The 118,656-nt window shown below is 33.2% G+C and overlaps 6 protein-coding genes and 1 pseudogene across 7 annotated transcripts in view; 4 read left to right on the forward strand and 3 right to left on the reverse strand.

The window, feature by feature from the left end:
- LOC128177636 (uncharacterized) overlaps window positions 1–3,583 on the forward strand; it is a 6,126-nt gene extending 2,543 nt beyond the window's left edge. For both annotated transcript variants that reach the window (XM_052844433.1, XM_052844434.1), the window contains exon 2: window positions 1–3,583. This exon is cut by the window's left edge and continues 1,073 nt beyond it. In XM_052844433.1, the coding sequence (XP_052700393.1) occupies window positions 1–1,098 (1,098 nt within the window). In that variant the 3' untranslated portion in view covers window positions 1,099–3,583.
- A 23,365-nt stretch (window positions 3,584–26,948) lies between these two features.
- LOC128176987 (ubiquitin-like modifier-activating enzyme 6) lies at window positions 26,949–58,370 on the reverse strand (annotated as a pseudogene).
- Window positions 38,213–47,850, forward strand: LOC128175326 (uncharacterized). Its single transcript, XM_052840860.1, has 2 exons — window positions 38,213–38,313; window positions 45,660–47,850. Exon 2 carries the CDS (start codon window positions 45,661–45,663, stop codon window positions 47,671–47,673), a length of 2,013 nt encoding a protein of 670 aa, XP_052696820.1. The 5' UTR covers window positions 38,213–38,313; window position 45,660; the 3' UTR covers window positions 47,674–47,850.
- A 7,144-nt stretch (window positions 58,371–65,514) lies between the features above and the next one.
- LOC128176988 (ubiquitin-like modifier-activating enzyme 6) lies at window positions 65,515–107,793 on the reverse strand. The gene is made up of 28 exons (XM_052843492.1): window positions 107,706–107,793; window positions 107,486–107,568; window positions 106,715–106,777; window positions 106,238–106,314; window positions 101,882–101,948; window positions 101,191–101,337; window positions 100,182–100,249; window positions 75,888–75,966; window positions 74,278–74,355; window positions 73,817–73,894; window positions 73,209–73,257; window positions 72,890–72,919; window positions 72,462–72,567; window positions 71,999–72,104; window positions 71,577–71,666; window positions 70,928–71,008; window positions 70,306–70,434; window positions 70,114–70,165; window positions 69,603–69,666; window positions 69,419–69,488; window positions 69,155–69,226; window positions 68,774–68,894; window positions 68,104–68,183; window positions 67,585–67,698; window positions 66,552–66,679; window positions 66,088–66,175; window positions 65,848–65,942; window positions 65,515–65,682 (listed from the first exon to the last, which is right to left on the reverse strand). The coding sequence occupies exons 1-28, from the start codon at window positions 107,791–107,793 to the stop codon at window positions 65,562–65,564; spliced, it is 2,424 nt and encodes an 807-aa protein (XP_052699452.1). The 3' UTR covers window positions 65,515–65,561.
- On the forward strand, window positions 97,930–99,930 carry LOC128175327 (uncharacterized). Its single transcript, XM_052840861.1, has one exon. It carries the CDS (start codon window positions 97,930–97,932, stop codon window positions 99,928–99,930), a length of 2,001 nt encoding a protein of 666 aa, XP_052696821.1.
- A 690-nt stretch (window positions 107,794–108,483) lies between the features above and the next one.
- LOC128176989 (uncharacterized) lies at window positions 108,484–111,874 on the forward strand. Its single transcript, XM_052843493.1, has 6 exons — window positions 108,484–108,498; window positions 109,345–109,590; window positions 109,722–109,853; window positions 109,962–110,111; window positions 110,184–110,556; window positions 111,801–111,874. Exons 1-6 carry the CDS (start codon window positions 108,484–108,486, stop codon window positions 111,872–111,874), a joined length of 990 nt encoding a protein of 329 aa, XP_052699453.1.
- Window positions 111,875–112,346: 472 nt separating this feature from the next.
- LOC128176990 (ubiquitin-like modifier-activating enzyme 1) lies at window positions 112,347–114,687 on the reverse strand. The gene is made up of 5 exons (XM_052843495.1): window positions 114,594–114,687; window positions 114,133–114,137; window positions 113,958–114,046; window positions 113,510–113,621; window positions 112,347–112,391 (listed from the first exon to the last, which is right to left on the reverse strand). Exons 1-5 carry the CDS (start codon window positions 114,685–114,687, stop codon window positions 112,347–112,349), a joined length of 345 nt encoding a protein of 114 aa, XP_052699455.1.
- Window positions 114,688–118,656: the final 3,969 nt, after the last annotated feature.

Below are 118,656 nucleotides of genomic sequence, written 5' to 3' on the forward strand. Positions count from 1 at the left end.
TATCTTCTCAAATGGGTGTATAAAGGAGCTTGTCCTAATTTTTTTATTCCGTCAAACAACATGTTTTTGAGCAATATTCATGGCAGAGCAAAATCAACTTTATTCAGGCGACTGTATGGGTTGTATGAGAAGGGTATAGCTATGCTGCTACACAGTACCTCCATCAGGTCCTCTATCATTGATATCCTTTGCAATCCAAGACTTGAGGTCTGTACTGATGAACACACTCTGATTTCTGAGGTTGACTTTGACGCAGGTTTATTCACTGAAATAGATTCCAATGATTCGTCATCCGGAGAACACTTTCAGTACATTTTAAAGGGATTACTGGTAATAGAAAAGTTGATCAATTTACCCTTAACAAACTATCAAGTTGTAATGTTACAAAAGCGTTTTGCTACCATCCTTCAGGGGTTAGTTTTTGGACTACAAAATAAATATTTTAACGGAGTAAATAATAAAGAGGTTTATATAAGAGACAAAATCTCATTAAACGTATTAAAGTTATCAGCCAAGTTTGGATATGTTTCTGACACATTGTACATTGCCATGTTTTATTACAAAACATTGAGATACAGAGAAACGGTTACCGTTATAGAGAAGACAAAGGTCAAATTTGCACAGCCACATCTGGCATACAGACGTATACACACAGAGAGATATAATGAAGCTGTAGGGGGGCTGCCTTGGTCTACAAAGATCAGACTAGCTATAGCAAACAATATCAGACTTGCCAACTACATCTTTTACATTCCGGAATTAATACCAGAACAGAAGTCTAGTGATGGCATGAATAGGGATTCGCTGATGATCTCGCCCTTTATTATGTTACATTTTCTAGAGTTTTTGAGTTGTAGACGGAATGACTCAATAAGAGCACAAGCGGCTTTGGAGAATCTTCAAGTTCTAGTCCAAAATGAGCATTTGGGGTTGGTACACGAAGATATCAGAGATATTTCTTGGGAAATGTTGGGGATCATTCAGGAAATGTCAGGGGACATTCCTGCTGCCGTATACTCATTCCAACAGTCACTTAGACAGCTTTCAATTCATGAAATACAATCGGCCACTCGACAGAGGATTCGTGATTTGCACTAAGAAGCTCCACATCACCAGTAAAAATCTGATTTAGTGAATATGCCATCAAAGTAAATGACATTGTGGACATACCCTTTTTATGTTTTTTCTTCGTTATTTACTCCGGAGCGCAGTGGTGGCATTTCAGTTTATGTGTTTGAGGACAATAAAAATACAAACATGTATATTTATAATGAACATTTTACTGTTTCACTATTTACTTTTCTTTAAATTATGTGTTTTTACTTATATTGTTGTAGTCTCAATTCGTTGGTGCAAATGTATAATGCAGGTCTGCAACTATCACATCGATCAGTTTCAAATAAACAGTGTCAATTTGACATTTAAATTAAATTTTATGTGGCTTTTATACCACTGCAATATGGTTGATATTTCTGAAGATTTAAGGGGGATATACGTAAGGTACACGTGGTATGGGGCATTTCTATATTGTGACGTACTATTTATCGAAATAAACAATTAAATCAAGTGTGAGTATATTGATAGATTCTTTCTCAATGTTGTCAACTAACAGTGTAGCGCAGTTGTTTTGTGGGTTAATTACGAATCTGTAAGCCACTATTTCGAATCCCGCTGGTGGTTTTTAGATTTTTCCCATCCAACAATTTTTCTAACCTATTTGTTTTGGTGAACTTTTGTAAAACTTGAAAATTCTAAGCCGGAACATTTTTTTAATTATAATGTACTTCTAACCACATTAATGCACACAAATGTCCCATACCACCTTAATAGCATATTATAAGTATCAGTTGGTCTAATCTCTTGTCATAAATATACATTTTATTAAAGACGGAATGTAAGAACATTGTTTTACTCATTTGTAGAGTTTCGATTCGTTTACAATAGAAACTTGTACATATATACCCTTTTTTAAAGAACCAAAATAGGCTGATAAGGTGAGTTTAAGTATTTAAAAAAGTAGAGCATATCTTATAAAATGGACATAATGTTCCGGGATGTGTGCTTCTATTTTTAAGGAACATATTTTTAAGCTCATATTCACTAAGAGTTTTGTGTAAAGTTCGAACTACGTTTAATATATCTTAATAAAACGTGCCCATAGACTTCAATTTAAAATTCAAGTAACAATTATTTGGAAAATAATTTAATTTATCTATATAAAATAATTTATAATTTTTTGAAGTATTTTTCCTATTAAGTCCAAAAGGGTCATTGAATTCAAAACAAGAAAACCTAAAAAAGAAAACTTGTGTTATAGGAGACAAATATTAAAGGGATAAAAAAAAGTGCATAGTATATAGTTTACTGCATATGCTTGTAACTTTCAGGCACGTAGCACTTTTTCAATTGTTAAAGGAAGTAGACGTAGCAAAATATCTTTAGAAGCAAAATATAAAAAAAATGAATATCGCTTTACAGAGGAATCCTCAAGTACATAATATATTAAGGATGGGTTAAGCGTAGGGGAGGGGAAAACCTCGCATCTTTAAATTTATTATTAATTTGGAGTTAAAAATTGAAGATATATTTTCAATAACCTGCTTCTTGCGTTTCTGAGTTTAGAAAACAAGATTTTAAATTTACTAGAAGGAGACGTATTGTAATGTCGTTTTAACAACAATTAGCTTTTTGTAATTTTTTTAAACCTATTTTCGAAAACATTAATATATCCATTTAGTTTTATTCTCTTATTAGTTATTTACCTATTAGTTTTGTTTACATGATACAAAAACATTTGAATTTGTTTTATCATTATCAAGATTTCCTGCTCTTAAGTTCGACAAGCTATATTTACTCCCGATTTATTTTTTTGTACATGGACATTTTGGTTAACTTCTAAATGTCTTATCTTTTTAATTCGATTACTACATATATGTATATACATGTACGTATAGTTTCTCTCATGATCATTTATTTCCATTAATATATTGTGTAATATTGCAGATTTTATGTAAGAAGTAAAAGATTAAAAAAACAGAAAACCGTAAATTCATTACCAAAGGTGAAGCTACGTCACTGGTAGGGAGTAATCAATAAGATAACAACAATCAGTCAGTAAAGGTTGAAAATCAAACAAGATATATCCCTCAAAGCATACTATTATAATTTGAATTAAGAATTTATATTGAGGTATTGTATACGACATGTTGGGTTCACCATTTTTGCCATGCGGTTTGATGTACATTGTACTTTTTGTAAAATAACGATTATTGTCATTAGAACTTATGCTTTGAAAGTTTCATCAATGAGAGGACAAGCAGTGCTTAAACATTTTTGAACAACAAAACAAGAAACAAAGTGCAAAGAATCATTATAGGTTATAAGTCTATACAACATACTATCTAGTTGCCTGAATAAGAAATTGAATTCTAAAAGGAGCATTGATTTATAAAAGAATCATTTAAAGGTAATCCTTAGTATTTTATTCTGCTGAATAATTATAGAAAATTGCAACTCGTTATCAAAAAGGACAATGTAAATAAACAAAATTTTAAATCTGCACCAATAATCAAGGAAACTATACATCTCACCCCATACCTCTCTCTCTCTCTCTCTCTCTCTCTCTCTCTCTCTCTCTCTTTCTTTCATTCAACCCTGAATATACATAGTTTTTTAGTGTTTATACCTTTACAGTGATAACAGTATTTGTATAATTATAGTGTTAGCAGTACGCTGTATTGTTCCATTGTTAACAGTCTGTTGTTTAGTTACATTGTTAACAGTCTGTTGTTTGATTACATTGTAACAGTCTGTTGTTTGGTTACATTGTTAACAGTCTGTTGTTTGATTACATTGTTAGCAGTATGTTGTTTGATTACATTGTTAGCAGTCTGCTGTTTGGTTACAGTCATAACAGTCTGTTGTTTAGTTACATTGTTAACAGTCTGTTGTTTAGATACATTGTTAACAGTCTGTTGTTTGGTTACATTGTTAACAGTCTGTTGTTTGGTTACAGTGATAACAGTCTGTTGTTTAGTTACGTTGTTAACAGTCTGATGTTTGCTTACATTGTTAACAGTCTGTTGTTTGCTTACATTGTTAACAGTCTGTTGTTTAGTTACATTGTTAACAGTCTGTTGTTTGGTTACAGTGATAACAGTCTGTTGTTTAGTTACATTGTTAACAGTCTGTTGTTTAGTTACATTGTTAACAGTCTGTTGTTTGGTTACATTATTAATAGTCTGTTGTTTGGTTACATTGTTAACAGTCTGTTGTTTGGTTACAGTGATTACAGTCTGTTGTTTAGTTACATTGTTTACAGTCTGTTGTTTGGTTACAGTGATAACAGTCTGTTGATTAGTTACATTGTTAACAGTCTGCTGTTTGATTACATTGTTAACAGTCTTTTGTTTGATTACATTAATAACAGTCTATTGTTTGATTACATTGTTAACAGTCTGTTGATTAGTTACATTGTTAGCAGTCTGTTGTTTAGTGACAGAATGCAGTCTGTTATATAGTAGCTGTGTTAGTATTCTGTTGTTTATATATATATATATATATATATATATATATATATATATATATATATATATATATATATATATATATATATATATAGTTTACAAAAAAGACTAAAATCTTTTTGAATTTAATAAAAGTCTATCGGCATTGCATGTTTGTTAAAAAGGAAATCACGGACACGGCAGAGTGGTTCCATACATTCGTCATTTAAATTTTTCAACTTGATACCATCAGTAATTAATAGCTAGCTTTCCTTGGTTAATAGTTAGATCCATTGTACCATAAGATCGTCTAACTGATATTTTTATGACCTAGATTTCCATTTCTTGTACTAATCATTCAATATGCACGATGTTATGCACTAGAATAAAATGAATAGTTTATTGCTCTGTGTAACGGTGTGGTTTTTTAAATATTGCGATATTTGTTAAATGTAAAAGCAAACAGAATATTCGATCTAATAGTTAACTAACAGACAAACAAACAATTCCATCCTTCCTTGTTATTGTTTCCGATACCGTAAGCGAAAATAGAATATCCGTCTCGTTCCATATTGGACAGAAAACTTGAGATATAATTAGATAAGACATGTCAAAAAGGATTTTTGCAACTTGACACTAATTTTATGTTGCCGACTCAAGAATTTGATAGTGTCCACTTGTCTTAATATCATGGACCGTTTTTAGAGTCGGCAAGTCTATTTGAAAAAGTCATTGATTCGTCCCTACTTAAGAAAATAGACGGACAATCAATATCATCCTTCCTGGTACTTTATTCCTATGTCTGAAGAGATAATCAAATACTCAACTCTTGCCATTTTGGTTTGAAAACTTGAGATATGGTTTGAAAACTTAAGATATGGTTTGAAAACTTGAGATATGAGTAGATTGGGAAAAATATACAAAGATGTTTAAAACTTGACAATAGGTTATTTTTTTCGAACTTAAAAGTTTTAGGACATCCCCTTGTTTGAACATAAGCTTACACAGCTTGCAGGCTTGGGGTAATGCTAAATGTAATGGTAATGCATTGCAATGCATTACATTTTTTCAAAGTAATGCTAGTTATGTGTAATGCCACAAATTTAGCATTACAAGTAATGGTAATGTAATTCATTACTTTCCAAAATCTAGTGTAACGCTGGCATTACATGGCATTACTTTGCATTACTATGCTTTTCTATGCAAGTTCATTTCTAAAATTGCGATGAATTGCGATATTTGTTAAATGTAAAAGATTAAAAATTGTTTTGAAGAAGAAAAATAATTATTGAGATAAAGGTAGTTTAGTTGTATGAGTTAAAAATAATCCATTCTTAAATTGTCAATATAACTAGCCATAACAACACAATTTCAAAACATTTTAAGGGTGTTGTTATTAAGATTTTTATATTATTTGAAAAACTTACTCCAATTAGTTGGGCATTTAATGAATTCTTTACTGTGAAGAATGTGCTAACAACACACAATGCCCCCAGGATAATCTAAGTATCGAAACAATCCATTGTTTTAAGAGGTGCTAAACACCCCATTTTCCACCCTTTTCTTTACTGTGTTCTATTAGAATAGAGAACAGACATACACCCTTTAAAGCAAAAACGAATGCATTGTCCAGTCATAATCTCTGAAAGCTTTAAAATTATTTCCAGTAATGAGTATTATAATCTTTTTTTGAAAAAATTACACACTCTCTCTCTCTCTCTCTCTCTCTCTCTCTCTCTCTCTCTCTCTCTGTGTGTGTTGTAGTGTTGTATATTAAATAGTTTGTACTGAAACAAAATACAAGATTCATGTATTTTATTATATTATTGCCTGAACGCTCATATTCATATCTTAGATTTTCAAACCCGAGAGGATGCCATTAAAAGATGAAACCCTTGAAACTTTGCTGATCATAATGTGCAACAGCAGTCTTGTATAAGCCATTAAATTTGAACCTGATAGTGAAGTTGGACCTGTAAATATGTTTGTTAATACATGTAAGCGTGTTTTATATATGAAGCATTTGCAAAAACTTTTTTATTTAGCTTTTAAATTACTTTAATTTTTTTAAACTTATTGTCGACTTTTCACAAAGTAATGGTAATGGAAATGCATTACTTTACTCATGTAATGGTAATGTAATGCATTACTTCAAGAAATTTAAGTAATAATAATGGTAATTTAATGCCCAAATTCAGGAAGTAATGGTAATGTATTACTTTGCAATGTAATTCACCCCAAGCCTGACAGCTTGGCATCCTTTAGTGGAAATATTACTATCGGCACTGTTTTGCTAGAGAACTATTGTAAGCAGTTTTTTTTATACTTTGAATAAATTTGTAAAATACAATAATAAGTACAGTCTTAAAGCTGAAATACAATAAGGTCATTGACGTTTATTTATATGGCATAAATTTAAGCATGATAGAACTTTGATATCATTTTCGTCTTGCCGTCGGGGTGACTGATTTCCACTTAACTTTAAAATACTAGTAGTTAAGAACGATGCATTTACATTGACCTCTGGTTGCGATCCGAGACCTTGACCTTTGCTAAATATTAAAAACTCTTCCGGTTGGGTTGAATTTCGCTCAGAGCATATGGATTGTGTTAAGTTGTTAATGGAAACGATGTTACACAAATGGAAGAGAAAAATCATATCAAAATAATATTTCCTTCGGATTTGGCAGAGTCCAAGGCAATGTCGAGAATAAAATATAGAACAGCAAATTTAAAGTGAGTACAATGTTTTTTTTTAGAAACACTTTATATTAATATACCAACGGTTCTGGCTGTTTTGAAGATGATCATTTTGGCCATGTTAAGTGTTTTCTTTTTAAACTATCACCGAAGACCAATATCAATCATAAAAACGAAATTGTCAATAATATTAAGCACGCACAGGAAAATACCAATTTAATGTTACAACGTTTCGTCACATGTAATTGATTTCAATCGGTGTTGTCTTGTTTATTCTGTACTGGTGATGAAAAAAGATATCAGATAGGAATTGTTGAAATTTCACATTATTTTATCTTGTAATTTTCAAATTCTTCTATTTCTCAGCGTGAACACATTTGCTGAGTGAATACTGTTGCAATTATTTTATTTATAGCTCATCAGGATTTTTTTTTTTAAATTTGTTCAGCATTCATCTTCTTGTTCTCTTATTAAAATGCATTACATTATTTCATTACAAACAATTTGAGACCCATTACGCAGGACAATATGTCGATAAAATAATGTTTAAAACGGCACACTTATTTGAAAATTTTAATTTTCTTTGTATATGTTTATTTTGTACAAATTTACATGTGCATACAAATGTCATTCGTGATTTGTAATTTGATGATAAAGAAATAAATGCATAAAAAAAAAGTTTTTACTTTTAATGTTGCAAAAATTATATAATTTTTAGCATTTCTAAAATCACTGATTGCAGGCTCTAAATAACATATCATATTACATATTAGATGTTTATACATTCAATGCTGATCATTGATTGAAATTTCATGCTTGTTCAAAGCTTTGCTGTGTCTAATCTGTTAAACTTCAAGAAAACTAAACATTGTTATTATTCTATTGACATATGAAATCATAAATACTTTCAGTGAGTTCATAGGTAAAGACGTGCAGATGAAAAAAATAGTTCATGTCATTTCTTCTACTAGATATAAACTATTCTATTCTACCTGGATCACCTTAAAATATCGACTAATTTGAAGAAACAATCAAAACTTATTTATTTAGTTTCATTTCTCTTTTTAAATTATTGTTATTTAATTTTTATTGCATATATTTCTAAACTAATTTGTTTTAGATTGTTTTGATATATGCATATTGTCACTCTACCATTGGCTTTCCATAATGAAAAGCATTCAATTTTGCATCTTTACCTTATTTGAAGACTTGTCTTTTGAAGACTTGTCTTTCCTCGTTGAATGGGAATCATATTTAACTTTGTTAAAATATCTGCGGTAAAAAATCTTCTTTTTTTCATACTTTCATACTTTATCAACTGGATATGGAGTTTTTATATCTCAGTGACTCATACGCAAGGGCATTTTCTACATATGAATAATTTCTAAAATGAGACAAGCTAGTGACAAAAAAGTTGATAAATTAAGATTATCAACAGTCTCGATTGACATCTTCATTTCGTAAGTTATGGTCGATACAAGGACCTTGTCAAAAAATACAATATTTCGCTAGATCGAATGTTGACTGACGTTTTCATATCTATTGTTAGGCCATTATTTATCATCGAATTGTCTACGGTTTTCCCGTTTTCCCGATTACGACAAAGAGCTCTCAGCGAGTGTGACCGGTCAGCAGAGAATGATTACTCCTCCAGGACACATGATCATGCCTCAAAACTTTGTAGAGGTCCGTGATTTCTCCACCCCTGTTTTGTATTTTTCCTTTGGACTTTTCAACTTGAACACTGTTCGTTACAACCACATTTCACTTTTAAATAAAGAGAGAGATTTATGCATATATGCACAAATATTTTTGTAAAAAACTCAAACTACGTTTTACAATATTTTCTTTTATTATTCAATAAGCAAGTAAACAAGTAGCAAGCAACAAGACATACAATCTGACCCCAAAAAAGACAAATCAGGAATTTATGAGACAACAACAGAGAGCTTATATGCACACAGTAATACCTATATAATGGTAATATACAGAAAACATAATATTTTCTTTTATGCATAGCTTCTATTAATAACACTTTAGGTCATCGTTTCTCTGTAATATTAGAGAGTAGAAAAGAAGGACAAGGGAAGGAAAATATATGGGGAGGAAAGATTTTAATATCACATATCTACTTTTAAAAAGTACAGGATATATGTGAAAAAAGAACCAATTAAAAAGTCTTTCAATTAAGGTATAAAAGACAATTCTGCCAGAAAATATTAAAACGTTTGATTTTTGTACTGTCATTAGAATTGTTTTTCAGGATTTTAAAGTAAAAAGTGACAAAAATTAGGAAACCTTTGATAGATGGACAGGTGTTTTGACAACTAGCCTTTTAAATGTATTGTTTTATTAAAGTTTTTTTTACAATAAAAAGTTTTACAATAAAACATGTCAATAGACTTCAATGTAAAACTCGAATGGCAATTAACTAGACAATAATTATATTATTATTTGCCAACACCCCAAAAAAATCATGAAAAGGAATATCAGACTATTGATAAATCATCCACAAAACGTGATCGCTATACATTGAATACCAAAAAATATATTTTTAAACACATAAGAAATCATAAAAAATCATTAAATATTTATGAATATATAGATAATGCAGTGTTTCATTACAATATTAGTCTGCTAAATTTTCGATAACATTCCAAAAACATTTTATGTTTTTAAAACTTACTACACAATATTTACATTCTACTGTGTTTTTCCATTAAATTCTGTCATCTTCAAATGCAACAAGTAGTCAAAGGTCAAGTTGACGAGTTTTATTATGACGTCACAAACGTTGAACGCTGTAAACTGCAACGTCACAAGCGAAAATCAAAGTTCACGCCTGTGGCTGTTACTGTGGCTCTTCCATTAATATTAACTTACCCTTAGGATAAGATAGGAATTTTAAGGTATGAATCACATTTGCAGACAAGACAAGAAGTTAAAAAATGTAAATATAAACATTAAATCATGATTTTTTGAAGTATACACTCTCATAACTGCAGCGGTGTGTGCACACAAATTTTCATAACGCGCTAACGCACGTTACTCAATTTGTATGCACACACCGCTGCAGTTATGAGAGTGTATACTTCAAAAAATGATGATTCAATGCTATATAGCATTCCCTTCCCTTTTCTACAATTTAAGTAATTTTCTCTAATAAGTCCAAAAGGGTCATGGTATTTAAAACAAAAAAATGTAAGGGAGAAAACTTTTGTAATAGAAAACATTCATCAAAAGGGGTGAAAAAAGACAGGGAAGCAAAATGTCAAAAAACCGATATCGCTTTTCTAAGAAAGCTTCAAAGCCATAATATATTAGGACTGGGGGCTGGAGTGGTGGAGGGGGGGGGGGAACCCTTGCATTGTTCTATTTGATTTGTTTACGATAATGAGAGATTTTTAATTAGCTGACTCTTTAGCGTTTTTGGTACATGGATTGAAAAAGCAAAGATCTCTCCTTCAACATTGTCTGCTAAATTTTTAAACATCATGAAATCCAGGAAAGTCTCAGGACATCCGGCTGAGATTAAACAACTTTCTTAATTCCTTCTCGACTAATCCGACATAATTCAAACCTTAAAATACACAAATGAAGCCATATTTACTCAAGAGAAGTGTCCTCGTTTAGAACACATGACTTTTTCTTCCCTTTCCTTACTTTTCATAATTAGTCCAAAAGCATCATTGTATCCAAGTAAGAAAACTTAAGGAAGAAAATTTGTGAAATAGGAAACAAGCATCTAAAAGGTGAAAAAGACAAGTGCTATGTAGTCTACTGCGTACGCTAGTTACTTTACGGCACGTAGTACCGTTGCAATTCTGAAGGGGGGTAAACGTACCAAAAACTCTTCACAAGCAAAATAATAAAAACAATATCGCTTTCCTCAGGAATCCTCAAAACCATCATATATTAGGGATAGGGGAGGGTAAGGGTGGGATGCTTTGCAAATTTACATTAAAGTTGTGGGTAAATTTGAAGGGATATCTTCAATAAACTGCCTCTTGTGTGCCTGAAAACAAGGAAAGAATTAAGATATAAAATTGACTAAGCCAGACACATTGTAATGTTTTGTGATCTTATGAAACCTTATAACGAAAACATCAAAAGATTCATTTGGCTCTAAATTACCCATAAGTCTTGTCCACATCATTGGTAAACGTTTAAATTATTTCTATCAAGATATCCTACCGTGAAGAACGCCGAGCTATTTTACTCTTGGTTTTCTTCTGGTACATGGATTGAAAAAACCAAATAAAAATTCTTGGTGCATGGAACATCTTTTGCATTGTTGGAATTTTAAATACAAACTGTTGGTAAAATTAAATGAACATTTCCGAAAATTCAAAATTTAATTTCCGAGACATTTTTGTTTATTTTTAAATGTACCATTTTTTTAAAAGAATTATTACATACTTGTTTACACATAAAGTTTTTGTTATGCTCATGTTATTTCATGAATAGATTTTATATAAGTGCAGATTTTGTTAAAGAATTTAAGTAAATGATAAAACAACAGAAAAGTAGTTAATTCTTCACCACAAATGAAGCTACGTTATTGGTAAGTAGTTATCAATCAGATAACTTCAAAGAATAAAGGATGATAATCAAACAAGATATATCCTTTCAAACAAACTTAAAAATTGAATAAAAATTCATGTTGAGGCATAGATTTCCGTTATAATGCACGTCCAATTCAATGTATTACCCATGTAAGGAATGACTAGTCCGTAGGTAGCCTTTCGTTGTAAACGACATGTTGGGTTCACCATTATTATAGCGGTTCGATATACTTTCGGCAAAATGGCGATTATTTTCACCAGCATTCATCCTTTGAAAGTTTCATCAGTGAGGGGACAAGTAGTGCTTCCAAATTTTGTACACAGGTAACACAGTACAAAGAATCATAGTGCACTTCAGTTAAAGTCTGTATAAAATATTATTTTGTTGCCTGAATAAGAGACTAAAATATAGAAGGAGCATTTTTTTTCGGAATAGAACAATAATCTGTAAAAGTTTATTCCACTAAGAATTAGTAAATATTCCATTTGTGTATTAGAGAGGGCAATGTAAATGAACAAAATATGAAAACTACATCAATTATCAAGGAAGATATACATCTAGTCTCTTTTTTACAGACAACTCTTGCCCTGCTCTTTCCTTCTCTCTCCCTCTATTTTTCCCTCTCTTTCATTTCTCTCATTCAATTCTGTAAAACGCCTAAATATGGCACAATACAAATTTTAGCGCATGTGGCACAACATCTCTCAATCGCTAAAAGTGCCTCAACGATTTATTATATGTATTTATAAATAAAAATTAAATATTCAACATGTATTGCGATCAAAACTCGTGCATAAATTTGCTAGTAACATTCGATATCCCTCGCGTTTATTTTATTTTTCTAACTTTTCTGGTGTTATCCCAGTCGCTATGTTAAATTAAAAGTCCGGAATTTCAAACTTGTTTACCAATCGCCTACTAATGAAGTCTACTGCATGACCTTTTGGACAAAAGTAAGTTAATTGTTTATCTGTGTACGTTAGTTAGAATCAAATTCTTTGTGTTCACGTGCCTGGTGAACACAAAATGTTTGGGCGTTAATCACACGAGAACATGTTTTTTTTTAAATTTTTTTTTAAAATTTATTATTTATTTGCGTCAAATCATTAGCACTTGCGATTACGCTAAAATACGTACGCGCAAAAATGTCTCCTTTTACAGTAGATTTACACGTAATTCATTCACAGCTAACAAATTAATTTACAGGCCAAAAAGGTGTATTGTACAGTAATAGTGATAGCAGTCTGTTGTACAGTTGAAGTGTTAACAGTCGGTTTTAGAGTGACAGTGTTAGAAATCTGTTGTATTGTTACAGGGTTAACAATTTGTTGAATAGTAACAGTCTGTTGTACAGTTGAACTGCTAGCAGTCTGTTGTGAAGATACAGTGTTAGCAGTCTGTTGTATAGTGTCAGTGGTGTTAAATAATCTGTTGAAATGTGTTACAAGTGTTAGTATATTTTTTGTTGTAAAGATCCTGTGTTAGCAGTCTGTTGTATAATAACAATGTTTACAGTCTGTTGTTAAATTACAGTGTAAGTACTATGTTGGTATCAGTCTGTTGTTAAATTACAGTGTAAGTACTATGTTGGTATCAGTCTGTTGTGAAATTACAGTGTAAGTACTATGTTGGTATCAGTCTGTTGTGAAATTACAGTGTAAGTACTATGTTGGTATCAGTCTGTTGTATAGTTACACTGTTAGCACTCTGTTTTTAGTTACAATCATAGCATTCTGTTTTGTTAAGCTACTGTATGACCAGTCTGTGTATAGTAACAGTGGAAGTAGTCAATTGTAAAGCTACAATATTAGCAGTCTGGTTTGCGTTTACAGCGTTAACAATTTTTGTATTTGGTTAAAGTGCTAGCAGTCTGTTGTAAATTTACAATGTAAGCAATCTGTTGTTTAGTTACAATGTAAGCCGTCTGTTGTTGAGTTACAATATCAAATGTTCGTTATATAGTTACAGTTTTACCAGCCCGTTGCAATATACAGTGTTCGCAATCTGTTGTACGGTTAAAGTGATAGCACTTTGTTCTATGGATTCTGTGTTAGCAGTCTGTTGTATAATAGTAAGTGTGTTACCAATCTGTTGTTAAAATTATTAGCAGCCTGTTGTATACAGATACAGTATTCGCTGTTTGTCGTATAGAGTCTGTTGTATAATAACATTGCTAGCAGTCTTTATAAAATTAGTGTTAACAGTGTGTTGTATTGTTACAACATTAAGAAATGAATTTAATTTCTACCTATGTTATACGATATAACATAACTTGGGGCAGTTTACCCTTTATAAACCGCGAAGACAAGTTGTCTTGTTACAGAAATATATAGCAACCATCCTTCAGTGCACTGCTTTTGTATTGCACAATATGCACGCACACGCGGGTGTTAACAAACAGTTGTATGTTGCACACAAAATGTACTGCACAATGCTGAATTTAGCAGCCTAGTTTGGGTATGTTTCTGATACGCCGATCATTGCCATGTATTATTAATTTAGATACAGGGAAGCCTCATCTGTTATAGAGAAGACAAAGGTCATAAAAGGAACATGTAAACAAAATGAAGTATATCGAGGCTGTGAGGGGGCATGCAGTCCTTGTCTAGAATCAAAGTACTGAAAGTACTGATAGGCAGTCCTTGTCTAGAAAAATGAGACATGCTGTAGCAGCGGATATTAGATTTGACAATGAAATCTCTATGTGTATTTTAATTAAAAATCGTCCAAATGTACTGCATTAATATCTTGGGACAGACTAAAAATGTCAAGGTCTAGGCTAATGCAGGGTACTGACACTGTACCGGTTCTCTGCTAAACTTTAACGGTTTTTTTTTCGCATTTCCTTGTTCTCGATATATTTGGATAAAACTTGACACACTTTAAATGGTGATTTCCTTGTTTATCCATCTGTTATATTGTATATCATTATTAAGAACTCATAACATCTTGTTTTTGTGCTTTTCGCACGCCCCGAATTTGCCATGTTTTACGATTTACTGTACCAGTTATCGGCTTTGCCATAATCACATAGTAAAATCCCTGTACATGTTAATTTCATATTCTACATAATGTAATTTGAACTATGTCCCTTTTTAGGACAGACTAAAGGTAATAGGGTTAATGATACATAAACAAAACTCATAAAATATTACGGTAATACACAAAATCGTAGACTTTTTTTTTTACCTAAGTTTAATCTCAAATCCTGAGAATTTACTCAGCTGAGATTTTTCTCAAATTGCATTTCACAAATCCAACTTAGTCATTTCTCAGCTGAGATGAATTTTTTACTAAGCTGAGTCAAGAATTTTCATTGTCTCAAGTGTCCCCTTATAACTTCTCCTGTTTTTATTTATTTATTGTTAATAAAAACAATCGTCTGCTTATGTTTTCAACAGAGGAAAATCGGATTAAATTAACAAGAGTCATAAAATGTTCATAAGTCATGAAATGTACACTTTGTTATGCTAAGTATAGATGACATATCTACATGATCTTATATATTATATAACAAACAAAAGACCACATTAAATACATTATGGTTACCTTAAAATCATTAGAAAGTAGAATCACTGCACAGTTATTCCATTTAACACAAACAAATGAATTAGTTCCCTTTGTTTACATTTTTGTCAAGGGAGATAACTCCGCCAAAATTATCATTTTTTTATGAAAAAAATATTTATCAAACCTGCATGAAACATTGCATATTCGCTGATTATTGAGTGGAATAGATCTCAGAAATGAACATTACAGACAATGAAATACTGAATTAATGATGTTAATGACATATTCATATTTGAGATTTGACTTAAGTCTGCTATGGAGGTAACTTAAGTTTTTTCTCAAATTGGGTAAAAAACACGACTAAGATTTTTTTGTGAAACGCAGATATTTGAGATTTCTCAAATTTGAGAAAAAACTAAAATATTTGAGAAAAAACTCAGACTTAAGTCTGAGATTTGACTTAAGGATGACATTTACTCAGAATGAAAAAAAAATTCCACTGATGATAATGAAACCCCATCTATTGTATGTTATAGACCTTTGATTGTAGTGTTATTTTTCAAAAAAGTACGTCAATGACCTACTTTTTGAGTAAATGGCCATTGAATATTTTTTGAAAAATCAAGAAAAATCCCATAAAATTTTACACTACAATTGAAATTTTCTTAATTGTAAATATATTTCAAATAATTGAGCACTTTAAAAAGTGTTATACATTTTATGAATGACAGTGGCACTAAATAGGTACAAAACATTAAGATTTCAGCTACAATTTGAAAAAATATTCCAGTCCGAATTTCCTCTATCAGTTTTCAAATTCCTACCCATTTTTGATCTAAGTTTACAAAAAATTGAATGATGATAATACAAAAACATTTATAGCATTGAACTACTTATATTGACCTTATTCTGTTGGCATAAAATTTATATGAGGTCAATGATCAAAATTTTGAGATATGGTGTCTTTTATCGTTTTTAAGCATTTTTTAATATTTTCGCAATTCGTGCCATACAATTATTTTAATGAATAAGTGAGGTAAAACCAGCAGAAAATATGAAAAATTATATAAACTAAAATATTAAATCTTAACTTTCAATATTAGAGTACTGCCAAAAATGATTTATATCATGTTTATATTTTGAACCCCTCTTGGTGCCCATCAGTTGTCCGGGAGTTACAATTTTTTGAATCTACATTATTTAAGGATGTACATGTATGCATAGTAATATCCAAAACAGTTGCACTATAGTTCTTGAGAAGAAGATTTTAAAACATTTTCCTATATATGTTAAAATTTAAACCCCTACTGGGGCCCCAATTTTTGTTCGGGGGTCACGATTTTTACAATCTTCACTATATATACAACCTTTTGTGTATGTATTGGCATTTTTGGTGAAGTGGTTCTTGAGAAGAAAATTTTTAAACATTTTTCATATGTAGTTCTATGTTAAACTTTGAACCCCGCCTGGGGCCCCAGTTTTGGTCTGAGGGTCAGGATTTTTACAATTTAGAATCTTCATTATACATACAAGCTTTTGTGTAAATATTGGCATTTCTGGAGCAGTGGTTCTTGAGAAGAAGATTTTTTAAACATTTTCCTATGTATTTCTATGTTAAACTATGAACCCCACCTGGGGCCCCAGTTTTGGTCTGAGGGTCACAATTTTTATAATTTAGAATCTTCACTATATATGCAAGTTTTTTGTGTAAATATTGGCATTTCTGGTGCAGTGGTTCTTGAGAAGAAGATTTTTTAAACATTTTCCTATGTATTTCTATGTTAATCTTTGAACCCCACCTGGGGCCCCAGTTTTGGTCCGAGGGTCACGATTTTTACAATTTAGAATCTTCACTATATATACGAGCTTTTGTGTAAATATTGGCATTTCTGGTGCAGTGGTTCTTGAGAAGAAGATTTTTTAAACATTTTCCTATGTATTTCTATGTTAAACTTTGAACCCCGCCTGAGGCCCCAGTTTTGGTCTGAGGGTCACGATTTTTACAATTTAGAATCTTCACTATATATACAAGCTTTTGTGTAAATATTGGCATTTCTGGTGCAGTGGTTCTTGAGAAGAAGATTTTTAAAACATTTTCCTATGTATTTCTATGTTAAACTTTGAACCCCGCCTGGGGCCCCAGTTTTGGTCTGAGGGTCACAATTTTTACAATTTAGAATCTTCACTATATATACAAGCTTTTGTGTAAATATTGGCTTTTCTGGTGCAGTGGTTCTTGAGAAGAAGATTTTTAAAGACATGCACCCTATACTTACTCTTTTGCAATTATCTCCCTTTTGAAAAGGGCTGTGCCCTTTATTTTCACAATTTATAATCCCCTTTCCATAAGGATGCTTTGTACCAAATTTGGTTAAATTTGGCCCAGTGGTTTTTGAGAAGAAGTTGAAAATGTGAAAAGTTTACAGACGGACGGACAGACGGACGGACGGACGGACGGACGGACGACGGACAACGGGTGATCAGAAAAGCTCACTTGAACCTTCGGTTCAGGTGAGCTAAAAACGTGATTTTTCAAGTGAAGTGTGTCGTGGTTATATATAACCATTTCAATCGATATATAAGTGATCTTTATAGCTCGCAGTCTTTCAGATCATGTAGAACTTGAGTTTGAGTTAATAAAGTGTTCATTTGATACTAAAAAAAAAATTCTTTCATTCTTTATTGCTTGTAGCGTTTACGACAGGTTATAACTAATAAAAATGAGAGTCATAATTTTACATGTAGTTGTATTTATAAACACCATATTACTACGTACATTTAACATCTTATAGAAATAATAAATAAAATTGAATACATATAAATCAAGTCGTCAACAGGAAGTAACTTGTAAAAATAAAAATGTATTTTACACTAGAAACGGATCAATGTGTAAGTATCTGATCAAGCATGGTAAAACTTCCAAAAGAGAACCCCTCCCTTGGAAAACAACATTATGTTTTCCTCAAATTATACTACATCCCAGATAAATGTCTGTAAAATTCTATAAATTGTTATTCCCTTTACGCTGTAAAAGATATTTCTCCGAAACTTTTTGCGCGAATTCTCTACTATCCACGCAAATTAATCGTCGTTTTTGTATTTTTAGTCTGCTTTGTAACTTAAACTTGTCAAACAAATGCCTTCGTTACCTAGTGTTAATAAATAACTGCTTACAATAAATCACGCGCGTGCACTAATTTTAAAATTTACTGGGAATAAACATGGAAATCAGCGTGCATATAATTAATTGGATGAACTTCATTATATTAATTTGTCGTTTCAAGTTCTGTGTCGGTAATACCAACATTGTGTTTATTCACTTAAAGTCTTCAACAGTGTATCGTGAATGATAGCTAACACTTTTGACAATAAAGCATGGCATGTGATTTATTTTAAGTCAGGGGATAATGTTTAAGTCCTCGTTCAATAAAATTGCGTCAAATCAATGCATGCATGGAAACTCTGCAAATATTGTTCCCGTATGAATTATCTTACATGTTTTTATTTTTGTCTCAAACCACGGCCAATATATACGATCCTCTCACTTTGTACGCACACTATGACATAAGACAGTTCTACAAAACGACTGCTGGATTTCTTTCCCTTTAAAGCGTTCAAAACAGAGGTTTCAAATTCAATGATTTGAGTATTTTTGAAAAATATTTACGATGATCCTGGTGTGACCCGCCATTTGAGGCCTTACTGTATTTTATGCAGACATTTTACTAAGAGTGAAAAAATTTGGACACAGTTTGAGTATCCCAACTAATGAATTTTCAATCAACTAATAAATAATAAGGTGATTATAAGCTGTAAAATAAATTCAATCTAAATAATTTTTTTTTTTAAATTATCAACCTATAGTACTGCACTACAATTATAATATTAATGTGTAGAATTAAAGCCGTTAAACAAATTTAAGCACTACAAATTCCTTATTTGAATCGAAAATAAAAATGTAAAACATTCTAAAACCATTCATTTTCTCTGCATCGTTATGTTTATATTGTCTTTATTTATATATTCTCTAACAATTTGCCTTATGCCTTAGTCACATTACTCTATAGCAGACCGGTGGTAATCGGTGATGTGAGCGATGCCCCAACATCAGTCCTCATCGGACAAGTAGTCGTGAACACATCTGTCACAGCAACAGGCATCGCACAGAGGCCGTGCATAATCCCGTCGATAATATTACGCGAGTCTAAAAGAATTTTTTTGATCGGCGTAACACCGATTACCGGCTGGAAATCGGACAAACATCGGACAGTCTTTACCGATCATCATACAATGCTCGACTGGTGGCCGGTGTAATGAAGAATAATGACCCCCGTAGAATAATGACCGGGGGTCATTTTTCTACGTAGAATAATGACCCCCCGGTCATTATTCTACGCAAAAAAATGACCCCCGGTCATTATTCTACGTAGAAAAATGACCCCTTTGCCTGAAGAATAAGTGTCATTTTCATAAAAATGAGCACACTCCACATGAAGAAAAGTGACTCCTGTAGAATAATGACCCCCTTGTAGATTAAAGTTTTTTAGTATATTTTTTTTATTATTTGTGAAATAGTCTTTACACGATTGTAATTTTTACTGCTGCAGTTTAATTACAGAAAGTAACAGAAATTATAATTCATATTCAAATAAACTTAAAGTGAAAGAAGGGGTATATCTTAGAAAATAAAAATCCTTCCCTTATAACAAGATATTGACGTAGTGCATCGGGGTATGGTTGTCATCTTAACAATTACATTTACATATATCTATGGTATTCCGATAAGGCCACTTCGACCTAAGTTGCAAAGGCGATAGTGCGAAGGCGAAGGAGCAAAAGTGCAAAGATGCGACGACGAAGCGCGAAGATGTGATGCCTAAAGTGCGAAGGTGCGAAGGCGAAGGAGCGATACTACTATCACTTCTTTCCAACTTTGCACTCTGGCCTTCGCATCTTCGCATTCGCCTTTTTTGATTGCATTCAGCAAGTCTCTGTCGATTTCATAAAATTTAATACAGGCACCGTACTCGCCAAGGTTTTCCGATTAATCCAAGCTATTATTGGTACGAATGCGCGAGGCCATCGCGCTTACTATGAATGTTTATAAATATTTTAATGTGTACATGTAACATATATGTTTACCAATAATGGCTATGCCTAATCATTTTCTACTCTCCTTAAAATGTAATGTCCGCCATAATGTGTACATATGCACTTCTAAGCTTCTGTCACTTACCAGCCGTCTGTTTACCGTGGACTAAACACAGTAACATTCTAATTTCATTATGCGACACGCCTTGCTCATGCATGGATCTAGATGGGGAGAGGGGGTCCGCCCCCGGAAAATTCAGTATTAATAATTTTACGCAGTAAATCGCGAGAGGGAGTCCGGACCTTATCCCCCTGGATCATTTAATTTTATTGATTTTATAAAAAAAAAAATTCAAAAATATGCCTCGGAACCCATTAAACGGTGGAGAGCTCTGCAATTTTAAAACATAGGTAATCACAGACTACAAAGCTAACCGAGACGAGGCATCACCTTTATAAGGCATCACCTTTATGAGACCACCTTTATCATATTATATGAAAACCCTTTTTTATGATCTTGGATATTCATGGATTCTGTTTTGACAAAATATCGTATATCATCTGTCAAAAAATTGTATGATAATCATATGTTCATATGATAATCAATACAATAATATATAATTAAAATTGCATCCTATTATGCTTACAATATTTACCATATACTACCATAAAATACCGTAAAAAATTGTGAAATATGATATTATAACGATACTATAACGCATGATATGACATTGTATTGTGTTATACATTATAATTGTATTTGATCAAATAATAGATTATCATAAAACATAATACAATATAGTATTTTATGAAACAATATTATATTGCAATAATACATCATAACATTGATACATATGATATTATATTGTATAATTAAGCGCTGGTTTATTATTTTTTGAAAGATGAGGTCTCATAAATGCAACGGTGTGCATACAAATTGTAAAACGCGCGCTAGCGCGTTATGAAAATTTGTTTGCACTCATCGTTGCAGTTATAAGACCTCATCTTTCAAAAAATAATAAACCAATGCTTAATTATGCAATATAATATATTGTCTTCTGTGTTGTGCGTAAATATCACTGAAATCAACCAATGCAATTTAATAGAGGGGAAAAAGTGAATGTGTGTAAATTTTATAGTATCATATTGTATTGTATGATACTGTATCATATTTGATACATAATATATTGTTTTATATAATACATTATAATTTTATACAACATTGTATCATATCAAATGATACAATATCATGGGATAAAGTAAAATATAATATAATACAATCATATCATACACATTGTATCACATTAAAATATCATAAAATACAATTTCATGTGATATGATTATATATCATATAAACCAATATCATATTATAAAATATAGTATGATACGATATTTTATAATATTACAATATCATATATACAATTTCATGTTATATAATTCTATATTACAGAAACAAATATAACACAATACTGTATGATACAATATCATAGAATATACAATACAATATCATAGGATGCAATATTATATATTGCAATATCATATGTAATACTATCATGTGATTAAATAATAAATAAATAATACAATATAATATTATACAATATTGTATCTTATTAATCAATACTATACATAACAACATCATGATACAATATCATATAATTAAATATAAAAACAAGAGATGTTTGTAAAACACTTATCCCCCCCCCCCCCTTGGAAACATCCACCATCCACAAAGGAATTGAACTGCAAATTACTGGAATTTTTCTACGTCCAAGGGCCATAGCTCTGTCGAAAATTGCTCGATCGTACCCAATATCGAACTTGACCTAGATATTATCATGATAAACCTGTATACTAAATTTCATTTCAATATGTTCATCCTCTGCGAAGAAAATGAACGGAAACTGTTAATGGACAGACCGACAGCAGCAGAGCAATATGCCCTCCCTTCTTCGAAGGGGGGCATAAAAATTGATACAATATTTTATCGTATCATATAACGTTTTACAATATAACATATGGTATTATATTGTATCCTATTAAACAATTGTGTTTCAAATCATACAGTACTATATCATAGGAATCATGTTACATCATTTAACAACAACCACATCTATCTATCAAGCAGGTTTGAGTGAGGTAGGAGATTTCTCTAGCATCCTTGATAATGGAGATCAGGCTCTCCATCTAAAGCAACCTCTGCGTTTCATTTATAATAGAGCTACATCAACCATGCAAGCTATCATCTATAAAACATGTGATCTATTCCAAAAAAAACTAAACCTTATCAAGAATCATAAACCTATGGGTCTGATTCAGCATTCAAGCCTGTCGGGTGCATCAGTATCATAAGACGCACCATCCATGCAAGATTGGTGAAGTTAGGGCCAGTTAACTAAGATATCATCATCAGAGGGCACCATCAATTAAACCTTTTATCTCCTCCAGCATCTCCAACCTATGGCTCTGATTCAGCATCCATGCTTGTCAGGTGCATCTGTATCATAAGACACACCATCCATTCAGGTTAGGTGAAGTTAGGACCTGCAATAACTAAGATATATATTTTGAGCATCCTTAATAATGAAGATCAAGCTCTGCATCTGAATTTACCTCTGCGATTCATTCATATTACAATTTAATCAGCTATGCAAGTTTGAAATAGTACTATTATCTATTAAACATGTTACATGTTCCAAAAAACTTAACATTATCCAGCATCCGAAACCTATGACTCAGACTTAGCATTCAAACCTGTCAAGTGCGTAAGTATCATAAGACGCACCATCCATGGAAGTCTGGTGAAATTATGACAAGTAATAACTAAGATATCATCATCAGAGGGAACCTGTTTCAAAAACTTTAACCAGCTCTTAAAATCTTAACCTCCTCTATCATCCGAAACCTGTGGCTCAGATTCAGCATTTAGGCCTGTCAGGTGCATCAGTATCATAAGACACACCATCCATGCATGTTTGGTGAAGTACGGACCAGCAGTAAGTTAGATATTGCTATTAAAGGGCACCTGCAACAAAAACTTTAATCTGCTCCAAAAACCTTAACCTCCTCCAGCATCTGAAAGTTAGGAACCAGATTTAGTAGGTCCAGATGCATCATCCATGTAATTTTGGTGTAGAGAGGACAAGTAATAGCTTAGATACAGGAGCTGCAACTAAAACTTTAACCAGCTCCGGACGCTGACGCCGGGGGTATAGCATATGCTCCCATTGACTTCGTCTGGGTGAACTAAAAACGCTAAAGCGCGAAGATTCGAGGGCGAGAGTGCGAAGTTGCAAAGGCGAAGAAGCGATAGTAGTATCACTTCTTCGCTTTCGCAACTTAGCACTTTCCTCTCCTCTCACATTCCCGCTTCGCCGTCGCATCTTCTATATTCTTCATATTGTTCATGAATTATACTTGCATTAAGGATTTCCACTATACAAACTGCTGGGTACATACAAGTTCATCTCCCAGAATTAATGATAAAAAACCAAAATTATGAAAAGTTTACTCCACTATTAGGCATTATAACCAAGCTGAAGTTAGTAGGCACTGACAGCAGCCATTACGCCAGTAGAGGTTAACGGCCAAAAAGGAAAATCGTCAAAGTACTGAGAGTACTCGTACAAAAAATATATTTTACTTTATCCTCGGCATACTTTAGTAAGTTTAGTTAATATTAAGAGGATCAATGCTTCAATAGTTTGTATGAGCATTGGTAACTTTTTATACAATAAAGATCGTCTGATCAAAATCAAGCGGGATATAAACCCCTAACATGGGCCCTAACCTCTAATCAACGCTTTCAGAAACAAATCTTTTCTTATTATAATCGATCAGTGTTTATTATCTATAAAGATTTACTATACTCAGGTACTCTTCACAAATTTGCTCTAAAAGAATAGTCTATTCATGATCACAAAACAACATTACAACAAATGTTTAGAATATTGATGTTCATGTATTACGTAGAAGAAAACAAAACTAACGCAGAATGATTTAAAAAAAAAAATCACTTTCCCCAAGAAATGTAAAAAAGAAGTATTCATATTCCTACGTTACCTGTCCCTTAGTCTTTTTTCCATAAAGATATATACATGTATCATTCTTCGATTGACAATTCATTCACCAATGAATATTGCTTATATCATTACAACAATTATTCTGTCATGATTATTGTTCGTTAATTATCTCACAGTATCCTCATTGTGTATGAATTTTTTTTTATTTGCGTCATTTCCCGCCGTATGTCGACGAGAGAAGTAACGTAGCTGTTAACAATCAATTTGTGGCAATTTCAGAGTGTTTTGCGTGTGCTTGCTATGGATATATACAGCGATTTATTTACAAGTTCAGTGCTTATAACTTCAAAATCAGTTGAACAGAGTGAAAAATTAAGTAATTTCAAAGTCATATCTTGGATACGGGGTAACCAATTTTTACTTTTGTTTACCGGGGGGGGGGGGTCATTTTTCTATGGGGGTCATTTTTCTTCATATTTATTATGAAGAAAAATAACCCCTGGGTCTTTTTTCTTCAGAAAAATCCAATTATTCTTCAGCTAGGGGGGTCATTATTCTACGTAGAAAAATGACCCCCGGTCATTATTCTACGGGGGTCATTATTCTTCATTACACCGCCATTAAATATTTTGTCGCGCAAAGCTTGCGAAATAATCGGGCAACTTTGACATTTCAAGAATTAAAAAAAAAATTATTTACCAAAGATTTTGATATTTAATGACATGAATTTATCTTTTACAATGATACCATCAAAATATTTTGATAAATAAAACAATAAATTACGTGTTATCGGAGCCGTAACAGTCAACAACGAAAAGTGCGTTAAAGTGCGTGATTGCGGGGAAAAGGTATATGCGTCAAAATGCGTGATTGTGGGGCAACGGTATATGCGTTAAAGTGCGTTACTGCGGGGAAGGGGGTTAAAGTCATTAAAAGAATGTTAGAAGTAATTTGTAATAGATCTATTTCTTAACTTACAGTTGCTGTTCGTTGTATTTTATTGAAACTATCATGGAAAATATGCAATATCTTAACATGCATCGCATGTTTATGTACATGATGAAAAAATATCTTATGAACGGCATATGTGTATTAAATGCTATGTTTTTGAAAACTTATTAATTTCAGAATTCAACTATTTTTTTTATTTCCCTGAATAATCATTGGATATTAATTTCTCGCATTATCACCGGTGTGAGATCGGTTTGTCCGGTGTGAGACAGCAGTGTGAGATTTTTCTGTCTTACACTGTGTATTACTACGCCGTTTTAAAACGTAAACAAATGTAGTATGCTGTAGGGAAATGTAAAATGGTGCATTGAGATTATCCATTAAGTAATTGTGTTGCTTAATTAATTACAATTTATCATATTTTTAATTAAAAAACTGTCGTATGCTCTCATTTTGACTTGCACTATTTGAAGCAGGCGGAGGGATATACCGAAAGTAATCTTCTGAACGTCATAACAGAAAGTTGTCAAACATCATTTTTTAAGGTAATATAATGCGAGAAAAATAATCATTCATTATATACTCGTGTGGGATAGTGAAATTCCACCTCGGGGCCAAGATTCACGGTCTAGGACTCGGCAAAGCCTCGTCCTAGACCGTGAATATTGTCCCCTTGGTGGAATTTCACTATCTTACACTCGTAATAATGAATGATCCTAGTCCCTAGCCTTGCAGACATCAGGTGCCAATTATGTTTTTCTCCCATCTTCCAGTTTCAATTTTTTTGTTATTACTTGATGACAACAAAATTAATCTTATTGCAGAAAACAAAAACAAACCCCAACGCGGATTTTAAAGAGAGGAAATTCATTTACTTACATTGTTTATGTTCTCCATAAAACTTTTACTTAGATTAATGTTTCTGAATAAATGCTAAATATAAAAAGCCAATATGAAATATCCATATAATTTTAATTCGTATCATTAATACTCCGGTTCAGTATATTCCATTTATTTATTTTTGTTACAAGATCGTTTTCATTAAAAATGCCGATCAATAACTGTAAAGTAATGCAGTTCAACAATAAATGACAAAACTTGATCTACATTTAAGTAACTAAAGATATCATAGCAATAATAAAATTTATCACTCATATTTAAAACATAATCATTACGGTTTGAAATGGTTTCTGAATCAGACTTCTGGAGTAATATAGAACAGAGGATGATTTCTATCTCCATTACTTATTCTTTGAAAGTCTCTTTCAGGTGAGGACAGGCAGTTCTCCCAAACTTGTAAACAAGTAGCACAGTGCAAGGAAGCATATTAAGTTACGCTTAATGTCTATATCAAAATTCCTTTTATATGCCTGAATAAAAAAAGTCAAAACTGAGAAGGAACATTGATTAAGACTAGAACCAATCACACATCAACCTTATCATTTCAATACACTGACAATTATTGTAAATTATATATGTGTATAACAGACGGCAATGTAGGTCGACAAATTATGAAAACCTCATCAATTATCAAGATAAATGTACATCTATTCTTCCCATGCGCGGATCCAGAAAATTTTTCCAGGGGGGGGGGGGGGGGTCCGAAGGATAATTGTGTTTGCCAGGGGGGTCCGAGGCATATTTTCGCGATAATTTTACTATGTAAATTTAATAAATTTTCATTTTCCAGGGGGGGTCGGGACCCCCCCGACCCCCCCTCTAGATCCGCGCATGCTTCCTATATATAGACAGTTCTCTCTCTCTCTCTCTCTCTCTCTCTCTCTCTCTCTCTCTCTCTCTCTCTCTCTCTCTCTGCTGAATACAGATTTACATGTATTTTATTCACAGCTAACATTTTTTTCACAAACAAAACATATGAATAACATATATATTGTCATCCAGTTTATAAAACCATATATAAATAAAGAAGTCCTGTAATAGCACTAGAAGATGGTCCTATAATCAGCCGTCGTTAAACCCTGAAGTAATACCGAACGGGCGGACAGGCAATGTCCTCATTTCCTTCTAAATTAATAATCAGGTCCATATACAGCTGTCCTGAAGAAGGTTTTAACAACTTAACCATTCTACAACAGAAAGGCATCATTAGTGATTACTATTGTAAATGTATAACAAATGTTACATGTAGTAATTGCGAAGTTATAATTCTCATGATTTAATACAACACAGCTGAATAATTGAATTAAGTACTCGTGTAAACTAAGGAATTTACATGTATAGTACTTGTTCTATACTCACTGTTGTGGCAGACGTTTTTTTGTGGCCTGGCATAAATGGTACATACACCATCTTCACTCCGTGACTGACCATGGTGACCTCTAACCCGTATTTATCCTGGAGGTTGGAAAAATAATGAACTATTATCAATAAATCAATTATCATCTAAACCTTTGATTTATTACAAAACTACTTTTTTGAGATTTACTGTCTTTGAAAAAATTCTCATTCTCCATCACTTCAAGAGATATTAGCTACCTTAAAGTATTGAAGGAATTGCTGGAGTGTAAAATCGGCTGTTCCGTGAACCTCCCACCGGTCCCACATGGTTGTTGTCAGTCCCTCTCTGAAATTCAACAGAATTTGTTACGTTTTATGAAAAATAATGTTTTCATTGAAGGATTATTTTAAATAAGATTCATAGTGAACTGTTATAAAAACACAAACCAGAGACAAGCAAATAATTAAAGTACATTGTAATAATAAAGACATTTCATTATTTGCCTCAAGTGCAATTTTTAAAAACCAGATCATAAGCATATACTGGTCTGCAATAGACATTTTTTTTTCAATTCTTAATCACTTTTTCTGGCCCAAGATATTTCAAAATTACATTCAATTCTTGTTGAAATCTGATAAATATACAGTAAAACATTTAAAAAATAGATTACATGTATAACTGTCCATAATGAAAAGGTATACATCATTCTAGCAGTGTAACATAGTTACTTTATCACAGTTTTCTCCACCTGTCCTGGCTCAGACAGTACAATTACTGGAAGAGCAAGGTTGAGGAAGGCATTCTTATACACCTCCAGGGGTATTTTGTCCAACAGCTTAATCAGCTCTATGGTGACCTGAAACAAAATACAGTACTGATCAGACCCAACCTAACAGAAAGTAAACCCCAACTAAACCCTGGGTTTACTTTCTGGGTTTACTCTGGGTTTACTAGAGTGGAACAAGAGTAAACCCAGAGTAAACCCCCAAGTAAACCCAGAGTGGACACAGAGAGTAAACCCCGATCAGAAGAATACCCCGAAAGCAGACGCTACATGTGTATTCGGAATATACAAGGGGCAGGAATTACAGGCAGTAGGATGATAAGATAAAATACAGGTCTGCTTCACACTTCAGTGCGTATAGTTGACTCCAAAAGCAATTTTCGAGTAAACCCAAAGTAAACCTCGAGTAAAACTGAAGTAAACCCCGAGTGGACCCAAATTTTCAAAAAGTAAACCCAAAGTAAACCCAGAAAGTAAACCCGGGGTTTAGTTGGGGTTTACTCTGGTGTTAGGTTGGGTCTGATCGGTACTGTAGATATATTCTGTAACTAGACAACATTGAGATGGTGACCAGGATGAAAAGAATATCAGAGAATTTTGCTTTGACCTCGACCTATCACTTAAAAATTGTCCAGCTTGCATAGAACTTGTAATTCAATTTCCCTTTCATTACCCATTACATACAGGCATTTTTGTTCAATCTGAGCAAGATCAAGCAAATGGGAAATTATCTATTGTGTAAAACTGATTATAAAGAGATCCCCTATGACCTTCACATTGACCTAGTTTAAGGTCACTGTATGCCATTGACCAAAAAGCTGTGTCAGTAAAGTATTAACCAAATAGGGCTAAGTGGAGAGCATAATATGCTCTTAAAAAAGGATTCTTGTGTGATCCAATATGACCTTGACACATCATTTAAGGTCCCTGCATACCTTTTAATCAAAGACACCATGTGGGTAAAATATGAGTCAGACTGTAGCAAAGGGAGAAAAGACATGCTGCCGACAAGGATTGTCCATATTATTCTGCTATAACCTTCACATTTGACCTTAAGAATTGGTTCAAAGTCACTACACACCCTTTACTGAAAAACTGTGTTTATGTGAAATATGAGCCAAATACGGCTAAGTGGAAAGTATATATGCTCTGAATAAAGGATCTTTGCGTGGTCCGATATGACATTCTTCCTTGATCTACAAATTTCAATCATGGTCACACCCTTTGACCATAGACACTCTGTGAGTGAAGTATGAGCCAGATTGGACAAAGAGGAGAGAAGATATGCCCCAGATTAAGATATCACATATAATTCTGCTATGACATTAAACTTAGACCTAGAAAACATGGTTTTAGGTCACTGCACAACCTTTAGCCAAAGGCACTTTGTGGGTGAAGCATGGGCCAGATTGGGCCAAGGGGGGAGAATACCAGGTATATGCTATGGATGAGCGATCTTAGACAAATGGACAGATGGATGGAAAGACAGATGGATACAGGCTGATCGCTATAGGATGCTGCAAGAGAGAAGCCTTTAGGCTATTGAACATTTCAGTTTATTTAGCTCTTTGATGATCTGAAGCAAAAATAGACATATTCTGTAATAATCATTTCAGTTCAATTGACTCAATAGTGGCCTGAAGCAAATAACATGTTTCATAAAAATTCATTTCTATTAGGTTTTTTCCTCAATAGACTAACTGACATTTTGATGATATCTTACTGCGGTCACATGACAGAAATACTGACCAATCCATTGACGGTCGCCGTGGTGGTGGCTATGGCAGGAACAATTCTACCAGCTATTCTCTTGGCTTGAAGTCTGTCAATGCTCTCAATGTTGTACATAGCTCCTCGTAAGTTCTACAATTGAAGTCAATGATGTAGTTATATGTGTGTAATGGTATATATGTACACATGTTTATATTATTCAATCAATCCTGACTCTACCTAATACAAGGAATATCTGATTGAAAAATAAAATGAATAAAATCAAGTGACAAATTGTAATATCGATGGCTCTGTATACATCAGAAAGTAAGTTGCACATCATTCATAACTCTGATCTTTAAACACATAATAATAATCACAAGTCACGAATGATTTACATTTCCATTAAAACAAATTTTAACTTCACAAGCAATATTTTGTAATATACAAAATTAATACATAAAAATGAGGTGTTATCATGGCAACTAATTACATAAATGTCATGAAAAGAATATTTTTTTAAGAAGCATGTTTGCTGTTGAGTTGACACTGACCGCTGCTGTAGATATAAAGTCAATGTGTCCATTGGTGTCATCATCTTTCTGTTGGATTGCTCAATATGGTATTCAATTTGGTCAGCAAGGTATCACATCAGGTTTAAATCTTAGGTCCTGTGGTTACTCAAGTGTAGATTGTTATTTTGCACTCAACCCATTCATTTTACACAAAGAAAAGCTCTAGAACACTCCCTCCTATTGTAAGCTATTCTATTCATAGACGTTTAAAAAGAATGTTCACCTGGACAGCACTGGACTCTATAGAGCATCAATTCTGCTTGGAGTAATTCTAATAGTTTTTTTGTGCTGACTGCTAAATTAGTTCAGACTTTTAAAGCAGTAATGTAGGATAACAGAAAGAAACAAAAAGGCCCAAAACGTGCAAATGTTAACCAGATTAACTCACTTTATTGCTGTCATACCTGAGTAATCACATGACCTAGATTTCAACCTAATGTGATACCTTGCTGACCAAATTGAATACCCTATTGATCAATCAGCAAGCTTTTGAAAACTCTACTGGTATTCTGTAATTCGCTGTAATGATTCATTGGACTCAGCACTGAAATTATACACAGGAACTTAATTAGACAATGGACTCAGCACTGAAATTATACACAGGAACTTAATGATTCATTGGACTCAGCACTGAAATTATACACAGGAACTTAATGATTCATTGGACTCAGCACTGAAATTATACATAGGAACTTAATGATTCATTAGACTCAGCACTGAAATTATACACAGGAACTTAATGATTCATTGGACTCAGCACTGAAATTATACACAGGAACTTAATGATTCATTGGACATAGCACTGAAATTATACACAGGAACTTAATTAGACAATGGACTTAGCACTGAAATTATACACAGGAACTTAATGATTCATTGGACTTGGCACTGAAATTATACACAGGAACTTAATGATTCATTGGACTCAGCACTGAAATTATACACAGGAACTTAATGATTCATTGGACTCAGCACTGAAATTATGCACAGGAACTTAATTAGACAATGGACTCAGCACTGAAATTATACACAGGAACTTAATGATTCATTGGACTCAGCACTGAAATTATACACAGGAACTTCATTAGACAATGGACTCAGCACTGAAATTATACACAGGAACTTAATGATTCATTGGACTCAGCACTGAAATTATACACAGGAACTCAATGATTCATTGGACTCGGCACTGAAAATATACACAGGAACTTAATGATTCATTGGACTCAGCATTAAAATTATACACAGGAACTTAATGATTAATTGGACTCAGCACTGAAATTATACACAGGAACTTAATTATTCATTGAACTCAGCACTGAAATTATACACAGGAACTTCATTAGACAATGGACTCAGCACTGAAATTATACACAGGAACTTAATGATTCATTGGACTCAGCACTGAAATTATACACAGGAACTTCATTAGACAATGGACTCGGCACTGAAAATATACACAGGAACTTAATGATTCATTGGACTCAGCGTTAAAATTATACACAGGAACTTAATGATTCATTGGACTCAGCACTGAAATTATACACAAGAACTTAATTATTCATTGAACTCAGCACTGAAATTATACACAGGAACTTAATGATCCATTGGATTCAGCACTGAAAATATACACAGGAACTTAATGATTCATTGGACTCAGCATTAAAATTATACACAGGAACTTAATGATTCATTGGACTCAGCACTGAAATTATACACAGGAACTTAATGATTCATTGGACTCAGCACTGAAATTATACACAGGAACTTCATAAGACAATGGACTCAGCACTGAAATTATACACAGGAACTTAATGATTCATTGGACTCAGCACTGAAATTATACACAGGAACTTAATGAGACAATGGACTCAGCACTGAAATTATACACAGGAACTTAATGATTCATTTGACTAAGCACTGAAATTATACAAAGGAACTTAATGATTCATTGGACTCAGCACTGAAACTATACACAAGAACTTATTAGACAATAAGATGGTATGTAATCTAATCTTTTAAAATCTAATTAGAATCATGTACATGTACTCATATAGCATAAAAGATTCTTGAATAAGAATGATAATATCTTTTCATATGTGTTTACTTTCATCAAGTGACATGGAGACAAACTCACCGTGTGTGACCTTGTCCTCATTTAGTGATGCCTGCAGGCGATTAGCGGCGTCCTTTTAAATCATCTCCACTTCCTGTTGTGTCGTCCATTGGTTTAGAGACAGATTCATCGGTCAGAATTCTCTATAGCAGAAAAAAACTACATTTAAAAGAATATCTGAAAATTCTGTCTTAAAAATTCAACAAAGACTTTAATTTTACATCAGACAATAAATAATGATGATAGAATATCATATATATATATATATATATATATATATATATATATATATATATATATATATATATATATATATATAAATTTGTCTTACAGATTATAATTATCTAATTTCTTATGTTCTATACGACAATCTTTCAATATAATCAGTGATTAGTAACTTATTAATAATAATCCTGTCAAATGAATTGCTATAACAGAACAACAGTGGGTTGACAGAACTTGCTTTATTTGTTGGTCGGTACTCAGGAATGTCCATGCTTCTATGACTGAGTTTATAGTTGTAAATGATGTATCCTAAAACGCATAAAATCATAATTAAAGACAAGCCCTTGGAGTAATCTATGGATTCTTTTTTCTTATTTACACAATTTATACAACGATGTACACAAGTGAAGGCAGTAGAGGTCTCTTCACACATTTGAAAATCAGAATCACTTTTTAATTTCAAAAATATTCAATTTTTTTTCCAATGAGGCTCTCTAAAAAAACCTCACCTCGGAGCTGACTGGAATGTTGAAGACTCCAGCATAAAGTCGAGCAGTGCTTACAACAAACTGGAAATGTCTGGAATTGAAAACATTGCCAGAATAAAGGGTGTAAGCCTTCTGTCTTACGGATCCAATTGAGGTCAGCTCAAACTTAGTGATGACAAGTCCAGTATTTCTTTCTCAAGCGGTTTTATTAAAGCGTGATCGTATAGTTACAACAATTAAATCTGTTAAACATCATTTTACATGGGTATACATAAGGTTTTACTTATGATGGACAGTTTTGACTAGTTCGGCCAGTATACGACGATCATGAGTGAACATTTAGTGTTCAAAATTAAGATTAATATTTTATTTCTAAATAAAGTAACAAAACCGTCAAAACTGCCAATCAAATAGTCTGGATGCAGGATGTGAGTTTCCGAGTCCTGGGTCTCGGAGTCCCCCACCTAGTATGAGGCATCACTTACTCATAATACGTTCATTCATACACGGCATAAAAGGTTACAAAGGTTAATATATAGAATACACAATACATAAGTCAATATAGAATACTAGAGCTATCGTTGCAGACACAGAATCGTCAAATATGACACTTGTTTTTAAACTCTCAATTTGGATATTATTATGCCCGTATTATTCGCCTGGTTTTATAACATCATTTAGGAATACTACGCAGTGCTACAAGATTCACAGATTTCATTCTGTTAATTATCATTAACACCATTCAGTGCGCAGTACACATAAGTATCATAGTGACCAATATGTAATACTAGCAATTCAAGGTCATAGCATGGCTATCTGTTTACAAGGGTTTGTTTGTTTTTATTGTCATGCACCAAGTCACAAAGTTTGAAAATAGGGAGAGCATTATATATTAAGATGAAATTTGACTTACACAGGGTTTTGAATGTTGAATTCCTGAGGAATCGGAGGCCGTTTAGGAGATTGCCAAAATAGAGCTAAAAAAATTCAACAAAGCATATAAAGATGGAGGATGTATGTATAATTTTCAGGAATGTAGAACAACAGGTGGTAATACAACATTGGCTTTTATTCTGTGGTATACAAGCACAGATGAAATTAATAGATTCTGATCATTTTCTTTCGCTTTTTTCATAGAACTGTGACTATATCTGATTCAAAATATTGTTGTATGATTTCAGCGATTGATGCCTCTGTTCTTATTCTTCAAAAAAATATGTAGAGTCAAATTTGTGATGCCCAGTAAAAATTGATTCCCCTAATTAAGTAGCATTTCATTCTTTTATTAATAAATGTACAAATACAACTAAGGATAAATCAATTAAAGGGACATCACGTGTTGATTTCAAACTTATTTTGACCTCATCATTCACTTAATTAAAATGGAATCTTACAGCCATCTTGCATCTTTGTGTCCAGAGGAAACACATGAAGGAGATGTTTTGCCTGAAAACCCAAAAAATTAAGAATTGGTAAATTTAATTAAGTTAAAGTAACGATTTCCATTTTGAACTTTTTTCTTTTTTTAATTTGAATTTCCTATTTGAATTGATAGAGAAATGAAATCTATTTCATAAATACAATACCTTGTGGTTAAAGTATTTCTGAAACTTGAGGCGAGCTAGCTGTACACATAGGCACCAGGTGGCCCTCCTGTTGGCGGCCATTTTGCTAACCTGGACAGCGCCATCTAGTGATTGTCCATTCTTCAATTTCTAAATATATATAATAAATAATATCAAAATATTACACTAATAAAAACAAATACAAAGAGTGTGAACAAATTCTTGCAAAAATGACTTGCATATCATTAACTTTTTGGGAAATGGGGACTTATTTTCATTTAGTTTTGCTGAAACTAATGCATATGGCAGTAATAATGTAATGTCAAACAAACATTAAAATCTGTTAAGCTGGTGCATACTTGTTGCTGAACAATTATAGAATCTCTAAAATTATAACAAAAAATTGTTTTATTGCTAAAATCATAAAAAATTTTTTTTACAAAATTGCTAAAATAACAGAGAAAAGTTAGACATACCCAGATCGCTCACAATTCTGAAAAGTAATATCTGCCTAAATAACCAGCTCTGTGGACTGTACATGTAATAACTATTTGAAAACTTTTATATGTTAACTAATTAAAAACTAAGCCAAAACATATAATCAAAATACATTTATAAAGTTAAGTTACAATTTTTCTACACATACTTGAATAACTTCAGTCACTTGTCCATTCTGTTTCCAAAATTTATTGAACAAGTCGGGCTTAACGGCAAAGGAGCTCTCAAACTGAAATACAGGGGTAAAAAATACAGTATTTATTTTAAAAAGTTCAACATTTTTCAAAATAGTATTCAGTGAATAAACATCCACAAAGTATTCTTCCCTATATTTCTTAAGAAATGAATTTTGTAGATAATTTTGTTGCCATAACAATCATGTTTTATTTTTATCCTGTTATAATGAGTTCAAATGAGCCAATATCATGGCATTTTCAAGTATCAAAAGTCAATATATGCATTGTATAGTTTGAACTTTGATAAAATAATGTTAGTATAGTTTTACTTACTTTAAATGAAAATTTAAGAGAGATGTATATATACACAATGAATTACTTCATTATCTATGCAGAAAAAACATTACCCTGAATCCCGATTGCTGAATGTTAATCAATTAAATAATTGTATCTTCACAGGGAAAATGAAACAAGAAAGCTTTAAATGTCATTTCATCTTTTAGAAAGGCAGAAAAGCTGATTAGCCATTCTAGAGTGGATGCATTATTTGTATCAGATTACCATAACTCAGGGTGTATATTGGCCATGGGTGTTTTATTGGTACCTTGTCTCGCGCCCACTGTATGCAGTGTTCAATATTAGCAGGAAATGACTTCAAGGTGCAGTAGGGAACACTCTCGTCACTCGGGTCACTCTGTTCAACGAAACCAGGAAAAGCTGTTTATAAACTATAGCTCATCCTATTCTTTAAACTTTTGATTAAACCAAGCATAAATTTCCTGTTACTTTTTTAAACGAAGAGGATTATTCTTTTAAATTAAAAAACCCAAGAGAAACAATAACTTTATTACTGCTCAGGCCAGCATTTTTTTATTTTTATGTTTACAAACCCACCGCTCGGTTTTCTGAGTTTTTAGAAAAAAAATAAAATTACAAAAAAGATCTTTTTTTTCTTCCCGACAGCAAATGTTTCCTAGTAGGAAAAGTGTATCGTCATTGTTATCACAGAGGTATAAAATCTGCTCTTTTTGAGTCATGATAGCCTAAAAATTTCTTACGCATCTTTTTCTCATTCTTCAGAGAAGCTTCTACAAACACTCTGCTGTAAGTTTCATACTTTGAAGTTTTACCGACAGTGTTGACCAGTGGCTAGACGAGATAGTCACACCTCACTGAACACGGCTTCGATAGTTACCTGTGCAGCTGTTTTCGAGTACATCACTGTAAAATGATTCCCTTTCTTTTTGTGTTGAATTGGCATATGTATTCATTGGCTTTTTTTAAAATTTATTTTACAGAGAGAGAGAGAGAGAGAGAGAGATGTATTAGAGATATTATAAATTTCTGCAGTAACTATTCTCATGAACACATTTTAAAGTGACCTGCCTAGTGAATTTAAAAAAAATCATATTATTGTTTGTGTATTTTCCGTTATTTTCAATTAAAATTTACCATTACATAATTAATTGCATAGTTGTACTTTGTACATGGAAATTCAGGATAAAATACATGCACACATATAGTTGCAGTGATGTTATAGAGTTAGCTGCAGGTCTGTATCTCCCGGTCTGAAAAAACTTGGATGGATCCAAGTCGTCCATCCAAATTTTTTCAGACCAGGAGCTACAGACCTGCAGCTATTATAGAGTCTGTTCACATTCACAATGTTATGTTTGAGTTTTCTCACATATAAACACCCAAACCAATTTTGTAAATAAAATGTGAGAGATCAATGAAGTTGAATATTTTTTAACTGCAGAAAACATTAAAGTAATAAATATTTTGTATATTAATAATCATATACTAGTATCATACAGGAGAAAACATTATGACTTTATGTACATAAAATATAGGTTTTTTAAAAAAAATGAAATGTTGACATGTCCGACAATAGTCTGACTAGTGACTTTGAATCTTGGGCTAGTAATTTTGTGGCCAAATTTTGTAATTGCACACCCCTGACGTTGCTATATGTACATGTAATATCAAAGCTGTATGTCTAATATTCTATTGTACTATTTCAGTGATATGTTACACAGATGACATACTTTTCTCATGCTACACTTGATGCAGTTACACACCACTATCATGAAGTTGTCATTCATTATATTATTAGAATAAAGATGATGTCATGAAAGTTTTTTTTTTCTCCTACAGAACTTTACAATTTTGTGGTTCGTAAACCTAAAAATAAAAAAAAAACTGTTGATCAAAAGAGATTTTTATTTTTTTTTTTATTTCCTCCTCCTACGGAACTTTATCATTTTGTTGTTTGTAAACCTAAAAATAAAAAAATGCTGGTCTCATCCTACTTTTTTTATTTTTGGAAAACGTGTTGTAGATTTCCTGATCATTCTCTTCAACGAAACCAATAAAAACTATTTCTGAACTATAAACTGTCTCATTGTTTGAAATGCTTGAACAGAGAATGTATTGATTTTTATGATAAACTAGAAATTAATACGTGTAGATAACCTGACTGCTGTAGGACTCAGTGAGATGAGGTATGATGACCTGTACGTGACCTTTAGTTCCCAGGGTTCCACTCTCCAACAACGCTCTTTGATTGGTCACACACCGACTATATGTACACCAGTAAGTATGTTTAATAAGGGATAAGTAAACCTGATTCAAACCTTAAATTATGCCTTACAGACAATGTGAATGCAAAATAGACAAATGACAATAATCATTACTAAAAGCATTATAGATGAAAGCTGATAAGCTAGATATTTACAATTGTGTATTTGATATGAAAAGAGATGTATTACATGTATAATTTTGGTCTCGGGTTCACATTATTTTTATTCACTGAATTTACATACTGAGTATGTTTTCTCTAAATTTGAATGAACAAAACAAAGGTTGCCCTTAAAATCAAATAATAACTTTAAGTTTGGCAAATGTATGTAGTTACAGCCAATACGCTTTATATTCACCTGTCCACATAGCGTCGAGCCTCGATATTGTCAAGGGCATTCACCACAACATCCTGGTTCTCAAAGAAGGCGTCGTTATAAAACCTGTCTTCTGTCTGTGGACACACTAAAAACCAAACAACAAATCATGGTGCCTTGTTCTTTTATTTTGTCACATTCATACGAATTGAAACAGAAAATGTTTTTTGAAAAAAGGAGAAAAACCCTAATGTTATAACATTCACTAGATCCTGTGTAGGCTTCATAGAATGGCAACACAATAAGTTAGGACTACTAACTTAAATAACATAAAGCATATGTTTATATAGGTACTCGAAGTGTAAACTGACAGTAATAAACATTAGGTCTATAAACTTATTTAATGAATATACACGTAACTATAAAGCATTATGTTAAGGTATAAACTGACAGTAATAAGTTTACTTGTACCTTTCTGTTGTTGTGCCTCTATATTCAGCTCTACAAGTAAAAACATGTAACATTTTAAAATCCATCAAAATGATAGTTGCTATTAAGCCATACACTTGTCTATTTGTATTCTAGCGTTAATTACATTGTTCAGTGAGGAACAAAGTGATTACTTCTAGTTATAAAACCTGAGTTGTATATCATCATGAATATCATGCCTCGGCTTTTAACTGAAGTTGTTGAATTGTTAGTAGAGGGTTTCTTGTATGTACATACCAGTAGATATGGTTTTATTTCTACCTTTCACACCTGAATGATAATCATTATGATATATATTTACCTAGATTTATCTGCAGAACAGCAACAGCTGCAGTGGTACTTTTGGGTTTCTAAAACAGAGAAAAACACTCCATTTCTTAACACTTACATATGTAATTTAGTACAAAGTAACAAATTTAAAGACATCTGACTTCTTCAGTAGCTAGGTTCTTAAGCTGTAAAGTTTCTTCTCATGCCCCTGATATAGTAAAACAGTAAATATTGATACAACCAAGGAAGGAATTTAATAAGGGGCTTCAGCGGGCAAATTTCTAATTTCATAATTGAAAAAATTTAATTTTAGAAATATTTCTAAAAAAGCCTCTTAAAATGATCTTTACTTCAAAATAACTGAAAGCTGGGTTTGGTCTTTCTGTAAACATGGTAAAAATCTTCAACTGTAATCTTGGGAATGTAGCTGCAATAAGCGACGGAACGTTTACTCTAAATTCCTAAATAATAATGGCCAGGTTAATATTGTTTTTTAATAAAGGAAAAAAAAATTCATCCTTCAAAAATGTTTCCTTTTATCGGGCATTAAGAGACAAACTAAATAGGGCATTGAGACATAAAAAGATGAACAACAATAAACTAAACTTTCTGCCATGGTAATTTCAAACTGTACCTGTATATCAGAAGGTCTGAACAGAAACTGACGGTTGAGGTTGGATTTTTCAATCAGATCGTTGTCTGTAATGGTAATCTACAACGACCAAATATTATACATAAACACGTAAAGAAACAACATTGTATACACATGCTAACAGACAAAACACAAGTTCTTCAGTCTATCTTTAGACAAAAAGGCCCACAGGCCTCATGACTCACTGCAGATTTTCTTTCTAAATTTGCATTTAATCTTTTTTATTTACTGTCAGAATACTAAAAGTCATTATTCGATTCTGTTAAACTGTTAACGCACACTGGACAATGGACAGAGAACAATTGTAAAAGGTCACCACAGTGACTATAAGGTTACATGGAATTGGTCAATTTAACTGAGAGAGAATATAAATCAATTAAAACTATCAAATCTGAATTCTGATGTAACTTTTGTCATGCAATCAATATCTTATGATCTATTTTTAGAATACTTACACATCCTCTGTCTTTCTGGCCTATCCCCAGCAGAGCGTAATTCTTCAACATTTCACACCCAATAGCACCGCATCCCACCTACAAAATAATAACATAGTTCATTCACTATTTGAAACATATTATAACATCAATTCCTACAAAATAAAAATGTGTTTTATGTAAAAATGGGACATGCCAATCACATCTTAAACAAGAGGCCAATTGGCCTTAACGGTCACCTGAGTAGCATATATCCCATACACAAACTTGTCATGGAGTCTCATATATGCATCTAATTAATTAGGTTTCATACTGGAGTAGAAAAATTATAAATTTGTAATGACGACCACGTTTCAAAAAGAACTGTGAAACCTATTATTTTGGTGAAAAACTAAAAGATCTGGTCTACAAAATCATGAATTCAGTTTTCCTTTCAGGTGTGTGGGAGTAAAGAAAATAATTTTTTAACGTTATATGCATTAACATCTATACATCCATTTTGGCCCTGCCCTAGAGTCAAAACCCATCCTTGAGGGGACATGAAAATTAAAATTTCAGTAGAGGACTTCCTGGTAAACATAATCATTAGTCAGTTTTTTTATACAGATGTGTGAGAATAGAGAAGAAAATGTTTAAACATTATATGCATTAACACTATATTGCCATATTGCGCCCCCCCCCTTCATGTTTTGAACCCCTGACTCAGGGGCCATGAATTTAACAATTTAGGTCAAGGAGATTGTGGATATCATAACCATGTATTCATTTTTTTGCCCACATGTGTGGGAGTAGAGAAGATTTTTTAAGATTTAAAACATTTTTACTATATGGCCATATTGGCCCAACCCTAGAGCCTGAACACCTGACCCAGGGGTCATGAATTTCACAATTTTGGTAGAGGGCCTCATGGACATCATAACCATGCATTTAATTTTTAACAAATATATATGGGAGTAGAGAAGAAGATTTTCTAAGATTTAATACATTTTTACTATTTGGCCATATTGGCCTCACCCTAGAGCCTGAACCCCTGACCCAGGGGTCATGAATTTCACAATTTTTGTAGAGGGCTTCATGGACATCATAATCATGCATTTAGTTTTTAACAAATATATATGGGGGTAGAGAAGAAGATTTTCTAAGATTTAATACATTTTTACTATTTGGCCATATTGGCCCAACCCTAGGGCCTGAACCCCTGACCAAGGGGTCATGAACTTCACAATTTAGGTTGAGGGCTTCATGGACATCATTCCCATGCATATAGTTGTTGACAAATATATATGATAATAGAGAAGAAGATATTCTAAGATTTAATACATTTTTACTCTATGGCCATATTGGCCCAACCCTAGAGCCTGAACCCCTGACCCAGGGGTCATGAATTTCACAATTTAGGTTGAGGGCTTCATGGACATCATAATCATGCATTTAGTTTTTGACAAATGTATATGGTAGTAGAGAAGAAGATTTTCTAAGATTAAATACATTTCTACCATCCCCATTGGCCCCACCCTAGAGTCAGAACCCCTGACCCAGGGGCCATAAATTTCACAATTTTGATAGAGGGCTTCATGTACAACATAACCATGCATTTAGTTTTTTCCTCACATGCCTGGGAGTAGAGAAGAAGATTTTTGAAAATTTGGTTTTTTTTGCATATTTGGCCCCGCCCGTGGCACCTCAGGGGTGGTAGAGCCATGAATTTCACAATTTAGATTCTTCTTACCATAGAGATGCTTTACACCAAAAATGGTAACGATTGGCCTGGTAGTTTTCAAGAAGAAGTTAAAAATGTAAAATTGTTAACGCACGACGCACGACGCACAGACGCACGACGCACAACGCACGACGACGGACGAAGACCAATTGCAATAGGTCACCTGAGTGACTCAGGTGACCTAAAAATCTACTGATAGTACAAGCATAGAATTCCTGGGTGTGAATTCACTTCAGACAAATGAGATAAGAGTTAAATTACTGCTTATATATATCTTTTAGTAATAACTAGTCTAATAGATTTACAAATAAAGGAGAAAACAAATATTGGACCTGGATTTTACCAAGAGCCTTGAATATTTATTTTACAGTCTCTGTTTTATAGAACAATAACAAAGATGTCTGTATATAAGGTTCGTTATGATAAATTTTTTTGTGACACAGTTACTTTACTTTATTCACATAAGCCCAGAAATATCATTAAACAATAATTATATTAAGTTATTTTAGCAGGAGATAACTCTTAAAATATACATGCATGTACATGTATTCTCCCAAAATAAGTCATAAAAATTCATGTAATTATAACTCAGATAAAAATATTCGGAAACACTTTCTCACCATTCTATAGGAATAAGCTCATGACACTGAATGCTTGGCGAGATAATATACAGAATGAAATTGACCTCTGACTCAGAAAATATCAAGGTCAGGGCTGCGTTCAAGATCGTAGCAGCTAGCCTAGCCACTAGGCCGTAAATATCTTGGTCTATTGAAGAGACCGCTAGGTAAGCCCCTAGGTCTCAGATTCGAAGTTGGAAATATTCAACTAAAGACTAGTTACATCGACATAATTTGTTTATTTCCAGCGGAAATATACATGTTAAAATCCATAATAACTTAAGGGATGAACAAAATATCACTAAGTAAATAGATTTCATATTTGTTACAAAGTGGTAACAAAGGTGGCCATCTTGAATTTGATGCTAAACATAAAATATCTAAGCTACGAATATTTACGTAGCTGCTAGGCTAGCTTACCGTTCAACCACGTAGCCCTACATACTGTGGTTTCATCAATATTCGTTGAATACCAATTTTTGTGGATTTCGTTGTTTAGTTGATCCATGAAATTAAATGTTCATTGAAGTGCAATTTTTATTAACATTTTGTATTGATAGGGTCATTGGCCACGAATTTACGTATCCTTGAAACTGTGATTTTCACTTTATCCTCGAAAATTGATACCCTTGAATATTAATGAAACCACAGTAACAGCTACGATCTTGAACGCAGCCCTGGTCCGCATTCCAATAATAAGTCAATATATTAACATACGTCTGCTCTGGTCAATTGCCAGACGAAGATTGGCAAACTTTGAAGGTAAAACACATAAAACAATATATACAAAACAACCAAATTAAACCTGACACAAACAACCAATAAAAAAAATGTCACAACAACAGATGTTAGTGAAACACTTATACCCCCCCCCCCTCCCTGGGAAACTTCAACAAAGAAAATAAATGTAAACTGCAAATAAGTGGAACTTCTCTACGTCAAAGGGCCATAATTCTGTCAAAATATGGCTCAATCATACCCAATATCGAACTTGACCTAGATATTATCATGATAAACCTGTATACCAAATTTCATTTCAATATATTCATCCACTGCAAACAAAATGAGCAGAATCTGCAAATAACTGGAATTTTTCTACGTCTAAGGGCCATAATTCTGCCGAAAATGGCTTTATGGTATCCAATATCGAACTTGACCTAGATATTATTATGATAAACATGTATACCAAATCTCATTTCAATATGTTCATCCTCTGCAAAAAAAAATGAGTGGAAACTGCAAATAATTGGAATATTTCTACGTCCAATGGCCATAACCCTGTCAAAAATGGCTCTATTGCACCCAATATCAGGGCTGCGTTCATAGTAGCTAGCTTAGCCGCTAGACCGTGTATATCTAGGTCAATTGAACGTACCTCTGGGTTAGCCGCTAGGTCTCAGATTTGAAGTTGGAAATATTCAACTAAAGACTAATTACATCGATAAAGCTTACCGTTCAACCACAGAGCCCTACGTAACAGCTATGATCTTGAACGCAGCCCTGTTCCGCATTTCAATTGTAAGTCAATATATAAACATATGCCTGCTGTGGTCAATGTCCAGACGAAGATTGGCAAACTTTGAAGATAAAACACATAAAACAATATATACAAAACAACCAAATTCAACCTGACACAAACAACCAATGAAAACCAAGTTCACAACAAGAGATGTTTGTGAAACACTTATACCCCCTCCCTGGGAAACTTCCACAAAGAAAATGAATAGTAAACTGCAAATAACTTGAATTTTTCTACTTCCAAGGGCCATAACTCTGTCACAATATGGCTCGATCATATCTAAAATCAAACTTGACCTAGATATTATCATGATAAACCTGTATACCAAATTTCATTTCAGTATGTTCATCCTATGCAAACAAAATGAGCGGAAACTGCAAATAACTCGAATTTTTCTACGTCCAAGGGCCATAACTCTGTCGAAAATGGCTCTTTTGTACCCAATATCGAACGTTACCTAAATATTATCATGATAAACTTGTATACCAAACCTCATTTCAATATGTTAATCCTCTGCAAAGAAAATGAGCGGAAACTGCACATAACTGGAACTTTTCTTCCTCCAAGGGCCATAACTGTGTCAAAAATGACTCGATCGTACCCAATATCGAACTTGCCCTAGATATTATCATGATAAACCTGTATACCAAATTTCATTTCAAAATGTTCATCCTCTGCAAACAAAATGAGCGGAAACTGCAAATAACTGGAATTTGTCTATGCCCAAGGGCCATAACTCTGTCGAAAATGGCTCGATCGTACACAATATCGAACTTGACCTATATATTATCATGACAAACCTGTATACCAAATTTCCTTTCAATATGTTCATCCTCTGCGAAGAAAATGAACGGAAACTGTTGGTGGATTAGTTGACCGACAGACAGACAGCAGCAAAGCCATATGCCCTCCCTTCTTCGAAGGGGGAATAAATATCAACTGGCCAACTCACGATCAAGCACTAGCTGCCCTTAGGAGGTGTATGAATTAAGAGTGGATCTAAATTTACTATGTGTATACTGATTTAGATGTATTTTAATTACAATAACTTTATTTATTTATAAATCAACAATTTTTATACTCTTACATCTATCAGAGTGTTTCAAAATGACACAAGAAAAGTAACTGTTGTGAATCCATGTTCTATTTTTAGCACATTAGAGTTTTATTTTCGAAATGCACTCTAAAATTAACTCATAGACGTAATTAAATTATTTTATTACAGTCATGTATATTAAATTTTGTTTCTTTACCATGTTCAGTTGTAACAAAAATCACTCTAGATATTGGTGTACTTAGTATTCACACCTGACTTGACTTCAGACATTTTTAAATTACAGAATGGCTCTTCAGAAAATGTCTGAGTCAGTGTATGTGGGGATGTGTCACAAGATAGGGACCCCACAAAAGGTGACCTCCAGGAGAGATATAGTGGATATGAAGGAGCTGTTCGACAATCAAAATGGTCGGGGGAGATTCATGGGGAGTGGAAGTCACAGAGAAGGATTTAGATTTAATGATTCAGACATAGACACTATGTTCTGGCTAACTGACCTCCGAGTGGTCTGGGACTTCTCTCAGTCTGAGTATTACAACATACACAAACAGACACTGATTCTCTGTGATAGTTCTGAGAGTCCAGCAGGATTTACGTTACTTTGGTTACCATTGGAGAGAGCTGGACAAGGAGTGTTGTCATCGTGTGTGGAAATGAATGGGGGACTCTATATATCAAGTTCTAAATTCATAGAGAACGCGTGTGCATCAATCGCTCCTGATAGCAGGATACATGGACCATGTAGCAGTGGAACAAGAGGTCCAAAAGAAGTTTCACTAGAATACGATGAGGCTTATTGTTTTGCCAGTGATTTTTGGCCCCCCTCTGCCTCCTCATGGATAGACAGATGTCACTCATGGCCCCCACCTCATGTTGTCAATGACATAGTTAGAAATGAATGTCACTTTGTAGCAATAGGACACAAACTAGGAAATCATGAAGATAAAGAATGGAGAATTTCTTTCTCTCAGGCAGAATACAAACTTGTGTGTTCAATGAATCATACACAGTTCTTAACTTACGGTTTGTTAAAATTGTTCTTAAAGGAAATAATTAACAATGCATTAGGAGATGAAGATAAACTACTGTGTTCCTACCACATGAAAACAGCTGTTTTTTGGGCCATTCAACAAAACACATTACCTCAGTGGTGTCCACAAAATCTCCTGGCCGGTTTCTGGGTCTGCTTCAAACTTCTCCTTAAATGGGTGTATGAAGGAATTAGTCCAAACTTTTTCATTCCAGAAAACAACATGTTTCTGAGCAAAATCCATGGCCAAGCACAAACAAGTCTATTCAGGCGACTGTATGGGTTGTATAAGAAGGGTATAGCATTGTTGCTACACAGTCCCTCCATCAGGTCCTCTATCATAGATGTCCTCTGTAATCCCAGACTCACGGTGTGTACTGATGAACACACTCTGATCTCTGAGGCTGAGTTTGATGTACAATTATTTGGTGAGATACATAGTAATGATGCACTACACCTATCAGACCTACAGCGCTGTATGAAGGTCCTACACACAGTAGAACAGTTGATAGGTTCTCCCCTGTCACAGTATCAAGTTGTAAGTTTACAGAAACATACAGCCACCATCCTTCAGAACACTGCTTTTATATTACACAACATGTGCACAAACACAGGTGTCAACAAACAGGTGTATATTGCAGACAAAATGTCCTGTCACATGCTGAAATTAGCAGCAAGGTGTGGGTGTATTTCTGACATGTTCTACATTGCCATTTATTATTACAAGACATTCAGATACAGGGAAGCTTTATCTGTTATAGAGATGACAAAGGTCAGGTTAGCACAGCCATATCTGATGTATGAGGGACGTGTAGATAGAGAGAGGTATACTGAGGCTGTAGGGGGACAGTCCTGGTCTACAAAGATGAGACAGACTGTAGCAAGGGGTATCCAACTTGACAACACAATCTGTTATATCAGTGAACTTATACCAGAACAACAGTCTGCTCTACAGAAGAGAATGCCTACATTATATATCCCAGTATTTGTAATGTTACACTTCCTAGAGTTCTTGTGTTACAGACACATTGATACAACATTATCACAAGCAGCTTTAGATCATCTACAGGTCCTAGTCCACCAAGATCAGGGATTCTATATACTTGATCTACACAGAGACATCTCCTGGGAGATCCTGGGGATCTGTCAACAGATGGCAGGAAACCTCCAGGCTGCCCTGTACTCATACCAACAGTCACTCAGACATTATCCATTCCATGAAATACAAACTGCTACCACACAGAGAATCCATGAGTTACAATTTTAAGTTCAGTTAAAAATAAAATTAAATCCAGGTGCATATGTACCAGGTATTTACATGAAAGTTTTTAATAGGATCATACAGCTATAAAATTTTGCAAAGAAATACAATTTCTTTTGAGAAGATTAAACATTTCTGCACAGTGGCTGTGAACACTGTCATTGAAATTTTGAACAGTAGTTAGATCACATGATGTGTGTACTGATGATGGTGAGAACACTACAATGGATACGCACACGACATCTTTGTTTTATTTTGATGATATAACCTAGCTGTTGTTTCACTAACCTTGGTATAAACATGTCTGGTGTTGCTGCCTCTTCTTTGTTTATCACATCTCTACAATCCAAGTACAGCTGTAAAATAAATAAAATCACAATAATTATTCTGTGAAGGCTAGCTTATATCTTTAATGAGACACTACAGCCAGTTTTGCACAATAATATACCATGAAGAGACAATTTTCCCACAATTGTGGATGTAATGTTGTAAAAAATGAAAAAGTAAAATAAAAATGTAACAGGTGAAAAAAAAATATACGGTTATAGGGTGAACAACTTTAAGTACAGATTAAAGTTACTAACTTTGGGTATGGGGTGATGTTAAAAGTATCTGAAAGGAAGTGATGTTGTTTAAAGTGGGGCAGGTCCATGGGATGTAGTTGATGATGCATGTTGGATGTGTAGTTCCTGCTGTACTTGCCCCAATGGTCACACCGTGAACACACTTATTCTCAATTTACTGCTAAAATTCCATCATAATTTCAAGTGTTCCAAACAAAAAATATTGCACATTTTGCCTTTCGTTACTCAGTCATGCATATACTCAAACAATAAAATGTTTTCTTTGGTGATCTGTGGGCTATTGCAGAAAAAAAATTACATAACCCGTGTTCATTCATGCAGGATGTGAAGGTAGCGATGTTGAAAATCTTTGTGATTAATACTTTGTGCAGTCCATGATCTTTCTTAGGTTGCGGAAGGTTTCGGTCAATTGATAACTGGTTAGATCTGGGTCCTGTAAATTTCAGCCCTGTCATTTTCTACATAGCTATGAATCATAATTTGTTTTCTTATGAAATAGAGAAGTTACTCTGTTGATCTTTTAATACCATGTTTTAAATGGTATTTTCGAGGCTCCTGAATAGTGTTTGGGTCTTCAACTAAACAAATCAAAAACTATGTAATGTAACAAGTGAAAAGCTGTCAATGTGACATTAAACCGCATTTCCTTTTATGTGAACTGTATCCATAATCCATGTCAACCCGTATCCAGTAAAATGGAGTACCCTATATGCAATATTTTGCCAAAAAATGACTAAGTTCAAAAGCTGGTATTTTTTTCATAAATAATCAGAAATCAAACTCCTAGCAATATGCACACCTCTAAATCTGCAAAAGAACAACTTCCTATCTTGAGAACTGTAGGAGGAGTTATCCGTACAATGAGGGTACCCTATATGCAATATTTTGCCAAAAAATGACTTTTCATAAATTATCGGAAATCACAATCCTAGCAATATGCACACCTTTGATATATGTACAAATGATCTGCAAAAAACAACTTCCTTTCTTGAGAACTGTAGGAGGAGTTATCCTAAAATGATTGTCCCCATTTGGCAGCCGCCCGCCCACCCGCCATTTTCATCATTAACCGGATTTTTCTGTTGGAAAACCCGGTTTAAAATAAATTCAATTTTTTTTTCTCTAAAACATTAATGAAAAACTATATGTGTGTGTTGGTGTAAATTTGCCTGTCACTGTTCTGTTTTATTGTTATATGCATATGTACTGTACTTACCCACTGTTTGAGTGGTGTAAATTTGCCTGTCACTGCCTTGATTCCTTCCTGTGCCACGAATCCCCCCAGAGCCGCACACAGCGGTGATAGACATCCGGTATTTGTGAACGACAGAACATTGAGGAGATCCACGTCTATTGTTGTTACCTAAATATCAACATCATCATAATGAAAATCAACCTATAAGAAAACTCTCATGAGTATATATTTTGGTTAAGATATAATTTTGTTTATCTGGTTATTTTACAAATGATCTCTTGTTGTCACTATTTTGGCAGACACTTTCCAATAAAAAAAAATTCTACACTTAGAAGTTCTGTCTGTTATTGCACATTACTGTAAACCAACTTCTTTTCATGTGCGAGAAATATTTGTGCGGTTCATGAGAGACTTGTTGTCGCGAATATTTCTTGCCGCGAATCAGCCCTCGACGATTGATTCTTATCACAACATGGATCTGGATAAGGCTTGGTAGCAACAATTAGTCGTTACTAAACCAGTTTATCTCCAGTAAATCGTGAAATAAAGTCACTGTGGATAAAAGTTGGTTTTCAGTATTTAACACATCTAAAATCGCCAAAAAGTAACTTTAATACTCAATTCTTACAAGGTAATGGATGGGCTAAAAAAAATTCCATTTACATTCAATTTATATTCATTAGATTGAAAAGTTCTTAATCAATCTGTTTTACATGTAGAATACCTTGTTGGTGAGTTCTGTGTTGAGTCCTTTAGCAAGAGATACAAGATTACTTGAATCCTCCACACACCTAGACAAAGAGAAGATAACTCAGATTTGTACTTTTATCTACAGCCAAACACAGATTCCTGCATAAATTGACATATATTTTAATATCTATTCCTAGCTTGAACATTTATGAGATAAACAGATGAGAGGAAAATGTTTAAATCTTTGCCTGTAATATATTCTGAATAAGCCTGATTTCGTATATCCAGCTACTAGTATTTTCGCAATGATCTTACTTTCGTGATCATTTTTATATCACAAAATATTCAATACACAGAAATTATATCTGGGGAATGTAAATACTGCAGCGTTGTATATATCACAAACCAGCTGCCTCTCATTAAAATCTGATGTCTTCAGAAACAATACATTTTTTAAGATGCACTCTTTATGAATGGACATTTCTTACCACAGACATCAAATCGCTTCAAGTTCAAACTTTTCTCAGTGTTTCAATTCCAGGGTTATTATTTTTAGACAGCAATCGCAATCACCTGACACTAAACTCAATGTCCAAAACAACTCAGTTTGTTTATATGTGCAATTATCCAGATGATTTTTTAATGACTTTTAAACTAATAGGTGATGACATATTTACATTCAGTGCATATTTCCCTTTATGCTTGCATTGGAAATATGCAACGTTCATTTTCCTACTTAGCTAATTCATGTGCCAAGAGCACACATGTAAATGTCATCATGCATTTTGAGTACATTTATCATTGCAAGATTAAATGAAACATTCAAGCTTACATAATTTCATATGAACTAAATAAGGAATAAGGAATCATTCTTTGAGTATTATGAGGTGATAATTTTGGTCGGGGCGTGATCAAATCTATCATAAAGCCCTTCGGGCTTTATTGGATTTGATCACGCCCCGACTGAAATTATCACCTCATAATATTCAAAGAATGATTCCTTATTAATTAAATTTATATAATTTTAAGCCATCGTACAATTAAATCTTTAACTATAAATAAGCAAACCCCGCCGGCGCCTCAATTTGGCGTCATTTGTATTATGGGTTATATAGTACAAAATCGATATGTAGTGTTATCACAAACAAAGACACTGGATGATGTAAATATTATAAGATAATCATTTAATCATATCTATTCGTGAATAAAAAAGATTTTGGACATAGTTTCTGGCACTATATTTGAAGTTGCTGAAGCGAACTTAATAACATGCTAATATGGCTGTTCCATGTTTGTTTCATATCCCTGACAAAGAGTGTGTATAACGGCTTTAAAGTGACATTACACAAATATTTCATACAAATTGACATCAGAATGAATATATAAATATAAGCATTGAATGCTTATTTTTGGATGTCGTCGGTCCAGTAACACACCAAGCTGTGCAGACAAATTATCATACCACGCTAACACGCAGTATTCATTTGTCTGCACCGCTTGGTGTGTTATAGGACCAACGACATCTAAAAATAAGCATTCAATGCCTAATTGAAGCCTCGTTGTTTAGATTTAAATTACAGTAACTTAGTAATGAATTGGGTGACGGAGACAACAAATCACACCAATATTATTAATTCCATTTTTTCAAACACCAAAGATATTAAGACAGAAAAAATGAAATTTAAGTCCTCACCAAGCTTTAGGGAATCTCTTGAACTTTTCATTAAATCTATGGAGAGCTAGAAAACCTAAATGAATATTAGCGGGTGCCTGAAACAAAAAAAAAAGAATTAAGTATTGGAACTTTGAAAGAGAGAGGAATGTGAAAGAAAACACAAATATAATGACAAACCAAAATGACCTTGCAAGGAACAATCAATAATTGTCTCTACTGAACTACCGTATTTGTACCGGTATCTTATATCAATACAATATTAAAATAATATCTTATGACTGCAACACTGTAACTAATTTTATCTGATATCAATATTAAAGTGATTTCTTAATATTGCACCATCAAGGTTTGCAATTTCATCAATATTTAAAATCTGAAATGACTGCTGCATCATAAAGGTTTGTCTATTAATTAATCAGTATGATAAATACATTAAACATTAATGATAGGTCTGACAGACAGATGGACAGTGATTTAATCCCCAGCAGAATCTCATTGGATGATTTACTTATTTACTGATGAGGACTTACTTCAAACCTACACAGATCTGGAATAAGCAGCGAAGGGTTCAGAATTTCTTGTTCCAGAGATTTCTACAAATACATCATCAGACTATAATTGACATAACACAAGATCTTGTTACATTATTGTAGTACTTTCTATAAGATAAACGTAAGTAAATTAAGCTATAAAACTCTTTTAAAAAGTATTATGACTTTAAACAATTCATAAGGTTTAACAAGAAAGTTCAAATAAAAAGTAGCTGTTGATAAAGGGGCAATTATACCATGCATGAGAAAGAGTTTCAATAAGACAAAATTAAAATTTAAGCAATACATGTAGTTTCACCAGTATTTGTTTTCAGACACTTTTAGTGAGAACTTTTTAATCACAAAATCAAATGTTCATTGAAATAAAATATTAAATATTTGACAACAAATTGTATTGAAAAGACAATAAATTTACATATCCTCAAAACTCTAATGGACACACGAGACGTTCCTTAATTTTATATAATTTTTCTTGATATATTATTCCTTATTTATTAACATTTAAACCTGTTAACTTACCAAAATTACCAGGCTCTTTCCGGAGCAAGAACATCTAGAATTTTCCTTAAAATAGCATGCAAAATGCATTTGCATGCTTATAAATAAAGTCATTTTATACATTTTCAATTGAACAACTTATATCTAAAATAAAAAAAAGTATCATATAACATAAAAATATAATTATGGAATTACTTAGTGGAAATCTTCACATTGTGGAGATAGCAAAAAATAGAACAAGAATAGAATTCCTGGGTCCCCCGCCGGTCAAGCAGTATACTAGTATTGAGTCCATCGACCAATGCTGATTTTCGAACTTGACCAAAGTATTAGTGGTTTAAACATTTGGTATAAATTTAATGAAAATCTGTCAAAATTTGTAGGCATGAGAGCGCTTACAAGGTCAATTTTTGGATAAAACAGAGTCATTATTGCGATCGAAGTCTCATAACTCCAACAAAAAGTATTGACCAATGTTGATTTTCAAACTTGACCAAGGTAATAGTGGTATATACATTTGGTATAAATTTTATGAAAATCCGTCAAAATTTGTAGGCATGAGAGCGCTTACAAGGTCAATTTTTGGATAAAACAGAGTCGTTATTGCGATCAAAGTCTCATAACTCCAACAAAAAGTATCGACCAATGCTGATTTTCGAACTTGACCAAGGTAATAGTGGTATATACATTTGGTATAAATTTAATGAAAATCTGTCAAAATTTGTAGGCATGAGAGCGCTTACAAAAAAGTGTGACGGACGGACACACGGACGCACGGACACACGGACGCATGGACGTACGGACGGACGCCCGGCATTTCTATGTCCCCACAATGCGTTGCGGCGGGGGACAAAAAATGGAAGATAGGTCGCGTCTGACCTTAATTGTAAGGGGAAAATGGTGTGGTATAGTTAGAGATGATCAACTGTCAAGCAAAAAAAGGCATGGTATAATGCAACTGCTGAAACATTGCAATATCAATTTGAAAATCAACTCCCCACTCATAAAAAGCAGTTGCAGAACAAAAAGGAAGCCATGGCCTCAGATAATGTGTTGTAAATCAACCAATAATGGAGTGAGTAGATATCATTACCGCCTTCCTTTTCATAGTAGAAATTTATTCCCAAAGTTTTTACAAAATAGGATGTTGCATTTGTTTGACATGTCAGCATATGTATTAAATTAACAATGTGTAATGTCTACTTACAAACGAGGCATTCTGGGACACTTTGACCTGACGAGCAATGCCACCATGTTTGTAGGTAGCGAATTCTTCTCCTGTCGTGTCACAGATTTCAAACGTGTATGGGGACAACACTGAAAGAGTCACACACTCGGATGTTAACATAATTTACATAATAGTCACTGAAGTCTTCCCAATCAGGCCATTATTAATTTGACAAGTCATTTGCCCTAAGCCCACCTTTAATTTTCAGTATTAGAAATAAGCCTACCTTTTATTTGACAAGTCCAACCATTAAGGGCGGTCATTCCATTTATTTCTCTAAATGTCACATGATCACCAGTGTCAAATCCATGCATTTTGTTCTTAAAACATGAAACAACACCAGGTTTTCCCTTTTCAAAAAGAATAATTACATTTATGATTATGATTGAGAATATTTTCATCACAACTCATAAACATATAAGGAGGCTGGGGGCCAACACATTATCCAGGATATCTGCCTTCAACTTTGACACATTATATTTTTGGCCACTTGCAGCAAAGAAAACAATCTTTAATTTTAAGTTTTTTAAACAATTTTACCATTTTACTATATCTTTATGTAGAGCTATTTGTTTAAAATGGTTATTGTTTGCTGTTTCAAAACAAGTATTTGAGAATCCTCCAAAAATACTAAAGAGTATTTGTCAAATACATGGAACTAATGCCATGTCATTAGTTAAAACTTAAATGTCTAAGTCATTTGATACAATTTGTTCTGCTCATCAGTAATTTTTAAGCACAATACATCAAACTCTCACCTTGATAATTTTCTCGATGAAAATCTCTTTCGGTTCCTCACCGTCCAAATCAGTGATTTCAAAATTATCACCAAAGTCACAAAAAGCCCCACAACACACTCCAAACACGTCGGCCGATATAAACTGAAATCGTCATCAAAGTTATCCAAAATTTTATATAGATTATTACATGGCAATTTTTATATCGCATCCTATATTAGCCCGAGGTCGCGGTACATCAGCCCGAGAGCCGTCAGGCTCGAGGGCTGATATACCGCGACCTCGGGCTAATATAGGATGCGATATAAAAATTGCCATGTTATGATTTTTATATCATATACTTATAGAAAATATTAAAGAAACAATAAAAACATCATGTGATGAATTATTATTGTTAACAAATCGCTCTGTTTCCATATATTCCATCTCTGATAAACTCCATGAAATTTTTGCGCCAGCTGTTTGTATACTAGGTTGACGTCGAAGTAACTTTTTGACGTCATACTCGGAGATCGGAGTTGAACGACGCATATCGATCTCTACGTCATAAAAGCCAATGATTAACGGAAAGGGGTGTGATATAACATCCGAAGATTGCCGGAGAGGGGTGTGATATAAATCTTATATCACACCCCTAGGGTTTATATCACACCCCTAGGCGAATTTTCAGTTTATATCGCACAGGGCAGAAAAGGGTATATTTTCTATAAGTATACGATATAAAATATTCAAAACACATCACCTTTGTCAAATCATACTAAATTTTCATCAATATACTGTGAACATCAATTTTTTTGTGAATTTCAAAGTAAATCCACAAAATCAAAAGTCTGAAATTATTGACAGAAAAATTGTCCAAGAATTCATGTATCCTCAAAAAATGAAATAGAACAAAAAAGAATCTAAAATTTGTCAGCTGTTGTAATCTTGATTACTGTAATCTTTTATGTACCTTCCTGGTTTATTATGTATTACTGCTGTACTCGACTGTGTGCAAAAGAAAGTAAAATTTGGGTCAACTGAAATAATTTGGCTGCAGTACAAAGTAAAAGGAGCCATGCAGAGCATGACTGTATAACAATTTCAGAAAAAATTCTTTGTGCATTAATACAAAATTATTTGCTTGTCAACTTTAAAGGTTATCATAACCGAATGACCAAAATATGGTCCTCTTAAAATCAGATTTAGTATCAACGTCTTGAGCTGCATCTTTTTTCTTTATTTCATGTCCAGATCCATTTTCATTTTTCCCTTATAAAGCTTAGAGTTTACTTCATGCATTTTTCTTTAACAACTCAGAGTCTAAATACTAAGGTGGGAGGGGACAAACAATCATTTCTTAAAGATGGCTAAAGTCTTCAGGTTCAACATCACAGAATCCTGCGAAAAGACAATGACTGTTTTAAATTCCCTTCCAGGAAAATGTTATTTACTTGTCTGAAATCAACTTCACTTGTCCAAAAAATGTTCAATACTTACTCTTATTTGAGGGGTATGTTGTCTGCAGAAGTTGTTCACACGAATCTGGACTTTCAACGGTGCCTCTGTCAATATCACACACTAAAAACACAAAAACTACCTGTATTGAAATACAGAGAATGTACATAACAAAGAAAACGGTCAAAACTGATGGCACGTCAGACCATTATTGATCACTAGTAGTCAATCGGTAAGCTTAACTATTTCAATTTAATTATTAGACATGGGACTAATTAGGGAAGAATAAATAGAGGTTGCTACCTAGCAGTCGTCTACAAGAGGGAAGGTAAGACACCTGTTTCCTACTGCTTTTGGAGAAGGTGAAATTTTTTCTTGATACTTTATGGGTTTGTTCACATAAAACCTGATATTGTGAGTTAAACAGTTGATGAGATAAATGAGATTTTTGTTTCTGGTATCTAGACAGTACTGAGATAAATGAGAACTGAGATAGGTTCTCGATGTCTAATGATATAATATTGTGAGGCAGGTTAGATTGTTCCAATATTTATCAGTGACATTGATGAGACTGTTACCTGATATCTAGCCAGATACGACAGATCTGAATCACAATCTAGTCCTGTTTTCAAGGCAGACAGAGACACATAGGGGTTCAGTTCTGCCAATCTACTGCTGCTGGCTTTAGCTCTGGAAAGCAAACCATTCAAAAAAGACAGATTATATCAAAAATTGTTAAGAGGACAAGGTGAAAAGCTTCAAATGAAAATAAAATAAAAAAAAGAGATGTTTGTGGAACACTTATGCCCCCTCCCTTGGAACATCCACAAAGAAAATGAACGTAAACTGCAAATATTTGGAGTTGTTCTAAGTCCAATGGGCATAACTCTGTCAGAAATCGCTCTATCATACCCAAAATTAATCTTGACCTTGATATAGTTTAGATAAACCTGTATACAAAATTTCATATCAATATGTTCATCTTCTGCGAAGAAAATGAGCGGAAACTGCAAATAACATGAATTTTTCTACGTCCAAGAGCCATAACTCTGTTCATCCTCTGCAAAGAAAATGAACGGAAACTGTTGGTGGACCGACCGACAGACCGACCGACCGAGGACAACAGCAAAGCAATATACCCTCCCTTCTTCGAAGGGGGGCATAATTAGGCAATGTGTTATAGTTGAACAGTTGTGCAGAGAAACGAACAATTCTTGAATAAGTTTACAAGATTGCTGTGTGCGACATATCTAGCACCTTCAAAGGCGATATAAATTTATCTGGCATGCTGTAGTTGATATGTGAAATGAAACCAATCTATAAACTAAACAATGTCCTATCCATTGAACTTGTGTAAACGTGTTGCTATATGACAAACACTGGTTCTGTCAATGTTAATACCGGTATGAATGCTGACCTGTTTTTGCCGACATCTTCCTCTCTCAAAAAGAACTGAGTCCCCAGGTCCTGAATCTCAGCCAGTTTACAGTCCTGGATGGTCAATTTCTATGTGTAAACTGGTTTAGGATAACACTGATTTCTGACAGTTCCTTGGAGATTAAAATCAATATTTCATACATCCTTATTACATGGGCATCAAAGTCAATGAAATATCAATTGAAATTCTATTCTTTCCATGCAAAAACCCACCTTTACTCCAGCTAAGGCAATGTTTTTAGCTGAAAAGAAACAAAAGAACAAAAGAAGTAAAAGAAAAAGACGGTCAATTACATACCACATTTGATTTTTAACCATTCCATTGATATCCACTTTGGTCTATAAAACTCTAGATCACAACTTTAATGTTGCTTAGAATTGTAAAGATAAACCATTCTCAATGTCATTTTTTATGCTGAGATTCTATGATCATAATTATGATATTTGATAATCATATAAAACCTTTCTTATCTTGGGGTCATTAGTAAACTGACAAGTGAGAACACATGTAAACCGACAAAGCTTTAAATCTACAAGTACATCTCTGTTATTTTTATCTACCAATTTCAATTCCTAAACCTCCCATGCCGTAGATAAGGATGGCAGAGTTTGCCATTTCTTTCATTGCAGAGTCACCTAAGACATAGCGCTGTCGACTGAAACAAAAACTTAAAAATTCAGAGTTTTTGGATAGTCTGAAGTGTGAGATCTAATTAGCACATCATTGGTACATGCATGTGCAAAGAGAAAATTTGACTAGCTGCACAATGATTCAATCAAATTTATTTCTGCTCAGTAAATTGGACCCAATTCTCCGTAATTTTGTGTATGTCTTCTCCTAGTTTATGTTCACACTTGTGAATTTTCTCTACTTTTAAAAATGGAACTTTGGCTTTTGAATTGGGAAAAATCAAAGAAATTAACATTTTTGGCATCAAAATTATGGGGGCAAAGTGCAGATTTAATTTGGGGAAAAAAACTTTAATAGAACTTTGTAATTAGAACGGGCCTAATTTCGGACCTATGCTGGCTATAGAAAAATCACTGGCCAGAAAACCAAACAAGCGGTTAATGAAAAAGCGTAAACTGTTTCAAACCATTTTATATCGTATTAAACAAATAAATATTGAATTCACTGCTCATAATTCATTTATTTTACTCTTCACTGTAGATAAAAACGGTCAATTGACCTTCAAAATGAAGAATTTATTTTACAAAATTCAAACCTAACGTCATGCGTATTTTTTTCTTTAGCTAATCAGAAAGCGCGTTACGACCAGAATTAAATTATTAACATTTTAAAGCAATTACTGATATAACGTATCATTGATTTTGTTAACAAATCTATGTGAATTTAAGAAAATACATTGCAGTCTGAACGTTTATTTTTGATGCAATAGCTATATGTCAAGGTCTATGCTAATGCAGGGTACTGGCACTGTACCAGTTATCTGCCAAACTTTAACGGTTTTTTTTTTCGTATTTCATTGTTTTTTTTATATAGGCCTATATATATTTGGATAAAATTTGACATACTTTAAATGATGATGTCCTTGTTTAGCCATCTGTTATATTGTATATCATTATTAAGAAATTAAAACATCTTGTTTTTGTACTTTTTAGCACGCCCCGAATTTGCCATGTTTTACGATATACTGTACCAGTTATCGGCTTTGCGATAATAACATAGTAAAATCCCTGTACATGTTGATTTCATACTCTGCATAATGTAATTTGAGTTATGTCCCTTTTTGGGTCAGACTTAAGGTAGTAGGGGTTAAATGATACATAAACAAAACTCATAAAATTGTTCGTTTGTTATCATACGGTAATAAACAAAATCGTAGACTGTTCAAATACACAATATTGTGCAATCATGCGTTCAACTGCACCATAAATGTCTCAGAGTTTAATGAATTCCTTTTGTTTCTACATGTGATATGTATTGATATTATGGCAAATCAAAGAAGGTATATAATAACATATTACAAAGATGTCATATTCTAGTTTTCACTTATTACCTCACATTCCCCCACAGCTGAAAGTGCAAAGATGTTAACCAGCGGTAAACAATGATCGTTCAAGCTCATGGTTAATTAAATCATATTCAAGAAAGTTTTCAAGCAAACTTACTTTTTTTATTCGAAACAGACGACTGAATTAAACAATCTCGGATAGTCACGTGCTATAAACCCGAACTCCCAGTTTAGCCGATTACTGGCCCCGAGGTTATAAAACTTTTTCCATACTCATACTCCAACTCGTACTCCGTACTCCGAGTATGTGCTCCACTGAGTACGGCTCTAAAAACCGAGGTTATAAAAGTTTTGGAGTACGTTCTCCGCTGAGTACTATTTGGAGTATGCTTCAAAAGCCGATCGATGAAAATTTACGTCTCTGGAGAAAGACATAGAACCGTAATTCATGTAAATAGTCCTGGCATGTAGGCAAACTGTACATGTATTCAGATTAATTAATTATCAACAAAATGTAACACATTATTTACATGTACATATTACCTTCTTCATCATGGAGATGTGTCTGCATCTATAAGTTATGAATTTTTGAGCAACAAAGACGTTAAATCCAGTGTATTTGGTAAAATTATCAACAAATTGTGTTTATGTCAAATCTCTCTCTCTCTCTCTCACTCTCTCTCTCTCTCTCTCTCTCATGAGACTCAGATAGTGATTCATGCATGTGATGATTAAGTATAATTATATTGTAAGGAACGATATGAATATAGAAGAAAGAAGTAAGAATTTACACGGATATGAAGAGAGTATTTCAACATAGAATTTAGTTCGATATATCTTAATTTTTCCTGCCCCCAAGTGGATATCTCTTAAGATATTTAGTGAGCAGTTCCTGTATTAGGAAAAACAGGAAGAGTTTAATTCAAAAATATAAACATATACTTGGGAAAATCACAAAAATACTGAGAGGATCCGTTTATTTTCACACTCAGAAAGTATACACTAAAGAAATTATAGGGGTATTCCAATTTAATTGCAACATACTATACTTGCCTTAATTCTTGTGAGAAAAAAACATCTAATATCTTGAAGGGGTGGGGTGGGGTGGGGTTGGAATTGCATCAATGAACATATGCCAATAGCCAAGTACACACGTAAGTTTCTCATTTCAATATTTTTGGGAATGTGCACGAGAATTTAAGAAAATTCACTAATTGAAATATTTTTGAAATTTCCACTATGAGGACTACGTTAAACCGAAACAACGTGTTCAAGGAAGCTGTGTACTAAAGTTGCTGTAACCCTTTTTGTGGGGTTTCATTGATGGTTCAAGTTTTTCTCACTTAGTCAAGGCTTGAAAATGTGTGTTTAGAATTTACATATACACGTACCGTGTCATTTTTAATCTTATGTAACGTCATTTGATCTTTTGAGCAAGCCTTTTCCTATTCATCTTTAAAATTCGAAATACATGTGTTAATTTTAGGTTACTTTAGGTAAAAAAGAAATAACTATATGAATTATTTAGATAGTTACTTGCTAATGAAAATAATTTAAGAGATGAATATTCCCACAGCTAAGCTATATAGAGAAAAATCTCTCACATGAAAATGCGAAGAAGCTATTTTATCACAAGTAGTACATGTATTTTCAATCGATTACATACATTTTTTTCTGGGAGGGTTTAGTTACACCATTGAACACACGCGTTTTCTTCTTATTGCACCGTTGAAATCAGTCTAATGTAGAGAAATCCCCCAAGTTAAAAAAAAAGATAATTAAGACTTGCAAGTTGTACATTTTCTTTGCCAGAAGGAGTATGATTTAACTTTATTTGGACAAATTTTTTAGGGCTGTGGGGGGGGGGGGGGCTGGGTGCGACCTCCTTTACTCCGCCACTGATTTATCGCTTGTTCTATAAAATGTTTCCCTTTCCAAGTTTTGTGGCAACATAAATGATAATTGATAAATAAGTAAGTAATAGAAAGTTTTAGACTTTTATGCATCCCCCATCCTTTGTTAATGTTTAGAACTAACCTACATTTTCACTGTAATCAAAAAAGGGACCCAGCAAGTACATCTGATTGAAATTGATTAATAACGATACATGTTCATTGATTTCTTTGTTTTAAATGATAGGGTGTATGGGTAGTATTTGACTAAAAACAGAATTCTTAAAAAGTCGAGCTATTCAACGGTAGTATTTTGTACGTAGATTTACATGTATATGTACATTAATTAATGAAGCAAACTATCTTAAAGTTATTTTGATAATCTTGGTTGCAGTTCGCCCTTACTCTTAAATTCACCCCCATTTTATCTATTCTAGATACAGTAGAACACGGTTATAGCGAACACGCTTATAATGAATTGATGCTTACAACGAAGTGATTTTTATTCCCCGTAACTTTATTACATGTTGTAAACTCGATTGATATAACGAATTACGCTTATAACGAGGTAAAATCGCCCGTCCCTGGCACTTCGTTATAAGCATGTTTTACTGTATGTCATTAATGGTAAAAACTTTCCATTTTAATTCATATACATGTAAATATGATTAAATTATAGCGTATAATACAGCAACGTTACAATATGAACAATATTATATGTTTGCACTGCATTTTATTTAGATTAAATGTCTTGTGTACGACTTTGAGAAAGCTTCATAGCTTACTCAGAAAATCGCCGTTTTGTACTCAGCCGGAGTACGAGTATGAGTATGAAAAAGTTTATAACCTCGATACCTTGAGTACGAGTACGGTTTGGGGCACGGAGTACGATTTGGAGTACGAGCTCGTACTCAAGAAAGTTTTATAACCTCGGGGCCTGGTCTTAGCCAATAACTGGTACTGTACCAGTATTTGCGAGTGGTAAAATGCATATATAAGTAATAAACAACGATTATTTAGTGAACATGGCTAACGCGCATCATGGAATATGCCAGCAGAGGAGTTGCTATTCATAACGCAATGTTCACTAAATAACGTTGTTTATTTCTTAAGTAAAACAGTATTACAGTCACAATGAAAAATGGCATTCAATATTGTACAATTCTTAGGCGTCTTGATATTGTACTTATCTAGGTGAAAATAAGACACATGAGTTTAAACTGGTCAAGTTTATACAATTAACAGTATACACGTATTCTATAGTTCTAAAATAACCAGGCTGTTGTTTTTAAGGTGACAGAATATAAACAGTATATTATATTTAGGTAGTTACAACATATATATTTCCATCAAATAGGGAAGAGGGGGAGGAGGAGGGGGGGGGGGGGTAATAAGAGACATTTACCCCGACCGACAAATGAATCATTAAAGTCATTAAAAGAATGTTTGAAATAATTTGTAATAGATCTTTTACTTTACCTACAGTTGCTGTTCATTGTATTTTCAACTATCAAGGAAAATATATGCGATGTCTCTACATGCATTGCAAGTTTATGTACATGATCTAAAAATATCTTATTAACTGCATATGTGAGGTAGATGCTATGTTTTGAATACTTATTAATTTCAGAATTCAATATTTTTTTTATTACCCTGAATGGCCATTGGATATTAATGCTCCCAGGCCTTGCAGATATCAGGTGCAAATTATGTTTTTTCTTCCTTCTTCAAGTTTCAATTTTTTTTGTTATTACTTAATGACATTAAAACAAAATTAATTTTATTACAGAAAACAATAACAAACCCCAACGCGGATTTTAAAGAGAGGAAATTCATTTACTTAAATTGTTCATGTTCTCCATAAAACTATTACTAAGATTAATGTTTCTGAATAAATGCTAATATAAAAAGCCAATATGAAATATCCATATAATTTTAATTCGTATCATTAATACTCCGGTTCAGTATATTCCTTTTTGTTACAAGATCGTTTTCATTAAAAATACCGACCAATGACTGTGAAGTAATGCAGTTCAACAATAAATTACAAAACTTGATCTACATTTTAGTAACTAAAGATATTATAGCAATAATAAAATTTATCACTCATATCTAAAACATAATCATTACAGTTTGAAATGGTTTCTGAATCAGACTTCTGGAGTAATATAGAACAGGGGGTGATTTCTGTCTCCATTACTTAATCTTTGATGGTCTTTTTCAGGCGTGGACAAGCAGTTCTCCCAAACTTGTAAACAAGTAGCACAGTGCAAGGAAGCATAAAAAGTTAAACCTAATGTCTATATCAAAATTACTATTATATGCCTGAATAAAAAAGTCAAAACCGAGAAGGAACATTAATTAAGACTAGAACCAATCATACATCAACCTTATCATTCAAATACACTGACAATTATTGTAAATTATAAATGTGTATAACAGACGGCAATGAAGGTAAACAAAATATGAAAACCTCATCAATTATCAAGATAAATGTACATATATTCTTCCTATATATAGACAGTTCTCTCTCTCTCTCTCTCTCTCTCTCTCTCTCTGCTGAATACAGATATACATGTATTTCATTCACAGCTAACATTTTTTTCACAAACAAAACATATGAATAACATATACATTGGAGCCTCAGATATCCGGACGCCAGATAACCGGACGCTTCACTTACCGGTCGATTTTTATTGGGAACGGAATTTTTACACAATAATTTGTCTCGTTTATCCGGAATTCCGCGTTCCGGATCCGGACGGTCAAATTTTACCACATAATACAGTTTTCCTTTAAATTTTACCTCATTTAACCGGACGGTCACATTTAAGTGTTCGGGGGCACAAAAGTTTTTTATGCGCAAGTGCAAATTGGTGTAAAAACATCTGACACTGGTTGTTGGTTTTAAACAATGCCTTCGTCCGGTAATCGGGGTCACCTGTGTCACGCTATGTACTCGCCCGAGGATATTACGATAACCATGGATGCGACATGTTTAATTGTCGCCATTTAACTTATGAACTGTTATTGTTTGATTAAAATGTCATGAAAATTGTTTAATTTGTGTTTAAAAAAGTCATCTATTGATTGAATTAAAATTCTATTAATCGTAGTATGATTAGATCGTTCGTACGCCTATTCATTTTAAAACGTAATTGAAATGAAATATTTGATAATTTGAGTTCTGTTTACGATAGTTATTAAGACCGCTTGGGATGTTCAGGGTATCGACATTAATTTTATAGCGTGTGTTCAATAAACAGTGTAATAATAATTTATGCCAAACATGGCGTGGATGAGTGTTCACGCTACTTGTAAAAATCGCTTGGGTGCAATTAACTCTATAGAAAGATGGATACGTAAAATTAGCTTGGGTAAGTTCTGTCAATGAAAAAATAGCTTGGACAATTATCAATAAGGGAATATATACAGATTTTCACCCATTTTCAATCATCAAATGTTGAGCAGCTTCAAACATGTCAACACCCCCGGCCAAGAGAGCGAGAGTTACGATCACCGCTAGATTTGTCAGCGTAAAGTGGAACACCGACTTTCTTCTCTTCGCTTTGTTATGCGAATGTATTTAAGTTATCGGTTTAATACAGTGATTGTTATGTACATGTACATGTGTTGCATTGAAGAATGTAGTGCTAAGTTTCCTGTGGAAAAAACATACCTTAAATAATGTTTTTAACAATATTTTGTTTTGTTAATTTAAAAAAAATCTAAACTTTTTTTGTAGTGCTTATGGCTATCAAAATAAAATATTTAATTGTATAATTAATTTATGAGTTATGTTTCCATAAATATTAAAGGTAAATATCACAATTCAGATATCCGGACGCTTCACCTATCCGGACGATTTGGCCTGGGGACAAAAGTGTCCGGATAAGTGAGGCTCCACTGTATATTGTCATCCAGTTTATAAAACCATATATAAATAAAGAAGTCATGAAATAGCACTAGAAGATGGTCCTATAATCCGCCGTCGTTAAACCCTGAAGTAATACCGGACGGGCGGACAGGCAATGTCGTCGTCCTCATTTCCTTCTAAATTAATGATCAGGTCCATATACAGCTGTCCTGAAGAAGGTTTTAACAACTTCACCATTCTACAACAAAAAGCATCATTAGTGATTACCATTGTAAATGTATAACAAATGTTGGTAATTGTGATGTTATAATTCTCATGATTTAATACAACACAGCTGAATAATTGAATTAAGTACTCGTGTAAACTAAGGAATCTACATGTATAGTACTTGTTCTATACTCACTGTTGTGGCAGACGTTTTTTATGGCCTGGCATAAACGGTACATACACCATCTTCACTCCGTGACTGACCATGGTGACCTCTAACCCGTATTTATCCTGGAGGTTGGAAAAATAATTATCTATTATCAATAAATCAATTATCATCAAAACCTTTGATTTATTACAAAACTACGGTACTTTTTGAGATTTACTGTCTTTGAAAAAATTCTCATTCTCCATCACTTCAAGAGATATTAGCTACCTTAAAGTATTGAAGGAATTGCTGGAGTGTAAAATCGGCTGTTCCGTGAACCTCCCACCGGTCCCACATGGTTGTTGTCAGTCCCTCTCTGAAATTCAATTTGTTATGTTTTATGAAAAATAATGTTTTCATTGAAGGATTATTTTAAATAGGATTCATTGTCAACTGTAATAAATACACAAACCAGAGACAAGGAAATAATTAAAGTACATTGTAATAATAAAGACATTTCATTATTTGCCTCCAGTGCAATTTTTAAAAACCAGATCATCAGCATATACTGGTCTGCAATAGACATTTTTTTCAATTCTTAATCACTTTTTGTGGCCCAAGATATTTCAAAATTACGTTCAATTCTTGTTGGAATCTGATAAATATACAGTAAAACATTTAAAAAATAGATTACATGTATAACTTTCCATAATGAAAAGGTATACATCATTCTAGCAGTGTAACATAGTTACTTTATCACAGTTTTCTCCACCGGTCCTGGCTCAGACAGTACAATTACTGGAAGAGCAAGGTTAAGGAAGGCATTCTTATACACCTCCAGGGGTAATTTGTCCAACAGCTTAATCAGCTCTATGGTGACCTGAAGCAAAAAGAGATAAATTCTGTAACTAGACAACATTGAGATGGTGACCAGGATGAAAACAATATCAGAGAATTTTGCTTTGACCTTGACCTATCACATAAAAATTTTCCAGGTTGCATAGAACTTGTAATTCAATTTCCCTTTCATTCACGTCACTGCATACTCTCTAATCAAAGGCACCAGGTTGGTGAAGTATGAGCCAGACTGGAGCAAAGGGAGAAAAGACATGCTGCTGACAAGGATTGTTCATATCATTCTGCTATAACCTTCACATTTGACCTTAAAAATTGGTTCAAAGTCATTACACACTCTTTACTGAAAAGCTCTGTATATAAGAAATACGAGCCAAATAGGGCTAAGTGGAAAGTATATATGCTCTGAATAAAGGATCTTTGCGTGGTCCAATATGACCTTCCTCCTTGATCTACAAATTTCAATCATGGTCACTGCACACCCTTTGACCATAGACACTCTGTGAGTGAAGTATGAGCCAGATTGGACAAAGAGGAGAGAAGATATGCCCCAGATGAAGATATCGCATATAATGACATTAAACTTAGACCTAGAAAACATGGTTTTAGGTCACTGCACAACCTTTACCCAAAGGTACTTTGTGGGTGAAGCATGAGCCAGATTGGGCCAAGGGGGGAGAATATTTGCTCCGGATGAACAAATGGACATAAGGATGGAAAGATAGAATGATGGATAGACAGACTAATTGCTATAGAATGCTGCAAGAGGGAAGCCCTTAGGCTAATGAACATTTCAGTTTATTTAGCTCTATGGTTACCTGAAGCAAATAACATGTTTCATAAAAATTCATTTTAATTTGGTTTTTTCCTCAATAGACAAACTGACATTTTGATGATATCTTACTGCGGTCACATGACAGAAATACTGACCAATCCACTGACAGTCGCCGTGGTAGTGGCTATGGCAGGAACAATTCTACCAGCTATTCTCTTGGCTTGCAGTCTGTCAATGCTCTCAATGTTGTACATAGCTCCTCGTAAGTTCTACAATTAAAGTCAATGATGTAATTATATGTGTGTAATGGTATACATGTACACATATTTACATTATTCAATCAATCCTGACTCTACCTAATACAGGGAATATCTGATTAAAAAATGAAATTAATGAAATCAAGTAACAAATTGTAATTCTGATGGTTCTGTATACATCAAAAACTAAGTTGCACATCATTCATAACTCTGATCTTTAAACGCATAATGATAATCACAAGTCACAAATGTATTAAAGGAATTACATTTTCATTGAAACAAATTTTAATTTCACAAGCAAAATTTTGTAATATACAAAATTAATACATAAAAACGATGTGTTATCATAGCAACTGATTACATAAATGTCATGAAAAGAATAAAAAAAATTATGTTTGCTGTTGATTTGACACTGACCGCTACTGTAGATATAAAGTCTATGTGACCATTGGTGTCATCATCTTTCTCAAACTCGACGGGATTCATTGGACTCAGCACTGAAATTATACACAGGAACTTAATGATTCATTGGACTCAGCACTGAAATTATACACAGGAACTTAATGATTCATTGGACTCAGCACTGAAATTATACACAGGAACTTAATGATTCATTGGACTCAGCACTGAAATTATACATGGAACTTAATGATCCATTGGACTCAGCACTGAAATTATACACAGGAACTTAATGATTCATTGGACTCAGCACTGAAAGTATACACAGGAACTTAATGATTCATTGGACTCAGCACTGAAATTATACACAGGAACTTAATGATTCATTCGACGCAGCACTGAAATTATACACAGGAACTTAATTAGACAATGGACTCCGCACTGAAATTATACACAGGAACTTAATTAGACAATGGACTCGGCACTGAAATTATACACAGGAACTTAATGATTCATTGGACTCAACACTGAAATTATACAAGGAACTTCATTAGACAATGGTATCTAATCTTAATATAATTACAATCATGTACATGTACTCATATAGCATAAGAGATTCTTGAATAAGAATGATAATATCTTTTTCATACGTGTTTACTTTCATCAAGTGACATGGAGACAAACTGACCGTGTGTGACCTTGTCCTTATAAAGTGACGCCTGCAGGCGATTAGCGGCGTCCAGTAAATCATCCCCACTTCCTGTTGTGTCGTCCATTGGTTTAGAGACAGATTCATCGGTCAGAATTCTCTATAACAGAAAAAAAACTACCTTCTAAAAAATTCTGTCTTAAAAATTCAACAAACATATCAACTTTTATTTTACATCAGACAATAAATAATTATGATAGAATATCATATATATATATTTATCTTACAGATTATGATTATCTAATTTCTTATGTTCTATACGACAATCTTTTAATATAATCAGTGATTAGTAACTTATTAATAATAAGTCCTGTCAAATGAATTGGTATAACAGAACAACAGTAGGTTGACAGAACTTGCTTTATTTGTTGGTCGGTAGTCAGGAATGTCCATGCCTTCTATGACTGAGTTTATAGTTGTGAATGATGTATCCTATAACACACAAAATCATAATTAAAGACAAGCCATTACAGTAATCTATTGATTCTTTTTTCTTATTTACACAACGATTTACACAAGTGAAGGCAGTAGAGGTCTCTTCACACATTTGAAAATCAAAATCACTTTTTAATTTAAGAATAATTCAATTTTTTTTCCAATGAGGCTCTCTAAAAAAAACCTCACCTCGGAGCTGACTGGAATGTTGAAGACTCCAGCATAAAGTCGAGCTGTGCTTACAACAAACTGGAAATGTCTGGAATTGAAAACATTGCCACAATAAAGGGTTTGTTTGTTTTTATTGTCAAGCACCAAGTCACAATGTTTAAAATAGGGAGAGCATTATATATCAATATGAAATTCGACTTACACAGGGTTTTGAATGTTGAATTCCTGAGGAATCGGAGGCCGCTTGGGAGATTGCCAAAATAGAGCTGAAAACAAATACAACAATGCATAAAAGAAGTGAAGATGCATGCAGAATTTTCAGGAATGTAGAACAAAATATGGTAATACAACATTGGTTTTTATTCTGTGGTATACAAGCACAGATGAAATGAATAGATTCTTATCATTTTCTTTCGCCTATTTCGTAGGAATGTGACTGTTTCTGTTTCAAAATATTGTTGTATGATTTCAGCGATTGATGCTTCTATTCTTAATCTTCAAAAAGTACATCTTTAAATTTGTATACTAAGATAAGTCACATTAGTTGATGCCCAGTAAAAATTGATTCCCCTAATGAAGTAACATTTCATTCTTTAATTAATAAATGTACAAATGCAACTAATGATAAGTTTGACATTAATTAAAGGGACATCATGTGTTGATTTCAAACTTATTTTGACCTCATCATTCACTTAATTAAAATGGAATCTTACAGCCATCTTGCATCTTTGTGTCCAGAGGAAACACATGAAGGAGATGTTTTGCCTGAAAACCCAAAAAATTGAGAATTGGTCAATTTAATTAAGTTAAAGTAACGATTTCCATTTTGAATTTCATTTATTTTTTAATTTGAATTTCCTATTTGAATTGATAGAGAAATGAAATCTATTTCATAAATACAATACCTTGTGGTTAAAGTATTTCTGAAACTTGAGGCGAGCTAGCTGTACACATTGGCACCAGGTGGCCCTCCTGTTGGCAGCCATTTTGCTAACCTGGACAGCGCCATCTAGTGATTGTCCATTCTTCAATTTCTAAATATATATATTAAATAATATCAAAATATTACACTAATAAAGACAAATACAAAGAGTGTGAACAAATTTTTGCAAAAATGACTTACATATCATTAACTTTTTGGGGAAATGTGGACTTATTTTCATTTAGTTTTGCTGAAACTAATGCATATGGCAGTAATACACATGAAATTTAATGTCAAACAAACATTAAAATCAGTTAAGTTGGTGCATAATTATAGAATCTCTAAAATTATAACAAAAAAATTGTTTTATTGCTAAAATCATAAAATTTTTTTTTTTACAAAATTGCTAAAATAACAGAGAAAAGATAGACATACCCAGATCGCTCACAATTCTGAAAACTAATATCTGCCTAAATAACCAGCTCTGTGGACTGTACATGTAATAACTATTTGAAAACTTTTATATGTTAACTAATTAAAAACTAAGCCAAAACATATAATCAAAATACATTTATAAAGTAAAGTTACAATTTTTTTACACATACTTGAATAACTTCAGTCACTTGTCCATTCTGTTTCCAAAATTTATTGAACAAGTCCGGCTTCACGGCAAAGGAGCTCTCAAACTGAAATACAGGGGTAAAAAATACAGTATTTATTTTAAAAAGTTCAACATTTTTCAAAATAGTATTCAGTGAATAAACATCCACAAAGTATTCTTCCCTATATTTCTTAAGAAATGAATTTTGTAGATAATTTTGTTGCCATAACAATCATGTTTTATTTTTATCCTGTTATAATGAGTTCAAATGAGCCAATAGCATGGCATGTTCAAGTATCAAAAGTCAATATATGCATTGTATAGCTTGAACTTTGATAAAACAATGTTAGTATAGTTTTACTTATTTTAAATGAAAATTTAAGAGAGATGTAAATATACACAATGAATTACTTCATTTTTCCTTTGAAATATCTATGCAGAAAAAACATTACCCTGAATCCCGATTGCTGAATGTTAATCAATTAAATAATTGTATATTCACAGGGAAAATGAAACAAGAAAGCTTTAAATGTCATTTCAACTTTTTAGAAAGGCAGAAAAGCTGTACATTAGCCATTCTGGAGTGGATGCATTATTTGTATCAGATTAGTTTAACTCAGGGTGTATATTGGTCATGGGTGTTTCATTGGTACCTTGTCTCGCGCCCACTGTATGCAGTGTTCAATATTAGCAGGAAATGACTTCAAGGTGCAGTAGGGAACACTCTCATCACTAGGGTCACTCTGTTCAACGAAACCAGGAAAAGCTGTTTATAAACTATAGCTCATCCTATTGTTTAAACTTTTGATTAAACCAAGCATATATTTCCTGTTACTTTTTTAAACGAAGAGGATTATTCTGTTAAATTAAAAAACCCAGGAAAAACAATAACTTTATTACTGCTCATCCTACTTTTTTTATTTTTGGAAAACGTGTTGTAGATTTCCTGATCATTCTCTTCAACGAAACCAGGAAAAGCTATTTCTGAACTATAAATCGCCTCATTGTTTGAAATGCTTGAACAGAGAATGTATTGATTTTTATGATAAACTAGAAATTAATACACGTAGATAACCTGACTACTGTAGGACTCTGTGAGATGAGGTATGATGACCTGTACGTGACCTTTAGTTCCCAGGGTTCCACTCTCCAACAATGCTCTCTGATTGGTCACACACCGACTACATGTACACCAGTAAGTATGTTTAATAAGGGATAAGTAAACCTTATTCAAACCTTAAATTATGCCTTACAGACAATGTGAATGCAAAATAGACAAATGACAATAATCATTACTAAAAGCATTACAGATGAAAGCTGATTAGCTAGATATTTACAACTGTGTATTTGATATGAAAAGAGATGTATTACATGTATAATTTTGGTCTGGGTTCACATTATTTTTATTCACTGAATTTACATGCTGAGTATGTTTTTTCTAAATTTGAATGAACAAAACAAAGGTTGCCCTTAAAATCAAATAATAACTTTAAGTTTGGTAACTGTATGTAGTTACAGCCAATACGCTTTATATTCACCTGTCCACATAGCGTCGAGCCTCGATATTGTCAAGGGCATTCACCACAACATCCTGGTTCTCAAAGAAGGCGTCGTTATAAAACCTGTCTTCTGTCTGTGGACACACTAAAAACCAAACAACAAATCATGGTGCCTTGTTCTTTTATTTTGTCACATTCATACGAATTGAAACAGAAAATGTTTTTTGAAAAAAGGAGAAAACCCTAATGTTATAACATTCACTAGGTCCGGTGTAGGCTTCATAGAATGGCAACACAATAAGTTAGGACTACTAACTTAAATAACATAAAGCATATGTTTATATAGGTACTCGAAGTGTAAACTGACAGTAATAAACATTAGGTCTATCAACTTATTTAATGAATACACACATAATTATAAAGCATTATGTTAAGGTATAAACTGACAGTAATAAGTTTACTTGTACCTTTCTGTTGTTGTGCCTCTATATTCAGCTCTACAAGTAAAAACATGTAACATTTTAAAATCCATCGAAATGATAGTTGCTATTAAGCCATACACTTGTCTATTTTTATTCTAGCGTTAATCACATTGTTCAGTGAGGAACAAAGTGATTACTTCTAGTTATAAAACCTGAGTTGTATATCATCATGAATATCATGCCTCGGCTTTTAACTGAAGTTGTTGAATTGTTAGTAGAGGGTTTCTTGTATGTACATACCAGTAGATATGGTTTTATTTCTACCTTTCACACCTGAATGATAATCATTATGATATATATTTACCTAGATTTATCTGCAGAACAGTAACAGCTGCAGTGGTACTTTTTGGTTTCTAAAACAGAGAAAAACACTCCATTTCTTAACACTTACATATGTAATTTAGTACAAAGTAACAAATTTATAGACATCTGAATTCTTCAGTAGCTAGGTTCTTAAGCTTTAAAGTTTCTTCTCATGCCCCTGATATAGTAAAACAGTATATATTGATACAACCAATGAAGGAATTTAATATAATAAGGTGCTAAAGCGGGCAAATTTCTAATTTCATAATTGTAAAAATATAATTTTTGAAATATTTCTAAAAAAGCCTCTTAAAATGATTTTTACTTGAAAATAACTAAAAGCTGGGTTTGGTCTTTCTGTAATCATGGTAAAAATCTTCAACTGTAATCTTGGGAATGTAGCTGCAATAAGCGACGGAACATTTACTCTAAATTCCTAAATAATAATGGCCAAGTTAATATTGTTTTAAAATATAGGAAAAAAAAATTATCCTTCAAATTATTTTTCTTTTATCAGGCATTAAGAGACAAACTAAATAGGGCATTAAGACATAAAAAAGATGAAAAACAATAAACTAAACTTTCTGCCAAGGTAATTTCAAAGTGTACCTGTATATCAGAAGGTCTGAAGAGAAACTGACGGTTGAGGTTGGATTTTTCAATCAGATCGTTGTCTGTAATGGTAATCTACAACGACCAAATATTATACATCAACACGAAAAGAAACAACATTGTATACACATGCTAACAGACAAAACACAACTTTTCAGTCTATTTTTAGACAAAAAGGCTCACAGGCCTGCAGATTTTCTTTCAAAATTTGCATTTTATCTTTTTTATTTACTGTCAGAATACTAAAAGTCATTATTCGATTCTGTTAAACTGTTAACACACACTGGACAATGGACAGAGAACAATTGCAATAGGTAACCACAGTGACTATAAGGGGAAATGGAATTGGTCAATTTAACTGAGAGAGAATATAAATTAATTAAAACTATCAAATCGGAATTCTGATGTAACTTTTGTCATGCAATCAATATCTTATGATCTATTTTTAGAATACTTACACATCCTCTATCTTTCTGGTTTATCCCCAGCAGAGCGTAATTCTTCAACATTTCACACCTAATAGCACCGCATCCCACCTACAAAATAATAACATGGTTCATTCACTACTTGAAACATTTTATACCTGAATTCCTACAAAATATAAAAGTGGCTTAGGTAAAATGGGACATGCCAATCACTCTTAAAAAATCTACTGATAGTAAAATCTCAATGAATCAATACAACGATTGTACTCTCAATGAATCAATACAACGATAGTATTCTCAATGAATCAACACAATGACAGTATTCTCAATGAATCAATACAACGACAGTATTCTCAATGAATCAATCCAACGATAGTATTCTCAATGATTCAACACAATGACAGTTTTCTCAATGAATTAATACAACAATAGCATTTCAATGAATCAATACAATTTAATTGATCTATGCTTTTTATCTGTTAATATTTAAAAAAAATCATGAAAACTACTCTGATAAAGTAGCAGGTTTCGAGTTCTTGAACATTATAGAGGTTAAGTATATTTTCTGCAGTGTCGCTTCCTTTATATCCCGCATGAGTTGGCAAAGAAAGAATTTTATTGTTTAATTATGTACCAATCTGTTTATTCCTCTACTCATACATAGAGTGTAAGTTGTTAATTATAATTACGAGGGTTGTTCGGGAATTATTAAGACTTTTACTCTCACTCCCTTGGGGAAAAAAGATAAGTCGTTCAAATTTCACATGAAAGTAAAACCAGGATACCTTTTATCAACAGGAATATTCTGAAGTTTATGACATCATTCATTCATTCTTGGTAAGACAACAAACTTTCTTTTTATTTAAAAATTGCATCAGTTACATATTATCTCCATTATTGATTTTGTTTTGTGAAAAAATCTAGTTATTTTTCCCAAAAGTCAACTACTTTGAAACGTCTCTTACATTAATTCTGAATATATATTAGATCTGTTGAAATCAGTTTGTGTGTAAAAAATACTTGATGTTTTGTTTTAATTTTAGTAAAGCAATTGATAAATAAACCCCAATTTACTGAAGTTTTTGACCCCTTTTCATCGTATAGTTTTTGTTTCAGCAATTATTTGGCAAGACAAGGTCTTCTCTCAAGATTCCCACAAATTTGATGTATATTTGCTGAACTGTTTGAACCTTGATGTCAAATTTCAATAAACCGTCATATTCAGATTTCTATTCTCGGTACGTTTTTTGAACTATCTCTGTATTTCAAATCGAATACAAGTGAAACTTGCACAAAAGTTAGGCACAATAAATAGCAAAATGAACATGTACAATCCAATTTCTTTTATCATTAATTGTAGGTCTACCAACACTTAAAATGTAGATGTTTAAATTTTTTCAAGTTCAAGTTTGGGCCTGCGACAAGTACCCCAACCATTGATCAACTTGTTTGTATACCGTTGTAAACAAATTATTAATTTGTAATATTACTTATCACTAAGAAAGGGAAATATTTGTGATGTCTCAATAATTTCCAAACAACCCTCGTTTTTGTTATATGCTCAATGTTATGAGAACTACAAGTAAAGAGATAAAAATAAACAGTTCAAACTGATTATAGTTTTTGTAACCTGGAAATTTTACCATGAAAAGTCTCAGCTTGGCCAACTCTTCACATTTCCTCTGTCCCAAACAGATTCTTTGAGCATCATATCTGTCATGTCTGAAAGCATATCAAATTAATGTTGTTAGAACCTACAGTAGATAGAAGTTTTTGGAAATACTTATTTTCTCAATGTGAATTCACTTCAGACAAATGAGATAAGAGTTAAATTGCTGCTTATATCTTTTAGTAATAACTAGTCTAATAGATATACAAATAAAGGAGAAAACATATATAGGACCTGGATTTTTCAGAGAGCCTTGAATATCTATGTTACAATCTTTGTTTTATAGAACAATAACAAAGATGCCATGTATATGAGGTTCATTATGATAAATTTATTTGTGTCACGGTTACTTTACTATATTCACATAAGCCCAGAAATATCATAAAACAATAATATTAAGTTATTTTAGCGGGAGATAACTTAAAATATACATGTACATGTATTGCATTTCTCCCAATATAATTAAAACTCATATAAAAATATTCAGAAACACTTTCTCACCATTCTATGGGAATAAGCTCACGACACTGAATGCTTGGCGAGATAATATACAGAATGAAATTGACCTCTGACTCAGAAAATAACAAGTTCAGGGCTGCGTTCAAGGTCATAGTAGCTAGCCTAGCCGCTAGACCGTATATATATCTAGGTCTATTGAACGGACCGCTAGATTAGTCGCTAGGTCTCATTTGAAGTTTAAAATATTCACCTAAAGACTAATTACATCGACATAATTTGTTTATTTTAAGTGGAAATATACATGTTAAAATTCATCATATTTTAAGGGATGAACATAATATCACTAAGTAAATAGATTTCAAACTAGAGCAGAGCTCGTGGCCACGATAAGGTCTTCCGTTGTTGCTGCGAGTTGAAAATATATGTGATATGGTGTCAAACGATTATAATTGACTAATATTTCAGTTCTGCTTTTGTTATAAAGCGTGTTGTGATTGACAGCCTGTATATAAAACGTGTTTTGAAAAAGAAAGTAAAAAAATGTTAAAAAAAAAAACTATTTGCCGAACACATTTAATGTAATCGTTTGAAACATTATTTAAAAAATGAGATGTTTAATGGCAAGTTAAAGTTTCAAAGGGTAGCAAGCATTGTTATAAACAGTATGTACTCATGATTCTTGTCAGGAATCGCGTTTTTTTTAAACCGAACCAACCTACAAAACACGTAACCTTTTCTCTAAGATAACTTCTTTATTCAAATATTTCTATATTTTTGAAGACTATGTGCAAGTTTAGAATTGTTGCTTGCTGACAAAATTTAGAGACCCTGAAACGTACTACTACAATAAAAAAGTGTGCGACTTACGTGCCAGAAACGTTTCGTGTAAACCGTTTAGCATTTCGTATGAACCGTGAAGCGTTTTGTGTAAACCGTTTAGCGTTTGGGCAAAGCGTGCAGAATTTCGGACGAAGCGTGTCAATCGTTTTGAGCAAAGCGTGCGAGAACCGTGCGAAACGTTCATCAGATTTCATTCGGAACTCTCTGACAATTTAATTGTCTCTAAATGGCGCCCGTGTTATACATTACTTTAAACTGTTTGTGATTGGCAAAACTCTTTTGTAGGTATTTTCATGAAGAAAATCTAGAAGAAATGATAAACTTATCTTTTTACAAAATTTAATTAATTTTTTAACAATCAAAAGAAAGGTATACATTTATATGTAACGTTTTTATACGATGTTTCAGTACTGGTACAATATTAAAAATCCCTATACATAAACAAAATATGAACTACAGTTAGCAAAACATGATTTCTATTGGAACAAACCTAAATCAACTTTAACTTACACGATCATGTTTTGATAAGCATGTTTTTATTTTTTATTTAATTACATCGATAACTCTTATTGAGACCATTCGGCTGTGTACAGGCAGTACACATAACCCCGGACATCGGGTAAGACCTGCACCTGGCTGAACCTGTCAATCAAACTCTGTGTATTTGTTTTCATTGGATGGTCAGGCGTCTCTTTCTTTGTCAATAGCCAATGGAAAATTAATGACTTTAAGGTAATCGGAATCAGTATTTGATGAAGCACACAATTTAAATGACAGAAAATTTATTAATTATTTGAACAAAATTAAATGTAAACATAGAAAGAAAATATATTGTTCATTTCTATGAATTGCGGGAAGAAAGTTCTTTCGAATCCCGATAATAGATATTTTTACAAGAAATTATTTTTATTATTTAAACCACCTTTAACGGAAAACTAGAAGTCTTAGAAGTTATCAACACACAGGGATTTGCCTACAATTTACACAGTCATGCAATTAATTATTATGGGAATCCATACGCATGGTACTTAATTCAAATAGATTATGATAATCTATACACTGTACGCCGTTATCCGGAGCGCCGGTACTATATACGAATATTGAGTCAAAAATTAAAATCATTTTGATTTCTTGTTCTTTTCAATACAATGTTAAATAACATGTATTTTGAGAAAAAAAATTCGAAATAGTAATTACAATTTCCTTTTTTGTTTAATTATTTGATTTTTTTTTCTGAGTTACATGTTGATGTACAGAACATATTTATATACGCGAATGATACGGCATATGAAAAAAATAATCGGTTGTTCCTATAACATTTTTTTCTAACGAATGTGACTAACTAATTTTAAATATTTTTCAACATTATCGAAGTAAATAATATCAAGTTTATTTACTGTTTGTATTTTGACCTCTCCGAAACCAATAAAAATACTAATGTTAGAAGAAAAATCAAATCCGCCGAATACTGAAAAAGTGATTTCAGTTTGTATTCATACGGATTTTATTTTTTGGTATTGACTATTGAGTTACATGTACGGTAACTTTTTTTTGGATGATTTTATTAGTTTTTATTTTAAGTAGTAAAAGCACCCTTCCAACTCTTACTGAATTACAAGTGATGACTTGGGGCTATATATATATGTTCGATCTGAGCTGTGTGCGCTGAAGCGACACAATATTCTCGGTCGCACGTGGCGATTGAATTAACACAGACTGACCGAATAAACAAAGGGGTGGGAAAGGGAAACAAAATGTTACACATACGAAAAAGCCACCAAAAAAGATTTTAGACAGATTTTGATATCTTTTCGCCAATAAAAAAACCCCAGCGCGAGCACTTGTCAGCTGGGCGGGAGGTGGGGGCGGGGAGGGGGGGGGACGCAGCAATGTTAATGCGTTCGCTTCCACAATGTAGACGACCATGTAGAAAAACTACAGTAGTGATTAATTTGTGACCGATAAAATCTAATCAAAAGTTGTTTAAAACTCGTGAATATTCTTTAAAATTATCAACGAATGGGGCGCGTCTTTTAACCACAATTAACCACAATGAAACCACAATGAATGAATGAATGATGTGGTTTGATTAAATTAACCCCAAATCTCTGGAATATACATGTATATATTTAAAAACCTCATGAACAAGCGAAGAAATAGGATCATAAAAAGGCAGTCTGTGGAGATAAGATGCAGTTCATGGCATTCCTTATTCCAATTGGTCAAGGTATTTATATTCACATCCAAATCAAATAACTTTCAACCAATCTGTTAGTCTGTTCAAGCTTCCATCGCTTGTTGATTTTCTCAATGAATACACCTCAGGTCTAAATGTTATTGTACAGAGTAAATTTTAAAAATCAGGCATCAGATTCCCCTGGCAAACAAGAATATCCCTCCCCAAAACACCCTCTCAAATTATTAACAGTATCACCCAGGTTCTTCATGTTATTCACAATATGAAATTTCAGTTGTTATTATTTTTTTTAATTGATAATTTTAGGTTGTCTGTATACTGATAGTAAAAGAAAATACAAATACCTCCCCCCCCCCAATAAAAAAAATGTTTTTCACCTTTTTGATTTATATTCTTCTTTCACATCATGTTATATTTAATACCTAAGTTATTTTTTTTTGGGGGGGGGGGGTTGTTGTTGTTGTTTTTTTTTTTTGCTGATTTGAGCCATCTTAATTAAACAAACAGTGATGGAAATACAATTTGGAACACTCAACAGACTAATTAATTTAGATTATAAAAATACATGTAAAGTTAACAGCATTAAAGTAAATGTAAAGGTAATTTGGGAATTTGTTTAAAATGGTTCATTTTGTTATAAATTTGCTATGAATATATTAAAATACAATTGTAGGATTATGTGTATGCTGCAGAAACAAATGAATTTGGCTCTTATCATCACAACAGTCTGTCAAAAGGGAGACATAGAAGAGAAAATGTGAGTTGATGATATTAAACAAAATTAATCAAAAAGTGATGTCACATGTAGATATTCAAATCAGCTGATAGTATATTATCTATCATGCAGGGATCAACAGTTACACTTGTCTAGTTGCTTTGTCCAGCTGATCTTTTTATTTGGACAAGTCAATCTACACAAACACTTGTCTGGTTTACAATTCATTTTTCTCGAACAATTATGATATGATGATAGACCTGATAAAATGTCATGAAAAATTAAATATTTTTTTTTTTCACTTTAATGGAACAGATCAAACTTTTAGTATAAGAAAAAAGAAACATGAAATTTCAGTGAAGGTTGAAAACCTATAATCAAACTATATATAGTAGCTTAGTTGCTGAAATAAATGTACTAAATGAACTTGTCAGTGTCATATCACTAGAACACACCAGCAGATTGAGTAGAATATTCTTCTCTTGAGTGATTTTACATGTATATACAATAGTAAGATATGTTTTAAACATTAATAATTTATTTTTAATAAGAATACTGACCCAGTACTGAGATACACTGTATTTGATAACACCAACAATAAGGATAATTTTTAATGAAATATTTTGTGACAGTAAATAATGTGGAGACCAACCATACTCTAATCAATTTCTATATATCATTTATTTCATATGCCATTCATAATTTTTCCATACTTTTCAATGACAAATTACAATTTATAATAGCATTTACACAGGTAAGCAACTTGCCCGAAGAACAGGTTAATATTTTAGTTAATGGTGAGCCCTGTTATGCTACATCTAATTCAATTGCGGCTATTTATTAGTGCATGCAGCTATAGACTAAATTCCAAGTGAAACGCGGGTAGGTTAAGGCAACTCAGAGTTTAACGACCGTCAAAATAATGATCAATTTAAAAGATGTTTATTTTTATGAAAACAGCGCGGGATATTAATACCAAGTGAAAGAGTTCACCAAGATATTATTTTTCTACTTCGGAATCGACTCAATCTTTGAAGCTGCCGTGCCATGGTATCACGTGACAGTTAAAAATAGATCACTTTTTAACCTTAACAAAAAATCAAAAAGTGTAACACTACCCCGAAGTTCATTTGTATGTTTGATACAATAATTCGATTGGCAATTAGTTCATGTTTATTAGTATTACTGCTAGAATCCTATTGTACATCGCATAAAATAAATATTGTAAATATTTATCGGAAACCCTCTCAACTTCTAAAATTTCATTGAAAATACTACGTATTTTTCGTTTAAAACAACAAAGCACAGGATTCTAGCAACACTTTTCAGGTAGTTTAGGTCATATACCGTTGATATTTACCAAAATCATATTTTCTTATATCCGGGGTAGTGTTACACTTTTGCCATTTTTTGTACACACTGACAGAGGAAAGGCTGGTCAAGTCATATAAATGTCGATCCGCTTACCTTATAACACTCGCTGATTAAACAAAATATCCATGCCTGTATTATCCTGATTATATTCTAACTGACACTCATCTAAATCTTAGGTATCTGTATTAAATAAGTCTTATTTCGGCATTGTTTACACTGCATTTCGATAATTTGTCTCCCGACATGATCTTCTCTTTTAAACATGCTTGTGACGTCATCAATGATAATTATACGTAATAGCGAGCGCAGCTCGCCGGCGCGCAGCGCCGGCGCGAAGCGAGGTCTACCGGCAAGGCGTGTGTGAATAGAAAATTCGGACTAGTTGCACATTCATTCAACGGATTTTTTTGGCGTCAGTAAATCGGACCAGTAATGCATCGTTTTAATCGTCCCAGTAGTTCCCTGTAATCATGGCAATTTTTATCACTTCACACTCTCACGAGAATCAGCAAGACAAATTTAGACAGTAAAAACAATAACGATGTAAGCGACATACAGTCAATGTTACCTCTAAAGTTCACCTCAGTACACTTTCAATCAAAAATTATCGTGTGACGTCACAAACGTTTACACATTGATCCGATATATTTTTTCGGAGTCAGTAAATTTTGACCCACAATTCATAGTACCAATGGTTTCCAACCTCACGTTCCAACTTCACGTTCTCCCGAGAATCAAAGTAAAACCTTTGAAAAGCTTCTAAGATGTGTAATTTTAAGAACATCATGCTTCTTAAGTAAATAAAACAGTATACTTCGCATACTTTTATTTCTCAGGGGAGTTTTAAAGAGTAAGACGACACTTAACCAACGTCAGCTTTGACGTCACAATAAGCACTGATAAGGGGAAATTACTCTAATTGAAGTTATTGTAAATCTGCTGAAATGACCAAAATCCTCTCAAAATCTTGCAAAGGCTAAGATAACGAACAGCTGACGAATAAGGACATTTCTTCAGATACAGGAAACAGTTGTAAATTGCACTAATTTGGATGAATGCTCACAAATATTTTATTCACTATAATTACGGTAATTTCCTGAAACGTAACGTTATGCGTAGCAGCGCCTTTTTTTAAAGGGGGTGGGTGGGTGGATGGCAGCCTCATCCAAAAAATCTTTGCACGCAAAAAGAAAAATAAATCATGAAAATTCTAATCCTTCAGCTCTTTAGCAGTTCAATGGTTTCTTTATTTTCACTTCCATTTATTACATGCGGGGGGGGGGGGGGGGCAACACCATGTTCTTTTAACATGATAAGCAAATATTTCTAAGCGTAAATTAAAAATAAAATTAAACATTAATTATTTTTTTTAAAGTGGAGGGACAAATCCATGGTAAGTCGATTTTCTATGTATAAATTGACAAAAATGAAAAAAAATTTAGCATGGGGGGAGCTCTATGATGAGTCAAGTTTTATATGTAAGTTTAAGAAAAAATGTCTACTGCAAAAAAAAGGGGGAAATCAATCAATCAATCATAATCACAATCACTTTAAAAGAGGAGATGCAGTGCAATGAATATTTATATATTAAAATATTTATTATTTAACAACATTGTATCTGAGATTAAACTATTGTTCTACATATAAATAAATAAATTATAACAAATCTTATAAACTATGAATAATAAAAATTTACTGAAAAATAGGTATGTTTTATTTTTTGGCATTCAAATTTCACGTTGTTAATTTTATTTTATTAATTTATTATAATTGATTGTTTGATCACATGCTGTGCTCGCCCCAACGGTCGCACCGTAAAACATATTAGAGAGAAATCGAAGATATATTCAGTTAGAAGAGTTTCTGGTGATATTTTATGTCTGTAGTTTTTATAATTTAAACCAGAGTTAAAGTTAAAATCGACATGTTTCTGAGTAAAATATGACATCATGCTGCTTATTGTGACGTCATATCGATCAGAGGAATTTGATCGCTGTGAGTTGCCTTATCATACCCGCGAAATAACATTAATCAATATAACTTTAAAAAATGAGATAATAATTAAAAGCCACGCAGCACAGTTAAGGCTGTCAATAAATTCCGTTCAGACAAAAAGTTCGGGAAATGTGCATTATGACATCACAGTATATTAAAAATCTCAAAACTACTTATTCATTAATTTATTAGCAAAATTAATTCATGCTAACCTTTTAATTGAAAACAACAAATGCTATTACTTACAATTTTGAGGTCCATTATATCCTACACACTGAAATATAAGCGAGATGTCGTTCTCGCTGTACTACAAAATATGACGTCATATACTCCAAAATGACGCATTAAGTTAAGTCATTGAAGGCTATCATGCAGTTTTTTAGCGAAGAAAATTAAATGTCATAGATTAACGGAAAATTATAAATGAATATTTTGTTTAACATTATTATAAGTAGAATGCTACCTATATAGTCTTATTTTCATTTTGTTATAAGTATACATCGTATTAAGAGGCAACCTCTGTTTTGTGTTAAATACCGTATATCTTAAAGCTGAGTACCTAAATAAATCACTTAATTGCAAGGGCATACGCTTCACTGATCCTGACAAAATTTTACATGTGAATTTGAAATATGCTATGTAACTTATAAACATCTACGATCCTTGTAAAATCTTACAAAATAATTATTTTTTAATGAAATTAACCTTGTGACCTTCAAAACTATTCATCAAATGCAGTATAAATTACGGTTACTACTAACAAATAATCTTATCTCACGAAGTTTGCAGCGTTTTTCAAAATGTACGGTATAACATTAAGTTATTTTATAATTCAGTTGTGAATTTTGACATGACTATGCCCTTGCAATATTGAATTTTTTAAATGACCTCAAAACTACAAATACATCTGCTTGTACCATGCGACTGTCATATCACGTGACCACTATGAACATAAAATATTGTACTTTTATATATATATTTTAGAAATATATATTATTTGAGTGACTGTTATTGGTTTTAATAAGGACATGCCAGTTGAACTAAAGTAAATGCGTTTTCATCACAAAAATTTGCCGATATTTTTATTGGCCGCCTTAACTGTACTGCGCATTTCCTCTTTTTCACTTTTGAAATTTTGTACATGTAAACATAAACACATCAGGATTTTGCTTCTTATTTGAAAAAAAAAATTTCAATCACATTTGAACATGTCTGTTGTGGTATTTTATGCGAAATACATACATGTTCCTGTAAATGATTTTATTAAATGATCCATACATGTAATATTTTACTTTTTCAACATTGCAGAGTGTTAAGGAAAATGATGAGAACGTTCAGTGAATACCCAGACCAACAAGACAGTCAGAAATACAATGCTAGATGAATAAATAATAAACAAACTGAACTCGCTAAAATATTGAGCAATTCAACATTAATTTATTGTCACTTTGTTGTGTATTTTTTTTAATTTTCATGATTTGGAATATATTTTGAATATTAATTTGAAGAATTATTTATTAGTTTTTAAGTAAGTGTTGATTTTTATTTCTGGAGTTGCATTGAAAAGATATATCATTTTCCCCTTGTGTTGATATTTGGAGTTATCTGCCCTTTATCATACAAAAAAATTAATTTAAGCCTTGTTAAACTGGTTAAAATCATAAATATTGTTATCTTTTCAAGCAGTTAACCTAATTCATTGATGGAAAATACCTAAAAACAGAATTTCATGCTATTATGATTTGTTAAGATTCAATTAATATACTTTCATGCTTGGAGTTATCTGCCCTTTGCAAAAAATATATAGAAACAATTCTTATAAAGCCAAATTAAATTATCTTGATATATTGATTTTAAATATTTTAAAATATTTAACAAGTTTTTCATTTATTTAAGCAGAAAAAGTATTTTAAAGGAATTTTATGATCAACTTATTGTTTAAAAAATATTTCATAAAATTTTTTAGGGGGTTAGGAAGCTGTCAAATTAAGAAATTTTGGAAGTAAAATAAACAAAAACGAAAAAGATACCCGCTCTAGTTTTTATAAATAATATTTTATATACCCATGTTTTCAAATTTGCAATTGATTTATTTTTTCTTTGCCTGTAATTTTTGAGAGACTTTCAAAAATAGGGTGAAAATTGAAATATCAAAATTTAGAAATTTTGGCCATCTTTGAGCCAGCTTTAAAATGAACAAGGACATCGAGATTTTTTTCTCTTGCATCATGTACATCTATATTTGTGCTATGTATATAATGTGTGAAATATCTTGAAAATTTATAAACTAGAGGTACTGTGAGCAAGCTCACAATTGATACCCCCCGCTAAGAAAAATTTAATATTTAAACATTTTGAAATATTGGTAAACTGAGCCGGATTTTTTCCGAAATTTTTTTCCCCACATTTTTTTTTCCTAAAAAAAAGTCATCTGGACAGGCCAATTTCAGAGAGACAGGGATGAGAGTCCAAAAATAGTTTTATGTGGCCTGAAACAGGCAAACTTTGTGTCAAATTTTAGCTTCTAATATTTCCATTAATACAAGACATAACACAGACAGAATTTAGCATTTTTGAAACAATGACCTTGAACTTCCTCAATTGACTTTGGGTCAAGGTCATGACACACCCGTAGGTCATAAGCAATCCTTGTGTGAAGTAAAAACTTCCAATGTTTCCCAAATAAGAAAGATATGGACCGAACACGAATTTTGCATTTTTTCTGCCAGTGACCTTTCCCAAATGACCTTGGGTCAAGGTCATGACACGCCCTTAGGTCATAAGCAATCTTTGTGTGAAGTAAGAACATTTAATGCTTCTCCATAATGAAGATATGGACCGGACACGAATTTTGCATTTTTTCTGCCAGAGACTTTGTCCTTTCCCAAATGACCTCAGTTCAAGAACATGACACACCCTTAGGTCATAAGCAATCTTTGTGTGAAGTAAGAACTTCCAATGTTTCTCCATAAGAAAGATATGGACCGGACACGAATTTTGCATTTTTTCTGCCAGTGACCTTGACCTTGACCGAATGACCTTGTGTCAACGTCATGACACATCCTTAGGTCATAAGCAATCTTTGTGTGAGGTAAGAACTTCCAATGTTTCTCCATGAGAAAGATATGGACCTGACACGATTGCACAGATAGACGGACGGACAGACGGACGAACAGACGGACAAGGTGATTCCTATTTACCCCCAAAAACTTTGTTCGCGGGGGGTATAATAAGCCCATTCTGTGACTTTGAGTATACCTTATTTTCCAACTCAAAAACTGTATTTGGGCCCTAAATGAATGAAATTGGTTACCATGGCAACCAAGGTAATAGGCATTATTTTGATGGTGGATAATGTCATACCTTATGAGTATCAATCACCTGAGAAAGTTTCATGGAAATCTGAGATCATGCGTGCTATGACCCTATATTAAAATTTTGGTTTTTAAAGAGAATTGATGTTAACATGTAACGCTTTTTACACTCATACTACAAACATCACTTACAAAATAACTTTGTAACGACCTTGATAAGATCCCAACAAACAACTTTTCCAGCGACAACTTACCGTTTTTGAGTTATTAAGCAAAAACGTTTAGGGGCTACTGGCCCTTAATTTAAGGAGCCAGCCCTTTTTTATTGGTGTCAAATGAAAGCCCTTGATATTCTGCACAAATATTATTCTACATGTCTTAACAAAATATTGTTCGTTTAAAAGATATAAAGGAAGATATGTCTAAATTTTCGCACATTTTGGAATCCTGTTTTTTGACCCCCTACCTTTTTCTAAATAAAAACGTAATCCAAAAACAAAAACAGATGTGCACAACTACAATGTCTCTGTTATTCATGGATTCCCATGCCCTGCTATCATAGTCTCGGAGCCTTTGTCTTGAAACCAAATGCCCTAATTTTTTTTTTAAATAAAGGGATAACTCGTATACGGAAAAGGAATTCTATATTGTATGAATTGCTTAAAATAGTGTTTTGTAAAGTCTATTAGTTATGAAACTTTGAACAAAAACCGTTCAGAAATGAGCACGCTATGAAGCCTCATAGTTCGCGTCTAGGAAGAAAAAAAAAGAACTAGAACAAAGCTCGTTGCGAGAGTAAAGCTTGAAGTACCTGTAAAAAACCGTTCAGAAATGAGCACGATATGAAGCCTCAGAGTTTGCGTCTAGGAAGGAAAAAAAGAACTAGAGGAAAGCTCGTTGCAAAGCAACGAGTGGGTCTTCCGTTAATGTCGAGAGTAAAGCTAGAAGTACCTGTAAAAAGCAGAGTTCTTAAACCAAATACAAAAGTAACTAAAACATGAAAAAAAAATCGAATAATTCTTGGAACGACTTAACAATATCCGAATGATTTTAAGTACGACTTAATAAAAACCTTTCCGATTTCAAGACAGTCTTAACAAAAAAAAATCCGAATGTGTTCAAGTACGACTTAACAATTATTTGTGGTACTAGTTAATTTTACATTTAACTTTGTGCTATTTTTTAAACCAAGAACGCGGAATCAAAATTTCCGGAAAAATCAAATATTAAACCTCAACTTCTCTGTTGTGTATCGTCCGATTTTAAAACGAATTTCAACGTTAGATTAAGCTTAAAAAGTTTTTGATTTTTGCTTAATGATTAATATTAAATTATCGCTTGAAAAGAGTTATTATCAAAAGACTTAGAAGCCCTTTTTAGCCACTAATTTGAAGGGCCAGTCCTTATTTCTTGATATCAAATAAAAGGCCTTGCAAATATAAACATATTTTGTTCATCATGTATTCACGAATTGTTAAATGTTCTCGAGATATTTGAACAGCTGTGTTTTAGGGGCCGACCCTTTAACTCCTTATAGAGGCCACAAACAACAAAATTTAAGTTGTCATATTGTTGAGAACATTCTTCTTAACATTTTTTGTTCTACATTGCTTTTCAAAATATTTCTCCTTTTTTAGATATAAATGATAATAGTTTCAAACTTCCGGCCCCTTGAAACCCTTATTACGTAGCATATGACAAAGGTATGGTACTGTTTAGATAAACAGCTGTACAATGAACATTTTTGCTCCTATGATTAACAACAAATCATTTTTCAGTAAAGAGTTATTTTAAAAAGACTTTTGAGCCTTCTTGGTCCTAAATTTGAGGGGCCAGTTCCTTTTTCTTATAATCAAATTAAAGGTCTTGCAAATATAAACATATTTTGTTCAACAAGTGTTTACAAAGTGTTAACCGTTTTCGAGATATCTGACAAATGTGTTTTAGGGGCCGACCCTTTAACTCCTTAATGGGGCCATCAACAAAAAATTTAAGGTGGCATATTGTACATAACATTATTTTGAGCAACTTTTGTTCTACATTGCCTTTAAAAATATTTCTCCTTTTTCTGATAATAATGATCAAATTTTCGAACTTCTGGCCCCTTTAAACCCCTAATTACGTAACATATGACTTAAGTAGGGTACTGTATAGATAAACAGCTCTACAATGACCATTTTTGCTTCTATAGTTGATAACAAACTATTGTTCAATGAAGAGTTATTGTAAGAAGACTTTAGAGCCTTCTTGGCCCCTAATTGACGGGGCCAGTCCCTTTTTCTTGATATCAAGTTATATGTCTTGCAAATATAAACATCTTTTGCATTACATGTTTTAACAAAATATGTATACATCAAAATTTATTTCAGAAAATGTTCTTAATTTTGTGGAAAATTTTGGTGCTAATTTTCAGGTTCAGGCGAGCTTCAAGGCCTTGAGCAATTTCCATTCATGGAAGCAAGGGGGTACATCTACAGACATTCATCTACAATCCCTGAAAATTTAAAGCTTCTGTCTTTATTAGTTATGGAGGAGATGCGTGGACAAAATGACCCTTAAAAATTTACAAAATCGTCATTATCTGAAACCGGAAGTGATGTCATCATTTGAAGATTAAATAATATCTAGCGAAGATGATGTTCTATCACTCTCTAAAATTTCGTGGAAATCGGTTGGGTAGTTTTTGAGAAATAACGCTCCAAAAAATTCAGAAAAAGAAAAAAACTAGAGCAAAGCTCGTTGCAAAGCAACGAGTGGGTCTTCCGTTAACGTCGAAAGTAAAGCTAGAAGTTCATGTAAAAAGTAGAGTTCTTAAACCATAAAACATAAAAAACTAAGACATAAAGAAAAAAATTGAATCTTTCTTGGTACAAGTTCACAAAATCCGAATGATTTTAAGTACGAATTAACAAACCTTATCGATTTTAAAATGACTTTGCCAATACAATTCCCAATGTGTAAAATAACGATTTAACAATCATCAAATAATTTTAGGTACGAGTTAATTTTACCATGAACGTAAAACTATTTCCTTAACCAAGAATGTGGAAACAAATTTTCCGGAAAAATCAATTTTCAAACCCCTATATCTCTGCAATGCATGGTCCGATTTTAAAACGGATTTCGGTTTTAGATTATGAAACATAAGCTCTAATTTTTTGTTTTATGACTAATATCAAATTATCGCTAAAAAATAAGTCAAAATGAAAAGACTTTGGAGTCCTTTTGGTCCCTAATTTGAGGGGCCAGACCGTTTTTCTTGATATTAAATGAAAGGTTTCAAAAAAAAAAACATATTTTGTTCAACAAGTATTCACGAATTGCTAACCGGAACAATTCTGTTTTAGGGGCCGACCCTTTAACTCCTTCCTGGGGCCACCAACATAAAAATTCTACATTTCATATCGTTAATAACATTATTTTGAGCAACTTTTGTTCTACATTGCTTTTTAAAATATTTCTTCTTTTCTAGAAATTACTGATCAAAGTTTTGGACATCTGTTCCCTTTAAACCCCTAATTACGTATAATATGACTGAGGTATGGTACCGTATAGATAAACAACTGTACAATGAACATTTTTGCTTCTTTAATTGATAACAAATTATTTTTCAGTAAAGAGTTATTGCAAAAATACTTTAGAGCCCTCTTGGCCCCTAATTTGAAGGGCCAGCCCCTTCTTCTTGAAATCAAACGAAAGTCCTAATTAATCTAAACAAAGTTTGAATTACATGTCTTAACAAAATATTTACACATTAAAGGTAGGGCCAAAAATGTTAGAAAATGTCGTTAAAAAAATTGGTGCCAATTTTTGAGCTTGGGCGAGATTCGCCGCCTTCTGCATTTTTCAAAGTGACGAAAGTGACGTCATCAGCCATCAATTTAGTACGTTTGATGCTCAATATGTCCTGTAAATTTCATGCAAATCGGTCGAGTAGTTCTCGAGATATGGCGTTCGAAAAAAGTAAGAAAAAAATAATAATAAAGAAAAGAAACAAAAGAATAACAAGAGGGTCTTCCGTTGGAAACGGAAGACCCTAATAATAAGAATAAAGATAAGGTAGAATAACAAGAGGGTCTTCCGTTGGAAACAGACGACTCTAAAAAGAATCCGAAGAAAAACAAAAGGTTCTTCCATTGGAAACGGAAGACCCCAAAAATTAAGAATAATTTTTACCAGCACAATAATAGTAAGACCTTAATTTGTTACAAAGTGGTAACTAAGGTGGCCATCTTGAAATTGATGCTAAACATACAAGAATAGAATTCCTGGGTCCCCCGCCAGTCAAGCAGTACTAGTATACTGTATATTGGAATATTTTCAAACATTCAGGGCTGTTCCAGAATAAAATGTGTGGGGAGGTTGGGGGGAACATTTTTTTACCCCCACCACCCATTTTTTTTCTATTTTTCCTGTCGCAAATATTTCCAAAATACTACAATCTAAAAGGACTTGACCAAAGTATTAGTGGTATAAACATTTGGTATAAATTTAATGAAAATCCGTCAAAATTTGTAGGCATGAGAGCGCTTACAAGGTCACAAAGTCCCATAACTCCAACAAAAAGTATCGACCAATGCTGATATTCGAACTTGACCAAGGTAATACTGGTATAAACATTTGGTATAAATTTAATGAAAATCCGTCAAAATTTGTGGCCTGAGAGCGCTTACAAAAAAGTGTGATAAATCCATCACAAAGTCCCATAACTCCAACAAAAAGTACCAACCAATGCTGATTTTCGAACTTGACAAAGGTAATAGTGGTATAAACATTTGGTATAAATTTAATGAAAATCCGTCAAAACTTTTAGGCATGAGAGCGCTTACAAAAAAGTGTGACAGACGGAAACACGGACGCACGGACACACGGACGCACGGACACACGGACGGACGCCCGGTATTTCTATGTCCCCGCTCCGCGTTGCGGCGGGGGACAAAATTATTTAAGGTATCAACCGGTAATTGTCTTCACTATATAACTCTATAGAGGGGTAAATTCTTAAAAATCAGTTTGTATTCCTCATGGCAAAATATTCGGAGGAAATGTTGTTTGTTACCTATCTCATCAGCTAACACCATAAAAAGGGCAAGCGATACTGCATTTTCTCAAAATATCTAGCTCCAAACAGGTCTACCCTCAAAACCATGTGTTTTCCATTTGTATGTAAACAGACTGCACACTCCCCAGGAAGCTGCTGCCCTGAGAGAAGTAGTCCCTGTGAAAAAAGATCATCACCTAACAAAATACATGAAATATCCTACTCAGTGGTACAAAAATTTTTAAAACTGAGTAAAGGAAAATGTAAAAATGCAGTCAAGGAAAAAAATAATTCTGAAGAATTTATGGAACTACAATTGACTAAGTTCATTTTGATTGGCCGATTACCGGTGTGATACCTTGAAGAGACTCTAAAGATGTCAGATCCCTTTCAAATTTGCACCTGAGAATTCCCAATCAACTATCACAAAATCCCTAAAACCCTGTCCCCAAGCTCCCAATATTTCTTTAGCTATTGAGGATTTATCTCCCTTACTCAGACTGAAGAAAATAGCACAGATGAAACACATTTGTAGCCTCACACCAGGCATGACCTGAAGCCAATTTTTATCCTTAAAACAACAAGATACACAATCATCTTGGTACCAAATCAGAGCATATACTTTTTTCTTTACATCAAAATAAAAATATTCCATTAGAGTCACTTCATTATGCAATCATTGAAAACAAAGAAGAAATTTACCCCTAATGTTCACACATTTCATAACTATATTGTGAATTAACAGGACAAAAATGAAATCTGTATCTGGTAAATTTATATATCAGGTAAAGCCTGTTTACTTGTCTACACACTGCCATACTCACTTTTATCTAAAAGCAGCATGGTAACACAGGACAGCCCAAATGATATCAGCATGTAATGGTGCTCAGATCTGCTCTGACAACCATAAATCTTGCTTTGATGATAAGAAATGTAAAAGAAACAACTGGGATGCAACTTCATTCTGTGATTTATGTAACATTCTATCTGTAGAGCAAAAGTAGCCATGGAATTTCAATTAGACACACTTAATTATACCCCTCATCAGGCCATCCCTATAGAATTTGAAGACAATTACTGATCAATGATGATTGACACATGTTAGATAATTTACAGCAAGAGCAATAAGCATATACATGGAGTAATTCAATAAGGCAATCCATTTCTGATGCATATATTTACAAGAGAAATCACATAAGTGCTTGCCATATTACAATACTAAAAAAAGAATCATACCAACCCCCATAGTTGTGGATATGGGTGGGGCATCTATATTGTACCCATACATGTTACATAATATGATTTCATTCAAATTTTGATTTTCATTACTTAGAATAGGACAGGTGTGCTGAGGTTACCATATAAAAAATAGCAATATCTCCTTCTAAACATTTAACAATGACTAATGTTACAATATCTTAGGTCATTCAAACATAAATATCAGTATTTGTATTTTTGTAAAGAAGGAACTCCCCTTAAAAAGTGGGAAGAAACTGATTTTTTTGCTATAATGCATAAAGACATTTTCTGGTAAACTGAAATTCATCAGTTTTTAAGGATGAAAATCATCAAAAGCTCTTAGATTCAATCATGATGACATTATATACACTTGACTCATAATGACCTTCTCAACTAAATGCATGAAACCTCTTTTCAACACAAAATATGCATCTGTGTGATCTTGTAAATGGTGTTAAAGCATGTTTTAGCCTTAAATTATTACAAATGGATAATTCAATGTAAAATAGATATACACATAGCACATATTTGTCCAAATCCTCTCATTCCTTGAATCATGACTATGTAGGAAATGAAATGAAATCTCACATAATGTGAGCAAAAATCCAAACAAAAATTAAGTTTTTGTCAAAATAATCCTTCATTAGAGTGTTCATGTTCTTCTTCTCATTGTTTTGCACTTGTCACTTTATTCTGTAACTTGCCCATAAACCTAAATATTTGTCATTCGATGAAAAACCAGTCGCTGCGTACTCTTACGACAAAGTCTGGGAGCACCATAATATGACTGCGACAACTGATCTGCACACTTTTACAGCATCTAGAACACAGAAACCAATATTCTAAGCTCCAGCGACTTCATATCATCCATTTCAAAAGGTTTGTATTTGAGAAATAAACAACGTTATTAAGTGTACATGGCGTTATGAATAGCAATTGCTCTGTTGGCATATTCCATGATGCGTGCTAGCGCATCATGGAAAATATGCCAGCAGAGCAGTTGCTATTCATAACGCCATGTACACTAAATAATCGTTGTTTATTACTTATATTTGCATTTTACCACTCGCAAATACCCTGTATTAGCCTAGACCTTGACATTTAGCTATTACATCAAAAGAAAACATTCAGACTGTAATTATCTTTTTAATTCGCATAGATTTGTTAACAGAATAAATGATATGTTATAACAGTAATTCCTTTAAAATGTTATCAAAAACATGTTTTAATATTAAGCTACATGTCAATACGTCAATTGTAATGGAGTTGGAGAAAAACACATGATGTATCGTATATAACGTCATGGAAAAGTATATATAACGGTACACCTTTATGACGTCATAGTATACTGACAGAGCAATTGCGATTATAGAGAAATAATTGCAGCTCCTCCGTATGGGTATACAGTGGGAAAGAACAATGGAAATGCAAATATTATCATATATTGAAAATTAAATGTTTTCCACACCAAAAATCATCATTTTTCATATTTTTTTCATTACAAAATTTTAAAAGCATTTTTCCATCTTCAGACTGCAGAAAATAATTTCTGTCAACAAGATTTGACATTAAATACTGAAAACCTGCATCTGCATGCATTTTTACAATTTCACACACAGCCCTTCAAGGTATCACACCGGTAATTGTTTTCACTATATAACACTATAGAGGGGGGAAAATTCTTAAAAATCAGTTTGTATTCCTCATGACAAAATATTCGGAGGAAATGTTAGTTGTTACCTATCTCATCAGCTAACACCATAAAAAGGGCAAGCGATACTGCATTTTCTCAAAATATCTAGCTCCAAACAGGTCTACCCTCAAAACCACGTGTTTTCCATTTGTATGTAAACAGACTGCACACTCCCCAGGAAGCTGCTGCATGTGCCCTGAAAAAAAGTAGTCCCTGTGAAAAAAGATCATCACCTAACAAAATACATGAAATATCCTACTCAGTGGTACAATAAATTTTAAAACTGAGTAAAGGAAAAAGTAAAAATACAGTCAAGGAAAAAAATAATTCTGAAGAATATCTGGAACTACAATTGACTAAGTTCATTTTGATTGGCCGATTACCGGTGTGATACCTTAAATTAAGCTACGAATATCTACGTAGCGGCTAGGCTAGCTTACCGTTCAACAACGTAGCCCTACGTAACAGTTACGATCTTGAACACAGCCCTGGTCCGCATTTCAATTGCAAGTCAATATATAAACATGCGCCTGGTATGGTCAATGTCCAGACAAAGATTGTCAAATTTTGAAGGTAAAACACATAAAACAATATATACAAAACAACCAAATTGAACCTGACACAAACAACCAATAAAAAACCGAGTTCACAACAAGAGATGTTTGTGAAACACTTATGCCCCCCCCCCCCTCCCTGGGAAACCTCCACAAAGAAAATAAACAGTAAACTGTAAATAACTGGATTTTTTCTACATCCAAGGGCCATACATGTAACTCTGTCAAAAAATGGCTTGATCATACCCAATATCGAACTTGACCTAGATATTATCATGATAAACCTGTATACCAAATTTCATTTCAATAAGTTCATCCTCTGCGTAGGAAATGAGCACAATCTGCAAATAACTGGAATTTTTCTATGCCCAAGGGCCATAACTCTGTCGAAAATGGCTCTATTGTATCCAATATAAAATTTAACCTAGATCTTATCATGATAAACCTGTATACCAAATTTTATTTCAATATGTTCATCCTCTGCGTAGGAAATGAGCACAATCTGCAAATAACTGGAATTGTTCTATGTCCAAGGCCAATAACTCTGTCGAAAATGGCTCTATTGTATCCAATATCCAATTTGACCAAGATATTATCATGATAAACCTGTATACCAAATTTCATTTCAATATGTTCATCCTCTGCAAACAAAATGAGCCGAAATTGCAAATAACACTAATTTTTCTATGTCCAAGGCCCATAACTCTGTCGAAAATGGCTCTTTTGGACCCAATATCGAACTTTACCTAGTTATTATCATGAAAAACCTGTATACCAAATTTCATGTCAATATGTTAATCCTCTGCAAACAAAATGAGCGAAAACTGCAAATAACTCGAATTTTTCTTCATCTAAGGGTCATAACTCTGACAAAAATGACTGGATCGTACCCAATAACAAACCTGACTTAGATATTATCATGATAAACCTGTATACCAAATTTCATTTCAATATGTTCATCCTCTGCAAACAAAATGAGCGGAAACTGCAAATAACTTGAATTTTTCTATGCCCAAGGGCCATAACTCTGTCGAAAATAGCTCGATCGTACCCAATATCGAACTTGACCTATATATTATCATGATAAACCTGTATACCAAATTTCATTTCAATATGTTCATCATCTGCGTAGGAAATGAGTACAATCTGCAAATAACTGGAATTTTTCTATGTCCAAGGGCCATAACTCTGTCGAAAATGGCTCTATTGTATCCAATATCAATTTTGATCTAGATATTATCATGATAAACCTGTATACCAAATTTCATTTCAATATGTTCATCCTCTACAAACAAAATGAGTGGAAGCTGCAAATAACTGGAATTTCTAATTCCAAAGGCCATACATGTAACTCTGTCAAAAAATAGTTCGATCATACCCAATATCGAACTTGACCTACATATTATTATGATAAACCTGTATACCAAATTTCATTTCAATATGTTCATCCTCTGCGTAGGAAATGAGCACAATCTGAAAATAACTGAAATTTTTCTATGTCCAAGGCCCATAACTCTGTCGAAAATGGCTCTATTGAATCCAATATCGAATTTGACCAAGATATTATCATGATAAACCTGTATACCAAATTTCATTTCAATATGTTCATCCTCTGCGTAGGAAATGAGCACAATCTGCAAATAACTGGAATTTTTCTATGTCCAAGGCCCATAACTCTGTCGAAAGTGGCTCTATTGTATCCAATATCGAATTTGACCAAGATATTGTCATGATAAACCTGTATACCAAATTTCATTTCAATATGTTAATCCTCTGCAAACAAAATGAGCGGAAACTGCAAATAACTCGAATATTTCTTCATCCAAGGGCCATAACTCTGTCAAAAATGACTCGATCGTACCCAATAACAAACCTGACTTAGATATTATCATGATAAACCTGTATACCAAATTTCATTTCAATATGTTCATCCTCTGCAAACAAAATGAGCGGAAACTGCAAATAACTTGAATTTTTCTATGACCAAGGGCCATTACTATGTCGAAAATGGCTCGATCGTACCCAATATCGAACTTGACCTATATATTATCATGACAAACCTGTATACCAAATTTCATTTCAATATGTTCATCCTCTGCGAAGAAAATGAACGGAAACTGTTGGTGGATTGGTTGACCGACCGACCGAAGACAGCAGCAAAGCAATATGCCCTCCCTTTTTCGAAGGGGGTATAAATATCAACTGGCCAACTCACGATCAAGCACTAGCTGCCCTTAGGATATATGCTCAGGTGTATGAATTAAGAAAGAGTGGATCTAAATTTACTATGTGTATACTGGTTTAGATGTATTTTAATTACAATAACATTATTTATCTATAAATCTCTAACATCTATCAGAGTGTTTCAAAATGACACAAGAAAAGTAACTGTTCTGAATTCCATGTTCTATTTTTAGCACCTTAGAGTTTTTTTATGAAATGCACTCTAATATTAACTCAAAGATTTAATTAAATTATTTTATTACAGTCATGTATATTAGATTTTGTTTCTTTACTATGTTCAGTAGTAACAAAAATCACTTTAGATATTGGTGTTCACACCTGACTTGACTTCAGACATTTTTCAATTACAGAATGGCTCTTCAGAAAATGTCAGAGTCAGTGTATGTGGGGATGTGTCATGCGATAGGGACACCACAACAGGTGACCTCCAGGAGAGATATAGCGGATATGTCAGAGCTGTTGAGGAATAAAAATGAACTGGTGAGGTTTATGAGGAGTGGAAGTCACAGAGAAGGCTTCAGATTACATGATTCAGACGTAGACACTATGTTCTGGCCAACTAACCACCGAGTGATCTGGGAATTCTCTCAGACTGAGTTTTACAACATACACAGACAAAGACTGATTCTCTGTGACAGTTCTGAGAGTCCACCAGGATTTACATTACTTTGGTTACCATTGGAAAGAGCTTGCCGGGTAGTGTTGTCATCGTGTTTGAGGATGAATGGGGGACTCTATATATCAAGTTCTAAATACAGAGAGATGACACGAACTTTAGGAAGACCTGATTCTATAGTACATGGGCCATGTAACAGTGGATTACATGGTACAATAGAATACGATGATGCTCATTGTTTTGTCAGTGATTTTTGGCCTCCCTCTGCCGCCTCATGGATAGACAGATGTCACTCATGGCCCTTAGCTCATGTTGCCAATGACATCATCAGAAATGGGTGTCACTTTGTAGCAATAGGACACAAACTAGGAAACCATGAAGACAGCGAATGGAGAATTTCTTTCTCTCGGGCAGAATACAAACTTGTATACTCAATGAATCATACACAGTTCTTAACGTATGGTTTGATGAAATTGTTTTTAAAGGAAATAATTAACAATGGAATAAGAGATGAAGATAAACTGCTGTGTTCCTACCACATGAAAACAGCTGTTTTTTGGGCCATTCAACAAAACACACTACCTCACTGGTGTCCAAAAAATCTCCTGGCCGGTTTCTGGGTCTGCTTCAAACTTCTCCTTAAATGGGTGTATGAAGGAATTAGTCCAAACTTTTTCATTCCAGAAAACAATATGTTTCTGAGCAAAATCCATGGCCAAGCACAAACAAGTTTATTCAGGCGACTGTATGGCTTGTATGAGAAGGGTATAGCATTGCTGCTACACAGTCCCTTCATCAGGTCCTCTATCATTGATGTCCTCTGTAATCCCAGACTCACGGTGTGTACTGATGAACACACTCTGATCTCTGAGGCTGAGTTTGATGTAGAATTATTTGTTGAGATATTAAGTAATCATTCACTAAACACATCAGACCTTCAGCGCTGTATGAAGTTCCTACACACAGTAGAACAGTTGATAGGTTCTCCTCTGTCACAGTATCAAGTTGTAAGTTTACAGAAACATACAGCCACCATCCTTCAGTGTACTGCTTTTATATTACACAACATGTACACAAACACATGTGTAAACAAACAAGTGTATATTGCAAAAAAAATGTCTTGTCACATGCTGAAATTAGGAGCCAGGTTTGGGTTTGTTTCTGACATGTTGTACATTGCCATGTATCATTACAAGACACTCAGATACAGGGAAGCTTTATCTGTTATAGAGATGACAAAGGTCAAGTTAGCACAGCCATATCTGATGTATTGGGGACATGTAGACAGAGAGAGGTATACTGAGGCTGTAGGGGGACAGTCCTGGTCTACAAAGTTCAGACAGGCTGTAGCAAGGGATATCAAACTTATCAATAAAATATGTTATATCAGTGAACTATTACCAGAACAACAGTCTTCTCTACAAAACAGAAGGTCTGCATTATTCATCCAAGTGCTTGTAATGTTACACTTCCTAGAGTCCCTGTGTTACAGACACATTGATACAACATTATCACAAGCAGCTTTAGATGAGCTACAGGTCCTAGTCCACCATGATCAGGGACTGTATATAGGTAATCTATATAGAGACATCTCCTGGGAGATCCTGGGGATCTGTCAACAGATGGCAGGACACCTCCAGGCTGCCCTGTATTCATACCATCAGTCACTCAGACAAAAACAATTCAATAAAATACTTACTGCTACCACACAGAGAATCCATGAGTTACACATTTAAGTTCAGTTAAAAATAAAATTAAATCCAGGTGTATATGTACCAGATATTTACATGAAAGTTTTTAATAGGATCATCTGCTATTTCTTTGAGAAGTTCTTTGAGAAGCGTAAACATTTCTGCACAACACTGTCATTGAAATCTTGCACAGTAGTTAGGTCACATGATGTGTGTTCTGATGATGGTGAGAACACTACAATGGACATGATATCTTTGTTTTATTTTGAGGATAACCTAGCTATTGTTTCACTTACCTTGGTGTAAACATGTCTGGTGTTGCTGCCTCTTCTTTGTTTATTACATCTCTACAATTCAAGTACAGCTGTAAAATAAATAAAATCACAATAATTACTATGTGAAGGCTAGCTTATATCTTTAATGAGACACTAAGCCAGTTTTGCACAATTATATACCATAAAGTGACATTTTTCCCACAATTGTGGCTGTAATGTTGTAAAAAATGAAAAAGTAAAAAAGTGAATTGCAGCAGGTGAAAAAAAATATACGGTTATAGGTTGAACAACTTTAAGTACATATTAGAGTTACTAACTTTGGGTATGGGGTGGGGGTAAAAGTATCTGAAAGAAAGTGATGTTGTTTAGAGTGGGGCAAGTCTATGGGATGTAGTTGATGATGCATGTTGGATGTGTGGTTCCTGCTGCACTCGCCCCAGTGGTCACACCGTGAACACACTTATCCTTAATTTACTGTTAAAATTCCATCATAATTTCAGGTGTTCCATACAAAAAATATTGCACATTCTGCCTTTTGTTACACAGTCATGCATACACTTAAACAACAAAATGCTTTCTTTGGTAATTCTTGTGGGTTACTGCAGAAAAAATTAAATAACCCGCGTTCATTCATGCAGGATGTGAAGGTAGCGATGTTGAAAATCTTTGTGATTAATACTTTGTGCAGTTCATGATCTTTCTTAGGTGGCGGAAGTTTTAGGTCAATTGATAACTGGTTAGATCTGGGTCCTGTAAATTTCAGCCCTGTCATTTTCTACATAGCTATGAATCCGTTTTCTACTGAAATAGAGAAGTTACTCTGTTGATCTTTTGATACCATGTTTTAAATGGTATTTTCGAGGCTCCTGAACAGTGTTTGGGTCTTCAACTTCACATATGTACATTAAAAACTATGTAATGTAAAAATAAATTCAATTTTTTTTCCTCTAAAGCGTTAATAAAAAAAAAATATATGTGTGTTGGTGTAATTTTGTCTGTTACTTTTCTCTTGTATATAAAATGTACTTACCCACTGTTTGAGTGGTGTAAATTTGCCTGTCACTGCTTTGATTCCTTCCTGTGCCACGAATCCCCCCAGAGCCGCACACAGCGATGACAGATATCCGGTGTTTGTGTACGAGAGAACATTGAGGAGATCCTCGTCTATTGTTGTTACCTAAATATTAACATCATCATAATGAAAATCAACCTATAAGAAAACTCTCAATATATTTTGGTTAAGATATAATTTTGTTTATCGGGTTATTTTACAAATGATCTCTTGTTGTAAGTATTTTGGCAAACACTTTCCAATAAAAAAATTCTACACTTAGAAGTTCTGTCAGTTATTACACATTACTGTAAACCAACTTCTTTTCACGTGCGAGAAATTTTTGTGCGGTTCATGAGAACCTTGTTGTCGCGAATATTTCTCGCCGCGAAACAGCCCTCGACGATTGATTCTTATCACAACATGGATCTGGATAAGGCTTGTTAGCAAGAATTAGTCGTTGCAAACCAGTTTATTTCCAGTAAATCGCGAAATAAAGTCAAGCGAAAAAAGTTGGTTTTCAGTATTTAACACATCTAAATTCGCAAAAAAGTAACTTTAATGCTCAATTCTTACAAGGTATTGGATGGGCTAACAAATTCCTTTTACATTCAATTTATATTAATTAGATTGAAAAGTTCTTAATCAATCTCTTTTACATGTAAAATACCTTGTCGGTGAGTTCTGTGTTGAGTCCTTTAGCAAGAGATACAAGATTACTTGAATCCTCCACACACCTAGACAAAGAGAGAATAATTTTATCTACAGCCAAACATAGTTTCCTGCATAAAACTGACTTAAATTTGAATATCTATCCCTAGCTTGAACATTTTTGAGTTTAACAGATGAGAGGAAAATGTTTAAAACGTTCCCTGTAATATTTTCTGAATAAGCCTGACACCGTTTATCCAGTAGTTTTGGCGATTATATAAATTTCGATTTTTTAGCGATCACTTTTATATCACAAAATATTCAATAAGCAGAAATTGTATCTGCTATTCTTTGTTATAAAAAACTTTATAAATTGTTTAAAAAAATGCCCGACGCAAATAAAAGAGTTACACATTTTTTCAAATTTTGTGACAAGCGAAAATAACCGGATATACGGTATATGTAACTTGTTTCTAACATGTCATTCATAGACACTTCTTTGATATACAGGTAAGAATGGAATGTTTGTTTAAATCTGCATTAAATGTTTTCTAAACAAAATAAAAACTGTTTGATATTAGACAATTATGCTATATTTTATGCCATTTAATATTTTTAAACCCTGCACACTTTCTTTTTCTCATTCAATCTACATGTATGTAATCTAAACAATAATAGTGGCGTCAACTTGAACCTGTCAACATGTCAAGTTTACCTCATACGTATATATATACGGCACTTGAATTGTTGAAGGGACATGGGGACAACACACCCATGATTTAGCAAATGACAAATTTTACACAATCTCCTCATTTTTTATATATCATTTGAAAATTTTAACTTTTAAAAATTACAGTGTTCAAAAGTAATCAAATTAAATTAAAAAGAGAATAATAGAATTAAGTGTGGGCCAACACAAAATATAAAAAAACCCAAATCTACGCATGCGTAGGGGAATGTAAACACGCAGTATTTGTCTGCACCGCTAGGTGTGTTATAGGACTGACGACATCCAAATAAAGCATTCAATGATTAATTGAAGCCTCAGTGTTTAGATTTAAATTACAGTAACTTAGTAATTAACGAGACCGAGTACAGAACGAGTACGCACGCTTTCGCGCAGCGTTTCATTTGTATTGTGACGTCATATTTTTCTCTGTTCACGCCATGGCGTGATAGTTTCAACTACAGATATTCAGCGAAATTTGTTGAAAATAGCTCGTTTGATGTGTAAAATTGTGGAATAAACATAAATGTTTCGAAGTATAAGCTATATTTGGGCTCGGGTCGAAAACGTGAAGAGGGTTCAGTGTCATGAATCATATATCCTGAACTGATATAATGATCAGACGAGTTCTTTGGAATTGCCAGATGTCTGTATCAGAAACAACCAAAACACCAAAATAAACAAACAAATATTTAGTAAGAAAAAAAATACATATAAGAAAAAAAAATAAATGAACGAAATATTAAACCAGATTCTAACACACAGAGTCGACTCTAATTTCAACAACAAATCTTTAAATTGACTTCAAAACAAAATATTCTTTCCAAAATTTAAACACTTAAATTGATTCACATATATTAAGATTTTCAAATAATTTCCTTAAACTCGTTTATCAACTTTCAAATCAATTTCACAAAAATATCAGAAACAAATATTCAAAACAATGAAAGTGAAATTTCAATAAATTTCGTCACATTTCCTTTTCCTGGTTCCTAGGTATATTTCCGGTGACTTTTCACCCAAACCCCGGACATCACATAGACAGACACACGGACACACAGACACACGGACAGATGACACAACCGTTGTTCCGGTACGTAGACAGTTAGGACACCACAACACAACACACATATTCAAACGTCTCCAGCGTAGACCGCTCCTGGTCACCATACATCGACGCCACGTGTCCCCGATATGGATGAAAAATGGCGGGTCTGGCGCTCCGTACTCGTCTCAGAAGTTGTTGTCATAATTTAGCTGGTATAAACCGTCATCCCCTTTAACACAATTTCTTGAAATTGGTGACAAACATACGGAAATGAACAAAGTAGGGAAAAGTTTCCCAATCTTGGTGACTACCACATGCCTCTAAATAGACACACGTCCACTCTGCTGGACTGCACGGACTGGAGTGCGGTATTTAAAATTTACCGTGTACACGTCACTCCAGTGACAGGTTTAGAGAGTAAAAGGAATAGCGGGAAATTCAAACATATATATATTTACAACCATATCAAGTACGTTACATTCAGCAAGCCTAACCCTCTGTCACATTTTCTTAACCCGCCTAAATATCGCTTAATTCATTTATTTCAAGACATTAATAATGTATTTTATATTAATTACCCGTAATATGTGATGTTATATATTTATTTATTACTTAAATATGTCGTAATGTTTTAATAACACAATAAAGATCACCATTTCCGTCTTTGTCAAATAAAAAATAGCAATTATCTGACAAACTTGGAAATTGGGCATACAAAAAATAACTTTGATAAGACCCCTGGAACAAACCAGGAGGTAAAAGGGTTTTTCTATTTGACAATTTGATACCTTTTAGCAATAACTTTATTATGTAGAACAAAAAAAGAAAACCCTAGGGCAGAAGTTTAAAAAATGTGCAAATTTGGTACATTTCAAGCAAAATCCCATAGGGTTCTATGTTAAAAATTAACAAACTTTGAGATGATCCCTTAAACAAACGGTGTGGTAAATGTCTTATTTTTTTATCTTAAAATAATAATTATATCAATAGAAATTCTCGTAAAAAAATTCATTAAAAAATCTAGGGCAGAAAAAATTAGCCCCGGCCTCGTTAATTAGGGGAAGGGGGAGAACAAATCACACCAATTTTATTAATTCCATCTTTTCAAACACCAAAAATATTAAGACAGAAAAAAAATCAGAACTGTCCTAATGGGACTAATACCCCCGCAAGGCTAATTTCAAATGGGACAAAAAATTGAATTGAATAATAAAAAGTTTGGAACACATACAAATTAAAAAATTCTAGGAAAAAAGTTAACAAAGAAATATTAAAAACAAAATTGTCAGAATTTCACTGTAAATACATATGTATAACAGTAATACATTTACAAATTTATGTATCCGATGATATTTTTTTATTTATTTAATTATTTTATAGAAAAACCAACAAAATGACAATAACCCCTCCCTTTGCAGTAAATGGAAATACCGGTAGTTAAGCAATGCTCTTCTGTTGATAAAACTTTTAATATATTTCAAATAAAAGTCTTGACAGATGCAATTAGTTGTTTCAAATTTTCCCCACTTTCTCCTGTGGTACAATGGATTTCCATATAAAAAAATTGATCCCAGAGGACTATGATTTTCTTTGATGAGCTTGTAAAATTTAATAAACTCCCAAAACATAACCATAATTACCATACTATGTAAAATTATGTAAAAAAAAAAAAAAAAAAAAATTTGATATTTCAAACAATTTTAAAATTGCCAAAACACTACAATCATATCAGGAATTTTGAATTTCATTTGAATTAATGCCCTATGAGGTCACTTCATCAATTTACTTGACTAATAAATTCAGACAACTTCTAAAAATAGTTAACTTCTTTATTAAAAATGATATGATTTATTTCCTTATAATGATAGAAACTTTTGGTTTACGTGAAACAGATTTATAATAGCCCAAAAACCACCGCCCATTTTACAGATTATCAATTTTCCCTAAACACATGCTCCATCCTAACCATGGCTCAGATAATGGCTCCCATGGGACAAATGAATTCAGCTTCACTTGTCTTTGATGTTCCCAAGCTCCCAAGAATTTATCATTGACAAACAAAGATTTTGCATTGTTAGTTGATAGAATACTTATAAAAAATAAATTTAGTTAAGACAAAAAGACAAAAAAAAACTCTATCTGGATGTATTTACATAAATATATTTTAAATGTTTTAATACTATTTATTAATTAATTAATAAAATCTGTAAGGATTACCTCCCTTACTCTATGTACAATATATAGAATAAGGAAAATAAAAACTGTCATAAAATCATTAAATCTTGTCTGATCTTAGAAAAAATTAGAAAGAATAATCTTAGTGTGACCATGCTACGCTCAGGTCAAACAACTGTCATTTTCAACATACCCCATTATAAATTAAATCTTTGTAAAATCTTCAGATAGTGATGAACATCTGTACAAATTTACAGACTGTTCCATGCAGTAGTTAAAAATTATATAGGGGGACAAAATTGCGTCTACAGACAGACAGACAGACAGACGGACGGACAAACGGATGGACAGACAGACGGAGAGGGTGAAACCAATATACCCCCTAAACTTCGTTTGCGGGGGTATAATGAAATTTAAGTCCTCACCAAGCTTGAGGGAATCTCTTGAACTTTTCATTAAATCTATTGAGAGCTAGAAAACCTAAATGAATATTAGCAGGTGCCTGAAACAAAAAAAAAGAATTAAGTACTGGAACTTTAAAAAAGAGAGAGGGACGTGAAAGAAAACACAATAACAATGACAAATCAAAATGACCTTGAAAGGAACAATCCTTAATTGTCTCTACTGAACTATTTTTATCTTTAATCAATACAATATTAAAATAATATCTTATGACTGCTACACTACAACTTATTTTATCTTATATCAATATTAAAGTAATATCTTATTATTGCACCATCAAGGTTTGCAATTTCATCAATATTTAAAATCTGAATGACTGCTGCATCATAAAGGTTTGTCTTTTAATTAATCAGTATAATATATACAATAAACATTAATGATAGGTCTGAGAGTGATTTGATTACCAACAGAATCTCATTGGATGATTTACAATGACTTACTTCAAACCTAAACAGATCTGGAATCAGCAGGGAAGGGTTCATGATTTCTTGTTCCAGAGATTTCTACAAATACATAATCTGACTATACTTGACATAACACAATATCTTGTTACATTATTGTTGTACTTTTTATAAGATAAGCATAATTCTTTTACAAAGTATTATGACTTTTAAACAATTCATTAAGTTTAACATGAAAGTTCAAGTAAAAAGTAGCGGTTGATAAAGTGGCAATCATGCATGAGAAAGAGTTTATATAAGACAAAATTAAAATTTAAGCAATACATGTACTGTAGTTTCACCAGTATTTGTTTTCAGACAAATTTTGTGAGAAATTTTTAATCACAAAATTAAATGTTCATTGAAATAAAATATTTGACAACAAATTTTATTGAAAAGACCATAAATTTACATATCTTCAAAACTCTTAATTGTAAGCGCAAAATGGTGTGGTATAGTAAGGGATGATCAACTGTCAAGCAAAAAATGGCATGGTATAATGCACCTGCTGAACCATTGCAATTTCAATTTGAGAGTCAATAAAGAATCAACTCCCCACTCAAAAAGGCAGTTGCAGAGCAAGCTTGGGTCAATGACCATGAAGCCATGGCCTCAAATAAAGTGTTGCAAATAGCTCTTTTTCATAGTACTAATTTATTCCCAAAGTTTTTACAAAATAGAATGTTCCATTTGTTTTACATGTCAGCATATGTATTTATTTAACAATGTGTAATGTCTACTTAAAAACAAGGCATTGTGGGACACTTTGACCTGTCCATCAATGCCACCATGTTTGTAGGGAGCGAATTCTTCTCCTGTCGTGTCACAGATTTCAAACGTGTATGGGGACAACACTGAACGAGTCACACACTCAGATGTTAAGATTATTTACATAATATTCACTGAAGGCTCCCCAATTAGGCCATTATTAATTCCACAAGTCATTTGCATTAAGCCCACCTTTGATTTGCAATATTAGAAATAAACCCACCTTTTATTTCACAAGTCCGACCATTAAGGGCGGTCATTCCATTTATTTCTCTAAATGTCACGTGATCACCAGTATCAAATCCATGCATTTTGTTCTTAAAACATGAAACAACACCAGGTTTTTCCTTTTCAAAAAGAATAATTACATTCATTATCATGATTGAAAATATTTTCATCACAACTCATAAACATATAAGGAGGATGGGGGCAAACAAATAATACAGCAGGTCCGCCTTCAACTTTGACACATTATATTTTTGGCCATATATAGGATCTCTCATGATTTGCGATGGTATATGATTTTTATCCAATGAGTTGTACACACAACGAGTTGAATGAAATCATATACCATCGCAAATCATGAGAGATTCTTTTTTTCACATGTTTTACTAAGTATTTTGTTAATCATAACTTTTTCTGAGAAAAATTATAATTTTTGTGCCCAACACATCACCTTTGTCAAATCATACTATAGTTTAATCAATATACTGTGAACATCAATTTTTTTTGTGAATTTCAAAGTCAATCCACAAAATCAAAAGTCTGAAATTATTGACAGAAAAATTGTCCAAGAATTCATGTATCCTCAAAAATGAAGAAAACAAAAAAAAATCATTCTAAAATTTGTCAGCTGGTAAATTCCTGATAACTCTCTCATTTTCTCATGTACCTTTCTGATTTTTTTTATGTATTAAGGCTGTACTCACTGTGTGCAAGATAAAGTAAAAATTTTGGGTCAAAGGAAATAATTTGGTTCCAGTACAAAAGTAAAAGGAGTCATGCCGAGCATTACTGTATAACAATTTCAGAAAAATTTTCTTTGTGCATTAATACAAAATTATTTGCTTGTCAACTTTAAAAAGTTATCCCAACCGAATGACCAAAATATGGTCCTCTTAAAATCAGATTTAGTATCAACTTCTTCAGGTGCATCTTTTTCCTTCATTTCATGTCCAGATCTATTTTCATTTTTCATTTTTCCCTTATAAAGGTTAGACTTTACTTCATGCATATTTCTTTAACAACTCAGAGTCTAAGTACTAAGGTGGGAGGGGACAAACAATCATTTCTCAAAGATGGCCCAAGTCTTCAGGTACAACATCACAGAATCCTATGAGTATATGATGTAAACAGGGCAATACAATAACTGTTTCCCTAACAAAAAAATCTTATGTACTTGTCTGAAATTAACTTCACTTGTCCAAAAAATGTTCAATACTTACTCTTATTTGAGGGGTCTGTTGTCTGCAGATGTTGTTCACACGAATCTGGACTTTCAATGGTGCCTCTGTCAATAGCACACACTGAAAACACAAAAACTACTTGTTTTTAAATGCAGAGAATTTACATAACAAAGAAAACGGTCAAAACTGATGGCACTACAGACCATTATTGATCACTAGTAGTCAATGGGTAAGCTTAAAGGAAGTGAACATGGAAAAAATAACCCTTTTGCAATTAACTTGAAAAGTCCTCTGAAACTTGATAATGAAAGTTGTAGCTATTGAATTTATTTATTTTGAGAGATTTTATCAATTAAACACTCTCAGTGAAAGGTTAATGGAGGCCATCAATTATTTCCCAGCATGCATCTGTGCTCTGACGTAAATGAGACACATTGCTGCTGCTGACTGGGTCAGTGTTACAAACTGATCGCACTACGGGAAAACATACCTGAATGTCAAGCAACATTTTGCACTGTCAGAAGGGGACAAGGATTTAATACATTTTCCATTCCTGACCCTAAGCGTGACTATGAATTGTGCAAAAGATGGATTCATAATTTGGGGAATGAGAAATTAAACATAAAGACTTTTGTGTTTGCATATCATAAAATTGTGTGTGAAAAACACTTTGAAGAGGATTGCTTTGAAGATGATCTTGAGGTAGGAATTTGCTTTAATGTTTTAAATTTAAGTTAAATATGCATTTGATATACGAATGATTTTCAAATACAGACAAAATATAAATATTTTGATAAACAATCTTCAATAAATAGCATATTTCTTTAATAAAGGCACGGCTGATGAATTTCAAACCAAGAAAAAAACTGAAAAAGGGGGCAGTTCCTACTATTTTCCTTGACAGCAAAACTCCAAAGAAAAGGGAAACAAGTGAAAAAAGAATAAAAGAGAAGGAAAAAGTGGAAGTGAGTATAGGGTTATTTTAATAACTAACGTTGATACAGTCAAATTCATGAACAATGAATCTGTGCATTAAATAAAAGCCTTAATTTGTATCATTCTTGAATTCACAGCTACTTGAAAATATTCTTGTCAATGCTGAAGATGATGACAATATAGATGAGCCAGGCTGTTCTTATGATACTGGGAGATCGGGACAGAAAAGGAAAGGAGAAACAATTCCTGTAGGAATATCAAAAAAACCAAAGGTAAGCAATTTAAAAGTTTAATGTATATATCTATTTTGTAAAGTAAAAGCAAAGGCATTTTAAATTTAAAATCATACTGTTTTGTAGAATTCAAAGAACACTGTTGATGTTGGAATTCAGTTTGAATACATGGATGAAAGAACTATGAAAGATATGGGAACACAATGTGACATAAGAACTGAAAAATCAACAGAATTCTGTGTCAACTGTAGATCAAGAGAAAACCCTGGTCTAGCAACATCTGATCACGGATATTCAAAAATATTCCAGGATATTCCTTCAACATCAGAAACTGACACTATTTTTCTCTCCTCTACACCTGTGAAATCTGCACAGTGCTTCTCGCACACATTTGAATCGGAAGAATTATCGCATGTCAAATCAATTACTACCAAAGCTGACCCAGATTTCTCTTTCATTCCCTCAGATGAGTCAACAAATGAGTTATCAAATTTATCAAGTGATGAAGAGCAAGATGTTAATCCTACTGAGGATTCAAAATTTATTGTCTTTTGGTCATGTATCAAATCTCTTTTCTGTATGTTAGTGTGCCAAGTTGGCAAACAACCGTTTGATGCCAATGCTACAAACCATTATGTCAATGGGACAGGATTGTCTGTGGAGTTTAATTGCATGAACAACCATAAATTTACTTGGAAATCACAACCCTTTGTAGGGAAACAACCCATTGGTAACATTATGTTATCAGCAGCCACATATTTTAGTGGATTAACTTTCTCAGGCATTTCAAACTTTGTTAGTGCATGAATTTACAAATAATATCTAGAACAACTTTTATCAATAACAGCAGAACATTAGTGTTACCTGTCATAGATATGTACTACAGAGAACAACAAAATGATATTCTTAAAAAAATGAAAAGGAAACCCCTAGTAATTTGTGGAGATGGTAGATGTGATTCTCCAGGTTTCAACGCTAAATACTGTACATATACAGTCATGGAGGCCATGACTTCTGCAATTTTAGATTTTAATGTTGTTCAAGTAAGTCAAACGGGGTCATCTTCTACAATGGAGTTAGAAGGATTTAAAAGAATCTTGTCAAAATTAAAACAATCCAATATATCTATAAAAGCTTTAGCAACTGACAGACATGTACAAATACGGAGTTTTCTTAGAAAAGAACACCCTGGTATTAAGCATCAGTTTGATGTTTGGCATTTAGCAAAAAGTATATGTAAAAAGCTTCTGGTAGCATCAAAAAAGAAAGGATGTGAAGATTTAGCTCCTTGGATAAGGAGTGTAAACAATCATATTTGGTATTGTGCATGTCGTTGTAGAGGTGATCCTGATTTGCTTGTTGAAATGTGGAGGTCTTTAGAACATCATATTTGTAATGTGCACGAATTTCCTGGTAACAATTATACAAAATGTGGTCACCCACAACTCTCAACAGAGGAAACGAGAAAGAAAAAATGGCTGCAGAAAGGTAGCAAGGCCCACAAAGCCCTATTGACTGTTATTTTTCACAAAAGACTTCTAAAAGATATTCGCCAGTTGAATATGTTTTGTCATACTGGTGAACTTGAGGTTTATCATTCAATGATGCTGAAGTACATTCCAAAGCGTCAAGAATTCAAATATGACCAATGGTAGCCCGTACACAGTTGTCAGCTATTGACCATAACTTCAATATTTGGAGAAATCAAAAAACTGATGATGAGGGTCAACCAAAATTTTACAGAGCTTTCTCAAAAGTTACTGGAAGATGGACTGCCAAGAGACTCTATGAAGAAAAAGATTATGGATTTAGATTAGACTTGATGGATATGGTTCTGGAGCAAAAAGAATTAAAATCAAACTTAACAACAATGCATCAGACAAAAAAGAAAACACTACCACAGAATATAGCTAAAATTCCAGCTCCCCCAACTTCTGAGCTTGTTGAAGCCCATATTTCAAGATTTAAAATTAATTAAATTTCATCCACTTTATTCAAGTGTTTGATATATAGATATCAAGGTAACTGGGTGGTTTTTTTTTTATGTCATTTTTACAATGAATATATGCATGCAAGTATATAGGTATACATTAGGTAAATATCTGTATTCTTATTTACAGTCTTTTTACACTGATAAATATATGTACTTATTCAGAATCTGAATCAGTGTCTGAGGCTTCATGAAATCCTTCATGATTTCAATGCTCATCGGGAAATCAATTCCTTATTTTTGTCACTACACATGATGGAATAACAACTCTGAACTTTTTCCCAAGAGGCTGACCTCGCCTAACCCAATTTATAAACTGTCTGTAGGCCATAAATCTTGATTGTCTGTAACAGAATTAGATTGTATCAGATGTATGTGCAAGTGATAATACACAACTGAGATGTTGTTTAAATATTTCAAATAAATATTGATTGTATTTGAAATCATTCTTTGGGAGTCTTACTTGTTATTTAAGTGCTCTGGGGCTCTTCCTCTCTTTTACCGGTATATCTTGGATAGATAATATAAGCTGTCTCGAGGATGACAGGACTAAGACACACTGTATCAAAATCTGGGTGCTGGGATATGCACTTTATGTGCTCGTTAATGTAGTCCGCCATATAATGTTCAAATTCATAGCAACAAAGACATTCCTTAAATGTAGGTAGAATTGTACAGTTTTCACAAGTACACCAATTCAATGATGCTCCTCTCTCATTCACATTAACTGCAGGTGGAGGGGCATCATTCTGGGCTTCAATTTCTTTCTCTGTAAACTCTGGTTCAAATTGATAGCCCTCAACTTCAGTTTCATTGTTTAATTCACTTTCTAACGATGACATTTTAATTGCGTAACTGGGTGTTGATTAACCAATGTGTCAAAATGCAATGTGTCTCACTGACGTCGGCATCAGTGCTGCCCTCTCTTAGATGCTTAGAGATAACCCAGCAGGGAGGTAATGATTTTATCAATATGGCGGCTCCCATAAATTGCAAGAATTAGTTACTTATAATGGAATATCTTCTTACTGAGGAAAGCTATGTCTAATTGGCTTTACAAAATCATTATATACATCAAACTGACAAATTTGAGCCCTTGATAATTTTTTCATGTTCACTTCCTTTAACTATTTCAATTTAATTATTAGACATGTGACTAATTAGGGCAGAATAAATAGAGGTTGCTACCTAGCAGTCGCCTACAGAAGGGTAGGTAAGACACCTGTTTCCTACTGCTTTTGGAGAAGGTGAAATATTTCTTCATTCTTTGTGGGTTTGTTTACATAAAACCTGATATTGTGAGTTAAACGCTTGATGAAATAAATGTGATTTTTGTTTCTGTATCTAGACAGTACTGAGATAGACGAGAACTCAGATAGGCTCTCGATATCTATTGATATAATATTGTGAGGCAGGTTAGATTGTTCCAATATTTATCCAGTGACATTGATGAGATTGTTACCTGATATCCAGCCAGATACGACAGGTCCGAATCACAATCTAGTCCTGTTTTCAAGGCAGACAGAGACACATAGGAGTTCAGTTCTGCCAATCTACTGCAGCTGGTTTTAGCTCTGGAAAGCAAACCATTCAAAAAAGACAGACTATATCAATAATTGTTAAGAGGACAAGGTGGATAGCTTCAAATGAAAATAAAATAAAATTAGGCAATTTGTTAAAGTTGAACAGTTGTGCAGAGATACGAACAAGACTTGAATAAGTTAACGAGATGGTTGTGTGCGATATATTTAGCACCTTCAAAGGAGATATAAATGTATCTGGCATGCTGTAGTTGATATGTGAAATGAAACCATTCTATAAACGAAACAATGTCCTATCCATTGAAGTTGTATAAATGTGTTGCTATATGACAAACACTGGTTTTTGTCAATGTTGATATGAACGCTGACCTGTTTTTGCCGACATCTTCCTCTCTCAAAAAGAACTGTGTCCCCAGGTTCTGAATCTCGGCCAGTTTACAGTCCTGGATGGTCAGATTCTACAAGATCCAAGGTCAAGGTCAGTGCCAATAAATCATTTGAATTTATATGTGTAAACTGCTTTTGGATAACACTAAATACTAACAGTTCCTTGGAGATTAAAATCAGTTTTACATACATCCTTATTTCATGGACATCAAAGGCATTAAAATATCAATTGAAATTCTCCTCTTAGGAAAGCTGTTCTCTTCATGAAAAAACCCAGGTTTATATCCAGCTTAGGCAATGTTTTTGGCTGAAAAGAGACAAGTCAAAGAAAATGATGGTCATATACATACCACATTTGATATTTAACTAATCCATTGACCTCCACTTTGGTCTATAAAACTTTAGCTCACAACTTTAAAATTGCTTAGAATTGTAAAGATAAACCATTCTCATTGTCATTGTTTATGCTGAGATTCTGTGATCATGCATAATTATGATATTTGATAATCATAGAAAACCTTTCTTATCTTGGGGTCATTAGTAAACTGACAAGTGAGAACACATGTAAACCAACAAAGGCCTTAAACCTACAAGTACATCTCTGTTATTTTTACCTACCAATTTCAATTCCTAAACCTCCAATGCCGTTGATAAGGATGGCAGAGTTTGCCATTTGTTTCATTGCTGCGTGAGTGAGAGTCATCCAAGACATAGCGCTCTCGACTGAAATTAAACAAGTATTCCTTTTAAAGGAATGATCGGCAATAATGATATATAGATAGCTAGAAGCAATCACCATGATCAGTTTGATGTAAAATAATTTAAAAAATACTGTATTTTAACAAAATATAGAATATTTTGAATCTGTACACCATAATTTCATCATTATAAACCGTCAACAAACTTAATTTTGAAAGAAATTTGGGGAAAGCCGTTCGTAAACGTCTTCTCTAGTTTTATATTTTTAACGTAATTATTAAATGTTAATGTATCTTCTTTTTCTTCTTCAGAATAGTGAGTAGGGCTCTTCAAAGAGCATTAACAAGTATACAAAGAAAAAGTTGTATTAAAATGATTTAATGCGACTGAAAAACATTGAATGCCATCATAACTTGCTATTGAGGTCGCACTATAACGTAACCTTGTTTATAAATCAAGCCGTCTTCCTAGTTACTATTATGCAACATCAATAGATCGAGGTCAGTTCATGTAGCATCGTCTTATGATTGAGGTCAGTTCATCGAGGTCAACTGCATTACTGAATGATTCTTCCGATCGAAATTCTTACGCGTGAGACAAAATGTGCATTCTTGAATTAATAGGTCGAACTGTATTTTATGTATGTTTGCATCTCTTAAGGTAAATGAATTGAAATAAAACTGAGTAAAATGTTATATAAATACTAAAGCAAAGCTTCAAGTTTTTATAAGAACTACTTATGCAAGCGGAATGTGTGCGCACGTGGAAGCATTAGCCGGATGCCTCATATGGACACAACAGTGATCGGCCGATGCCGATCACAAAAATTAAAAATTCAGAGTTTTTGGATAGTCTAAAGTGTGAGATCTAATTAGCACATCATTTGTGCATGCATGTGCAAAGAGAAAATTTGACTAGCTGCACAATGATTGAATCAAATTTATTTCTGCTCAGTAAATTGGACCCAATTCTCCGTAATTTTGTGTATGGCTTCTCCTAGTTTATGTTCACACTGCTGATTTTTCTTTACTTTTAAAAACGGAACTTTGGCATTTGAATTGAGGAAAATCAAAGAAATTAACATATTTTGCATCAAAATTATGGGAGCAAAGTGCAGATTAAATTTTGGAAAAAAACTTTAATAGTTGTAAGTGGAACGGGCCCAATTTTGGTCCTACATGTATGCTGGCTATAGAAAATCACTGGCAAAAAACCCAATCAAGCGGTTTATGAAAAAGCGTAAACTGTTTCAAACCATTTTATATCGTATAAAACAAATAAATATTGAATTCATTGCTTATAATTTTTTTTTTACTCTTAGATACTGTAGATAATCAAAGTACTGAAGTACTGAAAGCCGGGCTCTTTTGGTGTCATTATGCATATTGTGTAGTAAAGACTGAAACATCTCTCTCTCTCTCTCTCTCTCTCTCTCTCTCTCTCTCTCTCATGCTCTTAATGTCGGCAAAGCGTCAAAGAGCGACGAAATGTTGTAAGCGGCTTTAAACAAAAATATGTCTCTCTAGTAGAAAAAAAATTAACAGTTGCTGCTTTGAATTTGCAAGAAGCGGTATATTTTCAATTCCCATTTCTTCAACGCAAAGTAGTTCTTGGAAATTCATGCGCATTGTATGTGTCCAAAATGCATAGTCTTGTTTTTAAAACACGTTATTGATAAGAAAACTAAACAAAAATAAAACAAAATGCCAACACTTTTGACAAAACTTGGCTCTCATTGTTACTATTTAGTATAGCGGAAGCTTTTACTTTTACGCTGTTTGGTTTTTTGTTTACTTTGCTATTTATAGTAACAATGGCGATTTGCCTGCCTAAAGCCAGGACTCTGCTTTCAGCAGAGCCCGGCTAAAAACGGTCAATTGACGTTCAAAATGAAGTAAAATTTTACAAAATTCAAACGTAACGCCATGTATAATTGTTTTAGCTAATCAGAAAGCACGCTACAACCAGAATTAAATTATTAACAGTTTAAAGCATTGATTGTTAACAAATCTATGTGAATTGAAAAAATACATTACAGTCTGAACGTTTATTTTTGATGCAATAGCTATATGTCAAGGTCTAATGCAGGGTACTGGCACTGTACCAGTTCTCTGCTAAACTTTAACGGGTTTTTTTCGTATTTCCTTGTTTCTTGGTATATTTGGATAAAATTTGACATACTTTAAATGGCGATTTCCTTGTTTGTCCATCTGTTATATTGTATATCATTATTAAGAAATTAAAACATCTTGTTTTTGTGCTTTTTAGCACGCCCCGAATTTGCCATGTTTTACGGTTTACTGTACCAGTTATCGGCTTTGCGATAATAACATAGTAAAATCCCTGTACATGTTGATTTCATACTCTGCATAATGTAATTTGAGTTATGTCCCTTTTTGGGTCAGACTTAAGGTAATAGGGGTTAAATGATACATAAACACAACTCATAAAATTGTTCGTTTGTTATCATACGGTAATAAACAAAATCGTAGACTGTTCAAATACACAATATTGTGCAATCAGGCGTTCAACTGCACCATGAATGTCTCAGAGTTTAATGAATTCCCTTTGTTTCTACATGTGATATGTATTAAAATTATGGCAAATCAAAGAAGGTATATAATAACATATCACAAAGATGCCATATTCTAGTTTTCACTTATTACGTCACTTTCCCACTGCTGAAAGTGCAAAGATGTAAACCAGCGGTAAACAATGATCGTTCAAGCTCATGGTTAAATCATATTCAAAAAAGTTTTCAAGCAAACTTACTTTTTTTTATTCGAAACAGGCGACTGAATTAAACAATCTCGGATAGTCGCGAGCTATAAACCCGAACTCTCAGTTTAGCCGATAACTGGTCTTAGCCAATAATTGGTACGGTACCAGTATTTGCGAGTGGTAAAATGCATATGTAAGTAATAAACAACGATTAACCTAGTGAACATGGCTAACGCGCATCATGGAATATGCCAGCAGAGGAGTTGCTATTCACAACGCCATGTTCACTAAATAGCGTTGTTTATTTCTTAAATAAAACTGTATTACAGTGACAATATATAAATAGTGCCTGTTTGGGAGGATAACAGTTGAAATTGTTTCAACTGTTATCCTTCCAAACAGGCACTATTTATTTTGTTATACTGAATGTCTTAATTTTTAAGAAATTTTACTGCTTTTATATAGGAATAACATGAATTCTACAGCGAACCGTACGCGCATAATTTTCGCGCATGTAACATTTTTTTAATGTTACCCGTTGCTAAGTGCGTTGCTAACGCTGAGGGTAATAGAAAATATTATTAACTGCGTCTTAACCAATCAGATTTCAGTATTTAACATGAAAGTATAACAATGAAAAATGGCATTCAATATTGTACAATTGTTAGGCGTCTTGATGTTGTACTTATCTAGGTGAAAATAAGACACATGAGTTTAAATTGGTCAAATTTATACAATTAACAGTATATTTTATAGTTCTAAAATAACAACGCTGTTGTTTTTAAGGTGACAGAATATAAACAGTATATTGCATTTAGATAGTTACAACATATATATATCTCCATCTAATAGGGGGGAGGAGGAGGAGGGGGTAATAAGAGACATTTACCCCTGACCGAAAAATGAATCATTAAAGTCATTAAAAGAATGTTTGAAATAATTTGTAATAGATCTTTTACTTTACCTACAGTTGCTGTTCATTATATTTTATTCAAACTATCAAGGAAAATATATGCGATATCTCTACATGCATCGCAAGTTTATGTACATGATCTAAAAATATCTTATTAACTGCATATGTGTGGTAGATGCTATGTTTTTGAATACTTATTAATTTTAGAATTCAACTATTTTTTTATTTCTCTGAATGGCCATTGGATATTGATGTTCCCAGGCCTTGCAGATATCAGATGCAAAACATTTCTCCCATCCTCCAGTTTCATTTTTTTTTGTTATTACTTAATGACTTTAAAACAAAATA

Source organism: Crassostrea angulata, chromosome 3, assembly GCF_025612915.1.
Source record: "Crassostrea angulata isolate pt1a10 chromosome 3, ASM2561291v2, whole genome shotgun sequence".
NCBI lineage: Eukaryota > Metazoa > Mollusca > Bivalvia > Ostreida > Ostreidae > Magallana > Magallana angulata.

Coding starts and splice junctions, on each gene's coding strand:
- LOC128176989 (XM_052843493.1), top strand. Junction 109,854..109,961: donor AAGAGAAGGAAAAAGTGGAA/GTGAGTATAGGG, acceptor TTGAATTCACAG/CTACTTGAAAATATTCTTGT. Junction 110,112..110,183: donor CAAAGGTAAGCAATTTAAAA/GTTTAATGTATA, acceptor ACTGTTTTGTAG/AATTCAAAGAACACTGTTGA.
- LOC128175327 (XM_052840861.1), top strand. CDS start 97,930: ATGGCTCTTCAGAAAATGTCAGAGTCAGTGTATGTGGGGATGTGTCAT.
- LOC128176988 (XM_052843492.1), bottom strand. CDS start 107,793: ATGCATGGATTTGATACTGGTGATCACGTGACATTTAGAGAAATAAAT. Junction 106,778..107,485: donor ATGGTGGCATTGATGGACAG/GTCAAAGTGTCC, acceptor ATGTATTTGTAG/AAATCTCTGGAACAAGAAAT. Junction 72,105..72,461: donor GCTCGACGCTATGTGGACAG/GTGAATATAAAG, acceptor GTGTACATGTAG/TCGGTGTGTGACCAATCAGA.
- LOC128176990 (XM_052843495.1), bottom strand. CDS start 114,687: ATGTCTTGGATGACTCTCACTCACGCAGCAATGAAACAAATGGCAAAC. Junction 113,622..113,957: donor GAAGATGTCGGCAAAAACAG/GTCAGCGTTCAT, acceptor TTTGCTTTCCAG/AGCTAAAACCAGCTGCAGTA. Junction 112,392..113,509: donor CGTATCTGGCTGGATATCAG/GTAACAATCTCA, acceptor ATTCTGTTACAG/ACAATCAAGATTTATGGCCT.
- LOC128175326 (XM_052840860.1), top strand. CDS start 45,661: ATGGCTCTTCAGAAAATGTCTGAGTCAGTGTATGTGGGGATGTGTCAC.